Source organism: Mugil cephalus, chromosome 4, assembly GCF_022458985.1.
Source record: "Mugil cephalus isolate CIBA_MC_2020 chromosome 4, CIBA_Mcephalus_1.1, whole genome shotgun sequence".
Classification (NCBI taxonomy): Eukaryota; Metazoa; Chordata; class Actinopteri; order Mugiliformes; family Mugilidae; genus Mugil; species Mugil cephalus.
In genome coordinates this window covers 5,121,679-5,243,574 of record NC_061773.1, presented here as the reverse complement: position 1 = coordinate 5,243,574, position 121,896 = coordinate 5,121,679, and the positions used below count along the sequence as shown (strand labels likewise).

The window sequence follows — 121,896 nt, the reverse complement described above, 5'->3', positions numbered from 1 at the left end:
CCACCGAGGAAGAAGACGAGTGCTTTCTGCTCTTCGTTGTCAACTGAGACATGTGGGTGAAGCAGATGCCCCGCTCAGTTGTTCTACTTTAACAGGTAGGATTTTACGCAACGCTGACATAATGGCTCAGTTGTACTGGAGTGTGGTGTCTGATTTCATGTGATAGTGGATATTAATGTTTTAATTTTGGAGAAGGGGAAATAGGTCATTGTTTATACCTTTAATTGAAAAACCTACACTCTTATATTTTAATTTAGGCCTCAGTAAGCAAGAGGTGTTTCTTTAATGAGGCTGTTAATGAACACCAGCGTAACGTGGTGTAAAAGTTTTTAAAGGGTCTTTCCTGGATCAAAGCTATCATTTCATCATTAGTTTTTAATAAGGGCGGGAGTAGCTGTGTGCCCAGCAGATGTGCTGTTGGTTTGTGATACAGCTTCCTTTGTCAGGCTATTTACTTACAAATAGAGATGTTTTACTGAATGACACAGGGAGGAGTTGTTTATGAGCCAGACTGATAATGAAATGGCATTATCTCTTAGATGTTCCAGAATATCCCAGAATTAGTTTGTATATAATGAACAAGTACCTGTTTGTAATGGGAGACAGGTATGAATTACAACCAGACCAGGTCAGGTGGTGTTGACTTACTCTCTCATTGAGAGCAGCACAGTGTCAGTGGAAAGGTTTTCACTGACTTTTGCAGGAAAGCTGTGACCATTACAGCAATGAAACTGTTACGTCTTCTTCAACTGGACAACACATAGATATGTGCCATTGACAGTAAATTCAAGAAATTGTGGACATGAATAATTCACTTGTGGCCTTCGTGACAAGGTTGGTGTGTTCTGTTGTAGTTGGCAAAATGGCAGGAAGTTCTTGTTTGGTTGTATTGATTGAAATATGCAGGCTACTGTGTTCAGATACATGACGTAGTTATGAAGTTTATTTTTTTACAACAAAGAACGGCTATGTTTCTTAATTGAAATGTGATTCTGTTTTTTTTTTAAAGTTATTTATTTATCTGATAAAAATCAGAAGTGCCCTTGTATACTGTGTAGTGGGCTATACTACACATGCTATAGCTTCCATGATGGAGGTATTTCTGCATTTCTATAGTGGCTGGAGGGAGGAATAGAAAAATGTAAAATGCTGAGACACTTTTCCATCTAGACCAACTGAATGTTATAGTCCTGTTGCTTTGGAGCAGAAGTTTTCAACCCTTCCTCACCCTGACCGTATTCACTCAGTGGCAGGGTTCTTGTTGTTGGTTATGACAGGCTGTATTCACAGAACTAGGGTGACAATACATGCATGTAACCATCTTTGAGGCAAAATCATAGACTCTATATAAATATGGACAACGCTTGTCTCTCTTTACACAGTCTTTGGGCAAAACAAGCCTGTCAGGATTTCAGTGACGATGAGTTTGCCGGCAGTTTATTTAGTTTTAAATAAAAGTACTCTAATTTAGAGATGAACAGTTCAGTTCTAGTTTGCTATTTTCCGTTCCAAATGGTTTGTTGGCGAGTGAGTGTATGCGTGGGTCTGGAAATTTGTAGAGCAGCAATTTCATTTTTATTTGCAACATTACTTTGAGAATTGATCACCTGCTACATGCGAACATGAAGAAGATGTCTCGCAAGATTAGATTTTGTGTGGATATCTGGTAGCAAGGCAAGCTTTGGGGGTTATTATTTACAGTTAGATAAAAAAAAAATTATGCAATTCACTAACATTTATAACAAGACTTTGTGGCTTATTAAACTGAGAAACATCTGTAACCAGTAATGAAAAAGAACTAACGACTGGACTTGGATTCACCATGAACCAAACCTACAACTTATTAGAGTGTTATAAATGATAAATTATTTTTAGAAACAGGTAGCCAATATTTTTAGTAGGATAGGAAGCCAGGCTGTTTCCCACAACTGTGCAAAAAAAAAAAAAAAAAAAAAAAAAAGCTCTGAATGTTTCATAGTGACCTTTGAGCTGACACTGGATGTGATATCGTATTTGAAAGGTGTCACTTTTTATTAAGGACCCATGAGCAGGTGACAGTGGGCACCTATTCGGTGTCTGCGGGAGCAGCAGAGTCGGGGCCAGGAGGAGGAGAGCTCGCTCTCTGATGTGCACTCGTTTCACTGTTCACTGGCGCTGTGACGATAAGCAGGATGCTCTGTTGTCTGGTGCGCACTCTCCTGTCTCCAGCTCTCCACAATCACCATGGAGGAGCTTAATTAATGCACAGGCTTTATGTGTCTGTCTCTCGTGCAACGAGCCGATGAATTTTAAGCCGCCGTTTGAGACCGGACCTGCGTCTGTCGCCCTCCGAAGCTCTGGACCCGCGTTACCGAGCGCAGAGCAACGCGGCTGAATTATAAAGTCTTCAGAAAAAAAAAGGTACAGCATGGTGCGGTTTCTGCTCCTCAAAACTGAAGTTAGCCTCTTAGCATAGCTGCTTTTATCCGCATGCAGGCAACGATTGTGCTTTTTTCTCTCTCTCCCCCCATTATTGTCAGAGGACAGCAGATATATTAATGGCCACTTTCCTCTCGACGCTGTCGCGTTCGGTGGATTTAGAGGAGATTCATCGCCTTGTCATAAACAGATCAAATTGGAATTGGACACAGATCAGGGCTCATACCTTTCCCGCAAGCTGAGGCTGGCTCTGGTCATGTGGACTGTCCACTATATTAGCCCTGAGTGTAAGAGCATCACTGATTGAGGTTTGTTGTAATAACCCTGCCAGCTGTTTCTGCTCAGCAGCGAGGACCATCTGACGCCTGTGCGTTGCTCAGTTTTCACCGCGAGCGCCCGGAGTCAGGCTGTCCTTTCACATCGTTTTCGGGGTGAGATTTAACCACGTCTTACCTTGATGGGGTCCAAGGAGAAACACGAGGACGCTAGATGATGATTATTTTGTCACGAATCGCTCATGGAAATGTCAGTGTCTTTTTTATTTTTTATTTATTTATTTATTTATTTTTATCTCGGCCGAGGTCGTCGATGCTGTCGATGCAGCAGTAGTGAAATTAATATACCCATAGAAAGGCATTAAATACGCACTGTTCATATACTGAGGTTGCACTAGCCTTGGCTACATTGAAGCAGGCGCGTAGCACAAAGGGAGATGCAAAGCTGGCAGTCTGCATTCACCAAGATGTGGAGTCACACATCACAATAACGCTCACATCACGTTTTCTATGCAATAAGAAGATTAATTCTTCTTGGAGCATCACTGCAATGTGACCTTTTCTGATTCTTCCTCTGCGGGCCTGCTCGCAGTTCAAGGACTTCCACAGCTGATGTGACCAAGTGATGCCTGAGAGTGGCATCTCTGGATGTACACGCTTTAAATTGACTGATTTTAAAGCGCTTTCCTAGGCTGAGCTGAATGTTTTTATTTATTTATTTATTTCCTTTTTAAATGTATTCCGTTTAATGTGATTTTGGATTGTTTAGTAAAGCTAGACTAATGGAAACAACAAAGGCAAAGCAAGCTGCCATGTTTGTTGTAGTTTTGAAAGGTGCCATTCATCTTTCTTGAGAGGAAACATAAATCTCTAGCTTCCATCGGAGGAGTTCCATCTGCTGCCCCGAGACTTTATTCTGCTTTGACCTGTGGTGGCTGCGTTTGATTTAGTAGCCTCCCTCATATAATGTCAATGTCAAATAATTATGAGCTGAATTAAAATCTTGCTATAGATAACCCCTGCCCGTTTTAGTGTAATCTAATTGCATGTGGAGCAGCCCGTGTGCCGTGCACGTCTACCTCACAGGCATACTTTGATTTATTTGTTACATCTTTACAAAGATTAGTTTTAACTTCATTGTGAGTTTCGTTCTTACGCAAAGAAAATGCATTTTAGGCGATGTAAGTGTTATTTAGAAGACAAAGAAGAAAACACACAAATCCTAATGATGATGACTAATGATACTAGCCATTCACAACACAAAGTCTCACTAGGGGCTAGATAGTTCAGATGCAAATATCAATTTGCACGTTACTCAAGTCAGGGAGGCTATTGAAGCATCTAGGGTCAAGAAGTGAAAGCAGTTTTTTTCCCCGTTCGGACACAGTCCCAGTACAACGGAGTATAAGATAAGAACAAGATGAACTGAGTGGTTCAACTGATCTTTACCGAGGTTTAATATATGTGACATATGTGATAGAGCGAGGTCACATAAGAGGACCATTCTAGCAATTTGAGAGTGTCATCAATTTTATTGTTAGAAAAAATGTGAAACGCACTGATGCCTGACGTCTTCTCACCTTCTCTCTTTCAGAGGCAAATTATGCCAGCAGCATCAGAGTCGCTTGCCCTGGTGACGTGCCAGCTCATTGGTCAGACTACTCTGCCCTCCTCTAGCCTCCCTGTCTACCCTGGCAGATCCATGCTGCTGGATGCTCCTCACAGAGCCACGCCCGCACCATGAGCGCCAACGGGCCTGCCCCAGACCCAGCCCCCACAGCCCCAGAAGCCCCTCCAGCCACCACCCCTGCCCCGCCGCCTGCCCCAGCCCCCGCAGCACCACCTGCTCAGGCCGCCCCACCTGCCCCAACAACCTCCACTACCATCCCGGTAGGTGCGTTGGCACAGAAGAAGCGGCAGCAGTATGCCAAAAGCAAAAAGCAAGGCAGTAACGCCAATACCAGGCCACAAAGGGCGTTGTTCTGCCTCAAACTCAACAACCCCATACGCAGGGCCTGCATCAGCCTGGTGGAGTGGAAGTATCCTTTACTGTGGCTGCTTTTGGTGTGTTCATGCAAAGATCTGCCTTTGTCCATAGTGCTCTATTTTACCAAATACCAAGTTTACACATTTTCTGTCTTTTGAACTTGGCTTTGCGTCATTGCATCTGTAGTTCACGCTATACTTTTTATAGCATTCTGATGTTTCTCCCCATGAAGACAAACTAGCATTAGCATGGACAATGTGCATCAGTCCACTACAGGTGCACGTTTGTTTCCCAGACACGGTTGGGATATCTTTAACTTTCTGGGATTAAAGATGAAAATGTGTCAGTCATTGGTGATTGTGGTGCAGAACGTATTTTGAGCGGGATGGTCGTTTTAATATTTTTCCAATGAAACAGCCTCTAGGCTAAAAATTGTTGCTCCAGTTCAGAATGAAAATGGAGGGACCGTGTCTATAGTTTGTCACTCTCATTCTCATGAATGTGTCCAGATCTCCTAAAGGGGAATTCGCTGTCAATGTCTTTTACAACAGACGTGACAGTGAAACCTAAACACCTCACGCCATTTTGTCCTAAACCACATCAACAGTGCTCGGATAATGTGTGTATGGTATATGCGTGTTTTACTGTTACTCTTCTGTCCATAATTGCATCAAGCCCACCTGAACCGTCTGATTTGCTGATCTTCACCGGGCATAATGGATTTTGAACGGCGTGACTCTGGATCGAAATTCCCCCACCAACAAAGACTGATTCTGTAAACTCAGGCTACTGTCTTAAAATCTACATTTAGACTTGTATAAGTAGAGGCAATATGAACACAAATGTGAAACTAGTTTGAGCAAAACCATCTGCTCTGCTGCTAAAAGTCAAGTAATTCAAATTATCCTCTCATTCTCAGTACTTGAAATACTTTGTTAGATGCACCCTCATGAATGGCGGAGAAATTGTAATGTCACAGCTTGTATCATTGTTGTATATTTTGTCATTTTCCTTAACTTTGTTTCTCAGGCCATTTGATATCTTTATATTAATTGCTATTTTTGCCAACTGTATGGCCTTAGCTGTCTACGTCCCTTTCCCTGAAGATGATTCCAACTCCACAAACCACGATCTGGTGAGTACTGTCTACATTCCGCTATAATCTGTTTATATATTTACCGCTTGCCGTATCAGTGCTGTCGCAGTATCACTCGGGTGATATCAAAACCCTCTGCTGTCTGCTTTGATTTAAGCTTAGATGACTATCTGGCCATGTGGCTGTTGCTATCTCCTTGTTTGTGTAACCTTTATCTACCTTAATTGTTATTAAATATAATACATTAAGACCTATTCCTTCCTCATAATCCTCTTTCACTGCACAGTGTGAGGAGAAGATGTAGTCCGAGGTTTTGCAGCAAACGCAAAGCATTGGGCACAGACTGTCTTCAGCATCTAGCTTCATTATGCAGATGCAAAATATATGCTTTGCCGGCAGAGACAAACTTTGACACGCATTCTCACAGTGCTTTATCATGTCAAGAGTTTTCCTCCACAGAGTTTGTATTCAGCTTTCTATTTTTAGTTTTTTTTTCTCGTCATTGCACCACTCTGTGCACCTTGTGCATTTATGTCCGTGTGATGAATTATGGGTGATGTAGTGTTGTAAGCATTGTTCCACAGCTGAAGATAAGTGTCCTCTCCTGCAGCGAGGCAGACACACAGAATGTAGTGCTTACACGAACAGAATTCAGGCGAGGCGTTCAATGATTCATGAGCGCTGTATGCAGCGTGTCTGCAGACATGTGAATGTTTCTGAACGATTAGTTAAAGAGCCGCGATATGTTAGAGGACGGTTAGCGGGCTGCACTGTCTGTGCCGCAGAAACCTTCCTGTGAAAGATGAACTACAGCTTTGGCTGAAAGTGTGTCTAAAACGGTGGTCTACTTTCATGAAGTAACGCGTACTGCTTCCCAGTTTGACCTCCTGGAGGGTGACCGGAGAGTGTTTGTTTACGCAGCACCGGTACATCAGGGAAAAGTGGGCCATCTGGGACATTACACTCTCTGATACAGTATTATGTGCAGGATGCAGTTAAGTTTAGTTTGATGTGAAGTTGGAAAGGGGTCAGTTTTCCCTTATTGACGACTAGAAGACAATTTTTATACTTTCATGAGACACATAGAGAAAGTGCAAGTGGGACAGGCATAATTTTCTAGCACAGAGCCACTGCTGACACAAAATCACACAGTTTTCTTTCTGAATGCATCTCAGTATAAATGTGATTTTGTAAAAGCTCAAGTAAACGTGATATTATTATGCAATTTAATGTAATTTTTTTGACATATTCGATTCGGTTCATTGATTTGATTTCACACCAATAACATTTGTATTTATTCGACCTTCATACAGATAATTGTTTCAATGTATTCCCAATGTTTTTCTAAAGAACACTAAGAGGTTTATGTGGTATGAGGTGTGAGAGCCTAACGACGCTCACTGACAGATGCCACTCGATGCCCTGCTTCAGTCTGAAAATGGGCCGTGTGTATTGGTGACAGGCTCCCATTTATTTTATACTAACTAACTTTTTATACGCCCTGTAAACCTCAGGTCTTTTTTTAAATTTATTAATTTTTTTACATATTTGCACTGCAAGCATCCTGATAAGATGCCAATAAAAATTAGTGTTGTCAGAATTTACATTCCTGTTTTTGAGCTTTACCTTTTCACGAGTTCAGAGCCAAAAGTGTTTGGCAGAGATCGTGGCCTATGAGTGTTTTACAATCGACTTTGGAAATGATTGAAAAGCATCGTCTAATTACGATAGAAGGCAAACGTCCTTCCCTCGTCTCGGGTTTTACTCTAAAGAGCTGCTTGTGTATTTTGGCACCTTTTAGTGATGAACCTTCATTATATTTGTTGTCTGAATCTGGCATGGCGCTGCCAGAGGAATATTTGTCTGACTCTGTTTTAATGCACGTGGTATAGCTGTTCTCTAAAATCAGTGTCAGGTTGGATTGATCTGAACATTGTTACAGGTGGTAGCGGCTAATTTAACAGCTTAAAATTACAGGTAACAGCAGCAAAACAAACTAAACCTTTAATGAAATAAGTCAGTCATATACAGTAATTGGCTTTTTCTCATCAGTAAGCAACTGTGATCTGAATTTATCTTGCACACTAACGGCAGGTAACAGTAAAACAAGTTGGTTACTTCACAGAGAACTCAAGTCTCAGCAGTTTCTCATTTAACAGCTCACTAGCTGCTGCTTCGTGGTCCATTACGCCTTAGAATATTTCACTGCCAAAAATACAAAAAATACTGACATTTGTTTCTTGGTGACAATTTTTGATGACAGACATCAAGTTTCTAATAACCCATGGGCTGAGGCCATAGCTGCAGTGTTAAATTTACGTGGAGATATAAACCGTGCAGCATTGAGTCACCATTGTCCTACTTAACCCGACAATAGACTTAACAGTGACTTAAATTAACATGTCAGGAATGAACTAAAAAGCTAGCTGTCTCTCAGTGCCCAGCGCTGTGTTAGATCATTGAAGTCTTCATGAATAAGGTCATTAAATAGAGATTTGACAACAAGCTGATATGGATTTGTCTTCTTTTGGTACTCCTTATAGGACATAGCTCTAGTAAAATACATAAGAGCCTCTTTTGTGCTTTTGTGGTCCTTTATCTGGATTGTATATGTTTCTTTTTTCCTTATATTTATTACACTCCTTATTTCCAGAACTACAACTTTACATTCTTTGTGCAGAACTTTGGTTTAATTTTGCTGTGTCAACATTACGGCAGATACCAGTGGGTGAATAATGCAATCTTTCCTCTTTCAGCAGAGGTTGAACAATAGAGCTTTTTATAGGGCAGGTGTGCCAGCTTGGCTTTAGTGGTTCTACAGAACTCGCGCTGTAGTCACAGAAGGAGCGCTGGAGAGAAAAACGCTGAGCTGGTTTTGCTAAAGCAGCCTGCAGGTAAGGCTGTGTTGTAGATTGCTGTTTCACACTAACCTGCTCTGCAGCCTCACAGGTTGACCGAGGACAGATATGAAACCTGAGTTGGGGCGCTGAGAGGTCCAGTGTGTAAAGCAAGGATTGAGTTATACGACAAGGCTGTTAAAACAAATACAAATGTGGTGCAGCTTTCAACACACGCAGACACTAAAACCCTGCAGTAAGCTGATTTCTATATCTCTGAAGGTTGTAAATCATGAGATAAAAGAGTGTTGTCTGCTCCTCTGGTAATGCTACACTGTGCACACAGTGACTAGGTACTGCAGAGCTGCTTGAGTTAGAACATTACATTGCTGCAAAGTCATAGAGGCCTTAATAGCCTGTGTGTGCCCGTCTTGTTAGTAAGGCTTGGTTAAATGCAGCAGCTCATTATAAATAGAAAGCAATTTCCTCCTCAGGCTGAACAGAGGGCAAAAGATTGGGGTCTTGCTACCACCAGGAGGCACAAGTGAGTAACAGGACGTAGCTAGCACAGAAATACACACAGGCACGTGCGCAAGGAGACAACAAACCCTGTCAGGAGCTCAAACTTATATTGTCATTCCTGTCTTGCTTAACTCACTCATTTATTGCTCTTCCTTTGTTCAGTCATTTCACTGCAACAGTAAGAAGTGCACCCACGACCCATCCCGCATGTGACTGTGCCTCCTCCACATCCACCTTGTCTAGGGGACAGACAAACAGGCTGCAACCGTCCTGTCTTTGCTTTAAGGTCATTTCTGACTTATCTATCTGGGACTCAAAACTCCAGGCAGCTCCTGCTGAAGATAGCCGGGCAAAACCGTGACCTTTCATGGTGACTGTAATTCATACATCTCAGCCTTCGTAAGGCAACATGCAGTGTCTGGTATCAGGTAGTGTCCGTTCCCGTATCAGTGTTATTGCATAACTCTGGAGCCGCAGAGCTATTTATTTTACTGGGGACAAAAGGACAGGAACGTAAAGACGGAGATGTCCATGCACAAACCAACAAAGAGGTCATTTGGATGCCCGCGGAGAACTCGAGCCTCGGATCTGTCTTACATTTACGTGTTGTTACAATTAAACATGTCAGCGTTTTTATCATATGAATGTGTTTACTACATATTTTTAATGAATGATGATTGCACAAATACAACGTGGCTGTTCAGATTGGTTGGACGATGCACGATGGAAAGATTAACGATACACATGGTTCTGATGCTTTGCTTAATTTATTATCTGTGTATAAGGTAATTTATACAAAATGAATTCCTTTAAAACTGGAAATTTGGTTTCCTCTCACCAGTGACAGTCTGGGTGTTTCTTGTGCAGAGAGATGTGAGTGAGATGGAGATACTACTGTCCTTCTAGTTTAAGATTAACATGTGAAACTTACTTTGGTTACACGCTTGTCACCTCGCAGTAATGCGATGTAATGGTGCAGTTTCTTTTAACTGTGAGATGCAACCAGGCGGCTCAGATCACACAGCCACGTCTTTCACTGACGTGACAGATGGTTTTTGTGCAAGCGAGCAAGTTTCATTCATTTTAGTTTACCTCATCTGTCGGTACAACACAATGCAATTATCTATACTATAATATTACAATATTTAAGTACTACAAGCCACAGTCTCTAAGATGAAAATACAGTTGAGTCAACTGCTCTCACAGTTATTTTAAACAAATGCTGAATGACTTAACCTTCATTCAGCTAAGCTATTAAAATAAATTTGACTTCACCAGTGTACCTTATGAACTGATGAGAGCAGGTTTTTCATTTGTGGCAAGATTGAAAATTGAACTACAGGCAATAGCTTCAGCTTGATGGGTTCAAATAAACCACAGACTAACAAAAGAGACTCATTTAACATCAGCCGGTATAATATTAACTTAAATATTAACACTGACAGCACATCTTTCGAGCCCAGTTCTTCACTAACTTAAGTGAACTCTTAATTGGACAACAAAGTAACATCAAGAAAGCAACATGAAAAATGCTTAATGTGTAATACAAAATGAGCAACTATTAGCAGAGGAGCGTTTTTTATGTAAATACATACCAACAACAATCAAAGTGCCAAACCTGTGCAGTGAGCCAATCCATGTTGACTTATCAGTTATTAATTAATCACTTTAGTGTGATAACAATCCGCTGAGAGACATTCAGTGATATTAGAGAGAGATAGATAGATAGATATAGACACTCTATAGACACATTATTCTCCATCTTGCCATTTTAACCCATTAAGGCTGTTTAAGGCTATTGTAACCACAATTGATTCATACACAATTGCTACATTACATTACATTACGGTAATAATACCGTAATCCTGCTGCTCAGTCAACAATCCTTGAAATAGCATTTGGCACTGAGCTAAGAGACCTAACCCTAACATAAACCTTACGCAACTCAAGAAAGCTTGTTGATGCACAGCTTGCATAGTTTTTGTTGTTGTTGTTCTCTTTTTCATTACCTTCCTGTTAAAGTGCCTCACAGCCCAGGGTAATTCCTCCTGGACAGGCCAAGGTAACTAAGGCATAATATAGGGATGTATAGCCCCCATCTTCTGCTGTGCTGCCTAATGTATATTCATAAACCCCCGTTTACTTTATGTACTGCTAGGTAGTCTATGTATCAGTGGTGAGAAAAAACTTCCATCTGACTCAGTAATAATCATATTGTGTAGTTTAAGCCGGAGCAGATCATGTATTGTATGAGAAGTGTCGCTAACGTTAATATGTCAGTGTTTTGGCTGCATATTGTGTTGCAGAAGAGTGTAAATGTGTAAATGTGCGTTGAATGAAGCACTTGGCTTCGTGTGTGTGTGTGTGTGTGTGTGTGTGTGTGTGTGTGTGTGTGTGTGTGTGTGCGTGTGTGCGTGTGTGTGCGTGTGTAATGGCTGGCACAAGCAGCCACGTCTGGACTGTGGACTCCCATAGAGATGATGGTAGAAGTATGTGTTTAGTCACTTAACGTAACTGCTCATTTGGGACTCACACTAGCACTGTCCCTGCTTGTTATCTTGAATGTGTATTTCTGCATGTGTGTGCAAGTGTGAGGCTGTGTTTGTTTGTTTGTGTGTGTGTGAGGCTGAGTGAGAGAAAGCGGTAAAGAGTGCACAGAGCGAGTCAGTGGGGATACTGTGTGAATGTGCAGCCATTATAACGTACAATATCAGAGCATGTGTGCATTAAATCGGCCTTCTTAAAGGGAACAACACATGCCTTTCTCTCCTATACATAACACATACTTTCTCATAATTAAACAATGAATATGTTGTGCAAGAACAGAAAAAAAATTCTCTATCTAGTTTTCTTTCTGTAATTGTGTGATGCTGATTTCATAGTAATGTCACATCAGCACAGATTCATGACATGGAGTCAGTCCTGGTTCCTTTCTAAGTGTCCACACCATAGACTGCATAATGATGGCCAGTCTCCTCAAACGTGAAGCTAAAGCAAGTAGAGCTCCCCCTGGTGACTGGCTGCAGTATTAGGTCATAAGCTCCACCCCTTCCATGTTTACGGATGGGACTTGGGCTAAACTAAAACAGTCATATAACAAAGTCATATTAGGATTTTTTTCTGTCATTTTAGGTATTTAATATACTACTGATGCATATTAAAGTGTCTATTTTTTAGTATATTTGTTGTCAATTTGTTTCAGTTTTTTGATGCTGTAGAAACAGGATGTGGTTTCATGATCACTACAAGTTGCCATGCCGACCTCTCTGTGAAGTGGTCCTTTAAGTGTTGGAAAAAATAAATAACTAAACTAAAGTACATATAGTTACATTTTCCTTTTAACTGTTGGAGGAATAATAAGGGATAATCAAATGAAAACTCACAGGATGGTGTCACCCGCATCCCCTGGAAAATAGCATCAGTTTAGCCAATGCAAGGGAGCAGGGATGTGCTTAATATTATATATTGTATATACTATATTATATACAGTCTATTCTCCAGTCAGCACAGCAGAGGTCAATCGCTGTCTTTCTAAACCCATGAACTTTTGACTCCCTCAAATTCTTCCAGTGCCAACACTCTGGGCATGGATGGATGTCTCTCCGTGGATTGTTGTCACAGCAAAGTGCTCAGTTACTGTGATCAGTCAACAGGCACTAGCTTCAGGTTATGCAGTGTGGTAGTTGTTGCTATGTATCTATATGAGAAATGTCTTCATCTTAGTTGCTCATTTAGTAGCACACAGCACCAGCAAGGCTCGTAATTTGGACATAAAGCCTAATTTATAGTACAGCCCTGACCGGCTGTATGTACATACCCTACACACAGATTCTGTGCCGATATGAGACTTTTATACTCATCGTGAGCTCATCAGTCTGTCTCGCTCTGAAACAGCGCCAACCAAATACTAGTTGGCAACGTGCCTTTTTTGCGAGTTGGGTTAATTTTTGTTTCTACTTCCCGCTTCACTATCAGCAAGGGTGGCTGAAACTAAATACTAAAGTGCAAGCACATAAACTGTGGGTAAAACACTCATAAAACACACTCTGTAAGTTGCTGAAAAAATTGGACTGAAACTGTTTTGATGCTTTTCCCCGTGTAAACTGACATGTATATTTGGTTCTTTTATTACAAAAAGACAAAACTCGTTCTTCATTGCTCCACAAGTGGGATGCATTCAAGGCCCTGATTGTTCTGTGTTTTTGTTACATCACTTGACTGAAGCAGTGCCTACATGAATCTGTATTCTGGTTTACTTTGAAGATCTCCACCTAACAAACTGTAACTCTCAAAACTGGGGGTGAGGGCTTTGTCCGCTTTGGCATATGATGCTCACATGTGATGTTCACACAACAGTCGTACCGGTATACTTAAGGTGTTGTAGTATTTTTCTTTGCATAGTGACTTCTTCATCTTCTCACATTGCCTGCCCGCCCCCACAATACTCACACACACACACACACACACACACACACATACACACAAATGCATGAATACACTCAAACACATGTACATGGCTCATACAAACACATGAACAGAGTGATAAAGAACAAAGCACTGACTTACTGTATTGTAATGTAATGTATTGTGTGGTAAGTTGCAGTCAGTAATAGAGATTTGCACAACAAATGAAGCAATCTTAATGTTGCTTACAAAAAAAAATTGTTTTCTGATGAGAAGAGAAAAAAAAGCGGAAGTAAATGGCACAAAAATGTGAAACTCCTCATTAATCCCTGAACGTATGATGAGCTGCAACGGACCTTGTGCACAGGACAAACACAAACCCCTTGCATGCCGCACACTTGAACAGTCATCCCAATATAGACTGCACACTCAAGCACACTTATTTATTACTGTGCAAACCTGCAGGAGTGGGCGGTGAAGAAGCACTAAATGCTGGCTGCCCTCACCCCCTGGCTCGGCTTGATGGCACTGACTGATCTATACAGACAGGGGAAGGGAGTGGATGTTGGAGAGAGCGTGGGGGAGGGCGATAGCAGGGGAGTGAGAATGTATGCATGCTCACTGAGTGCAGAATCCGATTCAGAATGACGCTGTAATGTTTCTGTAACACTGTGGAGATGTTTGCTCTCAAACTGTCCCATGGCTGGTAACTGCAGAATGTGTGTGGACCATATATTCTGCTGCACAGGGCTTGTGCTGACTGTGGTGTTATGGCTTGCGGTTCGCCGTGTTTGCTCTGCTTGTAAGCGCTCTGGTCACACAGATATCAAACATGCATGATGTCACCGTGACTCATGTGACTCTGGGCTAACTGCCACATGCTCAGATGTTCATACACGCACATAGCAGAGACTTTCAGGTGGTGGTGGAATCAGGAAAAAACACGTGAAATCCCGTTTTTGTTTCTTATACAAGTCAAACACATTTGCTGTTGATATTGTTAACATCACAGGTCCTGGAAGATATTTGCTTCTGTTGTGAAAATTGTTATATTTTCTTCACAACTAAAGATTACTGTATAAAAATTGAATTTTAAATTATACATATACGTAAAAAACATATTCGTTGCGAGAGAGAAATAATCACTAGGCAAAACATTTTAGCAGAGTTTAGCATAAACTTGTAATATTGTGTAAGTCTCCCTTGTTCCTCCAAAACATTTATGACTCATCAGAGAATGGACATGGGTCTTCTGAGGGTGTCCTGTGGTGTCTGGTAACAGGATGTTGTTAGTGGGGGTCTTTGGATCCTATGGGTTGCGAGATCTAGTGAATTTAGAGGCCAGGTCGACACCTTGTGCTTTTCATCATGTTTTTTGTGTTGTTTCTAAACTGTTTTTGTGTGTGTGTCTGTGTCAGGCTGCATCCTGCTGAGGATGGCTGCTGCCATCAAGGAGTGTCATTGCTATGAGGTGGGGGTGTCTGGTCTGGTCTAGGTTGGTGCTACATGTCTAAGTGACATCCACATGAATGCCAGGTCCAAAAGTTTCCCATCACATTATGGTCAATGTTATTCATTTCTCCTGTCAGTGGTCATAATATTGTGGCTGATCAGTGTAAGCTAAGCCCTCTTCATGTAAAATACCAAAGAGAATTTTACAGAAATGCTCCAGTGTCTTATGTTGACTTCACACTGTCAAAGACCGATCCTGACATGAGATTCTATAAGGCAAAGACTCTATACTGGTTTAATTTAGAGCATAACTTATAAAAAACAAATGTAAAAATAGGTTTTCACATCAAACAACTAATATATGATTAGGTGCTGGATAGGACAGGACTGGACTGAACTGCGGGTGTAGTTTTGGAGAAAAGTTATTCATGTTTCATGGGTTTGCTATTACATTTGCTGTTCTCTCTTCAGGAGGCTGTGGTTTAAAACTGTCTTTATTTAAATAATAAAGCACAGTGCATGAACAACGATGCTGTAATTGCAAGTCGAGCTGCTTTATTGTCTCTTTATGCCTTCCGTTCCACTTCACTCTAAGAGTGCACAAAATTAAATTAGTGATATGTGCGTGTAGCGTGGAGGAAGATAAATTGAGGCCTGTGTGCGCCGTGCACAGGCGGGATGTTCACATCACCGCTGCTCGCCCTGCTCAGTCATATGGCAAGTTGTGTAGAAGAAAGGAGGTTCAGCGGATGAGCATCCATGGTCATATGGTGAACCGAGCTCTGTTGGATGAACTGAGTCGTGCTTGCAGACACGAACACTCAGCCCGTGGCACAGGAGGGCCAGCCGGGGGGGCTGAGGAAGCATTTGTGTTTTAATCTGTGGCATTACTTTGCAACTGAGAATTGAAGGATCTACAGTCTAAAAGAGAAATCTTTTGGCTCAGCAAAGAAAATCAACGTAACAATTTCCATCAGTCTTTTTGAGGTCCGACAACTTCTCATGAAATCACCAGACTATATTGAGTTATGGGAATTATCTTCTTCTTTAATCAGCAGTGTTTTTAATTATGACCTCCTAAGTTGATAACTCATAAAAATGAAGTGGTTCCAAATGGTTTCTTCACACTATTTAAAAGAAATCTGTAGGTGTTGTGTGCTTAATGAGCAAAGTTATGAACATAGTTTAAAATTAAGTTGTTCCAATTAAATTTTTATCATTTTTAAAATAATACATCTGTTTTGTTTTTTTTATAGCAGTTTATCGTAGACACTTTACATGGGACACATTAGTCATCCACCTACACAGTGGTGTGATCACTCACTTGCAGTCACACTGGTCTTGCCCAAAGACGGGGCGGAATCGACCCAGCAACCTTACGGTTATTGGACGGAGTATCATTTCATTTAAGAATAATTATACTGGAGTATTTGGGAGCATTCAGTTGTGTTATGACTGACGGTGGACGAGGCTAAATTGTCCATCTTGACTGATTGATAATTGTTGAGTTGGTGGAACTCAAAAAGACTAATGAAAACTGTTGCGTAGATTTTCTTTGTTGAGCCACAACATTACTTTTTTAGTGTGCAGTAAGACTTGGGGAATTAAAATATACTGAGTCATCAGGTCAATTTTATTATGTTACCACAACTTGGCAGTGAAATATCAGTTTAGACTGGACACAATATTAAGTTGATCTTAGTACCAGAAATATTGAATATAAAAGTTTAATCTAAATCACTGAATGTGTTTTTTGTATTGCGGCAACGCATTGAATTAAGTGGTGGTAACAGGTTCTTTTAAATGTGTGCACATGTTCTGTACATGCCTGAGTGCGTTTTGTATCACACCTTGCTGCTGTGACAATGGCAGCAAGTGAAGTAAACACATTAATAGCTGATAGCGTGTTCACTGTACGAGTCAAGGAAACATACAACAGTGAGTCTCTTTACAGCATAAATAAACTGAGATGAATCAGAGATATTTATGGTCATCCCTAAAGGCTTCTTTCCTCGCTCCCTTCCTCTCGTTGTCTCTCTCTCTCCCACTTTCTATTCCTGCTCACACGTCGACGTGCTGATGAATGAATAAACTGCTGGTTAATTGAGAGACAATGGTTATCATTTGCTATTATGTTAAACATGCTATCGCGCACCAGGAAGTGGCAATTTGCATATCTTAACCGTAGCTTGTGTGGCTAAAATGATTCTGATAATGTTTTACAGGCTGATTTGAAAGAAAAGATTTTTATAATTCACACAGAAAACAAACGTGTCCACATCCCGGCACTGTTACTGGTGTGTATGAAAGACGTGCTGATTAATGGCTATTAGTTCTCGTTAACCAGCAACAGATATTGTAAATACCTCTAAAATCGCACACTTGTCCCTCTGTCACTTTCCTTCCATCCTCGTATGATTCGCTGTGTTCTCTCTGCTCCCCGCGGCCTGAGCATGCTCTGTCATAGAGGCTGCAGCCGTAAGCTTAACTCAACCTTTTACTTCAGTTAACAAAGAGGTCCATGTCTCTTATTCTGGGCTAAGTGCTTCTCACAATCGGCGGTAAACTGTTGGGAAAACGAGCCCTGCAGCCCAAAGTGCTCCTGTCCGCAGAGCACACAGAGCAGTTGGTTTAGGGCTCCCTCAGGCAGGAGAGTTCACTGTGTACAGTATACAATCATACATACGTGTCCATGCATGTGTCCATGCTTTGTGCTTGCCACGTTAAACGTTAAATTCCTGCTTTCGTCGTCGCTTTATGCCGAGGGACGTTTTGAATAAGCAGCTTGCGTGCAGAGTTTACATTGACCGGCCTCGTGCATAAAGGATGAAGGAGGCCTCTCTCTAGTTTCACATCTCAGAGGAGGTCCCGGGACTGTCCTAGAGCAGCTGAGTCACCTTAGGTGTGTCGACACACAGTTTCTCACCGCACTAAAAAGCACATACCACCTTCGTCCGGCTGTGTGTGTCCCTGCTGTCAGCTCTACTCCCAGCCGACCTCAACCTGATGGCTTAATGTTCCTGTGTTCTCTCTGCCTTTGAAACAACGGGGGAAAGGCGCACCGCTGAGTTACATCACTGTTTCTAATCTCTCCATACCCTCTAAAAACAGCCATTTTGTTCAAAGTGGATTTGTCCCTTCTTTAACCTCTGCTTCTCTCTCACACACTGATGCCTTGAGAGCTCTCCACCTGGTTGTTCGATTTTCATAACTGTACTGGTGTTTTGTTCAGCCTTTCTTCTGTCACGGGGGTGACATGTTTCCCTTAATGTTACTGACTCAACCCCATATTCAAGGCTTATAATAAGAAGGATATTTGTGTGTATGTCGTGGAAGTTTAGAAAGTGGATGAATGTTAAAGAACAACACATGTTTATCAGTCACACATCCAAACTGACACTTTTCTAATTAAAGACACCTTTCTTATCCGGACTGAACGTCCAAATGTTCTTGTGCGCCTTGCCAACGTTTCTCCTGTCATGTGATTATGTGCAGAGACGAGAGTTAGAAAGTGTGAGAACCAAATCAGATTAGAATGAGGTCAGGACGAGGTGAGACTCTGCAGCGTTAGATGAACAGTTTGGTTGAATACTTTAGAAAGACACTACTCTAATGTCTTTGTTTTGAGAATCTTTCTGACACTGATAAGCTTATATGGCTATGGCCAATTCAAAAATACTATATGAGGTTGTGTGCTTGTGTAAGTACACTATATGTGTTTGTTGATGCTTTCCTCGACAAAGTAACCTCTAACTGACTGTTATGCGATCACATCCTTCTTTTTTATTTTAAGTTATTTAAATAGTTCTAGGAATATTTAATATACTGAATAATTGATTAAAAATACCATATTTTCGCAAATATGTAAAACTACTGACAGAAATGCACATTGTCATTTTTCTAAGTCAGTTCTTATGGCACCATAAGGAAGAACATGGATTTATCTGTTTAAAAACTGACTTATACTACAGATGTTTTTTAACTAACTGAACAACGTTATGATACATTAGAATTTAGTGACTGCAGTTTACCTTAATGTCTTAAAGCTGCGACCCTAATCAAAACAACTTCTCAGTTTTATTGAATGAAATGAGTTCGTACCTGAGATAGCAAAATATAATATCACAGTATGAAAACACAGTTTTTAATAGTCTAAGGATCTTGACAGGAAGTACTTTTGACTTGACTAGGATTTGAGCCTCCCATGCAGTATCACAGCAGTGTCACTAATCACTGTACCATCTCCACCAAAATTAACAACTGGTGTGAAGTGCAGTCTAAAACTCCACTTTTCTAGTTTGTAGGGTCTCACATTCTTTTTGCAGCTGTTTTTCTGGGAGGTTTCTGAAATTAGAGAGCACTGGAAACTTCTCTCTCACATTCTACAGTGTGGAAATTACATGTAGCTTACAAAATGCCATGGGAATGTATATGAGAAGTTATTTAATTTAGCATATAGCATATAGCAAAAAACAATTCCACAGTCAGGACGTCTGTCTGAATTTGCACTTGTTGTGCTACAAACACAAACTACACTAGGTTGCCTATGGGTGAAATTAGTTGCACATGATGCCTCAATTCTAATTCTGTGGCTAATAGCAGCATATTAGCAAGAGGCTAATAAATAGCCCTTTGCTTAACGTCACTCACGTCACTCAGATGTCTGCATATCTTTATCTTTTGCCCATTTCTCCTGTTCTTCTTTTTCTGAACTGGGCTCCTGATGGCTTCTTTGGCCTTTTACTTTGCTCCATGATGAAGATAAAGACTCGACATCTTAACAAATTCACATAGACGACTGTACAGATTTAATTAATTTATTTTTTTTAATTTTTCACATAACCCAATTAATTACATGAAGGTTTATGGGGTATGCTAATTTTAGGAATGAAATACAATTTATTTAGCCACACCCCTCCAACTCTTCTCTTCTGACACACACAACCTGTATGGCTCTCAGCAGCAAGTTGATGTGACAATGATGGCGCCCCTGCGTCCACTCCACTAACTTGACATGGAAATGAGCGGTAGTCTAGAAAACTGACGAGTTTTGTTTTGAGTTTTCTTTTTTTTTTTATCACATAGATTGCTCCCTGGGTGGTCACCCACATTGCCCGTAGCAAAAACCGGCCCTGACTCTTTTGACCAATGACCTGGGGTCTGAGGGCTGACTGAATTCTGCCCAAATGATCAGTGAATGACGGGGGCGTGACATGACACCTGTCAGTCACTTACAAGAATTAAATAAATGGAAGCAAACTATATGTACAGGTGCTGTAACAAATTAGCCTATTTAGAGATCTTTTTTGAAATGGTTTATTATGCTGTTTATTTCTTTTTTTTTTTATTTTACTTTTTACACCTGTTATTATTTTACTGGTGTTCAAGTGTTTTTTATGTGCAATTGAGCTACTGTGACTGATCAGTTTCCCTTGTGGATGAATAAGGTCTTTCTAAGTCTAAAGTCTACCACAGCCAGAATACCGAACTGTGTTAACGTCATTCTCATGCTTTTTTATGATAATTCATTGTTTTTCCTGTTTTTTTTTTTTTGTATTTGTAAAAAAATGTATTTTTGTGTGTGTGTATCTGCAGGAAACAGTTGAGTATGCCTTCCTCATCATTTTCACAATTGAGACCTTTCTGAAGATTATCGCCTATGGTTTGGTGATGCACCAGAATGCGTACGTGAGAAATGGCTGGAACATGCTGGATTTCGTCATTGTTGTGATAGGGTAAGTTTTCACATTCCTGACTGACCGAATGTACGTTGAATCGTGTATATTTTGAGCTGCTTTGGTGGGCGTCACGCTGTGTTTGCAGACCAGGTCACAAGGTTTAGTTATTTTAAGTCTGGTTTTACTATTTGTGCTCACTCTCAATTTGACAGTTACACTTTACAGTTCTGAGAGAAGTTAGTGTTAAAGTTGCTTAAGCCCGTTTCTCCATGTGGCCAAGTGCTAATAGAGACCCTCATACACCCACAGTATATGACCCAGAAAAGACAGAGAGAATAAATCAGAGCTTTACCACCACTGGAGTGAGTCACCATTTCTCCATACTTCATCTCTTCTCCAACACCCCCTCCCATCTTTCCCTCTCCTCTCCTCTCCTCTCCTCTCCTCTCCTCTCCTCTCCTCTCCTCTCCTCTCCTCTCCTCTCCTCTCCTCTCCTTCTGCAGCCCGTGTTTCTTACTGCCCCCTTCATTTCCATATCTCAAATGGTTCATGCTTTACACCTCCCCACCTGACTCTGCCCTCATTCCTATCTCCTGCACAACACTCTCCTCTTATTATCTTCATCCTTATCTCAACTTCTCTCTCTTTTTTTCCTGCTCTCTCTGCCTACCTCTCCCTCCTCCCTCTATCTCTCCTCTAATACGCACAGTCCAGTGGGTAGCTGGGTCAGATCTCTGTCTGTATGCTGCATGCAGAGTTGATCTGCCAGCCAGTCAAACGCAAAGACGGCTGCCTCATCTATAAAGAGTGACTGCTGAGGCTAAATCGCTGCAATGATAATCCGGCCAGTGTCTGTTGTCAAAACAGCCAAAGTTCAGTCCTGTTTTCCAAAGCCTTCAATATGTTTGTGTCTATTGTATTTATAAAGGTCATGTTCTGGTTTTAATACATCATAGATTTTAAGAAAAAAAAAAACAAAAAAAAAAAACAATGTAAAAGGCAGTGAAATGTACTTTATGTGTGTCTCAAATGACAGGAAAAGACTTGTAAGAAGAAGACTTTTAATGTGAAATGAAAAAGTGATTTGTTTAATAAAAGATGTACAAGACTCAGTAAACACGACAAGTAAAATAGAATCAGTTTAACCTTTACCAAAAAGGTTTTTCAGAACACCAAATCAAATTTGCAACAGAGGAAAAGGTAATTTAAGTCCTTGTAAAAGAACATGTATTGAATGTGCACAATTTATTTACCAGTCTGAGGATAATTTAGAGTAGCAGGAATAAAATTCATGTGGTCTCATTGCACTTGACGTAATCTTAAAGATATTTATCAATATTAAAGACTACTGTATGATATATTCTTAAAACTGCTTTGTACACTGACAGTAGATAACAGGAATGTGTTTGCAAAACTATTGCACAGAAACTTTAACACTTCACTCCAGCTTTATGGAACAGCTGACTTATTCAGTTCAATTAAATTTTATTTCTAATACAAATTAGTTCAAGATGCTTAACAAAAGCTGGGCTGAAACGCCCAGAGCAAGGAAAACCTCCTTTCAACAGGAAGAAACCGTGACAAACTGTCTTGTTACACACAGTCGGATCCAAGCTCAGGTTTGGGTTCAGCAGAAAGAGTTGGCCACAGTCTGGAGAATAAAGTGAAGCATTCTTCAGGGCAGGAAGATACATTTTTCCTTTCCAGAGCAAAACATATTGTAGTCACAAAGAGATGAAATGTTCATCATTAAAAGATTCATAAGATGCAACTCCAAGTGAATGTTGTTGTGTATCTGGTGGATATATTGTAAAAAAACAAAAAAAAAACAAACAAAAAAAAACAGTTTCAGTATTTCAATTTTGTCAGTGTTTACTTAAAAATAAGAATAATGTATTGCAAGATAGAATACTTGCAATTGTACTTCATCTTTGAATGTACACTTTTCTAATGGCTCCTGACCACCATTCCTTTCAATGCAATATGAGAATCAGTCAGCAATATTTTCTAAAACACAGCACGCTTCTCAAAGTAAACATCACACGTGTGTGTAACCTCGTCTCCTGGAAATTACATTCCAATACAACTGAACTGTAGCGGCTGATATATTTAGAGATAAACGTACCTGTGATCAGATTATGTTTCAGACATTTGTCAAATCACCCAGTGCCAACTCTAATGCAGTTTAAAAATTTTGCAAACGAAAAAATCTGAAAAAGTTAGGAATGTGGTTAAGGTGCTGAGTGACGTATTAGAAGCTGCCTTCGGTTTGTTGCAAATTGGCTTAAATCGGTAAAGCCATCGGGAAAACACCTACCTCGTATGATTCACTGGGAAAGAAACCTGCTGAATTACTTTTATTAAAGCGGTTCTTCTGAGGTCTGCTCAGTAAAAAGGTGTCGATGTGTGAGATAGGGTTTTCTTTTGAGCATGACTGTGTGACTAATAAAAACGCCCAGTGGCGGACGGTCAGCCTTCCAGCTGTGACTCAGTACAACATAAGTCGAAGCAGACTGTGCTTCAAGGCCATCAGAACTTCCTCCAGCCGCTATCGGCATCTTCATTCACTGCTTTTAGTGCTTTGATGTGATGTGGTGAGATGATTTTGCCTCCTGGCTAGGTGAGGAATGTCTAACTGGCTGTAATGAAGTGTCCTCTTTTCACGGCGAGGGACTCTTTCGCTGCTGATTGCACTTTGTGACCAGTGGTTGCGGTGCATTTACAAACGGTTGGACACACTTTCTCATTGAATTAAATGAGAAAGTGTGTCCCAACTTTGACTGGTAGTGCAGATTCAGTTTGTATACTTGAGCTGGGCTTAGAGCCAGGGAGATGGAGGTCCTGCTTTATTACGTTGCTGTTTCAGCACCGTCCCTGGCTTTGTATTGCAATTACTTTATGTAGCGCGGGCACTGAGCTGGGATTTTTTTAACAGGTCATAAAACTGAATATATAAAGTTCCAGCTAACTAATTACTAGGCAGTTTTTTTACACCATAATCAATAATCAATTCCTATTAACGGAGGATTGTATTTAATGAAAGTATGTGAATAATCCCACCGTATCCTGGTGATTTCAGTATGGTTTGTGGGTGGCCGCTAAGTAAACTGATGACACTACTCTTAAGCCTCACAGCTAAATTCACAGCTGAATAATTATTCAAGGGATGGACAATAGTAAAGCCAAAGAGCTTTGAAAGGTTTTAATGTCTGAAATACACAATAAATTCTGTTAAGGATGTTGGTGAAACACTGTTATCAGCTTATCTGGAAAATAAAGGAATATAGCCCAGTATATTTTTTATTCGATTTCTTGAATAATTATTTATTCTGTACTATTATTACAAAAAGGATTCTCTGGAATCTGTGCAGTTCAGATGCAGACTTTTTGTGTTTACCTTTGAAAAGTGATTTAATTAATTTTATGCTTTTCCTTTTATTTTTTCAACAGACTCTTCAGTGTTGTCTTGGAGCTTTTGACCAAAGAAGATAAGGCAGAAGCCGAAGGAGAAATTGAGCATCCATCAATGCATGGGCATGGGGGTAAGCCAGGTGGATTTGATGTTAAAGCCCTTCGAGCCTTCCGTGTGCTGCGACCCCTGCGGCTGGTCTCAGGAGTACCCAGTAAGTAATGACACATTTTATTCTGCACATATTATATCATTTCCCAGTTCAATATGAAGGGTTAACATGGTAAGTACGTGTGAACCGTGTGGAGTACCTGCTTTCTACTCATGTACTCATGTCGTAATGGCAGCAGACTTACAGTAAACACGTATGAACACGTGTTTCTGAAATACACGCAGTTCTAGATGTGATGAAGTGTGTACTGAATATGGTGTCAAATTGACATAAAAGTGACATAAACATAATGTTGTTTATTGGCATAGATAATGAAAACCATCAAGACTTAAATGATTATGAGCCTTGTGGAGTTACCTGTATGACCATAGACTGTAAATAAAGGTGGATGGTAGAACAGCTTCTCAAAAGTGAAGTCAAAGCAAGTAGAGCTCCCCCTGGTGGCCAACTGTAGTATAGGCCATAAGCTTCACGTCCTCCATGTTAGTGGATGTTAGTGATAGTCTCTCTCATTTCAGGTAGTTAATATAATGCTGATGCATGCTGTAGCGTCTTAGTTATATGACACTACAGAAACAGGATGTAACCTCATGATGACTACGAGTTGCCATGCCAACTGCTCAGTAAAGCTGTCCTGTAGGACTGTTACAGTTAAATAAATAAATAAGTACAGTGTAAAATCCAACATTTCTTTGTAACTGGTGATTGTACAGAGCGCACTATAAATGAAACGAAAACGCAAGTGACTCTGGTGGAAGTGTAAGGGGGTTACTGACAACGCGCCTCCTTCTGGCTCCACTCTCAGACTGTACTGTGCAAACTCTTGCTCTAAATTCATGAAAAGGTGCCACCCGTATCCTCAGGTCTGGCCAGTGCAAGAGAGTGGGGACGCGGTGTCCATATTTGTGTACAGTCTACTCTTCAAACAGAGCAGGGTGACCTCTTTACTGTTCACGACCACAAGCGTTATCATGTTTGTATTAGAACAGAGAAAACTGGTAGAAGCATTATTTTGTAACTGTATTTCACTGTTCATTTAGTCTATATGTAAAGGGCTGCAAGTTCACGTAAAGTGTGTGTTTTTGTCTCTGCTTAGGTTTACAGGTTGTGTTGAACTCCATCATTAAAGCCATGGTTCCTCTCCTGCACATTGCCCTCCTGGTCTTGTTTGTCATTATCATCTATGCTATTATTGGCCTGGAACTTTTCATCGGTAAAATGCATGCAACCTGCTACTTACCTGGCTCAGGTAAGCACTCTTTACTGTATTTTATGAATAAAATAAATTAGGCTTGTATTCCAGGATAATATTTAGTATGACAAATCAGTTTTTTCCCTTCCAACAGGTAATCAAGACATGTTGATAAAATGACTTATATATAGATGCATTCCAAACCGGGCAAAATGAGGCACACAGAAGGACCGTAAAATGTATTATTAGTGTTATTATTACTCTTATTATGTGTCTCAGTACCTTAACACTCACTACCAGGTTTAATAGAGTAGTTTATTTATACCTCAAGAAGGGAGACTTTCTCCTTGTAGATAAAATAGGAGAAAGAAAAACAAATTATGAGATATATTTTGTTTGCGATATTTTGGTAGAACTGGAAAATTAAATGAGAGCACTGTTTGACTTAGCTGGTGTTTACGCCCAAATACCTCTGCGGTCAAGACTGGTTTGCTGGATGCTAAATGTGAAGCAAAACATTATTTTAAAGACAGTAACATGCATAAATTATAAATGAGTTAAAACTCCTTTTGTATTTTTTTTTTTTTTAGATGCAATAGCAGAAGAGGAACCAGCTCCATGTGCGATCTCAGGGCATGGGCGCCAATGCCCCATCAACGGCACAGAGTGCAGGGAAGGCTGGCAAGGTCCCAACGGAGGCATTACCAACTTTGACAACTTTCTGTTTGCCATGCTGACTGTGTTTCAGTGCATCACCATGGAGGGCTGGACGGACGTGCTGTACTGGGTGAGTCTCTCGCTCTCCCTACACCAGTTCAATAACCTGGGACTGTGTCACATGCCTTCACATTAAATGTCTCCTCACACAACAATAATGTGACTGACACCCTGACGATGGAGCTGCTAATAGTTTCCTGAGGCAGTTCTGATCTGATTGATTACCTAAATGATTGGATGCATTCAATAACACATCCTACAAGATCACACTATCCTAGCACTGTCCTTATTTCTACAAGATCTCTAAAACACTTTCAAGTTCTGTTCTTCACTTTCTGTCTTTAACAGCTTATTTCACTATTTTCTTCATTCTTCCTTTCTTTCCCCTCCTCTGCTTCCTCTGTGGTGGTTGCTTGTTCGTCCAGATGAACGATGCTATGGGCTTTGAGCTTCCATGGGTGTACTTTGTCAGTCTTGTGATCTTCGGCTCCTTTTTCGTTCTTAACCTGGTTTTGGGTGTGTTGAGCGGGTAAGCACCTCCTTCTCTTTGCTGACAGAGACCTTCCACTTGCTTGCAGGTGGGAGGTTCTCTGTTTTTCTAAATGTTTTTGTCTGTTAACCGGCTAAATTTTGGCCTCCGTAGGTCAACGACGCCATTGGATGGGAAACGCCGTGGATTTATTTTGTCAGCCTGATTATACTGGGCTCCTTTTTCGTGTTAAACCTTGTGTTAGGTGTGCTCAGTGGGTAAGAGACAACTTGTGCAGTGGTTTGATCTGCAGTGTGGGTTTATTGTGCACTCTGCCACTACTTTCTCTATTTTAGCGTGCTCTATGCATTCCGGGATAACTAACCAGTGACTATTCTACATAAGGCCCTAAGCGCTCTTCTCTGACCTCTGTTGATGTTAAACTATTACGTCCTTTCCGCGTCGACCGCAAAGTGAGCATTTCCTCCCCCATCCCGTCTCCAACCCACCCAACCTCCTGAGAGAGAAATTAATCTTATTCCTCGCCCTTCACTCCCTCTGCGCTCCTAAGCTCTCTCAAACCCCACTTTGCTTTCCCAGCTCTGTGGAGTGGGGGTGGGGTATTACAGTAGAATTAACTTGGGATGGTTGACCAGCCACGAAAGCCTGATTTTAGAAATAGCCAACAAGGTAAACGTGATCATCACGCCAGGCCGTTGCAGTCTTAGACTTTTGTCCGCATCAACCGACTTCTCTGTCACGAATATTTTTTAATCCCAAGAAAGTGACATGATCCGTCTTCTGATGCTGTACATACTGCAGTTTATGCTCTCACTTTTTATGTAACATATAATTTGAGTTGCTGTGCAAATGTTGCATGTCTCTTGAAACCATCTGTCTACCTAAATTGTCTCTTCTATATGATTAAGATGCCCTCCTAAAGAATACTGTACTGCCGGGTTCTAAATATAGCACTGTGTTGTTTCTCAAAGGTGTACATCTCCCTCCAGTGGCTAGAGCACTAAAAAACACACCAGACATGGAAAGGTTGTGACTGTAGTATGTAAATATGTAGAATACATTTGGAGCGGAGAGAATAGCCATGAAATCCAACCAAGGATCTTCATTCAGTTAGAAAATGTCCTCGTAGAGATAAACCCGAGAGACAGATGTGTTTCTTGTTTGCTGTGAAAGTTACCTTTGTGTGTGCCATTGGTAATTCATGCACCTGTGTGTACTTGTGCGTGTTTTTCTTTTGTCTGCGTGTGCTTCTTCAAAACCAGAGAGTTCTCCAAGGAGAGAGAAAAGGCCAAAGCTCGCGGAGACTTCCAGAAGCTGCGCGAGAAGCAGCAGCTGGAGGAGGATCTGAAGGGTTACCTGGACTGGATCACTCAGGCCGAAGACATCGACCCCGACAACGAGGACGAGGCCGATGAGGAGAGCAAGCGCAACCGTAAGCGCCGTCTCCCACGCCGCCTTTCATGTGGTTAAGAGTAATGCTTCGCAGGCATCACAAGAGCCCTTCACTACAGAAAACTGAGATAAACTGTTGTTGCCGTATCAAGGAAAATATCTAGCAGCGGGTATTATTGTTGGTTGGAGAGCGTGGTGATTTCACCACTCATGATTAGTCTGTTTTTATTTTACCACCAAATCATGGATTTTGCAGCCCAGACAACAATAATATCTTGCAGCAGGAGTTCATAAATAAATAAAGTTATTAACACAATAGGTTGCAGCTAAAATATCATTCAGGAGAAGTATTAGCACTTTTCCTCTATTCCATTTGGGTGTAAAGTGCTCTAGTTTTCCTGTTGCCCCACATAACTTGTCAATTATGTTCTCACACATCTAGCACAGATACTGATTTAAGACGTAATTAGAAAAAAGGAGAGATTGTAATCTAAAAAATCACTTTCAAATCATCCCCTCTTTTATTCCACTGCTTTCTGCTTATGGATGCTAACAATCACACAGCCTCTAAATTAGCAACAACATGAATATAATGAAATGAAATCTTACCTCAGCTGGGTCTGAATAAGTCCTGCAATACTCTAATTACTCTAATGTAGAAGCCATCATGGTAGAAAAAAAAATATATATATACATATATATACACACACTGACACATATGTATATCTATATATGTGTGTTTGTGTGTGTCTATATATATATATACCAGATATATATATATATATATATACCAGAGATATATATACACACACACACACATATATATGTATATATGTGTGTGTATACACACACACACACACACACACACACACACACACACACATATATATGTATATGTGTATATGTTTGTATATTCAGATAGGGAAAACACAGCAGCCCCTAGAGGTGTTCAGTACAAACATATGAAATGTGTGTGAAGGCAAATGCACACATTGGTTTATCTCCATCCTCAGTGTATGTTACTGATGGAAGTGGAGCACGCCGTAAGTACCACTGGAGTTTATCTGAGTAGGGGGGGAAAAAAATGAAAAACTAACATATTACTTGAGCAGTAGCAAAACTCCTAATCCAAATCCCCTTTAAATAAGCAGCACACATGATACAGAACCTGCAACTGCCTCACCTTATAGCCTCACTCTGTCTGCTCATTACAGCCTCCCCACATCTCCATATGTGCTCCGTCCGTTTACACGCCGCCTCTCCCGTTTGTCTTTTCCTCTGGTTATTTGTCAATTCTCCATTTTCCTTCAGCATCATTACGCCATGTATTTTGTCTTAAAGTGAGAAAATCCCAGTTAAAAGTTCTGTGTTAAGAGGAGAAAGGTTCATGCTGCTTTTCTTCGACATCCATCCCGGCTTATTACATGAGCCCCTACTAACATGTTCACATGGAAACGCTTTAATACGCACCGTAACATGTTAGTACAGGCCTCGCCGCCTGCAGACGCTTCCTTTGACTAACAGCTCTCCATGTTGTTCCTCTGCCCTCCTCAGTGTCTACAGACCATGTGGCTCCTGCTGCTCCTGTCATTGTTGGATATTGATATTTTGAATACTGTTGTTGTCCTGTGGTGCTTGTCTGCTCTGACCCATTTTGATAGCAGCCCATTCTCGCCCCCATGTCCCTCTGCTGTGCCGTTGTGTCTGAATGCACGGGCTTGCATGCATTACACATGAAGGGGTGACTCTGGCTGACCTTACTGAGAAGAAGAAAGGAAGGTTTGGGTGGTTCAGCCAGTCGTCCGACACTCATGGTAAATCCTGTGGTTTCCCTCCAGTGTTCTCTAGCTTTTGTGAGTTTGTATGGATCTCTATGATTTTTATATTTAAATTGATCAGATGTGTAGTTTTTTAAACAAAGTCATATTTGACTGAAAAGTCAGTAACGGGAATATATTATTAGAAAATTATAAAAATGTATGTGTGTGTATGTGTGTGTTCGTATGTCATCACTTTGTGATTTTCTATTGTGGTTTTACCTGTTGTGTCCAAACATCACAGCTTTTTTAAGTCTGTCCTTTTTTTTTCCTACTTGCTTTTTCTTCCACAAATCTCTAAAGGAAAAACGCAGTCATATCTTTTACCCTTTAACCCAGCCTGATGTGGGATGTAAATACAGCTGCGTTTGATAGCCGCCACACCCCTCGTTTACTTCCCATGTCCCATTTGAAAAGCAGAGGCTCAGTATGAATACAGGAAACAGGCTAAACCCAGATCACTACTCCAGCAGTCAGCACTATTTTCAGCACTGAGAGCTGTCGGACCACTCAGGAATCAAAGCCAATGCGTCTTCATAAGCTAAGCAGCAGCGCACACTATGCTCCCTCACACGAGTTAAAGCAGTGAGACATTTCACACAGTTAATCATCATCTGTCTGCACAGACAGTCTTTCCAAAGTGCTGCCAGTACTTTGAGGGTAGCATTTCAGAGACAGTTTTGAGAGCTCTGTCCTCCTGACTCGGCTCCCTTCTTCCCCCCTGCTCCTCATTGTTTGCATCAGTCAGCCCTCGTAGAGCAGCTGTCCACTCGCCTGTCCCGTGTCAGCTCCCTTTCACCACTTGGTAAATGATACTGATGACTGATGAACAGGGATGCACGGCCGCGCCACTTAGTTCCTTCCCTTTTTCACAGTAGTTTTATTGTTGCAATGTGGCTCTGGGGCTTAAAATCACTATCAAACAACACAGATTCACATGGATGTAGGTTTGATGTGTAATTATCCTTAGCTTTGTTGATTTGCACTCTCCTTCCGGTGTATCCGCTTTCTTCTTTTTGATGAAAAGCCAGACCTGATGTGATGTAGATGGGCTCTATTTTATTTCTTTTCACGCTTCTACTCACTGGGGGTTGCGTAGCATCACTTCTTTTATAAGAATCTTCTGCAACTGCAAAGCACTTGTGATTATATTTTTGTAAATGTCTGCTCTGTGTGCTGCTGCAGCGAGCGTTCCAGCCAGCGAAACAGAATCTGTGAACACAGAGAATCAGAACGGGGAGGATGAGAAGACACCGTGCTGTGGACCTCTGTGGTGAGAATGCACAGCACTTTGCATGACAAGGACCAGGAGCCTTATTATAAGATAACTGCAATTAAAGACTGCTGTCCCTTTTGGTGCGACTGAGACGGATTCCCTTAAAGGATATGAATCAATTCACATATACTGTTGTTAATCCTACCAATCATTTAATGTTCCTGACAAAGTCTGGCTACAACCTAAATTTGTAAACTCTTCTTCCCCCTTTCAGTCAGAAAATTTCAAAGTCAAAGTTCAGGTCAGTATATTTGTGTGTTTCTCTATAATGCATGTAGCTGTTACTATAAGGTTTGTGCCTGCATTAGAAAATACAGACTTTTGTGTGCTTGGCTTTCATTTCACTGCATTTTAATGAGACTTTACTGGGAATAATAAATCAACAGTTTTTAAAAAGTCAGCATGTACCATAAGGTATTTTTAGAGAATAGCCTTACGCAGTGTTTTTCACCTCATTTACTGTACAGTATGACTTGCAAAAATATATTGATGCAGTTCCCCTGTGGCTCCTCTTCCATACTTCGCTGCATTATTAATGCACTCAAACTTTAGAGATTTCTTTAAAGAGGCACTGAGGTTATGTTTTTATTCCATTGTTTAGAGGTTAAACGTAATCAGTGTGAAAGGATAGAGTTTTTTTAAAATCGGTTCAAAGTCACACTAATGTCATTCTTCTTAATGAAATTTTTCTCCCGCTTGAAGCCGGCGCTGGCGCCGCTGGAACAGATTCTGCCGCAGGAAGTGTCGGTTGGCTGTCAAGTCGGTGCCTTTCTATTGGCTGGTCATCATCCTGGTGTTCCTCAACACCCTCACCATATCATCGGAGCATTATAACCAGCCTATGTGGCTGACGCAAGTCCAGGGTATGAACTGCACTGTAGTATGCATAGAGTTCCAATTCTGAAATGGCAAAATGTGCATAAAAGTATAAGCATGTTTTTGCATTTTCGCAATTTATATATCTCAAAAACCTGAAAAGCACATTTTTATCGAGGTTAATGAGAATGAATGTTGTTTAAAGTTTTTCTTAATTTTATTTGATGTGATGATGACATATTTTCACTATTTAGAGGGGCAGACGAGCTCAGACTGGTTCAGCTCCGCTCCCATAGTGAACGCTACAGAACTTCTTTTATACCCCACTTTATCCAGCTGTATAACACATCACCTTTTTGCAACAACTAAGCTACTATGATCAATTAATTTCCCTTGTGCATCATTAAAATCCATTGTCTTGTTTTTGTCTGTGTCTTTCAGATGTGGCCAACAAGGTGCTGCTAGCCCTTTTCACGTGTGAAATGCTGGTGAAGATGTACAGTCTCGGGCTGCAGGCCTATTTTGTTTCACTGTTCAACCGCTTTGACTGCTTCGTGGTGTGTGGAGGAATCACTGAAACCATTCTGGTCGAGCTGGAAATCATGTCTCCTCTCGGTATCTCCGTGTTCCGCTGTGTTCGCCTGCTGAGGATCTTCAAGGTCACGCGGTAAGATCGTTGTCATGCTGTGTGTGCTCGTGTGCACGTGTTCACAATGCAATGTGTGTGTTATTCTCATGTCTGTCTCTCTCTCTCTCCTTAACTCATCCCTTCTTTGTAGACACTGGCAGTCTCTGAGTAACCTGGTGGCATCTCTGCTCAACTCCATGAAGTCCATTGCTTCCCTGCTGCTGCTGCTCTTCCTCTTCATCATCATTTTCTCCCTGCTGGGCATGCAAGTGTTTGGCGGAAAGTTCAACTTTGACGAAACCCAGACAAAGAGGAGCACCTTTGACAACTTTCCCCAGGCTCTTCTCACCGTGTTCCAGGCACGAACCGTGCCACTTCAATTTCACATGATAACTTAACAGCACAAAGCTATCACTATAGCACATGCTTCTCGGTGTATTCAGGGGAAAATGTTAAAAAATGCAGATAAAAGCAGCAGCACAGAGTTACAAAGTTTTTTGAGAATCTATTTAATCAAAATACTGTTACAGATGATCTTTGACATATCCAAATATTGGTACTAGTACCAGCATTTGAAGAACTCTGTAAAGAACAATCAGTAGGTAAATGCAGTGGCATTTAGTTGCAATTTATGTATTTATGTGCTATCTTCTTTTGAGTCTTTGGGGGTTTTCCTGTATAACCAAGTCCTCTTGAGCTTTGAGCTTTTCTAAAAGTTCCCAAATATTAAATAAGATGCACATGAACCTGTAACAGTTTTTTATTTTTTTTTGTTTTTTTGTGGCCACGTTTTTACACTTTTTTTTTTTTAATAAATGCTGTCCTGCTACATGCTCATCAAATATTGAATCCCCCACCATATACTACTGCCATTTGTTCAGATCCTTACTGGAGAAGACTGGAACGCTGTTATGTACGATGGGATCATGGCGTACGGAGGCCCCTCCTCCTCTGGGATGATCGTGTGCTTTTACTTCATCATCCTCTTCATCTGTGGAAACTGTATCCTCTAGTACACTGACATAATTATTTTTCATTTAAGTCTGGGATCTAGTGAATTTGAAGGCCATGTCGACACCTTGGGGTGGGGGTGCCTGGTCTGGTCTGGCTCCAAACGTTTCCCAGCAGGACATTGAATTGTCACAAGATGGTCAATGTTATTTACTTCTCCTGTCAGTGGTCATAATGAATGTGTAGTAGTAGTAGTAGTATACCACGTTTTTCTTGACAGAACACTTTGCTCAGATATTCTTCTGAATGTCTTCTTGGCTATCGCTGTGGACAACTTGGCCGATGCGGAGTCTCTCAACACAGACGAAGGAGACAAAAAAGAGTGACTACATGACCTTGCACTAAGTCTTGTCAAAATAACTTTAAACATTAGTGCTACATGCTCTGATAATTGCTCTAGCATTTCCCCACAGTTCATAAAAATGTCTCTCTTCATTCCAGGGACAAAAAGGATGATGACAAAGACGACAAGGTATTACTTGTATCAAGTCACTTAAACATGTCCGGGCAGTTTGAGAGGCTACGTTCACTGACACACGTTTCACATATTCTGCTTTGCTTTAAGGAGGAAGAGGAAGACATTGAAGACACTGCAGCAGAGGAGGAAGACCCAGAAGTTCCATCAGGTCCTCGGCCGGTCATCTCTGAGCTGGTAAAGAAGGAGAAGATCACTCCGATCCCAGAGGGAAGTGCCTTCTTCATCTTCAGCAACACAAACCCGTAAGACACAGCAACACCGCGTAGTGCACACGCACACCAACAGGTCATGTGTTTCACGTCACACTGAGCAACACTTCTGCATTTCCATTCTTCCTGCAGGTTCCGCGTGTTTTGCCACAGACTCATCAATCATCACATATTCACCAACCTCATCCTGGTCTTCATCATGCTCAGCTCCGTCTCCCTCGCCGCTGAGGACCCGATCCGAAACTTCTCAGCTCGCAATATTGTAAGTCCATGAACACTGCACTGACATGCATTCCTAATTTAAAACAAACTGTGTAGGGAAGATAATTTCTGGTAGGAATGTTTATCATTTGTAATAGTCTTTAAATGACCATACTCTTGGTTTTGCATGTTTTAGCCCATTAACTGTAACTTGCATTCTTTATATAACGGTTGTGTTTACAAAGTATTCGCTGCCTGAGTTTACAAGATTTCTTTTAATTTTGAGGCAGAATATATAGTGATGGTTAGTGATAGTGATATAAATATAAATAGTGATGTTTCAGTAACGCTAAAATGAATGAAAAAATATTCGATGTGGATGATAAGAAACGCAACCTCTCGACACCTGTTTTAAAGCCCTGTTACGCAAGAATATGTACTTTTTTTGCGACTGGACAGGCCTAAGGTTTGGGAGTGGAATTCACTACTGTCGTAAGTGGAAAAAGCTTGTGATCAAAAATAAGTCAGTCATTACAAGACATTACAAGACATAGCAAACCAGCTGATGTTTCCTTGCAGCTTCTTCTAGTTAGCTTTGTCAGTGTGCTTACAGTCATTCTGTAAATCACTGTAATTTTGTGCGGATGACTGTACCCTATCAACACAACACAATGCAGTAGTGGGAATAAAATTTATAAGTCAGTGAATGATTGATTATACAGCTTCTATTCAGAGGTAAAATAGTTGCATGAAGCTGCTTTAGCTTTAGCTATTTAAAGCATGTTCTCAGTACAAAGAATGTATTATGATTTTTGTCGGGATGTCTGGTAATTAACATCACGTTAATGGTATCGTGTGTTTTAGGCTTGTGCTTGAGAGTCTTATGTGGCACGAGTAAGACATAGAAAAAAAAATCTTTTTCACATGATCTGTTCTTTCCTTAGCATTAAATTGACCATGACAGACCAAGATAAGTTGCAGAGTTGATTGGACAGTATAGGATATGATGTCCAACTTTAAAGACCTGAAAGATGTTCCTTCTGATCAGTTCCAACATTTATGATTTAGAAATGAATTAACCTGAAGCAGCCTCCTAAATCCAAAAGATATTTTCTCAGTATTGTTTCACTTTCCACCAACCTCTTTGTGTGCTTTTTCAGCACTGTTTCCAGAAATGTTGAAGTGGCCGCTGTAAAGTAGGGTGTTTAAAAATAGTTTCTGCATTAATTCATTGGAGATTCATAAAAAGACAAAAAAAGAAACAGAATGCATGGAGTCGTTCACAACAGCTTCTGTGTCTCAAGACAGTGTTAGGTTCCAGCTTCCACTTGAATTAATTAAGCTCCCTGGCTCCTGTAAGGCAGAAATAAAACATCTCATGAGCTAAAACAGGCAAAAACACCAGTAAGGTCCTGTAAGTAAACCCTCATGAAGGAGGTTTCCATGCATAATAATAATAATAATAATAATAATGATAATGGTAATAATAATAATAATTATAATAATAATAATAATAATAATAATAATAATAATAGTGATTTGAGATTCAATAAGATTAGTGTGTCTGAAGTTCAACAAATGAGTGAATTAACGTTTTGTAAGTGGTTAGAACTGACAGTTTCATGTGTGCTCTTTCCAGGAAATACTTTCCTTTCATCGTGTTGACATATGATGTATGAAGCTACACGATAAACTGTCTTTGTTAAACATCTACATTGCTTTTTGCAGATACTTGGTTACTTTGACTATGCTTTCACGGCTATCTTTACTGTTGAGATCGTGTTGAAGGTAAATGCTCTGTGTCCCCTGTCCGTGCTGTGACTAACCTCACCCCAGTAACACTCCAAACATCTCGTTGCCTTCCAGGTCCTAGGCTATGCAGATTATGTCTTCACTAGTATGTTTACATTTGAGATCGTATTGAAGGTAACCCCTTAAATGACAACGAGAGCCTTGCTGCATTCTCTCCTTGTGTGTCACCTGCCACTCAGTACAACCTGGCTTGTTTGTTTCCTTTCTCTTATTTACTTTTTTTCTTCACGGCACCTCTTTTAAAAACAACAACAACAAAAAAAAGAAAAAAAAGAAGCAAAAATGCTCATATTGGAGACATTACTTTCCACACACAAAACACAAACACCAGATTTGTTCAAATTACACTAACGACAAACTCCTGCTGGGGGAAGGAAACATCACATCAACATTACATTACACCCACATCGGTGTCACGTCATTCTGGAAGTCATCGCTGAAATGATTTTGATGATGCAGAGACCGTAAAACACGATGCAACCCGCTGTGCGATGCAACAAAATTTTTAACGGGCTGTTCAGACATTTTAAAGGCATTGGCTGAAGTTGAGTTTGAGGTCATCTTCAGGGTGGTGTTTTGGAAAATGTAAAAACGCCAACTCCAGTCAAAGCTAGTCCATGAGTTCATGCCTCTCGTACTGATTGCTCTTCAGACTACTCATAAAAGAGGGGGCATAACCAACCATGTTCCCGCAGAGCATGGTTCAGTCTGCTTTCCCTGACTGAGTGCGTAGAAATGTGGAACCGCTCCTGCAGCTGTTTGGGCAAACGCTCTGCCAAGTCGGGTCTAAATTCTCCAGTGCTCTTAGTTAGCAATTTCCCTCTATTCATTACTCCACAGGGCTCCACATTTACATGCACTCGGCAAATGAATCCTTTACTTTTACTATTATTTGAAGAAGAGTTATTTTGGCTGTTTTTTCTTCTCTGCCTGCTGAGCTCTGAAGTTTTAATTGGGAGCTGCTTCCCTTTATTCTGAACTATTAAAGAACATAATGGAATGTGCTTTAAGACGACGGTCCACATGAATGTGACAGTAAGGCCATTTCTACTTTCCAATCACTATAACTAGAGCTCTTGCAGGTAGTAAATATCCCTAACATCATGGCAAAAAAATGCATGTTTTATTGCCTCATCCCATAGTAGATTGTGAAATGAATGACTTACTACTACATTCATGTAGTTAAGGGCCGTGGGGGTGGCGATGGTAGACTTAGCCTCCTGTTTCACTGCTCCGAGCTCGCCACCCCGAAACAGAGTGATCTACAAGAGTGTGGAGACGTGTGAGTGTGCGTCTGACTGCAAGGTGTCAAGTGTTGAGAGTCTGCTTTTTCAATTTGACATGTTTATAGAGTATGTCTGTTTCCTCTGATGTGTGAAGTGTAACGCCGTATCAGTGTGTGTGTGTGTGTGTGTGTTTGTGTAGGATGTATTGGATGAAATGTTGTATTTGTTGTTTTTTTCTTTGCCACTTGCTCCTTTAACTTTCTCCGTCCTGTCCTCAGATGACGACATATGGAGCTTTTCTCCATAAAGGAGCGTTCTGTAGGAATTACTTCAACCTCCTGGATCTGCTGGTCGTGGGAGTTTCCCTCGTTTCTTTTGGCATCCAGTGAGTACAGAAAAACACATATGAGGTTTTATTCTCCACAATCAATCACTTTCTTGCTTGAATTACCTATACATCAGAAAACCATTGTACCAATAACAGATAAGGAAACTAATGTCATCTTTAAGAAAGAAGATCTTTGCACATATGGACTAGATGCAATGGATGAATGAAAAGGAGACATTCAAGCTTTTTTTTTTTTTTTAATTTTCTGGATTTGTATGTGAGTGTAGAAGAATTTCCCATGCTGCTTGTACTGTCAACTTGTCTGTGAACACAGTCTTTCTATAGAGCATGTCATTCTTTTCAGATGAGTTTTTTTCAAAAGATATCTTGCCCCTCATCCAGTAACTTTGACTAGTGAACTTCAGATTGTGAAGGGGTTTCAGTTTATTAACACTATTAGTACAGAGAGGATGAAAGAGACTTTCCTTCTCCTGTAGTTGCTGTTAAATTAACACAGACAGTGACTTCCTACATTTTTTCCTGAACTGCTGAAGTTTAAATTGGTCTATGTGCCCTTTTTTTACACCCATCTGTTCACACTGTTCAGGTCCTCGGCCATCTCCGTGGTGAAGATCCTTAGGGTCCTCCGTGTTCTCCGCCCCCTGAGGGCTATTAATAGAGCCAAAGGCCTGAAGGTTAGGACTCAACAGTGTCTGCAGCTCTGTCTGCAATAATTGCCACAGCCTGAGACTCAACCTACAAACATTTTCACCTTTTTTTTTGTCTTGCAGCACGTTGTGCAGTGTGTGTTTGTGGCCATCAGGACTATCGGTAACATCATGATCGTCACCACCCTGCTTCAGTTCATGTTCGCCTGTATAGGGGTGCAGCTGTTTAAGGTCAGCAGTGCGGAGCTTCAAAAGACACGATCGCTGTAACGCAGGAAGCCAAACGAGGGAAAGCATAATCATCATAAAAAAGTGTTTGTTTTCCTGCACAGGGGAAGTTCTATCGCTGCACAGATGAAGCTAAGTCCAGCCCAGAAGAGTGCAAGTTAGTTTCACTTCTCTTAAAAGTCATTCCACAAATTACTGTCATTCATCCTGGCAAGCTGAAGTTTACCATCTGTGCAACTTGTCGTTTTCTCATAGAGGCACGTACATCTTATACAAGGATGGAGATGTGAACCAACCGACCATGCACAAACGAGTGTGGCACAACAGTGACTTCAACTTTGACAACGTCCTCATGGCCATGATGGCTTTGTTCACTGTGTCCACTTTTGAAGGCTGGCCAGCGTAAGATTCAAGTCTTTTACTTTTCCATATTAAAGCATTTGAAACCACAAGTTACAGCTCACAGGTGCTCAATGTGCACCAAGAGAAACAGGAAAACACAACACCGATGCCAGCCACCCAAACAAAGTGTTTTCTGTCCATCTGAATCACATGCTGTCTTTGTCTTTGTGTGCCCCAGGTTGCTGTACAAGGCCATTGACTCGAACAGGGAGAACCTCGGCCCCATTTACAACTACCGTGTGGAGATCTCCATCTTCTTCATCATCTACATCATCATCATCGCTTTCTTCATGATGAACATCTTCGTAGGTTTTGTGATCGTCACATTTCAGGAACAGGGAGAGAAAGAGTACAAAAACTGTGAACTCGACAAGAACCAGGTCAGTCTCATCAGGTTCATCATATTGATGTGATCTGTTTAGAAATAATAGACTGTGCACTGACTATTTTATTTTTTTACTTACCCATATATATTACAGTCTACAAATGCCTACTTTAAGAGTTAGGATCCAAACAGTGATTACCACCATTACATTGTGGCTTATTAGAGCAGTGTGTGGTGGATTCAAATAACAGCAGCAGCATCAACACTGTCGTCTTAACTGCGCATTAATTCTCACTCTGCATATTTCTGTGCAGCGTCAGTGCGTGGAGTACGCACTGAAGGCACGTCCACTGAGGAGGTACATCCCTAAGAACCCATACCAGTACAAGTTCTGGTATGTGGTGAACTCCACTGGGTTTGAGTACATCATGTTTGTGCTCATCATGCTCAACACACTCTGCCTGGCCGTACAGGTAAATACAAGTAAAGTATTTACACGAGAGAAACCAAGCTACAAAATAAGCTTCTTTTTAAATGAAGGACATCTCACTTGACACAGAATAATAACTGGTGCAAAAGTGAATGTCATGTTTTTCTAAAATGTATTTTACAGCTGAAGCTAGGAAGAAACTGACTTTAATAATACTGGAGTGAGCGCACATTTTATAGGTCTCATCTCATCTTCTACAACCGCTTAATCCTCACTGGGGTTACAGGGGTTGCTGGAGCATATCATTTTATAGGTATAATAGATAATTATAATTCTGCTTTTACTCTCAGATACAGGCACATATTATTTAGGGCTAAGTATTAAAGAAAGAATTGTGTATGAAATTAATGTTTTCATTAATATATACCAATCAGCCATAACATTAAAACCACTGAAAAGGAGCAGTAACATTGAACATCTTGTAACAAGTCAATGTTCTTCTCGCAAATCTGTGGATGTTTGTCTGACCAGACCAGACATTCATTCAGACTTCATTTTGCATCCCCTGTTGACAGTTTTTGTAAAATACACAATGCCACAGAACAATACAAACATGTTCTAACCTGCATCTTTGTCCCGTGTCTAACATTTGAACATAATCGCAGATCATTTTTTTCTAACCCTCCTTTTTCTAACCTCTTTGCAGCACTACGGCCAGTCAGCACTTTTTAACTATGTCATGGACATTCTCAATATGGTCTTCACTGCTGTGTTCACTGTGGAAATGGTTCTCAAACTCATCGCTTTCAAACCCAGGGTAGGTCACCAGCATTTGTCTCACTTTGTCATTTGTTGTGTACACAAACACAACACTAAATGTAGCACTGAGGTTTGACACGTTTGTTGTATTTATTCCAAGAATAGTTTAAATTCTTATGGTATATTTTAATGATTCATCTCAGGATTTACATGAGGCACTACTCTATTGACCGTGTGCTTCGTGTGGGGCTAAAGCCAGTCACTGTTAGCTTATGTTTGCAAAAAAGCTGGGAAATATGTCAGAACCTACCAGCACCCCAACAGACCATTATAATATAATGATCTTTTGGCACGACAGTAAAAATAAAATGTTGTCATGCTGCTTTCAAAAGAAACATACGAGCTTGTGGTTACGACAAAATGTCAATGACAAAATCTACCCTTTAGTCGCAAAAAACAGGAGGATAACAATCGGAAACTGTCTCCATCATGACCTGATGTCACAGTTGAACAAGCTAATGACCAAGGAAAACGTAGGAGATGTGAAGGCGTAATGGGAGGATGAGGCTGCTGGGAACATCAGCATTTTCCTCATGTGCTGAAGTCAGAAACTGAACTGTAATATATTAATTTACCAGCCACGGAAAAAATAACACCAACTTGTGAAATTTCTAAAGTCAAAATCGACTTTTTTTGTTTTTTTCATATGAACTCTGATATGCACATAGTAAACACGACAGCATTTATAGGCACCATAACTCCTAAATGGATTTCCCAAGCTGTCAAAATATTCTTTTAATGTTTATTAAAGTGCAGCTTACAGGGCATGAACGTGTGAATACTGATGAGTCAGTGAATGTTTTTTCATTTTCCCCTCAATCCGACGGCCTGCCTGACAGCTCTTTGTTCAGAAGAAGGACAGGATGCTAGTAAGCGAACAAGAGTGGGGTGCAGTGCTGACTTTTGTTTTAATGATAACATTAATCCTTACTTTTTGTAAAGTTCATGCCAGCTGTGACTTTGTGTGTAATTTTAGTATTAGCATGAATTTGCTGCAGTCGGTGCATGTGCGCCTCATAATCATAAAACCCTTGAGCTGAAGCAGTCAGCGGGCGTCCCTGTGTGGTGTTAAACAGCGACACAAGTGGATTTATGTTTCCCTGTAAGAGTAAAGCCGTTTTTGTTTTTGCCAATGCCACTTTCAACTCGCCCACCACTCGCTCAACCTTGCTCAGGGATATTTTGGGGATGCCTGGAATGTGTTCGACGCCCTGGTTGTGATTGGCAGCATAGTAGACATTGTTCTCAGTGAGATTGATGTAAGTAAGCTCAGCGACACCCGGCCTCACTGCTCTTTGTCCCCTTTTCCTCTCGGGCCACCCTGGCAGCAGGTTTCTATGGCAGGTCTCAGATTCTTTCTGTCTTTCTTTTTACCTGCTTTTTCTTAATACTTTATCTCCCCTTCTCTCCCTCGCTCATTGTCCTCCCCTGACCCTGCCATTTCATTACAACTTCTGTCTCATCTCTGTCTTGTGTTCTCCTCTCTGACCACCTGTCTTTACCTATCCCTCTGTCCCTTCACCCTTACATGTAACTTCATGCATTAACAGCACTATTTCACTGATGCTTGGAACACATTTGATGCCTTAATTGTTGTGGGTAGCGTCGTCGATATTGCTATCACTGAAGTTAACGTAAGTACTACTTTTTTTCTGACTCACAGGTTGAACTGAAGCCTTACAAGAAAGCCACATGACACGTTGCAGTAGATTATAAAACATCCTCGGGTGAAAGTGAAATGTGACCTTTAAAGCTGTTTATCATAACACTTAACATAGCAGAAGGTTTCCGGGGTTTTAAAGGGCCCTTGGCTTTTTTGTAAAGTTTCAGTTTGACTTTCATGTATATCTCCTTCTTTATTAGCGCTGCATTGACACTGAATTACTCTGTATTCTTGGAATATTGCTTCTTCAACATGCGCTATTGTCATTGTGTCGTTGCTCTCGTCAAGGTTTTCTTGACGTTTTCTTTGATGAACAGTGCTGATTGTTTGTCCTTGGACGTAACAGTGTGAAGTGAGGCCTGCATTTGGTTTTCACAGCAGGACGCTTTTTGACGTGGTGTTCTAATTCTTGCTCTTGTTCATTTTGTTTCCATAGAAACTTGTAGAGGCAAGTATGGCAATGAACGAAAATGTTGTTTGTGTGTAACCTGTCGTTGATTGCAACTTTATCTTTGGGACCCCTTTATAGTAGATCAGGAAACTGAATTAGTCCATGTTTCATTGATAAGGGCAAAATAGACTAACAGAAAGTTTATTTCACTTAGAAAAAAACTTTTCATGTCAAGGCTTTATAAAATAACTAAATACTTCTGTCTCCATAGCTTAAATATGCACAAAACCCCTAAAACAAAGGCTAAATGTTAACTTTGCTGTATTGGTGTACATAAATAGCTACGTGAGACTAGAAGTCAGTGTCGCAGTCAACAGGAAGACTGAGGTTTCAAATTTCCCATTTGTGAGGAATAGTTGTGGGGACTATGGTGCTTGCTGTAGGGGGCAGTGTATCAAAGACTTATCGCTCGACTTGACCTTCCTCCCCCCTCCTGAGTGGTGCTCTCATGTCTGAGCTGCAGTGCTGTTTTTCTGGAGTATCATTTCTCGTTTTCAGTGTTTGTGCTCCAAAGTGTGTGTCTGCATGAGTGTGTATAAGCAAACACTAACTTCGTCTGAAACATAAGGCAGTGGTGTGTTCTCAGGTCATTTACCGTGATGCATGCGTGTTTTATATGTGTGTACAGTTTGTGATGTTCGTCTGAGCTGAAGAGAGTGTGTGTGGGGACGTGATGTTGAATTCACAAGGGCTGTCACTGTGGTTCTCTGACTCACCTTCCATGGCATTTGTTTGTGATTTGCATCGCACGTGTGTGGTCGTTCAGATGTTGAATATTAGACTGTTTCATTGACTCATAACAGCTGATCTGTTATGAGTTGGACTGTTTAGTTGCAGGTTTTTGCTTCTTGCTCGTTGAGTTGTGTGATTGCATAGACTCTCACCTGACCACTGCGACCTTTCCAAATGCATGCTGGGATGTTGGGTCATCCATTCACCTCATTCCCTAACATCCTTTCCATATCCCATATCTCACAGATGGCGCTCGGCCACCCAGTCCATGCCCCTCCGGTCAGTTTATTCCATTGAGCCTTGTGAAGTTTGCTTTTTTTTTTTTGTTTGATGCACCCCTCAAACTTTACTTCCAGACAGAATGGCCCTGGAGCTCAGAGCCAGGATAATCTACACAACATTAAGGGCAATATTTAAAACAAAATGTATTTAGCTAAAGCTAGTTGTGAATTCTGAAAAAAAATATCACCCTTTATTTTCCTTAAAGTTGTGTAGGCCACTGTGGCTTCTCATACAGCTGATGTAATGCATCAATAATCAGGGAACAGATAGAGGCTTGTAGTGACCTGGTAGAACAAATCAATCTTTTTAATTAACTAAAAATATCAGCATCAGTTTAGTTACTTAGAAATAAAGTACATTTTTAAACAACCTCTGTCCAGTAACAGTGAACAGTAATCAGGTAAGATTTAAAAAAAAACTGCTTGTCAGATCAGAAGACACTAAACTAGACTCTGGATTTTGTACATTTTACACTGATGGTGGTTTAATGCAGCTGAGTCCGAGGTTCTTTGATGATCTTGTGTTTGTGTCTCTGTGAGTGATTGTCTTTGTGTTTTGTTCTGTCTTCCTGTAGTGAGCTCTTAAAGCTCAAAATGGAGCTCATGTGTAGCGCAGGTGTGTAGACTCCAGTCAGGTGCATGAGCACAGCCACTCTGCTCTCTCCTCTCCACACCTCTCCTCCTCTGCTCTCCTCCTCCTCCGCTGGTTTTCCTTTTCCGCCCCAGTGTCGGCCTCTGTCGCTTGCTTTCTGCCTCCTCCTTTCTTTCCCTCCTCTCTGTCCTGTCCATCCGCGTCTTCCTGCACCGGACTGTGAGAGCGCCCTTCTGTGGCAGTTTTGTTGCAGGGCACCACTGACTTGCATGAGTCGCTGCATTGCTATGAGTCCACCACCGGCTCCACGTCATCCCCATGTCTTGCGTGTGCGTGCAGTGCTTGCCCCAGCAACGTGGCGATGCTGAACGCATGCTCCATCCGCGCTGTGGCCAGGATTACCTAAAGAACCTCCTCCAGCTAATTCTACATTTTCATTTGTGCTCATTCTGCACCTCATACTGATGGTTTTGCGAGGTATTGCGCTGAGGGATTTGAATGAAGCCACATCTGTCTGGAGTATCTCTGTATGTTTTTAGTGCTGAGCTGAGCCTTCTATTACTCTTTCCAGCTTTCAGTTAAGCTCTTTCTTTTGCTTTAAAATGACATGGTTATGATGCAGGCTCAGTCTAGCCACCATCATTATGACTGATTCACCTTTTTTATTTTGCACCTGGTCTTTGCGTGCGTAGAAATGCTCGCTGAATATCCCATGTGATATATTTTTTACTGTTACTGACATCAATTGCAAACAACAAATGTGTATGAGTGTGGACCTGTGTGAGTGACTGCTTATATTAAAATTCTGGTCGTCAACCATTTGATTTTCAGACAAGTTTTTCAAAATATTTGGTCTGAATTGAACCAGAGGAGCGTGAAGCATTACGCACCCAACGTATGATCTTGGGTCCGGTCAAGTCATATGTTGATGTGCATTCGCCTGAATCTGAAGCCTACAGGGTACATGATGGCATACAGCAAGAGTTGAGCTCTGTAAGAACAGCAGATGGTGCTTTTAACGTGACATGAATTCATAACATTCGTTACGTCAGTTAGTCAACTGCCCATTAACGTCGTCTCAATCTCACATAAGAGATCTCACCATAAAATCCATTCAGTCTCGTTAGTAGTCACCATTACACCGGGGGAGTGATAAAGTTGTGTCTTCCATGTTGATCAGCATTTAAGTAATTTAATGTTGTCCGTGACTCTGACATGCTAGTGTTAAGTCCTACGTAGGAATGTTAAGCTGTAAACTTTGTCGTGTGGCAGTCTCCTAAAGTGTTTAGACAGTTTGTCCGTCACTGCATTACATGTACATAGACCGTGGTAAATGAATGTCTCGTCTTTGTCACAGTAAAACTATAAGACAGTTTTGTCCCGTCCACGAGAGGAGTAGTGACTCTGTTCTGTCTGCGTCTCGACTGACTGGCGTTGTGTGACAAAACTAATTTCAAATGTCATGTTTATGTGTTTGGCCCAATGTGTGTGACGCCTGTGGGCTCTGTGCAAGTCATTAATACAGGTCTTTGATTTTAAAGCCAACGGAGACTCCTCAGGTGGATGAGATGGGGGTAAGATGCTCCGCCCCCCCTGTCAGGGCCATGCCATGTTTGGATTTGCATTTCTTTGTTTAGTATTCTGTTCTCTACCTCACCTTCTGTTTTCAATAACGCTTATTTCAGTTTTATTTATGTTCCCATGTTAAGGCCTCCATCATCTTTATTTTCCTTTTTTTTTCCCTTTGCATTTGTTTTGTCAGCTCATTTGCATATATCCTCTAAGCGTTTGCTTTTCGTTTTCCTAAACGTCTGGAGTTATTTCGAAAGGAGAGTGTGTCACTCAAACGTGACGCTTGTATCCTGTTAGGTGGGAGCGCCTCCGAGCCGCTCTCCACGTTTGTGCTGCTGACACTGTTACATGGTCTCTGCCATCATTGTTGCGTGGGGTAGCGACCCATGGACGACCCCTGGGGTCAGGTCACCCTGCTCTGACCTGTGAACCTCGCGGCCGACCCGTTCGGGTTGGTCCCACTGTGACTCCGCATGCAGTGACTCTGGACTGAGGGTGCCATGCTTGTGCAGATGTGTCCTGTCAAGTATGGCAAGGTTTTTTTTTTCCAGCATGCTTGCCTCCTCGCTTCCCTGTAGGTCTGTTCAGTGGCAGGGGACCTGACGGTGCTTTGGACACAGACCAACAGAAACATATCAGCTGCAGCTGCACTGCGTTAGAGATTGCACTCGGTCATTTATTTTAGAGAAATGAATCGTTTTCACCAGACTAGAAACCGCATCTGCGCTCAAATTCAAAACTAGCTTTCAGGGTGTGAAGTTGCAGTGCTGCTTTCTTGGCTCATATGTATCTGGCATCGAGGTCTCGGTTCAGACTTCATCATCCCATAAAGCACAGCCAGGTGCTCTGAGTTCACTGCATTCGCTCGCTGACGCTCTGCTGTCACCTGACTCTGGACTCTCTCTCGACAGAACACGGAGGACAGTGCTCGCATCTCCATCACCTTCTTTCGTCTGTTTCGGGTCATGCGGCTGGTCAAACTCCTCAGCAGAGGGGAGGGCATTCGCACCTTGTTGTGGACTTTTATCAAATCCTTCCAGGTGTGGCATAGGGAAATTATCTAATCATTGATTAAGGGAAACTAACCATATTAACCATATTAATCTGGTTCTACTTCTGTCCTGTCTCTGCCTGAAGGCTCTGCCATATGTTGCTCTTCTGATAGCCATGCTGTTCTTCATCTACGCCGTCATTGGCATGCAGGTCGGTAAATAAATATTTTTCCACCCCGTCTTACTGAGTTTGGTGCGGTTGCAGTTGTGCTCATGTGGGCAGCGTTTCTGCTTCAGGTGTTTGGAAAAGTTGCCATGGTGGACGGCTCACAGATTAACAGAAACAACAACTTCCAGACCTTCCCCCAGGCTGTTCTCCTCCTCTTTAGGTCTGTAGAAAATCTTTCATCGTGACTCATTAGAATATTTAATCTTTTTCGGGTGATTCATTTCTGTTTATTATGCCTGTATTTTCTCCCTAGGTGTGCCACTGGTGAGGCATGGCAAGATATCATGTTGGCCTGTATGCCAGGGAAACTGTGCGACCCGGAGTCCGACTATAACCCCGGGGAGGAGATGACGTGTGGCAGTGGCTTTGCAATAATTTATTTCATCACCTTCTACATGCTCTGCGCTTTCTTGGTACACAACAACAAATGAAACTGTGTTTGACTAACAGCAAATTAGTCACTTTTTGTGCTTACCATTGCATCACCCTATCTGGCCATGATTGAATTTTCATTTGTGCGATCTGTCTGTGCTGCACCATTGTAGATATTGTACAGATTTTCTTCTTTTACAAACAACGTAGGCACCACTATATCCAAAATATATGTCTGTTGTTTTTATGTTGCACGTGGTAATTCCTCTAATCTGTACGACCCATGGAATTTAGCTTTATATAGCTGTGTATAGGTGTGAGTTAATGCGTAATATATTTACATTTCTTGTACTTCTCCAGATTATCAATTTGTTTGTTGCCGTCATCATGGACAACTTTGACTATCTGACTCGTGATTGGTCCATTCTTGGTCCTCATCACCTCGATGAATTCAAGAGAATTTGGTCAGAGTATGACCCTGAGGCAAAGTATGTAAAAAAAATAATAATAATCACGTTTTTGTAATGTCACTTCACTCTTTCAGGTAAGGTCTTAAATGTGTTTCTCTCTCTCATGCAGGGGCAGAATTAAACATCTGGATGTTGTAACCCTTCTTCGTCGTATCCAGCCTCCTCTTGGTTTCGGCAAACTGTGTCCCCACAGAGTGGCTTGCAAGGTCTCGTCTCCTTCTTAGTGTCAGACAGGAAGGATCATTATGTATATGGACTGTACCACCATGTTAAAAACCTGTAATTGCTCTCTTCTTTCAGAGACTGGTAGCCATGAACATGCCTCTGAACAGTGACGGCACTGTCATGTTTAATGCCACCTTGTTTGCACTGGTTCGCACGGCCCTGAAGATAAAAACAGAAGGTAATGACTGAATGCGAACTACGTCATGCGTTCTCTTAGAATGAAAATATTCTGCTGGAGGAGTTAAAATGGCTGCGTAGCGCTGAGCCGTGTTCTCAGGGATGTTTGTTTCCCTGTGGTGCAGGAAATCTGGAGCAGGCCAACGAAGAGCTGCGAGCCGTCATCAAGAAAATCTGGAAGAGAACCAGCATGAAGCTGCTGGATCAAGTGGTGCCTCCTGCTGGTGGTTAGTGGAATCAGCCTCTCTCTCGATAAAGTCACATACACCTCCTAGTCCTTCTGTTATAGTTTGGCACACAATCTGAGCTAAGGCAGCCTGCACAGAATCCCTGTCACACATACAGTGCGCGCCATATGTTGCCATGCTGTTCACATGTAATTACCCCAAACTTCTCCTTCATAACAATTTACTCAAATGAAAACTCAGTCACACGCGCTCAGCCGACGTCTCACACACATGTGAAGCTGTATTGTGCTGTTTCTGCTCTGCTCACGTTCTCCTCGTTGACCCCTCAGCAGTGTGTCTTTTTATCTGTGTGTATTTGGTCCACGCTCCTCCCTCCGGCCCTGGATACTGACGGAGGCCTCTGACTATCTGCTGGGCTTTGGGCTTGCATGGCCTTGTAGACCACTGTGCAAGTGCATGCTCTGTCTTTCTCACTAATATGCCTGTCTTTCCTTCTCCAGCTGTCTCCTCTCTCTTCTTCTCCGTTGTCTCAGTCTCTGTCTCTTCTCACCGCTTGAGCTTTCACGGCTTATTCTCCTCGCACTTTTATATCTCTGTATCCAAAACAAAAACTCTGAAGCACTTCAGAATATTCTGAAGCAGTTCTGTTTTAGGGTGGTGGCATGGAACTAGTGTTGCCTCTCTCTCTCCGATATCTGTCCCCAGCGTGCTTGTTCAAAGTGACTCAGACCCCTGCTTCAGAATGATTCTCACTCACTCTCGCACACACTCTTCAAATATGAAATGGGCTTTTTTTTATACATATAAACATGCAAGAACACGCCCATTTGCAGGTTAAAGTATTAATCATGATTAGCACACATCATATGGAAAAAGAGCATACATGATCTGTTGGAAACACAAGCATACACATATGTATGATGCAAACTGTAGCTCCGCTTGCTTGCATGTGCTTAAGTTAAGGAAACAAAGTGCCAGTTTTGAACATTTAAGAAAGAATTTGGTTCAAACACCCTCTTGCCTCTCAATGAAAATGTTTAAATCTAAAAAAAAAAATAGCCTTGAACGGAAAATTATTAACTAATTCTAAATCTAAAGACAAGCTTTATCAAGCTAAATTATATTATTCGCTCTTTTAAGCCTGTAAGGCAGTTGTTTTACCTCTGGTTTGCTGATTTTGTCCTCTTCATCTTTTTTTGAGGAAGACGGAAAGGACATGTTATAATTGGTCATCGCTTGCCACTTTATATCAGTGCTGTTGGTGTTTGAACATTAATTCCTCAAACTAAATCTAGAAATTTTAAAATCAAGCACAATCAAGTAGGGAATCCAACTTTTATCATCCCTAACTGTTCACATATACAAACACAAAGCATACATTTATTATCTGTCCTGTTGAAATACAGCAAAGGACGTGGTGAAGGCTGAGGTACAGTATATACACCATCAGGATGGATGTATATCATTTGTATAGTGATGGTGTGAGGTGAAAGAGCGCCTCACTTGTCTGCAGTCCCAAATTGATGGACCCCACATTTGTTTTACGGAGGACAGACGAGGGAGGAGAAGCGTCTCTCCTTCTCTCTCCCGGCGTACTTGTGTGTGGTGACCTGCTGACATAGGAAGCATTTGTGTGGTCTGTTCACTCAGATGATGAGGTAACCGTGGGGAAGTTCTATGCCACCTTCCTGATACAGGACTACTTTAGGAAATTCAAGAAACGTAAAGAGGAAGGCCTGGTGGGTGCACACCCTTCCCAGAACAACACGGCCATCGCTTTACAGGTGAGTCTCCCGGTGCTCTGAGAGCGTGTCGTGTGTGTGAGAGAGGTGAGAGTAGAAAACGTTGTGAAAACGTACGTTTGGATCATTATATTACTGTCTGTAACAAGTCTCTGTGCATTTCATTCAGATATCATTAAGTGTGCTAATGTTGTGGTTTATGATCCAGCAGGACGCTCATGATCTTGGTGTACAGTATGAATCTGTTACTGTGATTTCTATGTTCCCAATGTGTGACTTTTGGTATTTGTGTGTCTGCCTTCAAATGCCATAGACGTTGATGTTAAGCATGTGTCATTGTCTCCAGCCTCCATTTCACGTGTTTTCTGTGCATTACAACTCATGAAATTCATATGCAAAGCTTGTTGCAATTTCTGTTACCTTGTACTGTTTGATATATGGCTTCAGTTTATCTCCATATATCTTTGTCAGGCAATAAACATGCATCTACTTTCTTTGTAATAAAGTCTTTTTATATATTGTGCTAATACGTGCAAAGGAAACGACAGGATGAAAACAGATTTCTTTTATTTATTTTTTTAACGCTAAGCAGCAGCCACTTATATTGTACGTGACAGAGAGCTGAACCCTACAGAAGACATTTCAGCTAAGCTATACTCACAGCAGGTTGCATTCAGGAGAGCACATCTGTCTGTCTCTGCGTTCTCATCTCTCACAGTCTGTCAGTGCTGTAAATGTCAGGTGTTGCGTAGCACAGGTGCGTGTACGTTGAGTGCGTGTGGTGGTTGTGACTGTATGATGCCGGATCTCGTACTGTAAGTTGTGAGATGAAGGTCCCAGCCGTAGCGCTTAGCCCTCTTGTTGTCATGGTTACAGGCTGGCCTTCGCACGCTGCATGATATTGGGCCCGAAATTCGCCGAGCCATATCATGTGATCTGCAAGATGACGAACTAGTAGACTTTATTCCAGAGGAAGACGAGGAAATTTATAGGGTAACGGATTTAAATTTACATGAAGGGAAATGTTAAATTTTTGCTTGTGATGAATATATCTTTTTTATGGTAATGTTCATATATATATATATATATTCTTATATGTATATCTACATAGAGAATGAACACACTTAAAATCAGCTAAATTTGCATTAGCTATAAATCTAACAATTTAAAAATTGAGGATTCTCTTTTCAGTTTTTTTTTTGTTTGTTTATTTTGTTTTTCCACCATTTCAACAAACTAAATAGTGCTTTCATTTTGCTCACATATGCCATGGCATGAACCAGCTTCTGAACTTAATTTTGCTCATCTAATTTCCAAAACTATATCCGTTCTGAGACTTAACATCAATAGCTCTTGTGTTCTCCTGCCCTGTAAGCTCTGGTGGTTTTACTTTGAGTGTTCCTCCACAGCGTAATGGCGGACTCTTCGGTAATCATCTCATGAACGGCGGTCACCGGCGGTCCAACGGGCATCAGACCAACGCCACCCAGAGGCCCCTGCAGGTGCAGCCTCCGCCTCACTACGCTCACATGGAGCAGCCGGTGGGACGCCTGTCTCGAGCCAACGCCATGTCCCACCCCAACCACCATCACCACCACCACCACCATCACCACCGCCACCACAACTCCTACGGCAAGTCTCCCAAATCCACCAACATCAACCTCAACAATGCCAACGTGTCCAGTCTGCCCAATGGAGGACACCATCGCTACTATGAACATGCACCTCCCAATGGTTACCCGGGTCTACGCAGCACCTATTACGACTACGACAAGCCCCGGACACCCCAGGGTCAAAGGTATGCACACTTTGATCACACTGCTCTGCTAGAAACACGTTTCAAACAACGCAGAGTGAGATATCTCTGTTAAAATGTCTCATGTATTGTAAACCCTCACCTGAAGCCCTTCTGAGCACCCGTTGGTTTCCTCTCTGCCTCCAGTTTGGTGGTGTGTTTTCACTTCCGTAACATCACTTTAAGATATTTTTAACATGAATTTAAATTAAACACACAATGAAAGAAAAACTGCTCTGTCACAACATGATTATTACCTTTTTATATAATTATTTAGACATTCTGAGAGATAACTGCAGAGTTAGATGAGAGTGTGAACATAGATAGAAAATGACAACTGTAGCAGTTTTAAATTGCCTTCCTCTCCTATTGTCCTTCCAAGTACAGTATCTTGGTATCTCCAGCTAACTGCGGACACATAGATTGTGACACTGGCATTTCTGATGGTTTCTGTGTTTGCCACAACCACACTGCTCTGTAGTTATCTTTCACCCCAGATCTTTACTGTAAACCATTAATCCCACACTGAGTCACAAACCTACACTCATACTGACAGCTGCGTTCATAACAGACTAATAGTGCACTTATCTCCTGATTTCCCATGCTCTGTTTAGTCAGCTGATCCAGTATTGGAGATCTTTTACGGAAGACAAATGATTCTTACCTCGTTTCTTATCTTAAGAATAGAAAATGGAACTGTCAACCAATGTTGGAGTCGTTGTCTTCCATCACCCTCTATCCTCATACACACACACATATATATGAGAATGCTGTATATGCTTCATATACTGTATGATATATATGTATATATATATGTGCCATACTTTCTCCACCCTGTCCTGTGTGTTCTCCTTTCCCTTTCACCCTTCCTAACTAAAATGCTTTCTCTCAACCATTCCTCTGCTTTCTTGGACAGAAGGCGCTACTATGAGACCTATGTTAGGTATGTTGTATTGCTAGGTTTGGTTCCAGCAATATGTCTCAGCAACAAATGAAGGACTTTATTTTTTGTTTCATTTTCACTTGACTGGTGAATTGTTGCATCCTTGCTGGGTTGTGTGCTGCTGCAATGCTGGCCAGTCATCTGTCTGGCTGGAGTCTGCTTTTGTTACGATGCTGCTGTGTCAGTGCTTCAAAGTAAAACAAATCATATAAATGTGAGTGGCCAGCATACCGCTGAGAGCAGTGTGCATGTGTCAAAGTGACGCGCTTGCTATGGACGAGGACCCAGACGCTTGAAAACAAGGAAGTGTATGAGAAAAGGTGACACTGCCCGCGACTACTGTTTTTGTCCCCCCTTCACTTAATTTACTTCACGGTTCCCGCTCAGAGAGAGAGATCTGTGTTTTAGTTAATCTAATAATATATGTCAAAACCAATGGGATGTTTAGATGACAGAGTGGTACTTCTCAGCCCGCAACGTCTGCCTGTTGTCTTGGTTTGGCCTGTAGTAAATATTAACAGTGTTGGTCGGTTGCATTGCTGCCCCCTGGAGGCTTGTGTCTGCATGGCAGTGCATGGCCCTAGTCCAGACGACAACATTGAACAGCAGCAGTGTGCACTCCCTAACCCTGACTCTCCTTCAGGTCCCACAGAGGGGACGGCCGCCACCCCACCATCCGCAGGGAAGAGGAGTTTGATGAGGACCGCTTCTCTGGGGAGTATTACAGCGGAGAGGAGTTTTATGAAGATGACAGTATGCTGTCAGGGGACAGGTAAGATTCTTTCTGATCGTGTTAGTCTTATAAAGTTGGGGCCTGATCGCAGTAGGAAATCTTTTGCCCACGTGTAATGGATTTCTTCACCAGCTTTAGTGAGAACGTAGAAATTTTACTGAGGGGGTTTTGGGATAAAGTGAGTGCCAAAGTGCTGATTTTAGCCAAGCCCTTTGTTCAAAATGTCCCACAGGTATCAGAATAGTGATGCAGAGTATGAGACTCCCAAAGGCTACCATCACCCAGACAGCTACTATGACGATGACGAACAGCCTCTCTACCGAGACTCGCGGAGGTCACCAAAGAGAAGGCTGCTTCCTGCCACACCTCAAGGTATCTCCTCGCCTAGATGAGACAGCAACATAACAAACTCTCTCCTTACTTTGGTCGTGTCCTCATAGTTTGTACAGATTTAAATCAATCTATTATTTAAATTTCTTTGTAGGCCATTTGTTCCTTAGGTTTAAATGCTCACACCTCTACCCTTTTTCACTCACTTTTGTTTTGCTTTGAGCGTTTGCATCTTGCTGCTAAAGATTCATGCATGACATCACTCACTGGTCCACTCCTGCCCGTTCAGGTCACAGAAGGCCTTCCTTCAACTTTGAGTGTCTGCGCAGGCAAAGTAGCCAGGATGAGCTTCCACATCAGCGTACTGCTCTGCCACTGCACCTTATGCAGCACCAGGTAACACAGGCACATGCACTCTTTACTCACTTTGTTTTCAACATGTGTCACATCTCGGTCTTGGCTACTACCATGTTTGCTTTTGTTTGTTTGTGTTTTTTCTCTTAATAGCTTGTGTTTGTGGTTGAAGTTCATACTCATATGCCCCTAGAGCGAAATAGCAACAGGGTAGAACAATTTCATTATAATTCGTGTTATGCGTCACGGTGTAAGGTTTGCATTCCTTGTTCTCTCCTGTCCCGTCAGGTCATGGCTGTAGCAGGCCTGGACTCCAGCAGAGCCCACCGCCTCTCCCCGACCCGCTCCACCCGCTCCTGGGCCACGCCTCCTGCCACCCCGGCCAGTAAGGACCAGTCACCATACTACACCCCTCTCATTCGCGTGGACCACCCACACAGGGATAGTGTTGTAAGCAGCCAAGTGTCTGTGCGCAAGAGCTCGTGGTACACCGACGATCCGGAGTTCTCCCAGAGGACGTACTCCCCTGTCCATCTGCAGGTTCCACCAGAGTACCACAACCAGTACCACCAGAAGAGAGGCAGCGCAACCAGCCTTGTGGAAGCGGTGAGTCTGACTGTTTGGTCACATGCGGCAGTGTTTAGACGAACAAACTGATACAAGCAAGACGCGCAAAACACTTTACACTAACGTCTCTTTCCCCGCAGGTTTTGATATCAGAAGGGCTTGGGAGATACGCCAAGGATCCCAAGTTTGTCGCTGCCACGAAGCACGAGATAGCAGACGCGTGTGAGATGACAATAGATGAAATGGAAAGTGCAGCCAGTCACCTTCTGAATGGAGGAATAGCCCCAGGAATAAATGGGGTCAATGTGTTTCCCCTTCTGACCCCGAGGGACTACGAACTGCAGGACACCGGAGTCAGTTACAGTGACGAGGAGCCAGAGACAGAACCCAGAGCTCCTTACGAGGAGGACCTGGCAGACGAGATGATCTGCATCACGACTTTATAGCAGCGGCTGGAGAAATCTTCAAATTGTGAACCTTGATGGACTCTTAATTGAAAATTACAAAACAAATGCATCTGTTGGCTCTGACCAAAAGAAGTGCCTTTTACATTGAAGAGAAAAGGCATAAAGAAGAGAGACACACAAGTCCCGCTCATTTAAATGTTCTCCACCTGCCAGCAAAGGAGGTACCATCCCTGCTGAACACAGAGGGACTGACTGGACCCTCCTTTCAAAGGCCTTGACCTGGAGGTAATACACAGGCTCTGTCTGCAGCCAATCAGAGACGAGGATACTGATCCATGTGAGAAAGATGGACCAATTGGCAAAGGTGTGAGGTACTCTACAGGGCGGGTCTTTATGGGTGATGACAATCAGATGTACGATGTCATTACCTCAGTCACTTTATTAAGGTTTGGCATATCATGCAAGTTGTCAATGCAAGCATAGAAAGGCATATCTTGTTGTGTAGTTGTTAGATTAACTTGATCCCTTTGTTGTTTAAAGATTGCTAAAGCTGAGTGAAAACGTGAAGAGCACCAGTAGGGTTGCACCAGATTATGCAGGAACTAACTGTCCTACTTATAGCATCATTCAACTTGAGATATGTACTTTTGAAGCAACAAAAGCATTTGTGATAAATGCACTAGCAGGCAGGTTATTTTAAAATTTTAGAATAGCCTGATTAACATTTCATAGTTGATATGCTGTAAATTGTATTATATAACAAAAGAAACTTTGTAAAGAGATATTCTATATTTTGTAATTATGTATCATTTAAAAGATCAGCAATATGGACCCTTGTGACTCCTGTTATAAATGCAGACTTGCATTATTTTATTAGATACACTGTTCTGATATTTATTTGCCTTTTGTTTTTTGCTAATAAGCGCCCTTTATTTTGCCTATGACAACAGCATTTTTAGAGGTTCTGCTTATGTGGCAACACCACTGCACAACATATGCAAATGGCTTTGATTTCTTAGCAGAGATGTGTTACTTTGTCAAACTAACACCAGTTGCACAAGGTTAAGTCCCGTTTAGGCAAGCCCCAAGTATCCAGAGTTAAAATCCTAACACAGGTGTGACAAACACAACTGTTTGCATATTTTGTGCAGGGCATGCACAAGACAACAAAATGCATACTGCATTAGCAATGCTGCTTTTTTTTAGTTGGTTTCAGAGTCAAACCTAGGTTTCGTCAGCCCCTACTGAAATGCCTTTATGCTGCTGAAAGAACGAAAAATGGTAGATGGTTATAACAGGGATAAATTAATATTTCTCAAAGCTTGTGCTGGGATTTGTTGATCATGGTGTGATTCCATTAAACCTTTGTACTGAATCTTCGCAATCACATCTTAGCCTTCATGTAGTGTGTGTGTGGGGGCTTGGAGCCTGTGGTGGCAGGAGACACATGCGCACATCCAAAGGTCCGAAACAGCCCAACGTGTGTCCTAGGTGGAAGGACAGAGGGTGTCCTGATATCAGGATGCTTGAGAGAGGCAAAGCAATATTTAACCCCCACCCCCTTCTCTCTCAGCCTGCCTGGTTCCCGCATACAGTATACCTCGTTAGGCAACAGTGACAACATATCATTGTCTCAACTTATCTGTCTGTCACAGTGTCCCACAGTGGAGTCTACGAACGAGATTGAGGAAGGTTGATGTTGGATTAAATGAATAAAAGTTAACGGATCTTGGCGGAAAAAAATAAAATCCCCCTGGATGCACAAACAAATGAGCATCATCAGTTATCATTCATTGATCATAGTAAGCTGAAGTGGGCTTTTCCAGGCAACAGCACGGAGAGTTTAAACGACCACCGAGGATGTTGTAGGTGAACGTGATCTGTTGTTCATGAGTGTTTGACTTGTAGGCGAGTGCGTACTGTACTCTAATTCAACCGAATACTGTCATGAAAATGTAGGTTTTCCTTTTTGTGTGCACATTGAAAGGGCTCTTTGAAATGTTTGTGAGTAACAAAAAAAAAAAATGTGTTCTAGTCCTTTTTGTTGATGACTGTCATATAAAAGGACCAATGCACATAAAAGGCACATTGTACTATTCGTAGCAATTACAGTACTGATGAACTGAAGATATGCATTATTTTGTAAACACTTTTAAAAGTTGTGTTAAACTAAAGATGAAAAGAACTTACTTTTACCTCATGTCAGGGATTCCTGAGTAAAAAAAAGAAAAAAGAAAAAAAGAAAATAAGGATTTGGTTCAGTCTATACCAATGGTATTTAAATATTAGCACATAGCTGTTTGTCTTTGCACAAGTAACTGTATAGTGCTTTTGTTTCTCCTTTTTCTAAAACAGATTTGTGTATTAAGGTGAGACAATTTTGTACTTTTTGTGACTGTGTGTATGGTTTAGTGGAATCTATATTTGTCATTTACACCTCACCTTACATTGCTGGGAATGAAAGAGTATTAAAAAATATTTTCAAGGTGCACTGTTCCTCTGTTACACAGGTAGGGAAACAAAAAAAATAAAAAGGTAAAGAACCAGTTTACAGAGAAACACATATTGATTTTAACGTTTCTATTAGTTTTCTTCATCTTGTTATGATTCTAATTATTACTATTACAACTATTAATGTTCAGAAAGATGTATTAAAATAGAAGATAATGTAAAATATGTACAAACGTATGGAAAGACCCATGGTAATGTTCTCTACTTTAAAGTCTTGATATTTGCTCCTTAATGTTTTTATTCTGTAAACATCATTTCTCTTAGTAGCAAATGCTTTACTATAACCCTCTAGGTTTTGTATCAATACATTTTTTGTATTTTTCATTTTATTTTGGCCTTGACTTTATTTGAATCAATACTGATATTTTATTTTCTATTGACCATCATTGAATAAACTTATGCTGAATTACAGTTTCTCCTGTTATTGGTGAACAGTCACTTCACAACTCCTGTAATTCACATAATCACATCTCACATACATGCACACATGTAAACACACGTTGCTGTTGCTTGTGTAATGGATAACAGTGATTTTTTGAACTGATTTATATTCTTCTTCCTGGCAAAACACAACAGCTGGAGATGTTTGCACATTTCAAGCAGGAGTCACTTTGTTGGCATTTTCCACCACTGTTGCCGTCTCGGACGTCTCATCATCCACCCCTGGCTCTCTCCCACACAGCAGGAAGGGTACGGCGTATTTACGGAACTACGGATAAAAAAGGTAAATTATAAAAAGCTGTCAGCATTCAGAGACAAAAAGAAAAAAGGCTGCTAAATAAAGATTAACTTGAAAATACATTGCCCTACCTCTCTATTCACAATTGATAAATGTAATGAAACAGTTACAAACAGAAGTGTGCATAAAGAACATTTGTGACAGTTTACCTGCTGTAATAACTATTGTTACATTTAGATGTAGTTATGTGTTGTCTTTGCCTCCAAACACTACAGCAGAAACACAACCTATCATTGCTACAGATGTTCCTGTGTGATGCCTTCCACTACCACTAGGTGGTGCTAATTTGATGCCCAGAAAACCAGTCGCAATCACTCTACAATTTGTTAACCGTATATGCCCCAAACACCGATTAAATATCAACCCACACTGGTTTAAGTGTACCTGTTTGTTGAGGTAGATGTAGATGATGGGATTGTACACGGTGCTGCTCTTGGCCAGGTAAACAGGCACGGTGCCGACCAGTGGAGGAATGTTGACGTCAGGGTCGTACACCACAAGCATGGCCAGGCCGGCATAAGGCAACCAGCTGATCATAAATGTCAGGACCATCAGAACCACCATGGATGCCACCTTCATCTCTGATTTGGCTACGGCGCCGCCTTCCACACACGCCATCTTTGATACCTGTAAAACAGGTGGACGTGGAGAGACGAGCGCATGAATATCACGCATCAGACAATGACCAGCGGTGGGAGACGTTCCCCAAATATCTTTTTGGCGATCTGAAATAAAGCACGGGTAGGTTTTATTGAACAAGCCAAAAATGTTGGAAACATCTGATCCAGTGTTATATTTATGAGCTGATAAACTGTCAGTAAAATCTAAAGTAGGAACTGTCAGATAAATGCAGTGGATTTAAATGTACAATATTTACAATATTTAATTAGGAAATGTAGTGGAGTAGGAGTTATGTGGAATGGAAATTCTCTTTTATTATGCGTAGTACTTGAATGAATATTCATACTGTTAGAATAGAATAGAATAGAATAGAATAGAATAGAATAGAATAGAATAGAATAGAATAGAAAAACCTTTATTTGTCCCTTAGTGGGCAAATTGCAGAAAAGCAACAAGAATAAAGAGTGGACTGTGTAAAAAGATAAATAGCAGGATTAAAGAATAGAATAAACAACATAAAAGTATTGACATACGGTATATTCAAAAATTAGTGAATTTCAGCATGGAGTGTGATGAAGCCTAAGAGCTCACCTGATGCAATGTCCACAGTAGTTTGGAATAGGATGCCAGGATCATGGCGAAAGGAACCGCAAAGCACACTGCGAAGTAAGCCAGGATGTAGGAGACATTTTGAGGGTCTCTGCTGTGCCAGTCGGGTGCACAGGAGGTCCCAACACCTTCCAGCTCATACCTGCCCCATCCAAACAGCGGAGGTAAGTTCCATGTGAAGGACCACAGCCAGGAGAAGGCAATGCCTCCGAGCGCGTGCTTCTTTTGGAAGGTTATCTGCCCCAGTGGTTTACACACCACAAACATCCTCTCCACTGCGATCAGAGCAACTGTGCACAGAGATGTGATGCCTGTGGGCAAGTCAAGGAATGCACTGTCAGGAAGATGCTTGGGAGATGTCACTTTGGACAGATGTAATTTTACTATGAAACTGTGTTCCCTATTATTGATTAGTAAAAGAAAAAAAATAAATAAACTATTTGACCTTTGGAGCTCTTTCACTCACCAAACAAGGAGACTGCAAAGCCCTCCATCACGCAGCCTGTCCTGCCAAGGGAGAAATACCCTTGCGCATTGTTGATCACAGACAACACTCCTCCAGTCATGGCTGTGCCCAGATCCGCCACAGCCATGTTCACCAGAGCATAATTAAGTGGCTGCCTCAGCTGCTTGTGCATGAGGGTCACAGTAATCACTGTGGCATTGAGAACGATGGCTGGACCGGTGAAAAAGGCCATGATGACGGAGAGAATGATGAAGCCGGTGCGCGACAGAGGGGGCTCCCCGTGTACTTCCAGGTATAACGAAGCATTTGGCGAAATCAAAAAGGGTTGCATGGGAGAGGTTAAACAAGTGCTCAAGAAGGCTCCTCTTCAGAGAGAACTTCAAGATGTTCAATATCTTTCGCTGCTCTTGTGAGATTAGGCACCTCGGTTGCAAGAGTAAATCCTCTGGAATTAACAAACACTAATTCCTCCAAATGATGATCCCTGAGCCCCCACCTTTTGCATGATGGTAAAGGGACTTAGACAGGATGACGAGACAGGGCTCCATGATGAGATTGGCCAACTGAATGAGTAACAATAAACTCTCCCTGATCCAACCGCACGGGGGAATAAGGAGACTCCTTATTTAGCTTTCTGGGAAATCCTCAGAGGTTATGTATCATAACACAACTATAGTAACAGATGAAGGCTGGTTACATCTTCCTGGCTCCATCTGTCCCTGTCTGTATGTCCCAGTCCCCCACCTCACACCAACAAGGGGTCAGTGAAAGTTTAATCATCATTACTGGGTCTGGACAGTGTATTTATAGAGTGTGGGTCAAACAGCAGTTGTTTACCACAGTACCACAGAAAAATATACCTAAACTATGGAAGACAATTGTATCAGTGATTACGTAAGGGATGCTGACAAAATAAAATTGGAAATTTTTGTATTAATTTGTTTGAAATTGTGTGAACTGCAAGTGAGACAGTAAAATACATCTAATTTACGTCAACTTTTCAGAGCTGGACATATTTTTTGTGTTTGAAACAATTAGTTACTTGGGTCCAGGCAGCAATATTATACCATGAAACCACTGCACTAAATTAAATGAGCTGCTTTAAGCGTGTTTCAGTACTGGTAAACTGCTACAACACACATTATAATTTATATTCCATTTACATATTTTTATTTTGATTATCAGATACTAGAGCATTGAATTCTTTGTCTTCGTGCTCGAGTCTACACCTCAAAATGGTAAAGTTACCAGCTGAGATTTTAATCCCCAACACAATGTAACGTGCTGCTGTGCTCTAGATAAGTCTCTACTGAACTGGTTATCACACATTACTACAGGATCAAACCGTAATAGTATATGTAAAAGTGACTGTAACAAGTAAATGGGATTATGTTTAAAGGATAGGAGTATGTTTAGATGGTAATTAATTGAATAAAGATATTAAGGCATTACTGCTGTAAGGGTTGTGTATGTATAAGACTGATTAACAACATATGGTACACTAAGTAGAGAATAATGTCCGAGCAGGCACGGTTCACTCTGGTCATGTGGCCCCCGACTGAACATATAACACCTGATGAGTACAGGCTGTCTGCTGCAGTGTCTGAACTGAGTTATCCGTGGCGGCTGAGGATGTGAGGATGTGTGGTGAGGTTAAGCCCTGAGACTTAACAAGAGAGCACGACAAGAAGCGTCCCATGATTAACCTTCTAAGAGGTTTACGTTCAATCAAGTCAAGACACAGATTACAACTTTCCAGGTGGAGAGTTCAAGAGTGTGCCAGAGCAGCCTGGCTTTAGGAACAACACACTGTTGTCTTTAATTCATAGGATGAATAAATCTCAGAGGCCCATTTATATTTCTCTCTGTTAGTTTCGGACGCTTTACAAAACAAAAATGGTATGCTAAATAATTTGAATCTTGGCCTTTTAATGAGCATTTTCAAGAAACAATCCAACCCAAGAATTACCTGTAGGAGGATTTCTGTAGTAGGCATTAGACTATTTTATCAGTCAGTCCAAACAGAACTGTAAATAAAATCTTAAAGATCTTATATGTGACCAGATCTCCATCACAAATCACGTTTGAGCCTTCTGACTCAGATGTTACACTGCAAAAGAATTAAATTCAGTGCCACGTCCAGAGTATCCAGAGGGCTCCACACATAATGGACTCACCATGATATTTTTAACAGAGGACAGCTTGACTTGTCACAGTACAGAGAGCCCAGGTCTCTTATTTATGAATTTCACAAAGTGAAGCGTAGTTCTTAAATAGAACTGAGTCACCATTAATACACCTGAGCTGAGAAGTAGGCTAATACTTTATTTGACCATGTGCTCGGAGAATGCATTAAATCAAGGTCTACTTTTCTTTTTTTTTTTCTCAAATCTGAATAGAAAGTTTACCTTAAAAGAACCACTGGAAACCACTCCAGTGGAGCAAACCACTGTGCCTGCAGCAAGATATGTTTGGAATTAAACGAATTTGTAATCCAATACAGATCGCAAAACCCCAGTGAGCAGTTTAATTGACCTGCTGCTCTGTGTGGGTGGAGGCCATGACATTGTTAAAGAAATTCAGTCAAGTGGAGAATGTGTTCTGTGTCTTCATGCCTTGAAAAAAAAAAAAAAATACTGCAGCAAAAGTGGTGAAACTGGCTTAATTTGCTGAAGGACTCTTCGGCAGGGCTTCAGCTCAGAGGTGTCAAACATACGGCCAGTGTGCTGGAAGCAGCCCGACAGGGGACCCAATCTGGCCCATGGGATGAAAAGTGCAAAAGTTACATTGAAGGTTTCACACAGTTTTAGTAGGTGTTGTGGATATAACACAGCACTGAGACGTAGAACTATACAGACATTGCACCTTTTTCTTAAGAAATATCCAGTTGTTCGTTACATGTTTTTAATAGTGCGGTACATTACATTCTCTTGACATACAGATTTGCACCAAAACAAAAAGAGAATCATTTGGAGTTGTGTTATTTATAGATTAATATGCTATTATGTTACTGGTACAGCCTCCTTGAGGTCAAACTGGGCCCCTGAACTAAAATCAGTTTCCCACCCCTGCTTTAGCTGCATTTAACTGGTCCAATAAAACAGAGGGATTTTCGTTAGTCGCCTGTGTCGACAGAGAACTGCTTTTATTTGCTGTTATTTACTTAATTAAAGCATTCTGGGAGCCAGTGTGAGCTGGGCGGCGAGAGAGGACACTGAATGATATTGTCCGTCATCCAACACGCAGGAGCCTTATCGGCATGTCCCAGGCAGTACAGGCTCCTCACAACTTTGATGTACGATGCAATTACTAAACTAATAAAAGCCTCAAGTGGAAACACGGTTCCAGAGGAGGTGATGGAGAAAGACGGGAGGGGGGGCTGCATCAAGAGGCCTGCGCTCTGCCTTGACATCATTATCGCCTCCTAATCAGCGCTCAGTGCGGGACGGTGGGGACATCTTCCGGTCTGATTGAATAGAAAGCGGTGACTATGGCGACACAAACCGGTCTCCATAACCAGCAGACTTTCCTTAAACAGCTTCTCATCAGAGGAATCAATTCACGGGAACTCCTGAAATAATGTCCACGTGGAAAAGTTGCTGGTGGGTGACACGACGCCCTGGTGATTAATTAGCCTATTAGACCGAAGGCAATCATTTACAAAAGTTAACACGCGGCTGTGGAGCTTATCGCTCTTTCATTTTTAGCTGTTTAGTAGAATTCATCATCTTAACTCGGATCCGCTTCTGCTCTCGGTGTATTGTGCCGCTTACAGTGCGCAAACCCTCGTCCCACGTCTGCAGTGTCATTAGCGCCCACCGAGCGATTTCTTTTTGCCAAGAGTCTCACCTTAAAGCGTTTTTGGTCACATTGCTCATCAAATATATATATATTAAAATAAGCAATTGTGCCATGCATCACGTAATCACATTTTAGCGCATATCAGTACGAAAAAAAGACGCGCGCTTTCACAGCTTTTTGTGTGCGCAGGAGATTGGAGACAGCCCTCGAGGCGTGTACAGTTATTATGCAGCGTCAGCAATAAAGGAACAACTTTAGAACACTTTAGCGCTGTGATCAGTCGACAAAATTTGAAACGAGGGTGGACACAAGAAGCATTTTGCATTGCATTGCATTGCATTTTATTTTTGCTCAGCACTAACGCACGCTTTCGCGCTGCTCTGTTGAATTGAGCAGATGATGCTCTGATCTGCAGAAATGGTGCTCTGCCACTCTTAGATTTACAGTCTCGCAAACAAAGAGATTACACGTTTCCCAGAAAAAAAAGGGATCCATGATCCCTGCACCAGAAAGCCAACAGAGAGGTTTTCCGTTTGCAAGAAAGGGGATGCAGGGGATGGAGAGAGAGAGACTCTCTCTCTCTCTCTCTCTCTCCTCCCTCTCTCTCTCTCTCTCTCTCTCTCTCTCTCTCTCTCTCTCCGTGTGTGTGTGTGTGAAGGGGGATGTCTGTACAATAGAATACAGTAGGGTACGTGCTGGCAGTAGCGCAGCTGGAGAAGGTGCACCGGGTTCGAGCAGTCCAGCGCGGGGCTGGCGCGGGATTTTACTCTACACATATTTTTTACGAACGGAGCTGGAGATGCAGGGAAACTGGAGGATCCTGTTCTCGCACATGTGCAGCAGCAGCTTCCTTCTGCTCTGGATCTTCGTCGGCTTGAATGTGGTGGAGGTGGCGGGGTCCCAGCAAGGGATCCCTCTGTCAGTGTGAGTGAAGAGCAGCGATGCAACTTTAATTCGCATAAACCTATAGGGTATTGTTGATTTCTCACGGAAAACAAAATGGAGAAAATAGAAATAGAAAGGCGCCATTTAAAAACGTACAATTCTAGTTTTGAAACAGTTTGAGCAGCAGCAAATATTCTTGTGCAAAGATTTGTGATTTGCTTTGTATGTTTCTGAAAAATATAGTTATTCGATCCTTCACCGCGTGGAGTTTAGTTACAGCAGCCCACGGGCCGTGTAGTGGTTTTACTCATCGGTTGTAAGAAGTGACACTGGTGGGAAGAAACAATTACAAATGGGACTTTGGCAAACGAGCTGAGCGACGCAGAGATGGAAATTATGTCAGAAAAATTGCAACGTAGGCCAAATGCAACAGCAAAACTTTTACATTTGGTAGAAACTGCTGTTTCTTTTAAATTTCACTTAATCCACACTAAGAAGTGCATTTGTTAATAATTTGACTGTGGACTATGTGTGCACAAATGGATATAGATATACTTGTTTATTAATAAGTATGTATTAAAGTATATATTGTACCTGCACACAACATATGCATTAATAAATGCTTTTAGGTGAGCATTTTTAAATATTATAGACACAGGAAGATTTTTTTTCTTAGAGGGATATTTTATTTAGTTTTCAGAAAATGTGTAAACAGATTTTCAGGATAAAATATTTCATATAAAATCAGACCTTTTTCTGACTTGCATCGTACAATGGAAATCATAAACATGTCCCTTTTACAAGTGTAATCTGGCCATTTCTAATTCCACATGCTGTAAATAGTTAGCCCATTATTATTATTATTATTTTATAAATTCTAATAGTAGGCCAGAGGACTTTATGAAATATAAAATGTTTTTACTTTTGGAACACTTCTTAAGCTTTTTATTTTGAAATAAAAATATGTATAAAAGACACATCTTCTTAAGTTTTTAACTCAAGTTAAAATATGTTAATTCTGCAAGAATGTTTAATTAAAAAGATGAAAGTTGACACTAAATTCACAAGGTTTTGCAAGCAAATAAAAAACGTAACATCAAGAGAATAAATTCTTCCTTTTTTGACAAAAATCGTTTGGCAAAATCCTGCAGGAAGCATCTCTCTTTGGCAGAGTGTGTTTTGTAGATAAGGACAGATCATCCACCATGCATTACTACAAATCATTGTTTGAATATATTGCTTGTTTTCTCTGCTTCTTAAATCCTTCTATCAGGGCCCATTCCTGAGCCATTATCTGACTTGGTACTATAACACTGATCTTTGTCTTACGTTTTTGGTGCAACATTTTGCTGCCACATAGAAAAGTCATTTAGGTTCAATAGAAGCAGCTCCAGTCATTTGCAGTATGGATAGTCAAACTGAAAACATTTTTTGTCAGGAAAACGAAGACCAGGGATGCCAGGCCCTGGTTATAATCATGTAGACAGAAATTAAACCTAAGTATAAATAAACTCAGGTTAAGGCATGACAGGGAGCAGTTAACGTGTTCCCATCAGGCATATTTTTTTGAACCTTGTTTCCATTTGATCAGGAACCTGCGGTAAATTTTATACATATTTTTTTTAAATTAAATTCCTGTATTTTATGACCATTTGTCCGTTCAATGTTGGAGACTGATATTTTGAACTTCTTTGTGTCCTAGTGTAAAGCTTTGGGCCTCTGCATTTGGTGGAGAAATCAAATCAATTTCTGCAAAATATTCTGGATCACAACTACTACAGAAGGTATACATCTTTTTTTCTTTTTTTCCCCCTGGTCTTGCATGATCGCAAATGTAGCTCCTCTTTGTGTGATGGCCATGTGGTTACATCCAGTTTGCTGTAATGCTGTATTCCCTCTCTAATGGCTGCAGAGACATTTGGGTGTCTCAGCTGAATGCTGATGCGTCATTTTATATATAAGAGACTCAGGTGTCTCTCCTCTCTCTCTCTCTCTCACTCTCCCTCTCTCTCTCCTGTGTGTGTGTGTGTGTGTGTGTGTGTGTGTGCGTGCACGCATGTGTGTTTGTACTTGATACGGCCCATTAACCACTACTCTGATTCCTCTCTCATCCCATCTCTCCAGTTAACTCTCTGGAGTCAAGAGTTTCAACCTCCAGATATGAGTACGACAAGGAGACAAATTGAACAAATGTGGTTGATATTGTGTGTGTGTGCGTGCGTGCATGTGTTGATGAGATGATATGATGAGCAAGTAAAGCCTTCAGAGAATGAACAATAATCCGGCACAGTAGATTTAAGTTTCTGACCACTTGATGGCAGAGGTGGACTCTGTGTTCACAGGCCTCAGGTTGAAAACCGTGGTCGACTCAGGTGGATGAATGGTGAACTGTCCATGAGTGTGAAGCAAACAGCTGGAGGAGTTTCTCTGTCTGAGTGCTAAATATCTGCAGAGTGGAACGTGTGTGTCCAGGTTTAGAGCATATACAACAAGTAAATACTGAGCTCGGCACTTGTGTGGTTTACTAACATGTTAATTTACATCACATTACATGTAGAAAGGTTACTTGTGCATGCATAATATTTACGACCTTTGGTGTTAAACTGCTTGAAATTAAAATAAAATGAATTTAAATATATATATATATATATATATGTAAATCATGATTTTCTGCTCTAAATGTCCTGTGTTTCAGTGTTTCATTAAGTGGACATAAAAAAATGAAAGAATTTTAGAAACATAGGACAGGATTATAAAATAAATGCATGCAGAACCACACAAGCCCCCAAGCACATGCATAAAAGAAAGAAACGATGCTTCACTTGTACTAGTGCCGCTTTTTTTTAATGGCGTCATTGTGGCAAAGTGTCCAGGACGACATACAGTGAGCTATCCTGCACGCATTCCCTCAAAATGCACCACCATCAAAATACATACACTCTGTAAACTGGGGGAAACATCCTCTGTATTAGAACAGTAAAATTAGGTTATATGTGAAAAAAATGGACATTGAAGATAACCTGCATTATTATCTCAAGTTTTGGCCGGACTAACTGCAACTGTTTCTCAACTCTTCTATTTTTGCACCGGGTGGTAGAATTTTTATTTTTATTTTTACTTCTATGTCGACTATACTGTTAATTTTGTTTTCCATTAAATGTAATTTGAGTTTGTTGAAATAACTGTTTTGTCATTAAAAACCTCCCTAAAATTACACAACATGAGGGAGCTTTCCACAACACTGTGCTGATATGCAGCTGATCTCCTGCAAGTCAGAACCTGGAAATCTCCCGCCCTTTAACAACTCTGAAGGTTAGCTTACCACTGCACGTGAATCCATCTGTGTTACTTGTCGTGTATTTTAGGAGCTCTGGGCGATAACAGCACCACGTCCAGGGACCAACTCCAGTTCTGAAGGAAGTACCCCGGTCAAGGGCAGTGGCAGGATTAATCCGAAGAACACTGCTGCATGCCTTGGAGGGTGGGAGGAAAGCGGATCACCTAGAGGAAGTCCACGCAGACATGGGGAGAGCATCCAAACTGCATTCAGAAAGCGGCTCCAGGGTCCAAATCTGGGAGCGTCTTGCCCAGAGGTGACCATTCTTTTATATGAGATTATGAGGTGGAAACTGAAGCTTAATTCTTCTTACACTTGTTATACATTTCATCTGAGGACACAAACATTTTGCAATATGCCCTACAGATTTGTTCCTTTTTTCTTTTCTTTTTTGTCTGTATAAGCACTTTGCTCATGTTCCTGTGCATGGGGCCATGCCTGGTGAGAGCAGCGCTGAGCCAGTCAGCACAATGCAGTGAGCTGTGAGGGAGTGACGGGTCGTTACGGGCCAGTCATTAAAGCTGATCATTAGATGCTTTTTATGAGGATTTCACTAAGATTCCTGCTCAAAGGGGAGACACTGCGGCATTGGTCGTTATTCCAATCAATAATCATGATCAGTAGTGTTGACTGATGGGGCTCAACCTCCGCTCGATGTCTGGAGGACCGTGAGGTAGCAGAGGTGGGGGGTTAGGGGTACTGGGAACCCGGGGTGCTGGGGCGAGGAGGACAGGCGTGAAATGAAGTGTTCTGCACCAATGCAAGCCCACACTCTTCCTTTCAGTAGGTAATTTGTCGCCTCATGTAGTGGTGTGTGTGCTTTTGTGTGGATCCTTTGCACACCGTGTGTAATATGTTTGAACGCGTGCCACAAGCCTATCGTGGTTCAGGTTTATATTTAGATAAGGTTATTGGAAGTGTGTATAACGTGGCTGACTGGATGCCGTGAAAGGATCAGGCGTTTTGTTTTTATTTGACACGTGTGTGTGTGTGCGCGCGTGTGTGCCAGGCAGGTGTGGGATTATGTAATGTTATATTCCTCCGAGCTGTGGTGGGCTTTGTTCTGTATCACTGGAGGTCCATGCGCATCCAGCAGAATCAGCATTATGTGAAGTGTAGTTCATTACCCGGAGTCGCCGAAGCTTGACACGTTATTATCTTTCTCCTGTGCTTTGACTCCATTTCAATTACCCTCTTACCATGCATAGCCTTCAGATCCAGTCCCGCCTCCAGCCACCCAACATGGCCATCTCTAGCCAATCAGACCGCGAGAGGCAGCATGTGCGGCCAATAACTGAGGCCAGTTAAAGACTATCAGTCATTCTGTGTTGCAGCATGGATTTTATCAGGCGGTGATCTGAGACTGGCTGCGTGCAGCTTGTCAGCCATGTGAAAGTTTATAAACCCTATTTAACAGTTCCCCTCCAATATGGGTTAGACACGGAGAAACAATAGGGCTCTAATATGTTTACACACACAGGAAAAAATAGAGAGTGTATTTTTTTCCCCCTTTCTTGTCTTGTAAATGAATCATTGAAGACACTCTTAATACTTTAATCAGCCATGAGACCTCAGTACGACTGCAGCATGTGTTCCAGTGTTACAGGATTTACAGCTGTTTTCTGGTCAATTCCAGAAATATAAAGAATTAGAGAAGTCGGTCAGAGTGGAGGAGATTGATGGAGTGAAACTGGTCAAAAACCTGGCGGTGAAGATGGAGGAGGTGTTCCGAAAGAAAGCAGAGGCCACCAGGGTAGGTAAAACTCCTTTTTCTATTTATTATTTTTTCCCCTCTGCTTTAGGAGGTAAGGGAGTGTGTGTGAATTATTTGGGGTTGGGTTTAGGGGGCAGCATCAGAAAGTGGGGGAGGGTTATATCTTTTTATGTTCTGGTTAATGTAGTTTGTTTTTATTGCATTTATTTAGGACAATCATTTTGTAATTCAGAAGTGTGGTGAAAAAAAAAATACTGTCGTTCTATCAGTGACAGTAACTGTGACACTGAATACTGTTGTTTGACATTGTTCTTTTTGTAAAGATATTGGTATTAAAATGGAATTTCAGCATTTTATTCACGTGGAAATAACCTGAGACCAAATCTGCACCCATGGTGTTGAGGTAAAAGGCCAGAGAGTGGTCTTGTTTTTAGTTTATTATAGTCTTAGTCGGAGCTGATGGCATCTTCACAGCATCATGATCATCATCAGCAGCGGAGGAGCTTGTATAAGCCACACCTCGCAGGGACTGCTGGGAAATGATAAGGTTTATCTCCCCGCGCCTGATGTGCATAATTCGTGACAATCCAGTCAGATAAATTACAAATAAAGGAATGCGTGGAAATTAATAAACGTGTCTGGATTCGGTGAGACGTGTCACTTTATTAATGCGCTCAGGAAAATTGTGTGTTACACGGCACATGTCACAAAGGTGCGCAAAATCCAATCTCGTGTTTAAACGACTGAAAAGAGTTCAAAATCGAGACACTGTGACCTTAATAAAGAGGTAAAGGTTTCACTAAAAGGTGAACGCTGCGAGGTATATTTTTATATGAGAAGAAATTATATGCATAGGCCCGCTGAGAGTTTTTTTTTTTTCCATTTAAATAAATAAATGAGAAAAAAACATCCAATGCATATCATGATGCTTTTATTTGTCAGCTGCTGACAACACAAGAACTCGCCATAGGGTCAATTGAATTTGGCCAGCACCCTTCAGCAAGACGGAGGAAAAGCCTCAGTTGTGTTTATATAGCAGTTATTTTGACACGTGTGACAGATGTTAATTACCTGCGTGACTCAGAAGGCGGTGGGACTGCGGCGTTTAGGTGGCATATCCCCGGAAACACAGAGCCAAGCACATTTTCCACAGTCGAGCTATTACACAAGTTGCCGCTGCTTCTTGGCGAGCGACGTCAAAATCGCGCCGCCATCAATCATTCCACAGCTGCACGTCACAATAGTGGCCCACATTTTTTAGACATTAAAAACACTATAAGGAACGGGAGAGACTTTTCTTCTTTTTTTTTTTTTTTTAGTTCGTCTATAGAAAATTTCACATGCTGTCGATTTCCTCCAAGGATTAATCTAAAGCCTGTCAGCGGTCCTGTAGATCATGTTCCTCTTCAGTGGAATGACATTTGTAGAGATGTGGGAATAATCAATGTGCAAAACAGTAAGTCTGAGAAATGCAAAAGCAACAGAGTAAAAAAAAAAAAAAAAAAAACTTTAGGGAAGTTCTCCTTAAAGAATCTGTACACGGTTGACCATATATGTATTATTCAATTTCACTGTATAAGAATGCTATTAGTTATATATATGCTGTTAGATTATTGTGTTAGATGTGCTAACGAACCACTTTCCTCCTCTCAGCGCCTGGTGGAAGCAGCAGAAGAAGCGCACCACCAACATGAAGAAAACCCGGACCTGCAGGTGAGTTTTGTCCCGGGAAGAAAGAAAAAAAAAACGAGGAAGCAAATGATTAAAAATGCGATGTGTCATTGTATTAGGCCAGGATGAATCACCTTTAGTTGGCCAGGGGAGGAGCGGCTGCAAGGTGAGAGAAGGGTAATAGGCCCTAAAAGTCTTTAATTGCGTTGGCATCGTCCTTCACACTGAAGTCCTGTCAGCGGTTTGATACATAATGTTTCTTTGATAAGCAGGCACACACACACACACACACACACACACACACACACACACACACACACACACACACACACACACACACACACACACACACACACACTGAAGGCTGCGGTTTCCGCACTGTCATAACTCACACTGACTGTTTTTAAGTGGAATCACAGTTCGTCTTCGCAGCTGCAGCGCCTTGAAAGTTCCACGTACAGTGAAGAACTGTAACTATGGCACTTGGTGGTTTAGATTCAGACCTGTCGCTCTCTGGATGTACAATCAAAAGCTGTTCTGGGAGCTGTAGTGCATATAATATATTGTATTGAGGAGCCTAGTAACATTTTTCTAAGTGTGAGGTTACCGCCAAAAGAAAAAACGGGAGGACGAAGAAGACCTGCAGCCTTTTCTAAATGTAATTATATTTCACAGGATATGCTCATGTGCCCTGGGCCCTCTGTTCGGGACATTATTTAGCGGCTCTCATTGCGGATTTCCAGGGCGCACTGAGCTTCCAGTCTCTGCAGTGAGGATGCAGCATTTCTTCTGCGCGTTATTGCGCTCTCTCTCTCTCTCTCTCTCTCTCTCTCTCTCTCTCTGTCCAGTGGACAAAGATAAATGAAACTCTTTTGCGTGGCGCATTGTTTCACTTTCATGGCTCTAGATTGGAAACCCACTCGAGCAACAAAACACTGAAATAACGGCAGCACTTTACAGTTAATAGAAGCATTTACATCATCTGAATACGTCCAGTCTCCTCGTGTCTTCTGCGTCCCTTTGTTGTTCGTACAGCCGTGTACCCGACATGTGTGCCAGCGTGATGAAATCTTACTGAAGAGAAAGTTGTGTTCTTCTCCATAATTCTTTAAAGTGCAATATTCTTAAGTCGCCTATGTTTTCCTGTATGCGGAAGACATACGCAAGATATTTACCTATAAGCATATCGCTCAGAAACAGACTAAAAGCTGTATTCTGTTCATTTTTTGAATTGTATGAAAATACCATATTATTAAGATAAGTCTCCCAAATTTTGAAAGCAGAAAAAATGACAACAAAAAAACATTAAATCAATGTACTCTGCAAAAATAGACCTATCTGTATTTTTTAAATTCATCCTATATTTTTGACTATTCTTTGGTTTTTCATAGTTTTATCATAATTGCCCTGTTCCTCCTATTTTTTATTTTAACATAAATTGTATGTACATTTTTAAAGCATCATTACTATGGGTAATTTATAAATTGTACATGCAAAATTTAAATAGTTGCACATTAATGATAAATTAACATTTTCATCCATAAGTTTAAAGCGGTTGGTGAACAGCACAGGTCTATCACACAGGCATTTCATTAAACAGGCCATGAAAAAAAAACATGGGGAATTCAATATCAACCTGCGATAATGATGTGATGTCATGATATAACTCCTCTGGCATCATTTAGCCAACCTCGCCTCCTCTGACACCACACATTTTTCACGCACCGTTTCACTGACCGCAGCGAGATAAGCTGGCTGCTCTTATCTCTGCTGCCTCGTGTCAGGACAGTGAGGATGTTTTGCACTGACCTGCGGTTCAAGTTATGTACAGATGGGGTCTGATGGCGCGGCTGAAACTTGGTTCACTTTGGAGTTTCTTCTACTGGATGCCATGTTACACATAACGTCATTATTTTAGAAATATTTCACATAAGTGAAAGTACACAGCAGCAGATTTAAAAGGATATTGAAATGTTCTCAGTGAGCTCTTAAACCTTCGTATTTTAAAGGCCTAAAATTATTTCCTTGTGTTTATGCCTCAAAATATTTAAATAATTTGTTCCTAAATCATTTTTACTTTAAAAACTTTGATTGGAGACGTACATTTAAAACCTTTTACATCCGTGTGTTTCCCTTGTTCTCTGAATCACCTCACCGTTGTGATAAAAGTGGAGTTTCTGAACAAGGTGAAGATGGGATTTCAGTTGTCTTATTTGATGGTCGTCATTTTGACTTGTCATTAATGCTCAGGTGTATTAATGAGGGCTCAGCTCCATTAAGTATCCCAGTAAGCCGTGACCATGAACCAGAATGAACAAAAGCAGGACCTCCCTCCCCTGAGTGGAGCACCGCCGTCATTAAGAGACATCTGCCTTCCTACAAATCAAAATGTCTTTTGTAAAAGTCTTTAGCACTCTCAGAAAATTATGCTCCTGCAAAACGTCATTTTAGTTGATCATCTGGATTCATTTCTAACAGTAGAACAATCCAATCCGCTGCGTCACATAAGGAAAAAGCCCGAGGACTAATAACGTTTGAGTCTGTGGAAATTGTAGATGCTATAAGAGGCGGAGAAAAGCTTCCCAAGACCCACCATCTCCTGTTATCAGAGCCTGGTTATACAGTACGGCCTGGCGGTGTGTAATGGAGGACAGATCTCTGCAGTACGGCCTACAGCTAACTGCAGTGGTGTAAGAGTCAGTGGGCCGACTCGGAGAGCCGCAGTGTCCCATGGCCTGCTCTACAGTAATAACCCTGGTGGTTAACGTGCTCCTCTACAGCTCTCAGTTTTGCTGAGGGTGCACGTTTCTCTCCCTGTCGACTTCTCCCCCTTCCACAGCTCTCACCCCCTACCCTCCCCCTCCTCCTCCAACCCATGCTTCCCACCGCCCCGCCGCAGCTCGTCAGAGAGCTGCTCAGGCGTGGTATGAGCTGTCAGGGGCTGCTTGATGGTGATGCCCGCTCGGCCTCCCTCGAGAGTGATGCTGTAGAGTCTATCACCCATCTCTCCCTCCATCTCTCCCTCCCTCTCTCTCTCCCTCTCTCTCTCTCTTACTCTCAGTGCAGACAATGAGGACCAGAGGCCACAAAGAGGCCGCTCAGGCGGGATGAGGCAGTCTTTGCTCTGCTGCGGCAGGCAGTGAAAGACAAAACTTGTTGTTCTGTTTCACTTTGGGGAGCCGAGACATTACACTGATAAACGTGCAGCGCCCTCTTAGACATCAGCAAGGACAGATATCTGTTATGTACATTTTAAAGAAATTGAAAGAGACAGATATTTTACTCGAGTGAAACGTTTTACGCAGTTTGCTTTTTTATTTCTTTTGTCTTGTTTGATTTCATTTGTTCTGATCTGATGGTCTGTAACCCTCAGGTGGCATATGCAGACTAGTAATGTTATGGTCTTGTATTTACAGTAACATCCTTCGTTTGCAAAAATGCACACACACGCACAAGTGCCAAGTTCAGACACTTTGGTACGCGCTCTGTATGACAGGGATTGAACCACTAACCCTCTGGGTCGTGAACAACCTGCACTACCCACTGAGCCACAGCCGCCCATCAGTGCAAGGTTTAATCATTTCATTTCGCTGTCACACCTCTGAGGAAAAACACACGAGCCGTCGTCTAAGAAAATTTTTTCAGGCCTGTCATGAAATAAGTCGTATGGCTATATTTCTATTAAAACAGATTTCGGTCGCTGTAAATGTTCCTGCTGCCCTGACAGAGCCCAATGAGATCCTTTTTGTAATATGAATCCAGTGGAAGAGGTGGCGTTATGACCAACTCTATCAGGAAAGAAAATCCATAGTCCTGAAATCTCTTTTTGTGTTGTCGTCTCCGTGCCTCAGCTCGAAAAGGAACATTTCTGGTGGAAGCATAAAGAGGCCATTTGGTAGAAAGAATGGATGGAAGTGTGAACACATCGTCACTGATAGTACTTTTCATCGGGATCAGTTCAATCAGGGGCTGGGCTATGAATTTTGTAATGTGTATTGTCTTATTTATCTAATATGCCATTTTTATGATCTTGTTTTTGAGTTAATAAAATAGCGCATTCTCTAAATGCTTCTCTGCTCCATCCATAGGCTTCAGGTAACAATATTTGCAACAATATCCTTAAAAAAATAAATTTGCTCTGAACCATCACTTATAAGTGACCCGCTATAAACGTGTGGTGGTGTATTTATCTGCAGGAACTCTCCTCTCCCTGTATCTCCCTGTTTACTAGTTTTCTCCTTGTGTCAGTTCATTTGAGAGGCGTCAGAGTTGGACTCTACTAAAACACCCGTCTCGTTCTCTCACTGCCGCCTGTGTCTGTGTCATGAATGTATAAAAAGGTGCAGGAGGCTGTGTCAGTTTGACTGAGCTCAGTGCTCAGACTGAGAAGCAAAAGGGACACAGTCGACAAGAAGATGCATCGGTTGCACTCACGAAAAGATCAGACAGTGAGGCAGCGCAGGTTTCCATTTCTATTTGTGCTTCAGTTTTAAAACTACAGTGAAACAATCAAAAATGAACATTTTACTTCCAGGATTTCCCGCGTTTGGTTTCACCATTCTCTCTCTGTTCCTCTCTCCTTCCACTCACTGAGAGTTTGTGTGTTGTGTTGTGTTGTGTTGTCGACAAATGCCGCACAGCGTGTGTCTGGTCTTGATTTCCTGCGTTTCCTCTTTTTTTTTTTTTCAAGTATGAGTACTTCAACGCTGTGCTGATCAATGAAGTGGACGGGGACGGTAATAATGTGGAGCTGGGAGGAGAGTTCATCCTGGAGCCCAACGACCATTTCAATAACCTCTCGGTCAACCTCAGCCTCAGTGTGGTGCAGGTGCCCACCAACATGTACAACAAAGGTGAGGACTACTCAGTTACGTGTATGTGTTATTTATTTACCTACAGGAAGCTGATGAAAGGGGAGGCGAGAGGGAGTGAGCAAAGTGAGCGGTGAACGTGACAAATGGCAGCTGGAGGTGTATCAGTGTCACAGGCTGGGAGAAGTGGAGCTGAGGAATCGATAACAGCCCAGACGTAAAGAGAAAGCAGCAGCGGAGCGCTCTGTAAAGATGTTGCTCATATGGTAGCTGCTCGCTCTCTTCTTGTTGTCACCTCTCCCTGTGTGTTGCCTGGGTGGCTTTTGTTTGGCTGTAATGGACTCCCCATAACTCTCTGTTCGCAGCACAAAGAGAGGCTCGTCCGGCAGGAGGAGGGGAGGGGACGATTTAGTCACAAGCTTTGTATCTCCTTCAGAGGGGGTCAATAAGGGACAAAGGTCAACCATGCGCCCAGTAATGGTCACCAGGATGGTTACCGTTATCGCCGTGTAATTCACTCGTCTCCTAGCTCACACACTCTTTCTCTTCTGTGTATATCCTACTCAGATCCTGACATAGTGAACGGGGTTTACTGGTCCGAGGCCCTGAATAAAGTGTTTGTGGATAATTTTGAAAGAGATCCAACACTTATCTGGCAGTATTTTGGGAGCGCCAAAGGTTTCTTCAGGCAGTATCCTGGTGAGTGCTGTCACTCTTGGTTTGTCCGTCCTTGTGTATCTGTATATGAACAAAAACTTAAACCGTGAGTCTAGTGTATTCATGAGCTCCAGATACCTTCCTTTGAATGTGGGACCTGGTTTCACAGTTACTGTGTGTGTGTGTGTGTGTGTGTGTGTGTGTGTGTGTGTGTGTGAGAGAGAGAGAGAGAGAGAGAGAGAGAGTGAGAGAGAAAGAGAGAGAGAGAGAGAGAGAATAAAGGGTTGTCCCACGGGAGCTGTCAGTGCTGAAAAAAACAGATCAGAACAAATGATTTGGAATTACTAAAGCGGTAATTTGGCTAATGTTGTAATTTTACAGACCATCAGAGAGAATGCATATATATACAGACTGTAATTAATCAGAATTTGCCAGTGTTGGTCTACAGCCGCACTAAGGAACAGCCCTAAGTCGCAGAATCTTTAGGACCGACTTAATTAGACGGTGGTGGTGATGAGAAAAAGTCTTCTGATTCATTGTTGTGCATAAGGAGATCAAATACAAGTTAACTTAGTATCTTTTACTCATGTTTTCATTATTGAGATGTTAAAAAACACAACACACCACAGAATGTTCCTTTGTTTTCTACCCTTTTTTAAGTAGATCCATTTTAAAGAAAAATGTTACATGAACAGATAATAAAGAGTGTCGAGAGTGTTTTCAGTTTCCACTGATTGATCCACATTTGGTGCACTAGTGAGGTTTTCTGCAAGGCGGCGAATGGCCATGGCGAGTGTGTTCGTCATAATGAAGGGGTGTGCTGCACAGTGCAGCAGTGTGGGTCAGTGTTGTGTTTCTGGACAGTGTATTCTGGACAACAATGGAGCTCTGCAGGAATTCACCCTTTAGATACAGAAGCAATACTTGTAGCAGAGATTTGTTATTGATTTAGGTCTTTTCCAGGGACATGTTAGTTTTACACTTAAAGTAACTTAGCTACAAGCAGAGATAACGGAGATAGACTAGAAAATTCCACCTCGACTGATTCCCAGGTTCCCAGAAGAACACAGAAAAAACTGTATCCCTGATACAGATAAACGTTTGAAAATGAGCAAAGTGTTTTTTTCTTTCAACTTTTAACTCAGCAGTTCATTTCATTTTTAACCTAACTTTTAAAGTATCTGAAATGAACCTCCCAATTTATATTTATACTGTGAAATCAGGAAAGAATTGTATTGTTGTATCTACAGTCTCATACAGTGAGCCTGGTGATTCCTTGCAATTTAACATGTATTCAGGACATGAAGCATGTGGTGTACTACTGCTGGGTTTTAGTGAGAGGTGAAGATTTGAGACAAGGCTGCTTTTACATCGAAGATTCTGTGTGTCAGTGTGCTCGTGTTTCCCCTCTGTGAAACGCAGTTATTGTTATTTTTTGTTTACTTATTTTTCATCTAAATTTACTTCCTCGTCCATTTTCCAGGAGTTAAATGGCATCCAGATGAACACGGTGTCATTGGTTTTGACTGCAGGAATCGGAAGTGGTAAGACTCTGAAAATTAAATAACTACCAAGAAAATGATGTTTTCTTCCATTTTTACTCTTTACAAAAGGAGCAAGAGCGTAATATCACATGTACGTATCACAGGTACATCCAGGCGGCTACGTCTCCTAAGGATGTTGTGATCTTGGTTGATGTTAGTGGAAGCATGAAGGGGCTGAGGCTGACCATCGCCAGGCAGACAGTTTCCTCCATATTAGACACACTGGGAGATGATGACTTCTTCAACATCATTGCAGTACGTTTTAGTGAAACTGATTCATTTGCTTGTTCATGTGCTGACGAGTCTCATACTTCTCCGTAACTTGGATTCTAGTCTGTTAGTTTAATGGTGAGGTTTTCAGATGTTTCTGTCAGAACTAGTGCTCAGTCATCCTTGAAAAACAAAGAGTGCTTATTTAATTCTCTCTTTTTATCTTTGATTAAATGTCATTTATTTTTCTGTAGTATAATCAGGAGATCCACTACGTGGAGCCTTGTTTGAATGGTACGCTGATCCGGGCTGACAGAACAAATAAAGACGTGAGTTTCTATTCAATCTAACCAGTGTGTGTGGACCATATCAGGATGAATTAATCCGATTAATTCAGTCAAACCTTTCTTTTTTCCACTTGTGTGGTTGTCTGTCAGCATTTCCGCGAACATCTGGATAAGCTGTTTGCCAAAGGGATCGGGCTCCTGGGTGAGGCTCTGGCTGAAGCCTTCACCATCCTGAGTGATGTAAGTTCTAGTGCAGTAAAGGGTCAGTTTGATGACAATGCTGTTCAAACATAAATATTTTCAGTCAATATTCCACTCAAATGACCTATTCTATCATAAAGCACACCAACCAAATTATTATTGTATTATTCAACACTTGGAATTATATTCAAAAATGATTAATTAATTTCTCCATTCATTTGATGTGAATGTAATTACTTTGTGTGCCCAGATATCACAAACAAATTCTGTCCTCGTTTAATTCAATTGCTCCACTTGAATAGAACAGAAAGAAAACTTTCATTTCACCAGCCACATTTGTTTTCACTGACAGCAAGTGTTCCACTACATCACTCTGCGTGTTCGCAGCTAATCATAAAAAGTAGCATACCCTAGTCAAATGCATTTGAGCGCTTGGGAGGTGTGTCGCCTGTCGAAACGCTCCAGTGCAATCCCCGTTCCACCCTCCAAACACGGACACATCTATTCTGAAGCGTGATTAATGGCTCTAATTAATGTCAATGATTAATAACGTTGCTGATTGGAACACTAAGAAGATAAGGCCAGGAGCCACGCCGCACTTCTTTTATCTCGCTGCTTTCAGGCGAGCTTTGGTGGCGCCGCTGTAGCTGAGGGAGTGCAGCTTTTACCTCTGCGTTTGTCAGATTAATTAAAGCCCTGCAATGAATATGGTAATCAGGTAGCCCGTAGCCGGCTGCTAAAAATTCACTGTTACACAGACCAGGTTATTAAGTCAGAATCCAGCCTATCACTGGCCAAATCACTTGATGAGTGCTGGTCAGCTGAATGAGAGCAGCGCACAAGCAGCACATAATACTAATAATAGACTGAAATCTATTACCTCTACGAAATAAAATTAACTGTGTTGACAACACTGTTTAGATTAATCAGCATAATTACCCTATGATCCTCCCATACTGATTACGCCATTATTATTTCCCCATTTAGATTTATATTCTTGAATTCTTATTTTCTTGCAGTTCTTTGAAAGAGCTGTCAGATATGAACGTTTCTTCTTCTTCCACTCTAAACAATATGGGATTCTATATTTGAATGTGAAGGCCTCCTGACATGTGGTCTATTGTGTCACTAAACACTCCTGTGTGTCTCCACATTTAAGACGTTGCGGGTCAATAAACCACTTAATTACTGCCCTGCATCTTCTAGCATCACAAAGAAAACGTTACCACATACAGAAACTCAGGTTTATTTACTTAAATATGGTTCAACATGCTGATCAGACATAGCTGTCGGCTCCTGTTTTTTTACATGTGTTCCATATTTCTGTAGTTTAATCAGACGGGACGTGGCAGTGTGTGCAGCCAGGCCATAATGCTGGTGACTGATGGGGCGACGGAAATGTACGATGATGTTTTTGAGAAGTACAACTGGCCAGAGAGAAAAGTGAGTGTTGGTTTATCCCTCTCTCTTTTTTCCCCCCTAATTCTCAATGTTACATGTACTTTTTTTCCTAATTTTGTGCTTGTCCTGCAGTTTTCTTGCATCAGGGACAAATGTGTATTTTAATACTGTCTGCCAGCTGGAGCTCCTGTCTGATGTTGTGAGGAATTGGTTTCCTACTTCATTACCACTCATAACTCTGTGCTGCAAAAATCCATGTCAGTGTGATGTTTTTTACTGAGGTGATGCATTAAAGAGCGATATTTCCCCCACAGGGAATAAAACATTGGAATTTAACATCTTTCAAGGGCAGTGCATGTACAAGCAGCTCAGTCTCAAAGGCTCTGCTCCTCAAACCACACTGCCTTCCACACTTTTTCCTGGACCGGTTTAACATCTTTTGTTCTACCGTCTTTGTAAGACTTAAATGGAACTGAAATGAAATGAAATCACAGCACAGTAAAAGCAACAGCTCAGAGGCTTTTGTTCAGTCTTATCAAGCATATGTGTGTTGGCAGTGTTTGGCAGAGCGCAGGGCAGTGCCCCCCCACCCCACCCTGCCCGTGCACCCTCAGGGCTGCTATACGGCAGCCATTCAGTGTTTTCTATATGCTTTATGCTTAGCAAAGCATCTGGAGCCAATGAGCCGCGCAGGTCTGGCAAAGTGTCACACAGCGTTCTATAAAAGGATAGTTGCACATGGCTTATGCCTAAACCCCCCTAAAAAAAAGAAAATGAATTGAATTTCACAGATTAAACTGCAAGAGTACAAATTACAAAAAATAAAAGCTGAAAAGGATTTGATAAAAAAAAAAAAAAAGAAGGTTGAAAGGCAGCTGAACACTCCTGCTCCCAGTCCAGATACGATCGGGACAGGAAGATAGATTACCAAGGAGTGCATGTTTGTGTTTTTTTTTATCCATCCATCTTTGAATCTGTTGATATTTATGTGTCCTCTGAACAGGTGCGGATATTCCCTTACCTGATTGGGCGAGAGTCTGCATTTGCTGATAACCTTAAGTGGATGGCATGCGCCAACAAAGGTTGGAGACTTTTCGACAAACACATTCCACGACGGGATCTTATTTCTGCGCGCTAATATGATAGATTGAGGAAATGCGTGTGAATCAGTGCAGTTTGCTTGTGTTATGCGTGTCTTCATGTGTGACTGCATGTGCTGGCTCAGGTCCTTTCTGCCAAGAGGCAATGAAGTGGCACTTGGGGGGGGTCAGAGGTCAATCCGCTCTAATCCCTCTTCCTGTCAGTGTCTGCCTCCTGGCTGCTCGCTGCTGATGGCTCCCACGTGTCAGCGCTCCGGATGAGTGCCCTCTGGAAGGGAAAGTCACAGCCAGGAAAACAGATCACACAAGGATTTTGGAATGACAAGGCCCAAACCTCCTTCCACACTCAGACCCCCGCTGTGAAATAACCTTACATGTCCGATATGAAACATTGTCAGCGACAGCGGGAGGTGACAAGTTAAATGATTTCCGTGTCATTCTAAGCTGCAACACTGGAAACCCACTGCAGATTCAGTCAGTGAGGGCAGGGACATCGGAAGGTGTAGAAAGTGTAAAGTATATTCGGGTGCTTCAACACAGCTCTGGGGTGCTCGATTGTTTTAAGGAATTATAATTACATTTTACAAGAATTTATGAATTCCTACATACCCATATTTTTTTCCTCTCCATACCTACAATTGATCAATTTTACTCAACAATGCATCATTAATAACAAGCAAATTACACTTGGTATGCACACAGTAGGATCTGATAGAGGCAATTCTGCATAACGGCCACTTCTATTTTTTATACCACCCTTGGAAACCTAATTATGGCAGGTGTTATACAGGGTGATTCCATACATTTAGATGGAAATTTTAGGGCAGCGAATAAGCCTCAACGTAGACTCATATCTTGGGTAGATACCATTTAATTGCTTGGTGAATGGTAACATTTAAACACTGAAATCATCAATGACAGGGGAAAGGGACGCACGGGGGAACTTGGACCCATGACCTTAACTTGCAAGACATCTGCTCAATGTCCTGAGAGGGACAGTTGGCAGCTGGGATTGTTTTTTATGTGTGACAGTCTTCAGTCTACTTCAGTCTACTAGCTACGCTGGCCACTTCCTAGAATCCACAGTTTCCCCGCCTGCAGCTTGTTGTGTTTCCTCTGCAGCACTCTCTGATGTTGATTTTCAAATATACACATATACAGTTACATGATGATGACTTTTCAAACAGTTATCTCTCTGGCCAGAGGTCAGACCTCAGCCAGTCTAAAATCTATTTAAAAGTTCTGGTTAATTATTTATATAGTAACGTAAGTAGGGAAATCTTTTCTCTGTATTTAACTCATCATTCACACAACAGTGTGTAAACCTATGTGGAGCATGGTTTGGGGGTTAGGAGCTCGCTCAAGGCTCCTTATTGGTGGACATAGGGGGTGGGGAGGGGGATAGGAACATATAACCTTTTACATTGTTAAAGTGCGACATAATACAACAAGAAAAGCATTTAAATACAAGCATATCACAAGTATATCACAGATGTTTAGAGTTAAACGGTAAACAGTTGAAGTAGACTTTGAGGGGGATCTGTTTTCTGGATTTTTGATTTAGATTTAATGTGTGTTGTTGCAGGATATTTTAGTCAGATCTCAACCTTAGCCGATGTTCAGGAGAACGTGATGAGGTATCTTCATGTCATGAGCCGCCCGAAGGTTATCGATCATGAACACGACACAGTGTGGACTGAAGCTTACGTGGACAGTGCAGTAAGTATCTTAAAGAGCTTCGAATTTTTTATTCATGTTGTTGTAGAAGAATAAAGGGTTGTAGTTTGTGGTGCTGCGATCTTGACTTCAGTGATATTGCGAGCTGTTTGTGTCATTTCCTCCATCCTTGCAATGTACAGTTAGTGTGCACATGTGTGGATCTGCTCCATCATCATTACTCTTCATGCTGTTGGAATGATTCCTCATTATGAGCTTCATTAATCTGCATAGATCTTCCCCCCAATGTACATCTGTGTCCATAAATTCAATGCGAAAATGTGCAGACTTTAATTCACTGACAAATATATCTTTATGTGTCTTTCTCATCAGCTTTCTCAAGCTCATAAGGTAAATATTGGATCTACATTTTTGTCTCTTGTCTTTTAAGGACTGGTTGGTTGCTGTGTGTCAGCTCTCAGAGAACCATGAGCTGGGAATGAAAAGGTTCCTTTAAGATTTAAATTGAAAGTGACTTGAGACTTAAATAGTCCATCATTGTTCCTTCCTTTCCAACATGTTTCAATATTTTCTAGCAAATCTAAAGTGAAAGAAGGCTCTTTCCATTGCAGACAAGAAAGAAAAGGAGGAGCTTCTTCTTTTTTTTTGTACTTCTTCCCAGTGTGGAGACGATGAGCATGCACACACTAAAACATGCGTGCACACATGCGGGTTGGGAGATTGTCCTCTGGAGTGTGCGCTCTTGTATCCCAGCCTCAGACACACCATTCATCATTCTGTGGATCATTGCACTTTATCTCCTAAAGCCCGTAATAAAACTGACATTGGAGGGGAGACCAAGAAAGAGAGAGAGGAGAGAGAGTGAGAGAGAGAGATGAGGTGGAGGTTGTCGGGCGTCCATGGGTTTACCTGTGTGTGTGTTTGTGTGTGTGTGTGTGTGTGTGTTTGTGAAGACTAAAGCAGTCCAGTTTTCTCTCCCATTGTGCCTGGTGATGAATTTAAGGAGCTCCATTCTTCATTTTGTCAAGACAGCTTCTGTACACTGTAGTTCACTGCTCCTTTGTTTCATATGCATGCAGATACACAAATGAACATCAAGCACACACACAAACACGCACGTGGGCACACTCAGCTGTGTCAACTCAGAAGCTTAGTGAATAGCGGACCTACTTTAACATGTGCTGAATTATTTCAGCCTTCGTTCCCACTGAGCACATGAGGCTCACATGGTTCATAGTGACAACAAGAAGGCTCTGACCAGGGCCACATAAACACATAAAGACCATATTTAGATGCTGCATTCACAACAATGCAAGAAATAAATTCTGTCTCTCTCTGTCAAATCAGTCTGGGCTTTTTGGATTTATGTTTACATGTTCTGTAATTAATTTTGACCTTCAGAGACCTTTGTGGCCCTGGAGCTGTTCATTTACCAGCAAACCCATCCTCCTCTTCTTCTCTTAGGGGCTCTTCACTACTAAATAGCTACTGTACCTTTTAATGTAATCATTAAAACACATCTTATATGGTAGATATAGGACAGATAGACCAAAAATGTAGTCTCTAGAAGCTTAATTTGTCAAAAAAAAAAGAAAAAATAATAATTTCAGATATACTTTCTGCTTTTTATTTATTTATTTAATTATTTATTTATTTCAGCTGAACGACAAGTCAGGCCCCAGTCTGATGACCACAGTAGCCATGCCTGTCTTCAGTACAAAGAATGAAACGGTGAGAGAATTTAATATTAACTGTTAGAGATTTAAAAAAACAACAAAACAAAAACAAAAACAACAACAGATATTAAATCCATCACATAATTTATTTCAATTCACGTCACTTTATTTGTCCCCGAGGGGCAATAAGTAGCTAAAAATGGACACAGTCACAATTAATAGACACATGACAGCACACACAGTAGAGCAAATAATTCATAGTGCAATTACATATGATTAATTTGTATAAAAAATCTCACCATGGAATTGTTTTGAAACTTCCAGTTCAGTTTGCTAGTTTTCTACTTTATTCACTTGCTTTTTTCTCCTTTACTTAAGCAAGGCTCTCCTAATTGCTGAGTCACAGAAAGGCTGTTTAGTTGTTATCTAAAGTGTTTTGAATCCTTTCATGCAGAAGAACCAGGGTATCCTGTTGGGGGTCGTAGGAACAGACATCCCTCTGCAGGAGCTGATGAAGCTCATCCCCAAACATATGGTACAGTCTGACGTCTTGCGCTCAATGAATGCATTCATATGCACTTGTATTTCTTCCGTTTTCATTTTGCCTCTTGTTTTCTGTCTCTAGTTAGGGATCCATGGATATGCATTTGCCATCACAAACAATGGCTACATCCTGATCCATCCCGACCTCAGGCCTTTGGTAAGTCAGTTTTCTACGTGTTGACAGCGGAGTCTCACAGCATTCCCTGACTTTACCCTGTTTTACCTTTTCGTTCTGTCCATTCTATTATACACCACATCAAAAGTATGACATTAAGACCTCCACTGGGGGCACACAGAGACAAATGTGTTATCTGGTTAGGAGGCTACATGGGCTCGTATAGTCTGTAATCCCCACCTTTTCCTTTGATGTATGCATGCAGGGATAAAGGCCACTCATAGGGCTGGCTGGCCTGAGATTTCCCAGAGGTAACTTAACACTCACTGGCAGAGACCACAGCCGCTCGCCCGGGGACCAGACCGCTGGTTCCTCAGGAGCTATGGCTGTGCTAGTGGATCTGTGTGTGCCAGTGTTAGTGCTATTCCTCTCTGTGCAACTGTGTGTGTTGGTCTGTGTTGGTTCTTCGTGACTGTCTCTTTGTGGCTAAAACTGTGCTGTGGTTGTAGTCATTGACTTGTTGTTTCATGTGGACCGGGACTACGTACGAGTGGCCGAGTTTAACGTGCACAGTTTTTAATGCATTCATGTTGACTTGTCTGAGCGTACATTTTCTATCAATCATATTAATTATTTTTAATTTACCTGACAGTGTTAATTTCACAGTCGATTTGTTAAATAATTACAAAACCTCCATAGCAGTGCTTGACAAATAGGGGACATACCGTCTACATTTGGAGAGTGAAACACAAGCATTTCCTTAAGATCAGGCTCATGTTTGACAGTTATGTGCCACAAGAAGATTCTAGTTGATACTAGTCTAGTTGTGCCAGGCTAGATTAACAGACGTGTCTGAGCTGTGGTTTCACATTAGCCGAAATAACACGTGACTACACTGAAGGGGTTGTAAAACTCTGTATATTGTGTGCATTTGTGCAGTATCAGGATGGTAAGAAGAGGAGGAAGCCCAACTACAGCAGCGTGGATCTCTCTGAGGTGGAGTGGGAAGACAAAGATGACATTGTACGTGCCAAGGAATCATGTTGTGAAACATCATTTTCTAAGTACAATATGAAACACTGCATAGGTTTGTATCTGCAGTGTTTTGTGTTTGGATGACTCGTGATTCATTACTTACTCCAAAGACACTCTGTCAGATTAAATGAGCCTGTTCCTGGCATTACTGCTCAGCTTGAGATCCTGCACCGTCTTTCTGCATGATCACTGACCAAGCCTGGGCCTCTCTGCTGTACGCGCCTCTTTGTGCCTCTTTTTATCTTTTAGCTACGCAATGCGATGGTGAACAGGAGGACGGGGACTTTCTCTATGGAGGTGAAGAAGACTGTGGACAGAGGGGTGAGGCTGCAGATAAAGATGTTTAGTGTCTCCCTATCAGATGACAGATGTTCACGCTCTTGTCTCTGGACTAAAGGAGTGAATCTCTTCTTCTTATAGAGGCGTGTGCTCAAGATGCACAACGACTATTACTACACTGACATCAAAGGAACTCCATTTAGGTGCAGGAGAAGTTTTATTACAATCCTAAATCGTCTTTCTGCCAGTTTATGTCTCGTTTCCAGTGAAACGTGGTCTGACTCAGGGCTGATTGTCTTCTCTGTTTGTGCCACCAGTGTTGGAGTGGCTCTTTCAAGAGGTCATGGAAAGTTCTTCTTCAGAGGAAATGTATCAGTGGAAGCAGGTACTCCAGCTTTATAACTGCATAAACAGTCTAAATATGTCTTTCTGAGTGAACATGAAAACTTCATATCTCTGTATACAGCTTAATGGCAAATATTTTTGTATCAACAGTTAAATATACGGAGTATTTTAAATATAGTAGCAAAGATTAGATTTCTGAAACCGGACGAAGATGTCTACATGAGCAACACATAACAGGACAACGTCAGAACACTTGTGCACATGTGAACGCATTCAGTGTATTAGTCAAAACAGACCAACACTGCTGAAGCGTGACTGACTTGTGTTTTTCAGGCCTCCGTGATCTGGAACAGCCAGATGTCGCCCTGGCAGATGAATGGTAACGTGGGGGCTTATGGAAGTGGGCATTCATGCATTATGTAGGTTATCTCTCTATGTTCATCAGGGACAGGGATCCCAAGGACTGGGATCTAACAGTGTTGCTCTTTTTGGATAACAGGACATACTGCAACACAGAGGAGCAGCATGAGCACCGTCACCTGACCCAGATTCAAGCCATCAAGCTCTTCATGACAGGCCGCAGACCGCACCTCAAGTGTAAGAGACGTCTGAGTGCGACCACTTAGACAACAAGGAGCCTGTATCCGTAGACAGAGTTTAAATTTGAATGAATAAATCCGGATCCAGATTCCTGATTAAAACTGGTGTCACATTGTGCAGGTGACAGAGAGCTGATCCAGGAAGTGCTGTTTGATGCCGTGGTCACTGCTCCACTGGAAGCCTACTGGACTGGACTGGCTCTCAACAAGTCAGAGTAAGGACACTTTGCTATCACGTCCTGTTCCCTCGTCCAGATCTGCAGTCACTTGCCCCAACTTGAAAAATGTGATTGAAAACTAAATTTATAAATATAAGTAGCCTTTAATACAGACATGCAAGTGATCTACAAAGTCTGCCTGCAGCTTTAAATATGATTAAGTTGTTGTGCTAACTTGGAATGGTATGTCAATTTTTGGGTTGCTATTGCTGAAGTTAATATATGTCTTCATCAGCATACTGGATGCTTCAATACCCTGCATCCTGGTAATAATGTATGATCTGTATCCTCCATACTTTACAACTAATGATTACTTTCACTTTTGGCGAATCTCTGAATTATTACGTGGCTATAAACCTATTAATTATTTAGTCCGGACAAATGCACAATATTCAGGTTAGTCTAAAAACATAAAGCAAGCAAGTTTGAAAAATGTACCACAGCACTGTTTAATTCTATAATAATATATATTACATCATATTACAATATACATCTGAAAAGATTGCTTTATTAGCTGACTCAAGGCTCCATGCACCATGCAGCTTTAACAGCAACTGATCCGGTTTCAACGCAGCCTCCCCTCCGTATAAATACATCTGCTTACACTACCAGTCAAAAGCTTCGACCAAAGCTTCTCATCCAATTCAATGAGAAATTGCGTCCAAACTTAGATGTGTTTATGGTACACATTCATTCCTCCGGATTACACCAACAGGAACTCTGACAAAGGAGTGGAGATCACTTTCCTGGGTACACGTACTGGTCTGTCGAGAACCAACCTGTTCGTACCAGCCGATCAGCTCTCTAATCAGTGAGTGTCTCCCCTCAACGTTACTCTAATCATTACTTACAGCACGAGGCGGGCGCATGATTGTCTTTGATGAATCTAATCCTTTGCTCCTCTCTTCACTTTCTTTCTGTGTGCTTCCTCAGAGATTTCCTGACAGCGGAGGACAAGGAAGGTGTGTTTAATGCTGATCACTTCCCTCTGTGGTACAAGAGAGCTGCAGAGCAGGTCCCTGGCACGTTTGTCTACTCCATACCCTTCAGCACAGGTAAAGTCTGTGCTTCGCTTCTAAATTTACTCTGCTGTGAATTACACAAGTGTCTCCTGTATAGTTTTTTTTTTCCATTGCATGATTATAAACTGTGTTTTTTGGAGTCAGTCATTCAGTCTTTTCTCTGTCCCTCTCGTTACTATGTGGCTTTATGGCATGAGATGTGCAGCATAGCTCTCATGTACAGCTTTTCAGCAGCTGATGTGGCCCATGTTCTGTATACAGTCTTGAGGATGGAGCATTCAGCTTTCCCCTCCAAAACATTTACCTCCTTTCTTCTGTTGATAGTGACTGCATCCATCGTAACATTGAATGTTCTATCACAGCACCCATGTCAGAAATATTAGGGTCATCTGGCTGTAGAAAAAACTGTAAGTAGACTCCATTACTGTAAAGTAATAAACTGGCACTGCGGTTTCCTCTGAGCCAGTCGACCGTGGTACCTGAGTAGAGGGCGCCATCTAGTGACTTGACATTTAATACAGAAATTTCACCAACATGTACTCACCTCTTCCTCCCCTCTAGCTTTAGAAAACAAGAGTGTAGTTTTAGCCAGCACTGCAATTCAGCTCATGGACGACAGAAAGTCACCCATTTTTGCTGGTAATTACTGCTAATTCACCTTTCGCATCATTACAGCTTCTAGCTCTGCTGATCATGTCAAAGATGTTAAAGGTTGTTCTTACACTCAGCTGTAGGGATCCAAATGAAGCTTGAGTTCTTTCAGAGGAAGTTCTGGACTGCCTGCAGACAGGTAAACACTCACTGCTACTACTGTGACATTTTAAAACAAAGAATTAGCTTTCTAATTATATCTGACTGCTTTTGTTCTCAGTGTACAGCCCTGGATGGAAAATGCAGCATTAGCTGTGATAACGACGTAAGAACAGTCACGTAACACAATCCTTCCTATGTTTGTTTCAGGCTGTTTTGTTAACATAATCTTCATCCTTCTAACAGGACATTAACTGTTACCTCATCGACAACAACGGTTTCATTCTTGTGACAGAAGAACAGTCTCAGGTACCGCACTCATGTCTGTGTAAACGAGCTTACATGCATGTACAAAGGTTGACGCCCCTCACCACATGTTCCAATCAAGTCTTGAAAAGCACTGGGGCATTTATAAAAAAAAGAGAAAGACAAGCAGTTTCATTTCTGGCTCAAGTGTATCCAATTCTGAGGTGCACGGAAGAGGGAAAAAGATGCCTTTTAGTTTTAACCAATATAAAGTGGAAATAAAAGCCTTATGCCCATAAGGGCATTATCATCTGTAACTGTGTCATGGTTTTCTGCAGGAGGTTTAAGGCTGTTTGTAGGTTTCTTACAGCAAGTAGTTCTCATAGTTTTAGCTTACTCACTACTTTGACATGCGTCCGTGTGGTTTGACACAACTTCTCTCTCAGACAGGGCTCTTCTTTGGGGAAGTGGAGGGTGCTGTTATGAACAAACTTCTTCAGATGGGGTCCTTTAAAAGGTCAGGCACATGAAATAACATCTGTCTCTGAGGCAGGAACTGATATGTTAAACCCAAACCGTAAAAGGCATTTTGTTGTTAAATGTGTCATGTCGGATATTTATTAGCACCCCTTTGTGTGGTTCTCAGGATCACGCTGTATGACTACCAGGCCCTTTGCAAAGAGTACGCTGGCAGCAGCGACAGTGGCCGCTCTTTGTCAGATGTAAGTGTTAGAAGACACAATGTCAGTGGTTAGATTTAGAGGAAATCTTTTTTTTTTCCACCTGTGGTAAATTACAACTACATTTGTGCGCTATTAATACCATCAACCATAGACCACATTGAGTCTCAGAGTTGATGGTTAGCATTGTTTTCACACTGTTGAAATGTCAGTGTAATGAGTTATGTACATATTGAATTATAGGTTATAAAAAAATAACCTTTTCTCTCTCTTTCAGCCTTTTTCTGTGGTTAAGTGGCTCCTGACTGAACTTGTCATGTAAGAATAAACACGTGTATGCTGTATTTGCTTAATATCAATTATTTTTTTGTTCTCGTAACAATTTGATGATTGTGTGTTTTTCTCTTAGTTTTCTGCTAGAATTTAACCTTTACAGCTGGTGGAATATCGATCTTTCTGTTAAAGGCAAGTCGTTAACTATGAGTAGATGAATACCTGAGAACTATCAACCTTGAGAGGCAAAAAATAACCCCTTCATCTTGGCTACTGCTTCACCAAGCTTCTGTGACTCAAAATAAATTCGCTCTGTCTCGTGTTCAGCTCAGAGGTCTCGGGGTAAAACCATGATGGTGCCGTGTGACACAGAATATCCTGCTTTTGTCTCTGAACGCACCATCAAAGAAACAACAGGCAACATTGAATGTGACGGCTGTAGCAGGTAATTTATCTAGGCCAACGTGAAGTGTTACTCAGTGAATAGTGAAATAATCCCCCATACAGTTATTACTAGTTCAATCTTTAGTCATTCATTGATCACATTTTAATACTTGTCTCTGTCTGCGTATGGCCTGCAGATCTTTTGTTATACAGCAGATTCCCAGCAGCAATCTCTTCATGGTTGTCGTGGATAATAAGTGTGACTGCAGTAATGCTCCTCCGGTCACCATGGATCCTATCGAGATCATGTATATCCTTTCTAGATGTAACGCACGTGTGTAATGCTGACATTGAAAAAAATGTCTATGATTTCTTCTTTAGGGTTAGTTGATGAGATGCAGGGCTAAGAACTAAATTTTACAGTCTAAGCTTCACATCAGGTGTGTAAATAATACTCAGATACAAGTTATGTTCAGTTGTTTTCATCCTTGACTCCTTTGAACACAATGAGTCACTAAAATGTGACAGACTGAAGTTTCAGAAGGACAGAAAGAAGCCTGAATCGTGTCATCCTTTCCACCCCGAGGTACCAACATGAATGTGTGCATACTGTGTGTGTGTGTGTGTGTGTGTGTCCATATCAACACAATATATTTGATACTGTAGCGTAACATCGTGTTGATTTCAAAACTCCAGTAGGTTGCTACTGCTAAACATACAAAAATGCAACTTGTTTTTGGAGAGAAAGCAGTTTCTGGTTTCCCATGAGATGTAAGATGAGATGGTGACAATTAGTGTAACATTTTTATTGTTTACCTCATGACTTTACAACTTATGAAAGCTAATTAATTAAGAGGCATCTTGTAATGAAATGTATTAAACACTGAGCAGACACATCACTGTCTCATTTTCCTAGTATCCATGACTCTCACAGCCAGCCTCAACGACCAAATGTACAAACCAGTCATATTATTTTCAGGAATATGTCGTGACATCTCACACAATGGATTGTGTCTTTACAGGAAAATGCCATGGAGTGTGGCTCCGCAACACGTCTCTCTAGTCCTCTGGCAGCAGCTCTTCTGCCTCTGATAGCAGCGACCATCAGCAGGTGACCACTGACAGCACAGCTGGACCTCAGTAAGGACTAACTCATTAAGAAGATGCTTCAACACATAGAGAACACGGCCCATCAGAAATGAAACTGCTCATACTTCTGCCACAGGCAGCAATCTGCTAAGACAAACTCTTTATCAGTAGCACCGAGACTCACATTCATTAATGCAGAAAACATAAAAGAAAGTGGGAGTAACGGAGTGCTGGGTGGCTTTGCTGCTAGAGTATTGCAGATCACGCCGCTGACAGTTTGTCATATTGTTCTGAATGTGTGCTGAAAAATTAAGAGAAAAAATGTAAGCAGTATGTCTAAAGTAAAAACAAATACCTAGAGTACAGGGCTTTCTTGTCACAGTCTAAAACAGGTCCTTTGTGCAAAGGATGATAGTGAGACATTAAATGTTTGCTTCTTTGTTGTGAGAGGAAAAAAAAATGAAAGCTAACGTCTGCAGAATGTAAAACGCACTTTTGTGTAATGTGAAAAGAATGCTGGGCAGTATATACTGTGTATTTGGCAACAAATTGCTAAACTATTTACTGTGCCATCAAAGTTTTCGTTCAAGTATTTTACGTTGATTTTGTAATTAAGTTCTTTTCTTATGTCTTATGTAATGAATGGCAGAGAGACAAAATAATAAATGTAAAGGCTCCGTTCTGCCAGATTCTCTCTGTTTTAAAGCAGAAGATAGCTGAGACAAGAAAAAGATGCATGATGAAGATTCGGCAGTGAGTTTGGAGGATGTTACGATGGTGTGCTCTGTCATAATTTGTCAAGATGACCACATATTCTTAACCAAGCTGATGAATAAATACATAGACATATTTTCCTTCATTTTCACCGTGGTGTTATTTATTGAGGTGTGTGATGTGTGTGGTTGGTTTTATGGTAACGGCCACAATTAGAGGGTGGTTAGTTCTTTAAGTTAAGCACTTATGTTGGGGATGCTGTTTGTGTAGCATCTGACATGGGCTAATTAAGGAAGTTAAAACAGACGAGAGAGAGAAGTAAGAGAAAACTTTAGCCTTAATTGTTAGTATCATTTTATGCAAATAAAATGATATGTGACATATGAATATAATAATAAACTACCACGCTCTCTTGTGGGAGCCACCTTCAAACAATGCTTCTTCATTCTCTGCACGCTATGAAATATAGTTTGTGTTTTCAGTGCGGCATCACGGTGCTGTACGTCATGTGACCAAGGGACGATGCAGGTGGCAAGTCAGGCACAACAGAATAGAAATGATACGTGTCCGACTGGAAGAAAACATCCACAAAAAACAACAACTATGTCATCTATTCACAAATATTATATGGCAAATAGATTTATGTCATGTTGGACTTACATCATAATTTTGAGACTCCTGCGTGTCTTGTTCAACAGGAGCTGCAACCACAAAAGAAAACTTATTTTGTTGTTGTTAATGTGCTACGACACAAGACATGGACAAGACAGTGGACCAGCGAACTAAATGGTCACAATAATGATATAATAACATATACGACAACGTAACAATAATTGTAGCAATAGCAATAGTAGTAATACTGATAATAATTCTGATACTGGGTGCTAATACTACCACTACTACTACAAACAATGATAAATGTGATAATAATGATGACGATGGTAGCAATAAAGGGAAGATTGAGGAGGAGGGGATGGAGGAGGTGGTATATTTACTTGAGTTAAATACTGGGGTACCCTGGGTTACCCCCAGACCCACGGGGGGCCAGCCGGCAGCCCCCAACACCCCCAGTCTTACCCCAAAAAGAAATCATTTTCTAAAGTATATCAAAACCTTCATTCAAGTTGATCACACTACAAAAAATGGACTAACTTTAACCCATATTTGGTATGCCACATCAGAAAAGACAGACATCTTACCAGGAGGGTTGTCAGGAGCAGATAGAGAGGTGAACATGGGGTAGGTTTCCTGATCAGGTAACTGGTTTGACAAATGGAAAGAGGGCAGACATGAGAGAATGTTTATTCAAAACGGGAAGAAAAGAGCTTTGAAATCCAGATTATAGCACACACTAATACCACTGAGTAAATGTCGATTGAGTTGGACAACAACAGCAAAACTCCATCAGTGTTATTTTACAAAATGTCGAATGAACTGATATTTTATAAAAAGACAAACACGTGAAAGTACCTAAAACCTCTAAAGGGTAGAAAAAAATATCGTAAACTACACATTGCAGCAGCATAAATGGATCTCACGGTGACAAGTTTGTGTGGAAAAAAAAATTCTAATCAGGCAGCTTGTACTTACTGATGGAGTCTGAAGTATAAGAAAGAATTTTGAAAGTAAACAAATCTATAACCTAAAAATTATACCTTTTTGGGCCTCTCTGTTGATGAACGTTGCATTTGAAAAAGAAATGAAAAAAAAAAATCTAATTACCACTTCTCCATGGTGAGCATTTACATTACCAGCTTGCGATCTACAAGACAATAAAGACAAATGAGTCCTCACAAAGAATTTGAACGTGATACTGGGTTGCGAATGAGTCGTTGCAAACTGCTGCATAAAATGCAGAAGCAGATTTCTTACCTCCTAGAAGAAGATTGTTCTGTAAAATGCAATAAATAAATAAATTTGGAAATTTTGGAAATATTGGAGAGGGATTCATATTTCATGTTTGTACACAATTTGAATAGTCAAGTCTGGGTGTTTAGTCAGCGCATTAAGAGATTCTTTAACTTTCAATCATAAGCTGCTTCTCATGCATGTGTTAGAATATAAAAAGCCAAGTATAGCAGCGATCTACGTCAGTGCAGTCGTGGTTTCCCACTAAAGGGCCTGTGTTTAATTTTAACCCAGGTCTTGTGTGAACTGTTGGTTTCCTGTCGCAGCTGCACTTACACAGAGGACATAGATACATTTTTACTTGCGATACAATGATTACACTTGTAAAAACCTCTATTTTACAATTTTCAAATTCACACAAATACTGAATTTCTGTTTAAAAAAGTAATCTATATATTTACTTAATAAATATAAAAATGTATTCAGGTTTAATTAATAAAAAACCATTGGTCCTACCTTTTCTCTGTTGATTCCACACAAGTCCGACTCCCAGTAACACAACACCGACAACTAATCCACAAGCAGTCATGATCACAGTGATCACAACCATGACACTTCTACTTGTATCTGTTTTATTTGATTGAACAACAGAACATTTACATAAACAACATGTTCACACAAGCTGATGACATTTATAACACCAGTTTTACCAATACTAGAGCACAGGACGCGAATAGAAGAGGAAAACAATATAGTTTTTGAACATGTAAAAAACATTGTGTGTCACCTGATGCTGTGTTCATTGTTGTCTGGGAAGCTGAGGTGGTGGAGCTCACAGTGTTATGTGGCATAGCAGCAGTTGGATCTGGTGGATAAACACAATATGCATCAGGTATCATCCAAAATCAGTGCAACTTTAATATTCATACGAACGGGTCACTGCCATTTTTTGACAAACTTCCTATGTGGATATATATACACAAACACACAACAACCAAAAAAGAACAATATTGCATGTCACCGACAGCTAATCCACAAGCAGTCATGATCACAGTGATCACAACCATGACACTTCTACTTGTATCTGTTTTATTTGATTGAACAGCAGAACATTTACATAAACAACATGTTCACACAAGCTGATGACATTTATAACACCAGTTTTACCAATACTAGAGCACAGGACGCGAATAGAAGAGGAAAACAATATAGTTTTTGAACATGTAAAAAACATTGTGTGTCACCTGATGCTGTGTTCATTGTTGTCTGGGAAGCTGAGGTGGTGGAGCTCACAGTGTTATGTGGCATAGCAGCAGTCGGATCTGGTGGATGAACACAATATGCATCAGGGATCATCCAAAATCAGTGCAACTTTAAAATTCATATGAACGGGTCACTGCCATTTTTTGACAAACTTCCTACGTGGATATATATACACAAACACACAACAACCAAAAAAGAACAATATTGCATGTCACCGACAGCTAATCCACAAGCAGTCATGATCACAGTGATCACAACCATGACACTTCTACTTGTATCTGTTTTATTTGATTGAACAGCAGAACATTTACATAAACAACATGTTCACACAAGCTGATGACATTTATAACACCAGTTTTACCAATACTAGAGCACAGGACGTGAATAGAAGAGGAAAACAATATAGTTTTTGAACATGTAAAAAACATTGTGTGTCACCTGATGCTGTGTTCATTGTTGTCTGGGAAGCTGAGGTGGTGGAGCTAACAGTGTTATGTGGCATAGCAGCAGTCGGATCTGGTGGATGAACACAATATGCATCAGGGATCATCCAAAATCAGTGCAACTTTAAAATTCATATGAACGGGTCACTGCCATTTTTTGACAAACTTCCTACGTGGATATATATACACAAACGCACAACAACCAAAAAAGAACAATATTGCATGTCACCTGATGTGAATTTGTCATGTGTGATGATATGGAAAGTAATCATATTACTCTTTATCACTATTCAAGATTAGTACATATCATATTCAGCCAATAAAAATGATACCTGCTTCATCTCTGCCTGCAGGTGACTTTTTAATGGGGGTGGATGTTGTTAAATCAGTGATTCTATCTTTGTCTCCATTTGTTCCTAAAGACAAATTCATGAATAAAATATGACTTCCTGTGCTGATGTCAAGATAAAACGATGAAAGTGACAGATACTCACTTTGTACGGTGATGTAGGATATATCACTGTATGGAGATTCACGCTTTACAGTGTAACAACATTTTACTTTGACTTCAGCAGGTGATGTGAGACTTGCCATCTGCAGCAGCTCACTTCCTGTCAGTGTCTTCAGACATGGGAAGACTCTGGCTGTCCGTCCACTCACAGTGTAGAAATGACACTGAGACACAGAAACAGACGATGGAGGCTCACACCTCAGTGTGACTGAGTCTGTCTCTGTGATCACTGGTGGATTGACAGTGAGTTTGGGCGGAGGAGAAGCTGAAAGTTGAAGCATTCAAACATTTATTCATAAATATTATTTAGACAGGTTTAAACTACAATACATCCAACATTAACTGAACTAAAATTCAACTTAAATTTAACTGATTTGTGCTGACTCTAAAGATATAACAACATATTAAAGTCACTCACTCTGTATGGTGATGGTGGAGAAGTCACTGTATTCAGACCTTTTAGTTTGGACTTCATAAAAACAGCTGACTTTAACCACAGCAAGTGGTAGGCTGTTTACTATGTCCAGAAGCTCAATTCCTGTCAGTGTCTTCACACAGGGGAAGTCTTTAATAAGTCCTTTAGATGCAATTGAAGCGTAGAAATGACACTGAGACACAGGAACAGACGATGGAGGCTCACACCTCAGTGTGACTGAGTCTATCTCTGTGATCACTGAACTAGTCACTGTCAGTTTAGGAGGAGGCAGAGCTGAAAAGACAGAGGTCAACATATGTGGATGAAATATGTACGGATACTGTACAACTGATTATAAAAAAAAAAAAAAATGATAATCTCAGGGACTGACCTTCAATCTGATGAAAAGAATCTGTCAGAGAAAGATTTTTAAACAAGTGAAATAGATGCACTAGTCACTCACAAGAAACTTCACCACAGCATAGGAATATTTAACCTGCGGCTAAGATGCAACTAATGTAAAACTGTTAATATACGCTGCAGATAAAAATACTTAGTGAGACATATAACGTATTAACCTTACCAACGTAAGTAATGGTGTTCCTGTATCATTGTGTAAGAGCCAACGTTAATGATGAGATGTTTAACTTACAGATGAGGACAATAAACAGAAGGTGTCCAGTCATGATGAAGCTGAATACTACTCCTCCAGGAAGTTTTCTGGTGTCAGCGTACAAGTCACTGACACGTTATATACTTAATGGCAGGAAACCACAGTAAGCATGAGAAAGAGATAATAGCATTCAACAGGCCACAGAAGCACACACTTCTGTAAATGTCCTCACACTGCAGCACAACAATCTCATCTCATCTTCTACTACCGCTTATCCTCACTAGGGTTGTGGGGGTTGCTGGAGTCTGATGGTGCAGCCATCATACTGAACTTAACTCCTGTCGATTCTGTGGATTTTGTTGGTGTGTTATGTTGATGTCTGTGTATGTTTGTGTACAAGCTACTGGACAGTGAATAAAGTATTTTTCTGTTCTATTTCTATTCTGTTCTATTCTATTAAGCTATAATTTGATATACACTACTTTTTTGGTAGTGTTTACCAGACACATTAGGTGTATTTGCACAAAGTATCGGTATCGCCGATATCAGCCTGAATTTTAATCAGTATCAGATCGGAAAGGAAATCGGTTGTATCGACAGGCTTTGGGTCTCATGAGTTCAGGAGAGGGGCCTGTGTGGATACTTGGATCAGTTTGGGATCTAGTGAATCTGGAGGCCAGGTCAACAGCTTGTGCTGTTCTTCATGTATTTTCAGTTGTTCCTAAACCACTTTTGTGTGTGTGACTGTGTCAGGCTGTATCCTGCTGGGGATGGCTGCTGCCATCAAAGAGTGTCATTGCTATGGGGTGGCAGTGCCTGGTCTGGTCCATGTGGGTGGTACATAAGTAACATCCACATGAATACCAGGTACATTGTATTGTCACAAGATGGTCAAAGTTGTTACCTTCTCCTGTCAGTGGTCATAATGTTGTGGCTAATCGGTGTATACTTACAAGCTCTTTTTAAATTTGGTATGTTACAATAGTCTTTATTATACTCAAGGAGCTGAACCCTCACTGTAAGGAGGTCAAAAAAGTCGGAGTTAAGTGCGTGCGCCACAACTCTAAAAAGCCAGCATCAATGGAGCCCCGATTTGACGCGTCACCATGGCGGGGAAGCAGAGGGCTATGGTTTTCACCAACCTCTAAGTGGAAATCTTAATGCATACGGCGAGTTTCAACACGTTTTTAGAAAGAAGTGCAACACCGCTGTAACTGCAAAATAGAGGGAGACGATGTGGGAGAACATTGCTGCTCGGGTCAATGCGTAAGTTTAAATGTAGTCCTTTGCAATCACAATAATATTAAAGGGGAAAACTGCTTCAATGGTAGCCTATTCATTTATTTCATAGGTGCAATCCTGCAGCTAAGAAGCGCACTTGGCAGGAGTTTAAGATGAAATATAAAAACATTGTTCAAACAGGTACGTCCTCAGCATGGAGGGACCTCGTTTTGATCTTGTTTTACATTGTTAAGTAAAATATTAAGTTACTAAGTAATTTGACTGTACAGTTGTTTTATCGTCAACATAATGCTGCTTTCACATAGAGAAATATCTTCTCATTTATAGACTGTTCAAGAGAAATAATTTTTTTCCATGTTTAAAAATTGTTGATGAGAAACTGTGTTTTTTAAATGTTTAAAATTCGTAGAAATATGAAAATTCTCTTGAACAATGTTTAAAAAATGTTCAAGAGGAATTCTGTTTTACAAAGTTCAAACTGTTCTAGTGAAATTATTTAGTGTTTTCATTACATACAAAAATGGAAAAATAAATGAACCTTTGGAATGAAATACTGTTTGATTTTTATTAAGTGTCTGTTAACTGCCAAAGTCCTATTTTTCAACAACTTTGTTTTAAGTAAGATTTAGAGTCATTTAAAATCAACTGCTCTTGTTGAAAACGAATATGCTTGGTGCGCAACCCCAATATTACCCGAATCAGTAAAGTCGATCCTAGCTGATATCTGACTTTGTTTAAGTACGTAAATCAAACGTAAGCTTAATAAGTTTAAATTAACGTTCTTTAACTTGCTTAGCTTAATAATGGTGGCTCTATGCTACCTGTTGTATAACCTGACTAGATGTTATTTTGAAACATTCGAGAAAAAATAACTAGCTAACAAAAGAACTATTAAGCAGATGTTGCTAATATTAACCCAAATATTAACCCGGATGTTGACAAGTGTGGTAGGTTCTAATATCTGCGAGAACTGGAACCCCCCTAACGTCAGGAACACCCTTTTTTGTGTCGCAGCCGGATGACATTGGGTGGCCCAGCACCGCCACCTCTAATGGAGACAGAGGAGCCCTTAGCCAGAATATTAGAAGGCCAGTGGCTGAGAGAATTCCTGGAGGGAGGTCATCCTCTCAGTCCACCATCCAAGACACAAGTGCCTTTATAAAATGTAATAGGCCTATAGATATCTTTTTTAAGCCTATTCATATAAATATTTACTTGTCTTTTGTGTCTTTTTTTCTTTTGTCCCTTCTGATATAGTCTGCTGTTTCTGATTTTTTTAAATTATTTTTTTATTTTAATGATTTTAGAGAGACGGCAGAACAAGGCTACGCCAAAACTCGCCTGCTGACTGAATGAATGAAAGAGGAAATCAAACGGCGTGTGTGGCTGAAAGAGGGCAGAGACAGAGAGAAACTCGAGGTTCATTGAGATAAACCTGGTCCCGACCAGGTTAGGTTCATAGATAAGTGTTACTACGGTAACTGACCAAGAGCTTAAGTTACTTCTCTCTGTGAAACAGGCTAGAGTTACCCTACTTTCTCTGGTTTGAGTTACCTTTCTTTGTGAAACAGAAAACTCAAGAGTTTCCCTTATTTCAGGGTTAATAAACTTAGAGTTTTCACTAAACCTGCTTTGTGAAACGGGTCCCAGATCTAGATAAAATCTACTCTTCACTACAAACACATTTGACAGATCAAAAATGGTTGTGATGAATGGCTACTTGTCACAAAACGACCATGGCAAAGTAGGTAGATGACCACAAAAGCCAATTAATAATAGTGATAAATTTTTTTTTTTTTTTTTTGTCTTCTGGCGAGACCATTATGGAGCCCCAATAACACAACGTCTGTCTCTGACAGACAGGTCGATGTGTGGGGAAGGCCGCGCCCCCTCCATATACCACGGTTGACCGCCCCGTCCGGGCCATTCTTGCTTTCTTCCTCAGAGGAATTACAAGAGTTCCCTCAGTGCATCCAGTTGTCAGATTGGTTGCTAGCTTAACTGCTATCAGACGTCCCGTCAAGGGAAACGTTGCCTAGCGCTTCACCGACAGATTCTGGACTGTGCTGACGTTTACTTACGGTGGGATTGCGACCGCGTTGTGGCGAACTTCCCAATAGGTCACCAGGTGCTCACCTACCAGGTGTCCTGTGCTAGCTTCGGGCTACGTTCACTCAAGCTTGACTAGGTGTTAACATTAGCTTGTTAGCCACCGTCATTCGGGACATAGTTAACGTGCAGCGACGAGCTATTGTCCACACGGGTTATATTTAGGCTCACACCGACTGTGTACCCCAATAAATATCTTTAAACTAGGCTGACCCCTAGTATCAGCGGCTCAGGACACGAGCGACGAGGGACCTGTACTACAGGAAAAGGCTCCCTCCGACCCGCCCTCTGGCCAAGCAGCTGCTCCCGACGGTCCCGGCCTGCATGGCCGAGATGAGTCGGTTCTGGTCGAGCCCTTTCAAGAGCGAGGTAACAACACAGGGCTACTCCAAGCTAGAGGTGCATGGCATGGCGGAGCTGGGGCTGTCCGAAGCCCCGGCTGTGGAGCCTTCACTGAGCTACCACCTCCACCTGAGCCGCCGATCCATCTAAGCGTCTTCGCACATCTCCCTGCCTGGTAAAACGGAGCGTACAGCAGCAGGTGTGTATCAGCGTATGTACAAATATGCTGCGCAGTCGGTCTGCTCGCTAAACGCCGGCGCGCTGTTGTCGGCGTATCAGGCGGAGATTCTGGAGGAAATGGGCCGGCTGTTGGATTCGGGGGTCCTGAACCCGGTGCTGTGGGACGAAATCTGTGGGGTGAACAACCTCCTCCTGCGCTCCTCCCACGGGCTGTGCAGGGCTGTGGGCGCGTCATGGGCCTGGCAGTCACGGGAGAAAGGGCTCTGTGGCTCTCCCTGTCAGGACTGAGTGACACTCAAAAAGCAGAGGTCATGGACGCCGCCTACGACCAATGGTCTCTTCGGCCCAGCTCTGGAGAAAATGCGAAAAACCAGCACACAGAGAGTTCAGAAAGTTCAGAATGACGGGGGAGAGACACTGTCATGTTGGCACCGCGGTGTGCAGTTCAACAAGTGTCACCAAGCACCTGTCTTTCACTATAGCCAGAAGCTGTCCCCCCAGGTGTCACCAAACACTCTTTTTCTCATGTTCACAGACATAAAGCTGACAGCCAGGCCAAGGGCTGAGGGTGGTTTGTCCCACACAAAACATATTGAATCAATCACCAGGCAGCCCAAGGAGGGAGGTTCATACCTCCTTCCAGCCACCAGTGGCCATGTCCACCACAAAAAGTCATGTACACCTGAACATTACACTGCAAGGTGTCAGAGAGTCTAAGTGGATTCACTATGAATGGTTGTCCCACCTAAAGATGGAAGAATGTACCTTATATGAAGAGGGTAGCATCTTCTTGAGAGGGACTTATATTTGAGTGTGTCCCCCCAGGGATCCCCTCCAACACAGGCCTCTGTCCTCTGCTAGGGTGAGGTCAGCTGGTGGTGTCTCACCACCCACTTTGCTTGTTTTTTGTTTTTTTTACTGTCGTAAGTACAAGCAGTGGAGCAGGTAATGGCAATGGAGCAGGTAGCTAGCTAGCTAGCTAGCTAGATACATAGCATTAGATTGCATAGCATAGCATTTACATAATTTCATTCACATCTGCCGTCAGTTTCACTTGTAGTTTCGGCTGTTTCATAATCAGAGTACAACTACGTTTTCGGAGATGTTAATTAACTATTTTGATTGTAGACTAAGTGTGATGTTTCAGCGGAGTAGTGAGTGTGTGTTTGTGCAATACTTACGCATTCAGGCGGACTGCAATACGATATCTCTTTGTTTTGTGGCTGTGGCTGGTTTTTCTTTCTTTTAAATTTAATCTTTTATCTCTCCATAGTCCTCCATAAGTGTGTCGTGTGCGCGCTCTGATCCAAGATTAGTTTCTGTGCAACGGACCCTGGGAGAGAAGCTGCACTCGAATGAATTGTGTGACAAGTAATTTACTGATGCTGGCATCCATACTACCGATATTTTTGATCGATACGCCCAGCCTGAGTATGCAGATCGTTTCATGGGTTGCATCGTTTCTCTATTTGCAGCCCGTTTCATGATGATGCATCCGTCTGTGGTTTTTGCAGCACGTTTTTTCATTTGCACCACGTTCCTCTTTTTTTGCGTCTTGTTTACAGTTTCTGATTCAACGTTTCTGTACTTGAAGCTGTGTTCTCGAACTGAGATGTACTGGTTTTGTTGCCGTACGTTTGAGCGCGTTGTCCGTGCGTGCATTCTCTGACTCGTAACTCTTCATGAATGACGCAGCTAGCCGCCCGATAGCGCTGGGGCAAGGTTTGCTATGTGTAAGTGTGTATGTGTGTGGAGGTGGGTACGTTTAGATGCAGAGCTTAATCGACTTCGACTTTCTCACTACAGTCCTTGTCCCAGTTTACATGCAGTGCAAGAAAACTGCATTTTCTGTAATTGAGATTTTGACATTTTCAACCCTTTCTCCCCTAACCATGTGAGTAAAGCGGCTGTCAGTTGTGCTACATTTTCCTCAGTCTCGCCTGCGATCAGAATGTCATCAACGTATTGCAATATACAACATGATTGCAACAATGGATTTTAGAATTTGGACATTAGAACCTGTAGTGAGTGGTTAAACAGGGAAGGACTATCCGTGAGGCCTTGTGGTAATCTAGTATATTGCTTCCCTTCAAAAGTGAACGCAAACAGGTGTCTACACTCTGGCATTTATTTTTCTGAGATCGTGCACCAACCTATGATCCACCCTCTCTGGTTTAGCCACGGAAGTGATAGGTGTGTTGTAATCAGACTTGCATGGTCGCAATACTCCAGATTTAAGCGGGCCTTCAATCGTTCCCCTGATACCATTTGCCTTATCACTCAATAGGGGATATTGAGGTTGGTTTATGATCTCTGGTGTTTTCATTTGTAGTATGATAGGAGGTATTTCTCTGCAATGTCCTACATCAAAAGGTCCAGTCGCCCACACTTCATCTGGTATTTGTTTCAAGAGTTGCATAGCCAATTCAGAACTGGCACTCACACTGAAATGTTCCATTATACTTTAGCTTGTAACATTTACAAGAGGGACTATATTCCATTAACGTGGTCCCTGTCACTGCCTGCCAATCATTTGCATCAATAGCTTGTGATATCATAGGTCCTAAGTTCTTAGCTTCCCCTGTATTGGCCACCTGAGGGATATTGTTGTACATTTGATATATGGGTACCGGCCCTTCATCTGCTGGCAGAGGTATTTGAATTTGGTCACTAAGCAGAGCTGTAGACACAGCAGGCATTTGGGCTTTAATCTCTTTGGTTTCTTTCTTTTTATCAGTGACCTTGTCTTTCAGCTCCTTCAACTGTTCTCGCAGCAGCTGCATATTAAGTTTTTCAAACTCCCTGTCATGTCTCTTTTTACTCTCATCTTCCGGATCTAAGTGGTGAACCAAAGTGGCAATCCACATTTTCAGGGGCATGCTATCTCCGGCTACCAATTCCTCCATTTCTTCTCTAATTGCACTTGTTTGTCCTTTTATCACAGCTTGCTTAAACAGTCTTTGTAGTCAGTCAGTTAATGGGCTGGACCCCGTGTGACCCTCCCATAGTTTTAACAAACGGTTTATGTACTCCTTCCCTGCTTCCCCGGGCTTTCTGTAGGTATCATTCATTTGATTAGAATCAGTTTTTACTGGGTATTGAGTTCTCAAAGCCACCCAGAGCCTAGGGGCCAGGCATTCAACAGGTTCCGCTGCAGCGACCTGTACGGTCCCAGCGGCTGTTTCCAACCAGACTAGTTCATGGGGTTCTAAGTGTGCGGCCAAACACGGTCTTACATCTCCCAGGGCCAGCACCTGCCCACTAAAGGTTTTTAAAAATTCTCTGATCCAGTTATTTCCTCCCTCTTTGGGGTCTGGCAGTGTAGTTTTTAGCAGTGCTTGGTCTGCATAGGATAGTGGATTGTACTGTCTCTCCTTTATTTGTCCCATACTGGTCCTAGTTTCTATCAGGGGGAACTGACTGATCTTGGGTCAAGTCACATGGATACGGCATGTATGTTGGTGATGCCCGCCTCTGTCCTACTTCACTGTCTGATTCGGAATCAGAGCGGTCTGAGTCTGCCCTCGCTCCGTAATTGTTTCTTTCTGTAATGGTATGTTTGGGACATGGTGTTCTCTTCACTGTTTTGCGGTCCGTTTTCTAATCTTTCCAATGCCTCAATCTGTTTTGCGATGTTCTCTCCCAACTGTTTCAGGACCTTTGTTAGTTGTTCAGTATCATGTGGTTTTGTTGTTTGTTCTTCCAGGTATCTTATTACGTCCCTGTCATCCACTTTCTTAACCCCCATTCTCTATCTCCCTCACTCCCTTCTTCACTCCCTCCTGTGTCTCCATACTCTGACCTTGACTCCACTTCACTGGCTCTAACGGTTAATTTGGCCATTTCATCATTTAATTCATTCAACGTACTTTTCATGTCTTTTAACTGCCTCTCTCTTACCTCTTCTTTATATGCTTGCTCAACAGCCTCCCCCGGCTTGGGTTTTTAATTCACATGTAAGCATGGCATCTGTACAAACAAATTATTTGGGCTATACTGTTCATTAGAGTTCTCCTGTCCTGCTCTCTCCATCATAGTCTTAGTGCCCACAAACAGATTCAATTATTTTATTTTATTATTTTTTTATGTTGGTGCATTAGCCTGTGTTTCCCGTGGTGTGTATGGAAGTGGTATCTCACCAGTTGTCGCAGCAGTTGTCCTTGTTAGTCTGTCCTTATCTTCCTGCTCCATTCTGGACTGCTTGCACTGGAATGTTATTGTGGCTATAAAAGCAACTACTAAAACGCTTGCTTGTAAATTTTAAATGATCTTCAATCTTTACTGAATCAATTGTTTTTGTTTGTTTTTTATATTTTAGAGAGTTCCCGTATAGAGTGGTTGTCGGTGGGGGGTCCCCCTAAGCCACCGAACAGACCATCTGTTGTTACGTCTCTGCACCATTTTTCTAAATCTTTAAGCTCTCTTTTTGCTCTCTTCTCCGGGAAGGATCGTTTTATTCTGTCCCTCCTTTCCTTTATATGGGCTCCTAATGTCCCTGGTTCAGCTGTGTCTGAATCACACATACTGTGTTCTCATTCACACTATCTGGCCAGCTGAGACGTATGGCACGCTATGTCCCCAGTTCTCAGCCCAAGTGTCCGTTCACGTCAGGACCCGGTCACAACACCAGAACTTATTTAGACCCTTGAACAGCCTACTTCAACAGACAGTGGACTTATGTTTTCATGTTTATTACTTCAGAGGGTGTCTTTTACACTCAGACAATCGGGCAGTATCGGCCCTGAATTGTCTGATTGAGAGACCTCTAAATTCTTCTCCTGTACTTCTCCTACTCCTACTCCATTACCTAATTTCCCTTCGGGTATGAATGAAGCTATCTTCTTGAAGCTTTTTCTTTGAACACCCAGGGGATCCACATGCCTAAGTAACCCTTTTAAACCCTAAACTCCTAGACTGCGGGGTTTTGGGGGCTGATCAGACCCCTTCCGGCCTTTAAACTCTTCACTATTCTCTTTTTCATTTCTCTTCTTTTCCCTTAAACTCAGAGGTCAGCTTTTACATCCAGACAATCAGGCAATATTCGGCCTGACTATCTGGATGAGGGCTCCTTCTGAAGCCTTCTCCCGTCTTTTATACAACTGATCCGTACGTATTCTCTGTGTTTTATTCTTACAAACAGTACTACTGTTAAATCATACTCTCACAGCCACGAAATGTCTCATAAGACATGCAGAAATTTGTTTAATAGGTTTTCTGCTCACCTTTTACTTAGTTGCAGCCGCTGACTGTAAGAGATGCTCCTCCAGTGTGACTACATTCCTTTCCTGGTATCCTGGACGAGCCCCCAATTTGTCGAAGGAGAATATTTTCCTCTTTTTCAGCCCAGGATCTTTATACCGTCTGGAAAGGGTAGCTCACCTACGCACAAATCACACGACAATTTCTCACGTTTAGGATGTTTATTTGGTACACAGAGAATAGATATTGATTTCAGCGCTGAGGCTTCGGTCAGTCCACCTTAGGGGTAAAAAGAACCAAAAGCCCCACTTCAGGGATGTACAGTGACCTAATTCTACCTAGACCCCGCCTGAAGACAATGGGGAGGAGTACTGCCTCTCATGTGTAAGTGAGTTTCTTTGTGTAACCAATTAGCTTTATCTGGTTTCCAGCATGTGAGATATTAGGGTGTGATGTGTCCTAATCTGTGAGCAAGCTGTAGTAAAGCGTAAGACAACTCCTTATATGATGAGATAGCGTAAGTAACATTCTTCTTGATTCTTCCCAAGGTTATACATAAGCTGAAGGCCTTATTAACCCCTTTAAAACCCAACATTCTGTTTCTCTGCGCTGTTTCTCTGCGCTAACGGTTAATGTTGAGTCAATCCACACGAAAACAAATGCACACACGTAGTCTCCTTTATTTTAAGAGAGTGACCCCCAAATCCCCCGGGTCCGTCCGCGTCGCGTGAGCATCGCGTATTTGGTCCGTCCTCCACTCCGTGTCAACACCCACCGGGTGCGGAACAGCAGCGTAGCGTTGACTTGCGAGCCGCCCATATAATCATGATATTACGAGATCACCCAGTAATCCTAGACGTAAGCAAGACCGTGGGATTACATTCCAGGCTTTGTCCTTTCTTGTATTGTCCTTATAAAAAAATGTGATGTATCATAAATGATTTTATTCTGCTCCACTTCAATTCGGCCATTATGAGGCTACGTGAACGGCATATTGTGTTTTATTTTGAAAGGGGGCGGAAGTGTTTTACGTTGATTCTGCATCGGGTTTCCTGTCCTGGTGCAATCTGCTCTGTTGAGCTTCATGCAGTTTAGCAACGGCTCCATCAAAAATAGAACTGCTACGGAATGATAGCGTAATGTTGATCTAGCGACAGGAAATACGACCCAGAGTCTGCTCATGGTGTTTTATTTTGAAAAACGACCGGATTCGCTCTGCAATTTCTGTCTGACTTCCTGTCCGAACGATGCGCTCTCTGTCCAGCTTGACGTGTGTGGCTTGGAACGAGTGTCAAAAATAGAACAGACACGTACACGACGCGACGCGGACGGACCCGGTGGATTTTCGGCATTAGGAACACTTAAACAAGGCCTATTTTTATTTGTATTAGTAATTAAGTTGATATTTCATTCACATGTTAAAATGTACAGAGTTTACAATAGTGTTTCTCATTTTACTTTTTATTTGTTTTCCACTTAATTTCTTGATTTCATTTCAGTTCAATAAAACATAGTAAACAACCAGGCAGTCACACAGCTACACTTTTTTTTATTTGAAAGGCTGGAAAAGCATCTCTTATCAGTGGGTTTTCCCACTGCGCAAAGAGCAATCCAAATGACATCTTTTCTAAGTTGTTTTTAGACGTCTCATGTAACCCAAAGGTGCAGATCGTGACGTCTTTTTTCCGACGTCTACTGAACGGCAAGTTTCGACGTCCACAGGACCTCTGTATAAAGACTAATTCTAATCCAAATGTGGTCGCTGTACACGTCTTTTCTACGTCAAATTTAAAGTCATTTCGGACATCGGTTCAATGCTGCTTCTATACTATATAGCTTCATTTAATCGCCAAATGAAACTACAGGAAAATTAACTGATCTTTGCTTTAGTGCAAATAACATTACGAAAGTGTTTACATTTAATAGACTGGACATCTTTTAAGACAAAGTGCAATTAGTGCCACATCTTATTGTTGTGTTATGTCCACAACCCTAAACCTTCCTAAACCTAAGGTTTAGGGTTGTGGACATAACATGACCGTCTGGAAGCACATGAACTTAGAGGATTTATAAATAAATCACCACCCACCTATTTTGCCTTTATTTATCTTTATCATTATTCTTGAACAAATTAACATGTTAAAAAAGTGTTGAAAGTGTTGGTGTAAAATCCAACAAACATTACTGGAAAAAATGTGGCAAGAAACTTCACAATGGAGTAAGAGTCCTGACTGGTGTGTATCCTCCACCTCTTTGTGGTGGATGGTTCAGATGCTTTGAAGCACACATCCAGATGAAGTCCAACGTAGCTGCCTCATCATATTTCATGACCCCATCTGCATTAGTAGAAAAAGTCAAATGATTAGCTCAAAGGCTAGTAGCGATAGCAACCACTGAGTTGTTAAAAGGAGGCCTGTTGCAGTTCTAAGTAGCATGCAGTAGCATGTCTGGCTTGCTAATCGCCCAGTTCTAAGGTTCTATGTCAACTACAGACCACTAAACAGCATGACCAAGAGAGACACGTACCCACTGAGTCTCTGAACTTGGTGTCTGGTTTGTCCTGGCTCTCCTCACAGGTGCCAATCAGCCCTGAAGCCAAAGACTGTCTTCTGTACCAGCAGAGGGTTGTGGTAGTTTCGAGTCCTCTGCAACATCCCAGTCACGTTTGAACAGATAATGGAAAAGGTGCTGAGTGACATTCCCTGACAAAAATGTCTGGTCTGTCTGGCCCATGGAAGCTCCCTCCATGCAGCCCTTTGTGCCCTCTGGAGGGTTCTACAGAGGATATCAGTGGTTGGTCTGAAGCTTCAGCCCAAAAAGTGCTGCTTCATGAGAAAAGAGCTGGAGTTTCTGGGGCAAAGAGTTGGAGTAGAGGGAAAGTTGAGGGAAAATGAGAGAGAAAGTGCAGGCAGTGAGGGATTGGCCAGTTCCCACCAACCTGTGAGAGCTGAATAGCTTCACTGGACTGGTGTCCTTCTACAGGCAGTTTGTGTGTGGTTTCTCTTGCATAGCTGAGCCCCTGTTCCACCTGCAGCAGAAAGACAGTAATTTTTCCTGGACAGCTGAGTGCGAGCAGGCCTTCAGATCTTTGTAGAAAGCCTGGACAGAGTCTCCCATCCTCATTCCCCCAGACCCCAACCTGCTGTTCGTCCAGGATGTTGGTATGGGGCCAATCTTGACCCAGGTGGTGGTGGAGGAGGAGGAAGTGGTCGTATACTTCAGCGAAATTTTCAACAAAGCTGAAAGGAGCTATTGTGTGACACGCAGAGATCTTCTTGCTATTGTGAGAAAAACAACCCACTTCAAATACTACTTGTGCGGCCTGCCCTTCACTGTACGAACCGACCACTGTGCCTTCCAGTGGTTAAGAGCTAAACAACATCTGCAGCAGTGAAGGGCATTGTAGCAGGTTTGCTGCCACCGTGGGTTCTCTAGCTCACAGCTTATGGGCTCTATATTCATGTCACAAGAAACCCCCCAACACTCAGCCGATTGCAGGCTACTCGTACCGGTATCAGCTTTTTTGTCTCTCATCCGACCGCCCTGAGGTCCAGCACGCTACTGTGTTAAAAAAGGGAGGGTGATTAGACAACTAGATGCAGGTGTGCCAATCACCTCCCCTGGTCCCTGCTCTCCTGAGTCCTCTCCACACCTCTCCCTTGCAGCTGATGCACCATGTCCCCTCCACATACCTCCACATACCTCCACCGCCCATCTTAGGTTGGGGAGCCGTCTTTCATGCGGTGAAGCCACTGGAGGGAGCATGGTGCATCATACTTATGCAATAAGACCCTGTTCAAAAAGTGAAAAGGGTGAGAATATCACAGACAAGACTAAAGCGCCATCCAAATTTTGCAAGATAAAATATAATTTCAGTTGCACTTTTAAGAGGTCATATGCATTATATCACAGTTTATACTACCCCAGAGAAATAAAAAGGAATTCTCTTTAAGTTGTTAACGAAATAATTAATTTGTCTGAGAAATAATTAAAGGAATGTTTTGTTTTGTTTTTTTTGTTACAATTTGTCTATAATCTCATTCTGTAAAAAAATAAAATAAAATAAAAATCATGAGAAAATTGTATCTTTAACCCTGTATCAGAAATTGTATCGGATCGTGAGATGAGTGATCATGTGATTTACTTGTTTACTTTGTATATTGAATGTGCTGTTGACTGTGCTATTGAATGTTCTATGTTAAGTCATGACTTAACATAGAACCAAAACTCATGAACCTGTTTTGTGGACACAGCTCAAGTCTTTTTATAATGAGTAGAATAAGATCTCGGAGAACCTTGGAAATCCAATCGATGGTGAGCCACCAGATCTACAAATACTACTGAGTTGTAGATGACATATCTGCTGTGGTAGGACTGTATCAGTTACACTGTGCTGATGCCACTTGGAACACACGATTATCAGACTGCACTCGAGTAGAATTTTATTTGTTAACTCTGACCACTGAACTGAACACCACACACAGTACCAGTATTCAATAAACTCTTTCTTTTAAAGGCGCCATTTAGTTTTGTTATTTTTCATATCAATTGTATATATAACTGTTGTTAATTTTCTACTGTAGCAAATTATTTACTAAACTCAAATTTATTTTGCAACTTACCGTGTCCATGTTCATTGTATTTAATTTGTGAGAGCTATATTCAGACCTAGCCTATTTAATACGTGTGTTACTCCAGGGCTGGTTTAAATTCCCACAGTGTTGACACAAAAACAGTGACATTAAGCAGGTTTATGTTTAGCATTTTTATTATCTTATCAGTCGGATGGTGTCAGATGTTTGATCATTAACCAAAAAATACATATCTATGGTAGATTGGACATTGGACATAGCAACCAGGACCACTTAGGACATGTCACATATTCTCTGATCGATTCCAGGTAAATTAAAAAATGTATATTGTATTTCATCAAATTATTTTATTTAGCATCCATGTAAACACTTGAGTTGAAATTTCTGATCAGAATTATTTAAACTGTGTTGTAAAAATATTGTCTATGCAAAGGAGCCATTGACTGAGACTGCAGTTAAATAAAGCTGTTACACTGTTATAAGAACTTCCCTACGGGATACTAATGCAAACACCAACTTTTATATAATCAAGCATGTAAGAAAAATAATGATTTGCAGAGTGGTGAATAAATCTGGAGCTGGTCCAATGGGCCGAGGGTCTGAGGTACCGCTGCTGTCACTCTACAGAAAAGAAACACAGAAATAAAATTTCATTGATTTGGAGCTGTAATGACATTATGTGTTTCCGTTTAACTATAAGCCACTTTCAATTTCAGTAGATGTTTCACCACCAAATGAATAATCTCCGTGACTGTTACATCCAGAGAATGAAGTAACTCACCATTTTTGCACTCATAGTTGACAGTACTGTAGCTTTCATCACAATCGACCTGCAAGTGATTTAATAAGATGTTCAATGGAAAGGAGAGTGAGGACAGTCTTATCTACAGACAGAATAGTTATTGTATGAATATGAATGAATATGAATGAATGAATATGAATATGAATGTATCTGCCACCATCATCACAATTTGTTGTGAGACTTACCAAAGATTTACAGTCATCTAAAAGATAAACAACCTCTTTAATAATCACATATAAATAAAATACACTGTGCATAAATAACATAATGTATTGGCATGATTAGAATGATTGGAGTGAATGCAGATGAGTAACATGTCTTGATTTACCTGTGATGCTAACTTTTGCTCTGAAGGGAAAAAAAAGAATAATAGTTTATTATATATAATTGTTTATGTCTTTTAGAAGCACAGTTCATGGCCACATTATTCTCCACAAACATCCTCGGCATGAGCTGATATCTTATGTCGTGTTCACACTATGAGTGACAACAGTTACCAGTCAATCATGGCCAGCTACACGGTCAGAGCGCTGCTGTTGAAGTGTTGCTCAAGAGTGAATGGATTTGGATTTTGTCATCCATTATATTGGGAAACAAATGTATAATGGACAGTATCATAGGAAGACAATGAGAAAAATGAGAGAACACAGAAGCTGCACAAGCCTCCTAAAGTGTTATAAATGACAGCCAAACCACCCTGAGATAGAGTACAATAAAGAAACTAAGAAACTTTCTTTCATTTGAGGCAGTCATAAGATGACAGTGGTTGGTTTTGTCGAAGTGAAATAATCAATGCAAAACTGAGCAGTATTAGAAGTTGCAGACTAGCACTCATGTATTTAAAGTATAAAAAGCCTTACCCCTTGGAAGCACATTTCTCTAAAATAAAATGAAAACAAATATATTTAGAAAACTTCATTTATCCACCATAAAACAGAATAATTTCTGCAGAAGAATTAAATTGCAATTAAATTTCAGTTAACATCGGTTCCTATTCAGTGGTGGCAAAAGTTTTTGGACACCCTTAAAATTTTACACAATCTCAAATATTATGATGAAATATTTGAAAAAATCTTTTTTGTTTCAAAAGATGTGACTGCTTTAGACAGATGCAAACAAATTATATTTATCTTGTTTATTGTTTACAAGAAAAACTGAGAAAATGAAATTCTTAACAGTTTCAGTATGTCAGTTCTCAACATTGTTCGTATCAACGAATAAGAGAGATTGTGTTTAAAACTGAACAAAAAATAAATAAACCATCACGTCACCAAATTAATATTTTGTACCTCTTCACACAGTAGAGCTCTAATCTTGGCTGCCATGTTCCTCACAAACCTTTCACACTGTTGTTGTTACTTTTAATTCTTCTAAATACGTTGGTTTGCACTTTGAAACAGACCTTTTGATAATCCACCACAGAGTTTCAATGGGGACTGACCTGGCCACTCTAAACCTGGATACTGTGCTCCTCCTGCAGTCAAGTTCTACTTGCCCTGGATGTGTAGCAAGGGGCATTATCTTGTTGAAACATCTAGTTTGGACCTCGATGGAACACAGCATGTGCAGAAGGGAGCATGTGGGTTTGGAGAATGACACAATATTTGGCAGAGTTCAATGTGCGCCAAACCATGATACTGCCTCCACCATGTTTGACATTAGGTACTCTAGATGCCAGAGATAATAGCAGGAGGAAGATAAAGCTGGAAACCCGACTCATCTGACCACAGAATCTTCTTCCAGTTTCTGACTGTCCAGTTCTTCAGAATTTGGGCCCAATGGCGGTGGGCTAACATCTGTCTCTCATTGATCAGGGGCTTCTTGACAACCTTGTAGGACCTTAAGCTGTAGGTTTGTTTGTATTTCTGCAGAGTGGATCCAACTGGACTGTATCTGTACTTTCTGGCTGTACTCTTCCTGTCTGAGAATCTGTAACTTCAGGCGTGTTTCCTGTGTTAGGTTTCTTGTTTTAGCCATTTTGGTCTCTGAAGAACTTCCAAATGTACTGGTTTTAAATCGACACAAAACACAGTATTTTACAGAATCAGTCAGTTTTAAGTTTTTAATGTCTGTTTTGATCTAAGAGTGATTCTTAATACAATATTTCACAAATGTATGGGTGTCCAAAAACTTTTTTTCTACCACTGTACATCGGACTAAATTAAACATGTAGAATCTAATAATGTCAGATACCTAAGCCGCTTCTCATGCTTTTTTTGAAAACAGTCAAGCATAGCAGCTCTTGCGTTCGGGGGAAACATGTGAGAGACTTGCTACATCAGTGTAGAGGTGGTTTCCCACTAAAGGGTCTGCATTTAATTTTAACCCTGGTCGTGGGTGAGCTGTTGGTTTCCTATTGCAGCTGCACATAGTCAGAGTGCACATATACACTTTGACTTTAGATACTAAGATGGAGTCGTCCCAGTTACAAACATTGTTGCCATTTTTGTGCCGGCGAACTTTATTAAAACACCTTAACCGCGTCGCCTACGTCCGCATAAAGACTGAAAAATACGCGTGTGTACAGGCACGTGTACACCAAAAATGAAAGGGTGACGGGTGATAAGTCTCATGCCATATGCAAACGCAGTGGACGCCTGTGTGCACGCTCGTCTCAATGTACAGAAAACGCCTGTTTATTGGTTTGAACAACCAAAAAAGGTGTCCTACCAAATTGAAGTTGGTTTGATATTTGATATTTTGACAGATATTCAAAATAAGGAACGGTGTCTTTTTTTTCAATGACTCCTAAGCCATGTGACCTAGTTACTCCAAACTAAGTTAAAGTTAAAGTTTTAAATGATCTACGTATAAACACAGACTCCAAAAAAATCTCGATTCTTGTTCTACTTGATCTTAGCTCTGCGTTTGACACCGTTGACCACAAAATTTTATTGGAAAGGCTTGAAAGGTGGGTTGGCTTGTCAGGCCCAGTTCTAAATTGGTTCAGAACCTACCTTTATGATCTGCAGTTTTATGTCTCCACTGGTGAATTCAATTCGAACAAAATGAACATTACATGTGGGGTACCTCAAGGGTCAATTCTTGGACCACTGCTATTCAATCTCTACATGCTTCCACTCTCTCATGTCATACGCAAACATAATCTTAGTTACCATAATTATGCAGATGATTCGCAACTTTACATTTCACTACACCCAGATGACCTATCACCCATAATATCCCTCACTCAGTGTATCAAAGATTTTAATCAATGGATGTCAGAAAACTTTTTACAACTAAACAAAGACAAAACAGAAATAATCGTCTTTGGTGCACAGGCTCAGAGACTGAAAATCGCAGCACATCTCAACTCTCTCTCTCTTGACAGCAAAACTGAAGCAAGGAATCTGGGCGTAATTATCGACAGCAATCTAAATTTCAGAAGTCATATCAATCACATTACAAGATCATCTTTTTATCATCTCAAAAATATCTCCAAATTGAGGGGCTTTCTGTCAAAATCAGACTCGGAAAAATTAATCCACGCATTTATAACAATTAGATTAGATTACTGTAATGGTTTATTCACTGGACTCCTGAATTCAAGTATTCAGAGGTTACAACTAATTCAAAATGCAGGTGCACGTATTCTGACTGGTACCAAAAAATATCAACACATCACACCTGTTCTTAAATCTTTGCACTGGTTACCTGTCAGAACAAGAATCAATTTCAAAATACTGCTCCTGGTTTATAAAGCACTACATGGTCTAGCACCTCAGTACATCACAGATATGCTCATCACTTACACCCCAGCAAGAACACTTCAACAGGCAGTGGCAATTTACTCATCCCTTGCACAAGATCCAAAGAAGGGGAGGCAGCTTTTAGTGTATATGCCCCACAAAAATGGAAAACCTTGCCCGACACAGTTAGACATGCCACATCAGTAGCCATCTTTAAAAACAGATTAAAAACCTATCTTTTTTCAACAGCATTCTGCTGAGCTGTGTGTGTGTGCATGTGTGGTTGTGTGAGTTTTAGTGTGTAAGTGGTGAAAATGGCATACATATCATATCATTGTTTACTTGCACCCAATGTTCCCTCTAAGCTGCGCGCTTGCGCAATCGCGCACTGCTTGCACATTCTCAGCGCACAAGAAAATCTATGCAGCGCATAAAATAAAATTCAACATAAACGTATTAATTAATATCTAATATTAAACCTAATCTAATCTAATTAATTAGACCAATAATATTGTTTTCTTTACCATTTTGCAACGTAACTCACGTGAGTGACAGGTGTCCATTCAATGGTACGATACAGTTCACTTACACTACGCAGCCAATCATAGCCTTGACAGTGCTTGCCTATGTGCCCTCTGCCCTGTCCATATGCGCCGTGCAGGCTAGCTAGCTAACAACAACCCTTACCATGGCGAAACGAACGGGCAGCGACACATCCACTCACCACGCTAAAGTAAAAAAGAAATGCGGTTCTTTTAAGATGGAATGGCTGTCGGAGAATGTGCAAATAGAAGAACAAGCAGTGAAACTGGGTGAGATTTTTTCTTTTTCGAGTGAGAAAGGTCTACTCTGTAAATGTTGCTTACAGTGGTCCTCGGTGTGCTCAGGGAGCTTGTGTGTATGCCCAGACACATGAAAAATTAGAGGGAACATTGCTTGCACCTATACCTTTCAATTGATTCCAAACTGATTTTCATGTAAATGTTTGTATTGTAACTATGTATACCTCTTGTAAAGCACATTGAGTCTGCCTTGTGCATGAAATGTGCTTTATAAATAAATTTGAATTGAATTGAATTAATGCGGAATAGTTCTCCTATAAAGTACCAACCACGCACACCTTTTTTTTACATCAATTGTATGCACACTCTATTATATATGATTTTTTTAAGGAAAAGCCATTATTTCCTATAAGGAATGGTCTTTTTTTCAATACCTCACAAGCCATGTGACCTAGTGACTCCTGTGTGTGGTTGGTACTTCATAGGAGAACTATTCTGCATTGGTTTGGAGTACTTATTATGTTGGTACTTATTTTGAATATCTGTTGAATATCCAATATCAAACCAACTTCACCTCGGTCTCGGACCTCTACAGTGCCGACGGGACCTGCCACGTCATCAGCTTGTTTTTGCAGGAGACTTCCCAGAGTCACCTTTTTCGTGGGGGAACAGGTTGCGCCTCTCCCTCTTCTACTCTGATGATCACTGGATCTGCTGGTGCTTGCCCCTCTAAGCTCACGTTCTCACCCTGTAATTCTGCCTTGGTCTCAGCCAATGCATTGCCATTAGTCTCATATCCTCCACGGTAATGAGGGTCGAGGAAAGTGCATTTTCGCATTAATTTGCGCATTGAATCGGATTCATACTTGGCCTCCAGCTTTTTTAGAATTCCAGTTTTGATTGACTTTGTTAACTGGAGATCGTTTTCTGACACAGCCAACACATTGTCCCTGCATAGCTGGAGTATGGGGAGGACAGAGTAACTGGTCACATAATGTTCTCCTGACAAAATGTCAGTCAAGTCACCGACTGGTTTCAGTGCAACGTGAACAGCATTCTCCAAATGTAAACTACTGTGGAAGTAAAACTGAAAATTCAACCACATATAAGTGCTGCTGGACATAGAATAATTTTAGGCATTGAATTATTATATCTTATATTTAATTAACGTTAACTTAACGTGTGAACATGTAGACTTGAAATAGCCTAAACTGTCACATCGTCTCTCTTGGTAATACATGGACTGCTTGAATTGTGAAGCGAAGCTGCTGTTAAACTCAAAATTCGTCATTATAAAATAAATGATTATCTGTACATTGAGACGTGAGACAGAGTGTGGCACAGCACGAATGACCCCTCGCTATTTGATTTCCACAAACACCACACAGTGTGTGCCTGTACACTCTAACAGTCACGTGTGGTTTTCATATCACGTATTTGAGGAGTAGTTCACCCGTCACACACCCGTCACATAGATTTATGCGCAACAATGCGTGTGTGAGTGTGTGAAATTCAGAATTTTTTGCCAAAAAAGTAATCTACAGACTTAATAAATATATGTGTTCAGGTTTAATTAGTAAAAAAAACTAAAAAAAAGCATTGTTCCTACCTTCTCTCTGTTGATTCCACACAAGTCCAATCCCCAGTAACACACCAACAGTTACTCCACAAGCAGTCATAATCACAACCATGACCCGTCTACTTGTATCTGTTTTATGTGATTGAACAACAGAGCAACAAAATGTTCACACAAGCTGATGACATTTAAATCTTCAGTATTACTAATACTAGATCACAGGACATGAATGAGAAAGGAAAACAATATAGTTTAGGTAAAAAAAAAAAAAAAAAAAAAATCTGTTTACATGACATACAGCGGGTAAAATAAGTATTGAACACGTCACAATTTTTCATAGTAAACATATTTCTGAAGGTGCTATTGGCATGAAATTTCCACCAGGTGTAATCCAGCTTCTAGATGCCTCCTGCATGGAGAAACTAGTCACATGCATTGCCCAGGTTTGATTTTGGCCCATTCTTCCACACAAACAGTCTTTAAATCTTGAAGGTTCCGTGGGCCTCTTCTATGAACTCGGATTTTTAGTTCTTTCCATAGGTTTTCAATTGGATTCAAGTCAGGTGATTGGCTGAGCCGTTCTAGCAGCTTTATTTTCTTTCTCTGAAGCCAGTTGAGAGTTTCCTTAGCTCTGTGTTTGGGATCATTATCTTGCTGAAATGTCCATCCTCATTTCATCTTCATTCTGGTAGATGGCAGCGGATTTTTCTCAAGAATGTCTCAGTACATTTTTCCTTTCATCTTCCCTTCAGTTATATGAAGTTTGCCAGTACTGTATGCAGACAAACAGCTTTGTCCTCCAAACATGGTGCGTGTTATGGCATCCAAAGAGTTCAATTTTGCTCTCATCTGACCAGACTATGTTCTCCCAGTATTTTACAGGCTTGTCCAAATGTTGTGCAGCAAACTTTAAACAAGCTTCAACATGCTCTTTCTTCAGAAGTGGAGTCTTGCATGGTGAGCCTGCATACAGGCCATGGCTGTTGAGTGCATTGCTTATTGTTTTCTTTGAAACAATTGTACCTGCTAATTCCAGGTCTTTGTGAAGCTCTCCACAAGTGGTCCTTGGCTCTTTGACCACTCTACTGATAATTCTTTTCACTCCTCTGTCAGAAATCTTGCAAAGAGCACCTGGTCGTGGCCGGTTTAGGGTTGAATGATGTTCTTTCCATTTCTGGATTATGACCTCAAAGGTGCTCACTGGAACGTTCAGATGTTTAGAAATCCTTCTGTAACCAATGCCATCAGAATGTTTTGCAACAATAAGGTTGTGAAGGTCTTGAAAGAGTTCTTTGCTTTTACCCATCATGAGGTTTTTATAGGCCATTTATAGGCCATCAGTCTGGACTGAACCAGCTCATATTCATTTGCAGTGACAAGGGGCAGGATGGCTTTCTGATCACTGATAGATTTCAGTTGGTGTCTTGACTTTCCATGCCTTTTTTTACACCTCCCTTTTTGTGTGTGTTCAATACTTTTTACCTCTGTTATTTTACATTATTACACATAACTTCAGTTCTGAACTTATTTAATTTGGTTTCTATCTATGTATGGATTACTTGGGTTGTTACCAACACCTGGTGGAAATTTCATGTCAATAGTACCTTTAGAAATCAGTTTACTATGAAAAATCGCCCTGTGTTCAATACTTATTTTGCCCTCTGTATCAGCGGGCTTGTCCGGGCAAAGTACGTTTTCATATTAACACCATGCATTAAGTGTAAAAATTGTGGAAATGCTCAGAACTAAATCAGGAACATTAAAAGCCACCTCAGTATCTTACTTGTGGCTGACACAGTCTGTATTTAAACTTTTTGTATAACAATGTATGTGAATCATTAGTCAAATTTAGCAAATGTGTCATCTGATGCTGGGTTCATTGTTGTCTGGGAAGTTGAGGTGGTGGAGCTAACAGTGTTATGTGGCATAGCAGCAGTGGGATCTGGTGGATAAACACAATATGCATCAGGTATCATCCGAAATCAGTGCAACTTTAATATTCATATGAACGGGTCACTGCCATTTTTGAAAAAAACACACATACGCACGTGCAGGCACATTCTTGTATGACCATCTTTGTGAGGACACTCATTGGCATAATGCATTCCCTCGCCCACCCTAACCCTAACCATCTCAACTAAATGCCTAAACCTAACTTAATTGTAACCTTTACCTTTACCCTAAAACTGAGTTTTAGCCTTCAAAACAGCCAAAAAGGCCACAATGTCCTCACTTTACACAAATGTCTCAATCTGCTGATATAAAACTTAAACTGGTTCTCAGAAGGATAGCTGTGCAAGTACAAACACACACACACACACACACACATATTCTGCCATAAAAAAAAAAACATTAATTCAGCCAATAAAAACGATACCTGCTTCATCTCTGCCTGCAGGTGACTTTTTACTGGGGGTGGATGTTGATAAATCAGTGATTCTATCTTTGTCTCTGTTTGTTCCTAAAGACAAATTCATGAGTAAAATATGACTTCCTGTGCTGATGTCAAGATAAAACGATGAAAGTGACAGATACTCACTTTGTACGGTG

General features: G+C 41.3%; 4 protein-coding genes and 3 long non-coding RNA genes across 18 annotated transcripts in view; 2 read left to right on the top strand and 5 right to left on the bottom strand.

The window, feature by feature from the left end:
- Nucleotides 1-2,008: 2,008 nt before the first annotated feature.
- cacna1da (calcium channel, voltage-dependent, L type, alpha 1D subunit, a) lies at nt 2,009-58,452 on the top strand. 12 transcript variants are annotated; one of them, XM_047582762.1, is made up of 48 exons: nt 2,013-2,400; nt 4,288-4,732; nt 5,710-5,815; nt 20,587-20,726; nt 24,120-24,292; nt 25,347-25,499; nt 26,033-26,229; nt 26,585-26,688; nt 27,912-28,081; nt 29,781-29,855; nt 31,044-31,131; nt 31,349-31,375; nt 31,837-31,997; nt 32,392-32,617; nt 32,730-32,937; nt 33,460-33,580; nt 33,824-33,911; nt 34,031-34,061; nt 34,155-34,309; nt 34,409-34,538; nt 36,344-36,403; nt 37,794-37,900; nt 38,451-38,538; nt 38,635-38,742; nt 38,844-38,896; nt 38,995-39,141; nt 39,320-39,521; nt 39,781-39,939; nt 40,603-40,713; nt 42,266-42,349; nt 45,976-46,008; nt 46,918-47,046; nt 47,144-47,209; nt 47,296-47,387; nt 47,481-47,640; nt 47,960-48,087; nt 48,179-48,275; nt 48,370-48,472; nt 48,597-48,698; nt 50,310-50,443; nt 51,278-51,394; nt 51,811-52,199; nt 53,116-53,139; nt 53,783-53,911; nt 54,105-54,244; nt 54,492-54,598; nt 54,845-55,162; nt 55,264-58,452. In XM_047582762.1, the coding sequence occupies exons 2-48, from the start codon at nt 4,434-4,436 to the stop codon at nt 55,567-55,569; spliced, it is 6,345 nt and encodes a 2,114-aa protein (XP_047438718.1). In that variant the 5' UTR covers nt 2,013-2,400; nt 4,288-4,433; the 3' UTR covers nt 55,570-58,452. The 12 variants fall into 12 exon arrangements, with proteins under 12 accessions (XP_047438725.1, XP_047438724.1, XP_047438718.1 ...); XM_047582761.1 differs by having other exon boundaries at nt 2,014-2,400; nt 53,113-53,139; XM_047582760.1 differs by lacking the exon at nt 36,344-36,403 and adding an exon at nt 36,206-36,265 and having other exon boundaries at nt 2,014-2,400; nt 53,113-53,139.
- Nucleotides 57,756-60,958, bottom strand: LOC125006591 (parapinopsin-like). The gene is made up of 4 exons (XM_047582773.1): nt 60,477-60,958; nt 59,993-60,321; nt 59,165-59,407; nt 57,756-58,750 (listed from the first exon to the last, which is right to left on the bottom strand). The coding sequence occupies exons 1-4, from the start codon at nt 60,805-60,807 to the stop codon at nt 58,637-58,639; spliced, it is 1,017 nt and encodes a 338-aa protein (XP_047438729.1). The 5' UTR covers nt 60,808-60,958; the 3' UTR covers nt 57,756-58,636.
- A 4,013-nt stretch (nt 60,959-64,971) lies between these two features.
- On the top strand, nt 64,972-93,880 carry cacna2d3 (calcium channel, voltage dependent, alpha2/delta subunit 3). Its single transcript, XM_047581843.1, has 39 exons — nt 64,972-65,201; nt 66,865-66,946; nt 68,528-68,755; nt 70,136-70,252; nt 71,867-71,926; nt 76,575-76,737; nt 77,263-77,394; nt 78,836-78,896; nt 79,001-79,151; nt 79,361-79,435; nt 79,544-79,633; nt 80,924-81,037; nt 81,999-82,077; nt 83,681-83,814; nt 84,145-84,162; nt 85,432-85,503; nt 85,903-85,983; nt 86,074-86,148; nt 87,046-87,129; nt 87,391-87,462; nt 87,562-87,623; nt 87,738-87,805; nt 88,099-88,144; nt 88,265-88,362; nt 88,486-88,579; nt 89,298-89,393; nt 89,516-89,637; nt 90,166-90,243; nt 90,333-90,394; nt 90,476-90,520; nt 90,601-90,663; nt 91,047-91,117; nt 91,247-91,322; nt 91,558-91,598; nt 91,690-91,745; nt 91,881-91,998; nt 92,135-92,247; nt 92,441-92,523; nt 92,960-93,880. The coding sequence occupies exons 1-39, from the start codon at nt 65,077-65,079 to the stop codon at nt 93,050-93,052; spliced, it is 3,498 nt and encodes a 1,165-aa protein (XP_047437799.1). The 5' UTR covers nt 64,972-65,076; the 3' UTR covers nt 93,053-93,880.
- A 137-nt stretch (nt 93,881-94,017) lies between these two features.
- On the bottom strand, nt 94,018-95,623 carry LOC125006107. Its single transcript, XR_007112536.1, has 4 exons — nt 95,463-95,623; nt 94,940-95,000; nt 94,401-94,441; nt 94,018-94,311 (listed from the first exon to the last, which is right to left on the bottom strand). It is a non-coding gene; the product is annotated as an uncharacterized LOC125006107 (long non-coding RNA).
- A 1,114-nt stretch (nt 95,624-96,737) lies between these two features.
- Nucleotides 96,738-98,991, bottom strand: LOC125006296. Its single transcript, XM_047582229.1, has 8 exons — nt 98,873-98,991; nt 98,612-98,632; nt 98,224-98,514; nt 97,789-98,070; nt 97,627-97,710; nt 97,290-97,367; nt 96,833-96,910; nt 96,738-96,760 (listed from the first exon to the last, which is right to left on the bottom strand). The coding sequence occupies exons 1-8, from the start codon at nt 98,904-98,906 to the stop codon at nt 96,738-96,740; spliced, it is 891 nt and encodes a 296-aa protein (XP_047438185.1). The 5' UTR covers nt 98,907-98,991.
- Nucleotides 98,992-113,286: 14,295 nt separating this feature from the next.
- Nucleotides 113,287-119,481, bottom strand: LOC125007011. The gene is made up of 5 exons (XR_007112637.1): nt 119,380-119,481; nt 114,160-114,178; nt 113,628-113,647; nt 113,485-113,501; nt 113,287-113,327 (listed from the first exon to the last, which is right to left on the bottom strand). It is a non-coding gene; the product is annotated as an uncharacterized LOC125007011 (long non-coding RNA).
- Nucleotides 119,482-121,884: 2,403 nt separating this feature from the next.
- The window catches only part of LOC125007010, a 617-nt gene continuing 605 nt past the window's right edge, over nt 121,885-121,896 (bottom strand). The window contains exon 2 of the long non-coding RNA XR_007112636.1: nt 121,885-121,896. This exon is cut by the window's right edge and continues 271 nt beyond it. This is a non-coding gene — a long non-coding RNA (uncharacterized LOC125007010).

Excerpts from the sequence above, each read along its gene's own strand:
- cacna1da (XM_047582761.1), top strand. The coding sequence starts at position 4,434 with ATGAGCGCCAACGGGCCTGCCCCAGACCCAGCCCCCACAGCCCCAGAA. Across the intron at positions 36,404-37,793 it reads CATTTGAGATCGTATTGAAG|ATGACGACATATGGAGCTTT; the intron begins GTAACCCCTTAA and ends TCCTGTCCTCAG. Across the intron at positions 40,714-42,265 it reads TCATCGCTTTCAAACCCAGG|CACTATTTCACTGATGCTTG; the intron begins GTAGGTCACCAG and ends ATGCATTAACAG.
- LOC125006591 (XM_047582773.1), bottom strand. The coding sequence starts at position 60,807 with ATGCAACCCTTTTTGATTTCGCCAAATGCTTCGTTATACCTGGAAGTA. Across the intron at positions 60,322-60,476 it reads CTTTGCAGTCTCCTTGTTTG|GCATCACATCTCTGTGCACA; the intron begins GTGAGTGAAAGA and ends ACTTGCCCACAG. Across the intron at positions 59,408-59,992 it reads TACTGTGGACATTGCATCAG|GTATCAAAGATGGCGTGTGT; the intron begins GTGAGCTCTTAG and ends CCTGTTTTACAG.
- cacna2d3 (XM_047581843.1), top strand. The coding sequence starts at position 65,077 with ATGCAGGGAAACTGGAGGATCCTGTTCTCGCACATGTGCAGCAGCAGC. Across the intron at positions 85,504-85,902 it reads TCAGTACAAAGAATGAAACG|AAGAACCAGGGTATCCTGTT; the intron begins GTGAGAGAATTT and ends CCTTTCATGCAG. Across the intron at positions 90,244-90,332 it reads AAAGTCACCCATTTTTGCTG|CTGTAGGGATCCAAATGAAG; the intron begins GTAATTACTGCT and ends TCTTACACTCAG.
- LOC125006296 (XM_047582229.1), bottom strand. The coding sequence starts at position 98,906 with ATGACTGGACACCTTCTGTTTATTGTCCTCATCT. Across the intron at positions 98,071-98,223 it reads CTCCACCATCACCATACAGA|CTTCTCCTCCGCCCAAACTC; the intron begins GTGAGTGACTTT and ends TTCAACTTTCAG. Across the intron at positions 96,761-96,832 it reads AACAATGAACACAGCATCAG|TATTGGTAAAACTGGTGTTA; the intron begins GTGACACACAAT and ends CCTGTGCTCTAG.